Source organism: Rhamphochromis sp. 'chilingali' (genome assembly GCF_963969265.1).
Source record: "Rhamphochromis sp. 'chilingali' genome assembly, chromosome: 4".
NCBI classification, from domain to species: domain Eukaryota; kingdom Metazoa; phylum Chordata; class Actinopteri; order Cichliformes; family Cichlidae; genus Rhamphochromis; species Rhamphochromis sp. 'chilingali'.
In genome coordinates, this window is record NC_137948.1 from 43,997,971 (window position 1) to 44,142,149 (window position 144,179).

The 144,179-nt window shown below is 43.5% G+C and overlaps 5 protein-coding genes across 7 annotated transcripts; 3 read left to right on the forward strand and 2 right to left on the reverse strand.

Moving 5' to 3' along the window:
* Nucleotides 1-1,640: 1,640 nt before the first annotated feature.
* LOC308394814 (sarcoplasmic/endoplasmic reticulum calcium ATPase 2) lies at nt 1,641-24,240 on the reverse strand. Its single transcript, XM_080879360.1, has 24 exons — nt 23,595-24,240; nt 20,918-21,037; nt 19,094-19,111; nt 18,902-18,984; nt 18,543-18,647; nt 17,032-17,170; nt 11,745-11,911; nt 10,220-10,375; nt 9,994-10,135; nt 9,598-9,764; nt 8,968-9,056; nt 8,745-8,847; nt 8,466-8,597; nt 8,072-8,197; nt 7,777-7,998; nt 7,557-7,668; nt 6,068-6,306; nt 5,772-5,992; nt 5,483-5,685; nt 5,245-5,330; nt 4,055-4,188; nt 3,866-3,983; nt 3,652-3,786; nt 1,641-3,565 (listed from the first exon to the last, which is right to left on the reverse strand). The coding sequence occupies exons 2-24, from the start codon at nt 21,033-21,035 to the stop codon at nt 3,383-3,385; spliced, it is 3,198 nt and encodes a 1,065-aa protein (XP_080735486.1). The 5' UTR covers nt 21,036-21,037; nt 23,595-24,240; the 3' UTR covers nt 1,641-3,382.
* A 426-nt stretch (nt 24,241-24,666) lies between these two features.
* Nucleotides 24,667-30,252, reverse strand: pold4 (DNA polymerase delta 4, accessory subunit). The gene is made up of 5 exons (XM_080880313.1): nt 30,129-30,252; nt 28,695-28,830; nt 28,316-28,393; nt 25,574-25,685; nt 24,667-24,873 (listed from the first exon to the last, which is right to left on the reverse strand). The coding sequence occupies exons 2-5, from the start codon at nt 28,801-28,803 to the stop codon at nt 24,849-24,851; spliced, it is 324 nt and encodes a 107-aa protein (XP_080736439.1). The 5' UTR covers nt 28,804-28,830; nt 30,129-30,252; the 3' UTR covers nt 24,667-24,848.
* A 12,014-nt stretch (nt 30,253-42,266) lies between these two features.
* LOC308396039 (uncharacterized protein) lies at nt 42,267-43,619 on the forward strand. The gene is made up of 3 exons (XM_080881099.1): nt 42,267-42,409; nt 43,112-43,276; nt 43,354-43,619. The coding sequence occupies exons 1-3, from the start codon at nt 42,353-42,355 to the stop codon at nt 43,519-43,521; spliced, it is 390 nt and encodes a 129-aa protein (XP_080737225.1). The 5' UTR covers nt 42,267-42,352; the 3' UTR covers nt 43,522-43,619.
* A 6,489-nt stretch (nt 43,620-50,108) lies between these two features.
* p2rx3b (purinergic receptor P2X, ligand-gated ion channel, 3b) lies at nt 50,109-92,374 on the forward strand. Of its 2 annotated transcripts, XM_080881542.1 has the most exons (13): nt 50,195-50,206; nt 50,294-50,512; nt 55,165-55,300; nt 55,379-55,450; nt 59,499-59,571; nt 59,707-59,800; nt 70,583-70,660; nt 72,504-72,645; nt 73,173-73,309; nt 78,950-79,043; nt 79,306-79,371; nt 81,757-81,834; nt 91,973-92,374. In XM_080881542.1, the coding sequence occupies exons 2-13, from the start codon at nt 50,391-50,393 to the stop codon at nt 92,084-92,086; spliced, it is 1,206 nt and encodes a 401-aa protein (XP_080737668.1). In that variant the 5' UTR covers nt 50,195-50,206; nt 50,294-50,390; the 3' UTR covers nt 92,087-92,374. The 2 variants fall into 2 exon arrangements, with proteins under 2 accessions (XP_080737669.1, XP_080737668.1); XM_080881543.1 differs by lacking the exon at nt 81,757-81,834 and having other exon boundaries at nt 50,109-50,512.
* A 4,651-nt stretch (nt 92,375-97,025) lies between these two features.
* Nucleotides 97,026-104,390, forward strand: LOC308394806 (uncharacterized protein). Of its 2 annotated transcripts, none has more exons than XM_080879349.1 (11): nt 97,026-97,416; nt 101,503-101,589; nt 101,930-102,070; nt 102,210-102,349; nt 102,466-102,602; nt 102,708-102,801; nt 102,945-103,044; nt 103,162-103,421; nt 103,512-103,698; nt 103,871-103,998; nt 104,085-104,390. In XM_080879349.1, the coding sequence occupies exons 1-9, from the start codon at nt 97,074-97,076 to the stop codon at nt 103,593-103,595; spliced, it is 1,386 nt and encodes a 461-aa protein (XP_080735475.1). In that variant the 5' UTR covers nt 97,026-97,073; the 3' UTR covers nt 103,596-103,698; nt 103,871-103,998; nt 104,085-104,390. The 2 variants fall into 2 exon arrangements, with proteins under 2 accessions (XP_080735475.1, XP_080735476.1); XM_080879350.1 differs by having other exon boundaries at nt 97,031-97,416; nt 101,462-101,589; nt 104,085-104,389.
* The last annotated feature ends 39,789 nt before the right edge of the window (nt 104,391-144,179 follow it).

The following is a 144,179-nucleotide window of genomic DNA, read 5'->3' on the forward strand; positions in this document are numbered from 1 at the left end:
GAATTTCCCAAGGTGCTGTGTTTTGCTCATGGGCATAATATATGCTCTCAATCTGAGCTAATGCAAGGATCTGAAATATACTTTTGAAGTTGTTCAGAAGCTGTTCCTTGACCTTGATGGAACCATCATTATGTTAAAGATGTTGACTCTGTTTCAAAGATTGTTAACTGTTTTGAATCCTGTATGTGTAACATTGATCTTAAAGGTGTTTGCTGCATTGTGTAATAGAAAGATGCAAGATCTTGTAAAGTTTGGTAGGCATTGAAAGTTAACATTTACTGAACACTTGCATGGAAGTATTACTGCAACAAAATGTTTTCTAAGTAGATTTTTTACCAATTGAACACATTTGTTTCTGTGGTGTTAAATACATAAAGGCATATTCTATAACTTGGCTGTGATGGTATAAATCTAAATTTCTGGTTTATTTTCACTTTTTAAGTACAAAGTGTTGAAATGCCTACTGTTAAAAAATAAAAAAGTTATTTGATAAAAAAAATGTTGAATGAATTCCTTTCTTAAAAGCTATTACAATAAAAAAAATGAGAGAAAGCTAAAATGATGATAATAATGATGAAAATCAGCAACTTAATATTTTAAATAATGAACTTTAAAAAATTGTTTTTGTAATTGCTGTAATTAATTACATAACATTTAAAAATCATTTCAAATAATGTGGAAAAAGTAATTGGAGGAACATAATTTTTATGAGTAAACAACTTAAAAATGTTTTTAAGCTACCAAATATTACCTAAATGGTAATTAAAATCACCTTTGATTATGGAGGATAATTTAATTCCCGTAACTCAATATAGTTTGTTGGTTCAATCTAATTTCAACATAAGTTATCATAACTCAAAAAGAGTAATGGAAACTGTTGCGTTAATTTTTTTTGTTGAGCTTAAACAATAGTTTTTAGAGTGATATCTCTACTTTCAAGATAAGGCTTCAAACTTTCCTTTTTGCTAAAGCATATAGTTAGGGCTGGACCAGGTGACCCTGAATCCTCCCTTAGTTATGCTGCAATAGACGTAGGCTGCCGGGGATTCCCATGATGCATTGAGTTTTTCCTTTCCAGTCACCTTTCTCGCTCACTATGTATTAACAGACCTCTCTGCATTGAATCATATCTGTTATTAACCTCTGTCTCTCTTCCACAGCATGTCTTTATCCTGTCTTCCTTCTCTCACCCCAAACAGTCGCAGCAGATGGCCCCGCCCCTCCCTGAGCCTGGTTCTGCCGGAGGTTTCTTCCTGTTAAAAAGGAGTTTTTCCTTCCCACTGTTGCCAAAGTGCTTGCTCATAGGGGCTCATATGATTGTTGGGTTTTTCTCTGTATCTATGAAGCGCCTTGAGGCGACTGTTGTTGTGATTTGGCGCTATATAAATAAAATTGAATTGAATTATGAAACTATGTGGTTATGGCGTGCCATGAATGACCTGCCTGCATCTTACACCCTGCTGAACTCTAGATTCTGTCAGTGTGCTTAAAGCTTCTTCATGTGCTGCTATCAGTGCTTCTGTGTGTTTTTAGTCCAGCTCTATCTAAACGTGCACACACACAAACACACACACAAACACTTTACCCTAACATTTTAGTGATGGTCAAGCAGAAGGCTGACAGTAATTTGAGATGCAATGACCTGAAAGACACTGTGAGCTTTTTCTAATCCAACCTTTATTTCAGGTGTGTTCCCTTCACTTCTTCTCCGTGGAGGACGGGGGCAGCAGAGGAAACAGCAATAATAACAAAGTACAGAGTAAATGCAGTTGATGCAATGTCGTTGTTTTAAAGAGATGGGGTGGCATCTGCAGAAAAGCTGCTCATTACAGTCTCACTCTTTATTTTAAACCAGTTTTTAGTCTATTGTGAGAAAAACTATAAATTGAAATGAGAAAAAAAAGATTCTGTGCCAAACAACAAAACCTCCAACAGCTTCACACTTCTGAGAAAATCAGTTATACCATGAATAACACAAATACAAAACCCCTTAAATCAGCTCTTAGTGCGAATCTTAATGATTTATTTCTCTACAAAATGACTTGATGTCAGAACATTAGGGCTACTTTCTAACTCTTCCTGTCCGTTCAGTAATGATATTCCTCCTAATGAAGGCTGCATGTGTTACATAATGACAGCTAAGTTCAAGACTTCATGGCATCGCTGGACAAAAAGGCAGACCCTCGTTCAAATCTGTGTTTACATCAAACTGAAACGCTCCGTGTGATGTTCACCAACACAGACACGGCTTCTGTGGAGGAGAGAGGACCGACCTGAAAGAAACACATGACGTGCTGACTTTGAATCCCTGACATCCAGAACCAAATCAATCACACACAAAGCAGGGAAAGCGCGTCAGGTAGAGGCCGACTGGCAGCACAGCCGTACTGAACACCAGTATTTGTTAACTGAAGAACTTATTCTGCCCTCAGCCTGTCTGAGAAGAGCCAACGAACGCCACGTCAACTTCAAGACAGTCAGCAGTGTCAGCATCGATACACAGAAAAGACAACAGAGGACAGTCGGCCATCAGAATCAAGGTCGTATATGCTAGAAGGGTTAGCCTCTGATAAATATGTGCATCCTCATCAGGGTTGTCCCACTTTCACTCCCGGCTGCAGGGAGACGGCACGCTTCTGCAGGATCAACTTTAAAACTCAAAGCCAGAAGTGTGTGACGTGCACTCACATGCATTTGAAACGCTAGCCGTCCTCACGGCTCGGATTAGTTTCCCGTGAGGACGTCCAAACAACAGTGCAGACTATGAAAGCAGCCGGCTGGCGGACTCTGCTGTTCCAGAGGCAGGCGGCCTTATCGTGGAGCACACATTATTACTACGTGAACAACAGTGTGGATGGAGAGCCTGCGTGTGATTCTAATCCACTCGTTTCCTCATAAAAGTGCTGTGTGAAGCACGGTAGCATCCACACAGCAGGGAGCCGGGAATGTCAGGAGAAATATGGAAAACACCAACACACACTGTAAGCTACACACATGCACCAAACCTCAAACACTAACATTTCTCTCTATTTCAAATTACATGAAAGAATAAATCAGATCCAAGTTCACACAAACCAACAGCACTGTTTGGAAGATTGTAAAGAAACCGGCGGTGAGCTGTGACGTGTCTGTGGGTGTGACGTGGCGACACAGCAGGAACGTGGGAGGAAGTGTGAACTCAAAGCAGACACACAGCACCTTTATCGGTGAGGCTGTCACACACACTCTTTCTCTGATTGTCTCAGGGTTACATGTTTCCTTCGTCGCATCCATCACCTTTGCTCGTGCCTCGTTTCCCCACGCCCCACCCTTACACCTTCCACACCCCTTTCCCCTTCTTTCACCGTGTTTGTGCGTCCCCGGCAGCCCACCCACATCCCTGTCACTCCCAGAAGATGTTGGTGATGTCAGAGTCCAGACTGAAGATCCAGATCACCAGCGGTGCAGAGATCAGTACGAAGGACCAGGACACGCCCTCAAGCGACTGATGGAGCCTCATCACCGCAGCACCAACCGACCCCACGTTGGCCCTCGCCCTCTGCTGCTCCTCTTCCTCTTCTAAAGTCTTTGGGAGACGTGGATTTCAACAGAGAAGTGTTAGAAAAGAAAAGTGTTATGGTGAGACAACCTGCTGACGTCACTTGTTCTGACCTGGATGTGGCTTCCTGGCTCGATGTAGTTGCGGGCCAGTAACTTGAGGGCCTCATCCATCAAGATGACAGGAAGGGACAGCTTCAAAACCACCACCCACTGCGTCCAGGACAGTGGGCGTATCTGAAATATCACCTGGAGACAGAAGCATCGGCGGTTCAGCTCTGCGGTCATAGAAAAGGACTGAACGTCCAGGACTGTCTCTGGTGCTTACCGGCAGGGGGTCCACATATAAAATGAGGAAGTGCAGGGCCATGGACAGGCAGATGGCCCCCACCAACCAGGGGTTGGACCACGGGGGCATCTTTAGCAGGGACTGGTTCTCGGACAGACTGGACAGCCCAAAAAAAGCGAATTACTTTCCTCTGCCATCGTCACCTCTCACCTGACTGTCTTTTCTTACCTGTTCAAGGCGTTGCACATCTCTATGGTGACCAGCACAGACAGAGCCATAGTCATAGGATAAGGAGACTCAAAGACCGAACACTGCACTCCAGCAAACTCAGCGTGGCCTTCGCTGCACTGCAGATAGTGGGACTGTAGTGGGAAAAAGCCAAAACAGCATTACTACACCCTGCAGGGGGCGTACGGCTCACGAGGTGGAGCAGGCGCTCTGCATAGTGACGCTGATGGTTGGACCCCTCCAGTCTGTGTGCCAAATGGGCCAGATGCTGAACCCCAGGTTACTCTCTGCTTCACTGGTGTGTGAACGCACAGAAACGAGGCAGTCAGAGTGCTTCATGAGGACATTTACGCTGTATCACAGTTTGTCTGATGTGCGTAGAGCTCATGTGGTAACCTTTGACCTTTGAAGCATCAACAAACAGACTGCCAGTTCAGTTTTATTCATACAGCAACAACAACAGCAGGTTGATCCTGTTCATCTGGACGTAGTGTTTCATCATCATCATCAGGTGACGTCTTCAGTCTCAGCTGACTGCAGGTCTCAACCTTATAAGCAGTACATCTGCATAATGACTGAAACCAGCCCTGAAGGAACAATGGGCTGGGAGCTCAGCTCCTTCATCACAATTATGCAAATTCTCATGAGCATTGATGAACAAGCACAAACCTGCAGTCAGCTGAGACTGAAGACGTCACCTGATGATGACGAAACGCTACGTCCAGATGAACAGGATCAACCTTTGGAGAGTGAGTTACCTGGATGACTGAGCGTGCATCGAGACAACAACATGATACTGTAAGGCAGACGAACAAATAATAATGATGGATTGCATTTATACAGCACTTCACAAAGCCACTATTCATTCGCTCTCACATTCACACACTGGTGGAGGCAGCTACATGTAGCCACAGCAGACTGGGGCAGACTGACAGAAGCGAGGCTGCCATATCGCGCCATCGGCCCCTCTGACCACCACCAGTAGGCGGTAAGTGAAGTGTCTTGCCCAAGGACACAACGACCGAGACTGTCTGAGCCGGGGCTCGAACCAGCAACCTTCCGGTTACAAGACGAACTGCCCACTCTTGAGCCACGATCGCCCCACAAAAAACTGTCTCTTCAGGTTTGCAGTTGTGCTCATGTTAGAAATAAGGTGCTCTTCAATATTTGGGAAGATGTAAGATGCTTACCAGCTGATAGAAGGTCAGTTTGGGTCCATCGTGGGCTGCCATGAACCACCAGGCAGCAGCTCCCACTGTGGCAGCTCCTACATAACCTGTGGACAAACACAAGTCACTGCGGTGCACTTTCAAAGCAGTTAAACACGCAGAATACAGAAATCCTGTGCTGTGCATGTAATTTAGCTTAATCCTGGTTCAAACATGAAAGGGACGATGCTCCCAACATGGCAGGAGGTGAGCCACTCACATCCGATGATGAGGTAGCGGCAGAACAACCAGCTGGAGATGAGCGGCTCCTTCGGGGAGCGAGGAGGACGAGACATGATGTCCAGGTCCGGAGGGTTGAAGCCCAGAGCGGTTGCTGGGAATCCATCAGTGACCAGGTTGACCCACAGCAGCTGGACAGGGATCAGCGCTTCAGGCATGCCCAGTGCTGCTGTTAGGAAAATACTGCGGACAGACGGAGAGCAGGGATCAGAGAGGAGGCGTCTGGTTTACCACAAACACAGGTGGTAACGCCGCTTCTTCCTACTCACCAGACCACCTCTCCTATGTTGGAGGATATCAGGTATCGGATGAACTGCTTCATGTTGTTGTAGATGGCTCTGCCCTCCTCCACGGCAGCTACGATAGTGGAGAAGTTATCGTCAGCTAGGATCATCTCGGAGGCAGACTTGGCCACCGCTGTGCCGCTGCCCATGGCGATGCCGATCTCTGCCTTCTTCAGCGCCGGCGCGTCGTTCACCCCGTCACCTGTCTAAACCGTCCAGAACCATTAGGTGACAGCAGCAGACAGCCTGAGCAGGCGATGAGCACACGCTCGCTCTCTCACCATGGCCGTTATGTCGTTCAGGCTCTGCAGGTACTCCACTATCCGACTCTTGTGGGCCGGTTCCACCCGGGCGAAGCAACGGGCCGTCTGACAGGCCTGACGCTGCAGGTGTGGGGGCAGCTCGTCAAACTCCCGCCCCGTTAGGCCCCCGATGACCCCCGCGCCCTCCTGCTCTTCCTCCTGCTCTGTGATGATGCCCACTCGCCTGCAGATGGACAGCGCTGTTCCTTTGTTGTCTCCTGCAGAAGAAGAAGAGCGGCGAGTCGTCAGAGTCAAGTTCCATTTAGCTCGTTCTTGTGTTGGTTTCCTACACACAGACTTTACTTGGGTGGGGATTATTAACAGGAAGTCGCCTGAGTCACTTCAGGCGCTCTGGCTGGGATTTATTTATTAGTCGGTCCAGTGTAGCGCAGATCACAGCTTACCTCGGCCGTCAAAGGCCAGTTTGAAGCATCTACGTCTAATTACACCAGAGGAGGCTGTAAACTTTCAGGAGCCTCAGACGTGTATCACAGCATCGTTACCAGGCCTGGGACACCAGCACACCCTTCTGGGGAAATCAAATCAAATCTCACTCAGTCCATGAGACGTTACTTCTTCTCCAGCAGTTTCCTCACCTGCCACGAAAGCCTTGTTTCAGATTAATGAATGCATGTCGTCCTGGGACCATGCAATGAATGTGCGTACCAGCAGTGGCACTGGTTAGATAAATGCTACTTATGTGTTCTCACTGGCTGAGATGGCTGTTTAGTCAAACCCAGGTTTGTTTCTGGCATAGATCACGCCGTCAGCTGTTCACCCGTCGTCTCCTCGTCTCAGCACCAGCGACACAGGTTGGAACAGTGAGTGTCTAAAGAAACTCAGGATGCTCAATTGTTGTCAGCAGCATCATGGAGATGCTCCTGACATCCTTCAACTTGCAACAAAAGCAGCTGACTGAACACGACAGGCAGAGGAGGTAGGACTGTCAGTCAGACCTCTTTGACATGGATGGAGTCAGGACCCCATCAGGCCATCGGGCTTTGTGAAGAATGCTGAAGCGCAGCTCACAGATCAGGCACAGTAACAATAAACTATCTGTTTGCACAGTTTTGCCGTGCGCTCTGAGCACACGAGTGGTCAGACCGGTTTATTTGCAATCAACAAATCTGAAAAATAAAGCCTCTAATGTGTCCTTCTAACTGTAACAGCTGAGCTGAGGCTGGCACGCTGTGGTCACTGTGTCAGGCCTGCCAATAATGCTGTGCTGCCCAAAGACACGGAGTGGGCGGAGTCAGGGTCACGTGACAAACAGCTGATAGAAACTGTGGTTGCTTTCAACATCAAACCGCCATAGGCTCAGTGACTCCATTTAAGGCCACGGCCGTATCAGGTCCACCTGATGTGCGTCCTCAACAGTCGACATTTCCACTGATCCACGGTAACAGTGCTGCCTGTATTTACACATAGGAGAGAAGAAGAGCTGCTATCTGGAGGTGCGAGTGAGTACCTGTGATCATGATGACTCGTATTCCAGCCTGCCGACACATTCGCACCGCGTTAAGCACTTCTTTTCTCGGGGGATCCAACATCCCCACACAGCCCACAAAAGTCAGGTCCGACTGGGAAGAACAGACGACAGAAACCTTTACGTGTCTACAGCGTGATACTCCCTTTCATCGCTCAGTCGACCTGACCACGCGTGTGACCTAACAAGGCCCAGCTCTCACCTCGTAGTTAGCAAAGGCCGCTGAGTTCTCCAGGTTGAGGCGGTGGATGTCAGGAGGCGCGTCCCTCGTCGCCATGGCGAGACATCGCAGCGTGTCTCGGCCCGTCGCCCACTCCCGTACGACGGACAGGAGCTGCTCTCGAACCACCGGGCTCAGAGGCACGCGAGCAGAGCCGCTGACTCTGACGTAGCTGCAGCGTTCCAGGACGCTCTCCGGAGCTCCCTGAGCAGAAGGATCAGAGCGCTCAGTGTCGGCTGTTCCTCCATAAAAGTGGAGAACCAGCGTGTGCACCGACCTTAACAAACATCTTGGCTCCTGCAGCAGATCTGGTGAGTTTGTTGGATGAACAGAACACAGACATGGACTTCCTGTCTCTGGAAAACTCTAAAGTCAGCTCTTTCTTCATAAGCTGCTTAATCACCTGAAAACAAACACGAGCACATGTTTAGTAAGACTCCGCCACACCGTCATCAGCACAGCGATGCTGCTCTTTTCTTTCAGGTCTCTACAGGTTTTTCTTTGCTGTTTGTGGCGTTCTTCAGCAGACCACCTTCACATTACACGATTCCCAGTTTGCTTACTGGGTAATGATGTGTAAGACAGAAGCAGAGCACGGAAACAGACCCCAGTCCTGCTTAAAGCTGGGGCAGACTTTCTGTTTCCACGTCAGCCTTCAGCCGTGCACTTACAGAGCAGCAGGCGGTGGCTCGCTCAGCAGGGCTCAGGCCTCTCAGGTCAGTCTCAAACGCGTTCATTTTCTCCACCAGACAGCAGAGGGCAGTCTCTGTCGCCTCCCCGACCTTCTCATACGCTCCCTTGGCCTGGATTACACACACAGAGACAGGACGCTGTTTCTGCCTTGTTTACCGGCCAGTTTAGAGCAGCACGTGTGAAACAAGTCTCGTTCCAGTCCCACTCGGGCCAGAACCATGTACGGTCATCCGTGACGGTCTGTTTGCATTTCTTACCTCATTGTAGTCGAGCGATGAGTCATTACACAGCGCACAGATGGTGGCCATCTCCACCAGGCCTTCATACCGACTGCACTTCACCGCTGAACCATCCTTGTAACTGAACGACGAGGAACACAGACAGGAATGTTTTTAAACCACAGCGAAAAGAAGAGATTTCAAAGTGTGAGCTTGAACACTGAATCGTCACAGTTAAGTAGTAAAGGCTAAAGACACTCACACGTCCCCTTCAGGGGCATACGTAGATCCAGTCACTGTGAACTCGCTCAGGCTGCAGCGCTCCCCTGACACACTGTCTACTACAAACATCTACACACATGCAGGCACACACAGACACACATTACAGGAGCTCATTAGTCCAGGTTAGAACATGTTATTTGACCTCATCTGTGACGAATGCTCCACGTTTTTCTCCTGCTGCTAAAATCTGTCGAGGCCTTGCTGTGCTACAGCAGCACTGATCTGATGGACATAACGGATTATATCATCAGAGTGAAAGCATTAAAAAGCAGAGGTCAGTAACAGACACCTGCTGGGTCTCACGTCAGTCACTCAACTGGACTGCTCGACCTTTGTCGTGGTCCCTCACATATCACACGCATGAGACTGGAGTGCAAACTAGACTCCAACTAACCCAACATGGAAACAACCGGAGAAGTCTGCAGGACCGAGGCCAGCAGCTTGCATCCAGGAGCAACATGAAGACGGTGTTTAGAGACAAAGCAGTCTGAGACACATCGAGTGTTAGTGCAAAATTACGAGCTGTTAATTTGTAAAAAGTAAGAACGTGCACGCTACAGCAGGCAGAGGCGTACAGCAGTTTAGGTACTGGGTCCCTCTCACGTCTTACCCTGCAGACTGACATCTGGTTGGTGGTTAGTGTTCCTGTTTTGTCCGAGCAGATCACAGAGGTGCAACCCAGCGTCTCCACTGATGGTAAGCTGCGGACTATGGCATTCTTCCGAGCCATTCTCCTGGTTCCCAGGGCAAGGCAGGTGGTAATGACTGCTGGAAGGCCTGGAAGGGAACAAGCAGAGGAAGGAACTCTGTTCACCTTCGTATCCTAGCGAGACGTTTACAGTTTCCTGTCTGAGACCACTGAGCTGGTGCTGCGTGCCTTGCTTAAACAGAGATGGCTGGTCAGTCTGTCAGCACAGATCTGGCCATCCAAGCAATTTAACACCCCCAAAATGAGATCTGAGAGAGATCAGCGTGTGACAATTAACTGCGATGTAACAGGCCTGACCTTCTGGTATGGCAGCCACAGCCAGGGCCACAGCAATCTTGAAATAATACACAGCCCCTCTCAGCCAGCTGCCTCCATGGACCGGGTCATTAAAGTGTCCCACGTTGATGGCCCACACAGCCACGCAGATCACACTGATGACCTGCAGGGTGCACCAAAACAGAGTTACTTGGACTCCTGTTGTTAATAAAGACTAAACATCACAGGCGGACGGCTCGATCCTCGCCTTGGACAGCTGCTCTCCAAACTGGTCCAGTTTTTGTTGCAGTGGGGTCCTCTCGGGGTCAGTGGAGGCCATCTCATCGCGGATTTTCCCAATCTCTGTCTGCACCCCTGTTGCCACTACGACTCCGATGGCTCGGCCAGCTGCAATATTGGTACCCTGAGCAAAAGTTCAGGCTGTCAGTACACAGAGCAGCAGAGCTCACACTCATGCTGCTGAATAAAACATCAGTGGCTGCTGTTCTTTGACCACAGAGACTGCCTGGTGACTCAGCAGCCTTTGAGGCACACACACACACACACACACACACACACACACACACACACACACACACACACACACACACACACACACATAGATTCGTCCTTCACCTGAGCCCAACACACACTACTAAGTGTGTGCATACTGCAGGTTTTAGATTCAAAGCACTGTCTCATGCCATTTTATCTTCTTAGTACAGAAATAAATAAACCAGTAAAATGAAGAAACAGGTGGATGTTAGACGTTTCTCTGCAAACAGTCAGTTCTTTCATTTTATCCCTCCAGTTTGGCTGTGGGTGTTAAGAAAGCCTCCCGCTTTGTGATGTATTGAACGTGGTGAGCAGGCATGGTTACGCCTGGCACACTTGGGCCTGGATGAAGTCGTTTCAGACTGCTATGATTGCTAGCATCACCACGTATGCAAGTCTTGGAGCGATGTAGTGCCCCGACACCATAAAACTGAAGCAACTACCAATAGGATCATGCTGGCTGACATGTACGAGGGTAGTAAACTAATTAGGTTACCAACACCAGCAACTCTTATCTAAAAGCAAAGTCCACGGAGTAAATCACTTCATATGAATGCTTCCTCAATGACAGCTGCCTCCATAAAATTAATGAGTTAACTAACAAATCTATGAGCCTCATTTTACACCACGTTGGTCCAAACTGGAGGGACTAGTTTTAGCGGCGGATTAATCCACGTTTGGCACTGAAGTGGGTATTTGTGGTAGTGTTGCTGTCAGAACAGTATGTGGATGGAAACAAAGGAATATGTTGTAAATGGTAAATGGCCTGCATTTATATAGCGCTTTACTAGTCCCTAAGGACCCCAAAGCGCTTTACACATCCAGTCATCCACACATTCACACACAGGTGATGGCAGCTACATTGTAGCCACAGCCACCCTGGGGCGCACCGACAGAGGCGAGGCTGCCGGACACTGGCGCCACCGGGCCCTCTGACCACCACCAGTAGGCGACGGGTGAAGTGTCTTGCCCAAGGACACAACGACCGAGACTGTCTGAGCCGGGGCTCAAACCGGCAACCTTCCGATTACAAGGCGAACTCCCAACTCTTGAGCCACGATCACCCATGTTGGGATAATGTTGTAGTTCAACAACATTATCCCTTGAATGATGGTTCCACAGTCGGTGGTCAGGGCCGCTGCACATCCTCTGTGTTGATTATATCTGAATTATACAGCATGTCAAAGCGAATCAAAAACCAAGAGGACAAATGTGGGTGTGGCCTATGAGAGCCTCACAGAGAACAGCATGTTCTTCTTGTCCTGGTTGACAGCTCTGGGATCGGGTACAGGGTCGTTGTGTTTGAGCACTGAGACAGACTCCCCGGTCAGAATGGACTGGTCCACCCTGAGTGTGGTGGAACGGATGGATGTCAGCCTGATGTCAGCCGGCACCTTATCTCCAACTAGAGATGAAACAAAGGAACAGAGTACAGAGAACATGCGGTTATTCAGCGTGCTGAATCGTCTAATGTTAGTCATTATGTTTGGAGATGAGTCGACAGCAGCGTCACACAGTTCAGTAAGAAGAACAAAAGTAGCCACACAAATCCCAGAGCACAGCTGGGTCCTTTCCAGTAAACTCAGTTCCCATGCTCTGGGAGGCTAATACGTTTACTACAGTCAAAGAGACACTAGATCACCCAGTGCACGCACACGCACGCACGTACGCACACACGCACGCACGCACACAACCCTGTTTCTTCTCTCTGAGCAGCCTGAAATATCCGTGAGTATCTGGAGGATTCAACAGTTTTCTTACTGGGTCAAACTACAGTTCTCTGTGTGTGTGCGTGTGTGTGTGTGTGCGTGTGCGTGTGTGTGTGCAACCCAGTATCATGGCTAAACCTGTAGCAGGCACGGCGGTCCTCTGTGTCCACGTTGCTTTGCCTCTGCACAGGCTGCAGCGGGGCAGAGGATACAGTTACAGTTTTTTTACAGCCGCTAGGACACATGTCTCACGTTTGCAAAACTCCTCACACAGTGAGCACAACAGAAGTCTATGTGGGCTAAACTGAGGACCAGTTATCATTGTTTTGGCACAAAATGCATTCAATGACTACATCTCTCAAATTTCATGAATTATCTTCTCACTCAGACACAACAACTGCCAAAAATCTTTGTACGTACAGGACATTTTGCATGTGCTTACATACTGTTGTCAAAACTGTTAAACTTATGGCCAAAACAATAACACAATGCAAAATTTACAGTTTTTTACAGACGCTAGGACACATTTCCCAATACTTAGGTCACTTTTGCAAAACTCTTCACACAATCCTCCTAACTGACCGTCAGCTTGGCAAAGCAGTTCATTTCACATTCAAAATGCACTACAACTACCAAAACACTTCATTCAGGTCTCAAATAAACTCATTCTTCCAGAACACTAGCAAAGGTTGACAGCCGACAAACACACTTTGTCACCCACAAAACAATGACCTAAAAAACACTAACAACATGTAGCATTACACAGTGTTTTCCTGTGTAAAACAAGGACACATCTCTGTTTATAATTTCAATATATGTTACTGGAATGAATCAGACATCATGCAGAATTCGTTAATATTTGTTTATGTATTTTTATCTTTTTTGCACTAAGTAATCCCAAAATACAAGAATTTGTATACACACACCATCCACTGATACACATACAATAGTAATGCTAATCTACTCGGTCTTCTCCATTTGGCCACAGGTTCTCATCCACATCACATCTTATGTCATCTAGGGCAACACACCTAGGAAAGAATCTTCTGGCTGCCAGAATTGAAGGAGTTGAACAATTGAAGGAGTAACACCTGTGTAGATGTTCATCTACAATGAGAATCAGCTGTGGCTGGTTAAACTGCATTTTTAGATTTAAAATATGTTTCAATAAAATATTGCTGTTGGATTTTGCTGTCTTTTCAAGTTTTGCATTGTGTTATTGTTTTGGCCATAAGTTTAACAGTTTTGAAAACAGTATGTAAGCACATGCAAAATGTCCTGTACGTACAAAGGTTATTGGCAGTTGTTGTGTCTGAGTGAGAAGATAATTCATGAAATTTGAGAGATGTAGTCATTGAATGCATTTTGTGCCAAAACAATGATAACTGGTCCTCAGTTTAGCCCACATAGACTTCTGTTGTGCTCACTGTGTGAGGAGTTTTGCAAACGTGACCTAAGTATTGAGAAATGTGTCCAAGCGGCTGTAAAAAACTGTAAAAAGACAGCAAAACTCAACAGCAATATTTTATTGAAACATATTTTAAATCTAAAAATGCAGTTTAACCAGCCACAGCTGATTCTCATTGTAGATGAACATCTACACAGGTGTTACTCCTTCAATTGTTCAACTCCTTCAGTTCTGGCAGCCAGAAGATTCTTTCCTAGGTGTATTGCCCTAGATGACATAAGATGTGATGTGGATGAGAACCTGTGGCCAAATGGAGAAGACCGAGTAGATTAGCATTACTATTGTATGTGTATCAGTGGATGGTGTGTATACAAATTCTTGTATTTTGGGATTACTTAGTGCAAAAAAATAAAAATACATAAACAAATATTAACGAATTCTGCATGATGTCTGATTCATTCCAGTAACATATATTGAAATTATAAACAGAGATGTGTCCTTGTTTTACACAAGAAAACACTGTGTAATGCTACATGTTGTTAGTGTTTTTTAGGTCATTGTTTTGTGGGTGACAAAGTGTGTTTGTCGGCTGTCAACCTTTGCTAGTGTTCTGGAAGAATGAGTTTATTTGAGACCTGAATGAAGTGTTTTGGTAGTTGTAGTGCATTTTGAATGTGAAATGAACTGCTTTGCCAAGCTGAAGGTCAGTTAGGAGGATTGTGTGAAGAGTTTTGCAAAAGTGACCTAAGTATTGGGAAATGTGTCCTAGCGTCTGTAAAAAACTGTAAAGCCAACTAGGGCTGGGCCATATTATACCGTTCACGGTAATACCGGTATAATGTTAGGCAACGATAGGAAAATGAAATATCGCGATAGAATGGGAGTAAAACGCGCATGCGCAGTGCCTTTGTTTTCATACGCACATGGCCGATTGTTGAGTGAAACAGATGAACCAGAATTGGTTTGTAAAAATGGTGCAACTTCAGTGATGTGGAACTGGTTTGGTGTTTGTCCGTCAGATACACAACAAAGCACATTTTTTTGCAGAACATGCAAGCGGCCGTCGTTATTGTCGTATTTGTCGGACTAAGATGCTCTTAAATCTGGGAGTAATCTGGGTCCTAAACGCTGTATTCCTCAGTTCAAACGAACACTGCAGCATCACTGAGAGTTAAAAACTGTCTAAATTCTTTCATCTTTAATAAAACGATCAGCATTGCTGCTTTACCAGGTGTAACTATGAAGTTTAACTTCCAGGCATCCATGAAAACAAAACTTATTACATTTAACAGAGTTAGAAGTTAGCAGGAAGCTAGCGGAAGTTAGCTCGCTAGTTTCGCTAGTTACCTAAGCATGATATAGCATGTTCTGACTGAGAGATTTCTGAAAAAAATCAAACGTACAGCTCTGCTATCACTTCCAACATAAATGAAGACAGGAAACTAAACAGCAGTGACGTTTGTAGGGTTACTGAAGTTGGGCTAGCTGGTATATAATGATGTGCTACGTGATCGCTAGCGACACAGCTATGTTAGCATAACATAAACAGTGAAGCTGGAGGACGAACACTAACACTTTTCCACTTATAAAAGTGAACGTGAAGGTTCCTCATGGTTAGAGACAAATGCAATCGCATGGCAGGATACTGTAAACGGACCAAACTTCAGTCAGGAGAACAACTGAGATAATCCATCCACAATACGAGGTTAGTCATTAATATACTGCAACAACATGGGAATAGAGCAGCTGCCAGAGAATTCAACATTAATGAATCAATGGTACAGAAGTGGAGGAAGCAAGAAGAATGAGTTTAATAAAGTTTGATTTATCTGACTGCTTTGTTTCGCTTAATGTGCCTTATAATCCTGTGCACCTCATGGTCCGAAAAATACGTACTGCACACTCTTTTTAACTTCAGTGGATATTATACATGGTTATGCTCAGGATATGTCAGCCCATTTCTACTGGAAATGCCTTTTGGTTAAACTTTCAGCAAGGAATTTGCATTTGCACTGTTACATTTTTATAAAGCTTTAATGTACATAAAAACCAGCTTCTTGTTTAAGTGAAAATAAATGGAAGGTTGTCTTTTTGCGCTAGTAATGTTGTGGAGTTGTATTTTGTCTCGCATCAATTATATCGTCGGTTATATCGTTATCGCAAATTTTCAAATATATATCGTGATAAATATTTTTGGCCATATCGCCCTGCTCTAAAGCCAACACGGTTCACAGATGTCGTGTGAGAGCAGAGAGTGAACGTGTCATCAAACCACAGCCTTTGCTGTTCTCTGCGTCACATTATTTGAAGCCTTTTGTCTTCGACGTTCATTCCAATCACATATTTTCCATGAAGGGTTTCCATGACGATAGCAGCTAAAGGACAGGGCAGAGGTGGCAGCCATGTCTTTGGAGACGTTGGCCAGAATGTTTAAATAAAGATCCTGCAATGTTATTTCAACAATGTCAAAACAATCATGCAGTGGAAATGCGCTGAGCTCAAACACAGACGTCCTTCCACCCTCGCTGCAGTGCTGCACTCGACTGCACTGCAAACACGTACACAGTCTGGGCCACTTCAGCTTTAACAATATGAAACCTGAGACAAACAGAAGGAAACCACTTTATAAAAAGTGTGTAAGCCTGCCAACAGGGCTCCCTCTTCAATCATGCTTTCACCTCCCCAGTCCTAAAGATCCATTCTGATGTAGCTGCAGTAAAGCTTTGAGGCTGCAGTATGATGCTTGGTAGCCAGTGCTCTCTAACATGTCTTTATAGGCTCAGATACACGACAGTGAGCACGATGCACCGACTCGTGAAGGTGAGCCGAAAGCTCTCAGGTGCTATTTAATGGGAGCTAACATTATTAGCATGCACTCATTTTGGCTCACAGGAAGTGCTGAACATAACGTGTGACGTTCCCACAGGAACAGAGGAGCGGTCACGTGCACTGCTGCAGGCAGCCGGACCCAGGATCAGTGGACCACAGAACGGCGGCTCAGACCCAGAGCTAAGAGTCTTTGTGAATCCTTGATTCCTCTTTGACCGTGTCTGTTCTTGGTTGTCTTTGCTGTAGTAAATACTCTGTGTACTCTTTGTAGGGCTGTTTTAGTTTGGTCCCCTGTGTTTAGAGGAGTCTCTTCTTTACGGTTTCCTTATTAAGTTTTTTATTATTCTTTATGGTGAGGTTGGAGTTCTCGTGGTCTCGTGTGTTGTCTGAATCCTCGCTGCTGTTCCACCGGGGATTTTGGTTTTCAGACTTTTCTATTTTCTGTATTATGAGCATTAAAAGCTTATGTCTGTCTCCTGCATCCTGCATTTGGCTCATATAAGATGAATTTGCCATCCACACAGCAGAACCTGACACAATCTTGACAGATGCATCTTTGAATCTCATGATTTCGTTTACCTGCCACTTCCACAATATCTCCAGGAACAATGTCTCGGGCTCTGACTCTCTGGACGCTCTTCTTGTCCTGTCGGTACACTTTGCCCATCTCTGGCTCGTACTCCTTCAGAGCTTCAATGGCGTTCTCTGCATTACGCTCCTGCAGGACACAGTGGCACGTCAGTTTTCAACATAGCTCATGTATGTTGGTATGTGGGCATCAAACATGACAGGAGATCACACACACACACACACACACACACACACACACACACACACACACACACACACACACACACACACACACACACACACACACAGAGGCCTAATCCAGGAAACAGAAAGCCAAAACGTGATTAGGTCTTTGGTTCTCTGTTGGTTATTTCCTGTTGACCTACAAACACAGCAGAAAATGAAACCGTTCAAAGTCCCAGGTATCAGTGACAGGAACCACCAACCTTTTATGAAAGGATTAATCAACAAACCTTTAATTGTGCTAATAAACTCCTGAAAGAGCGCTCAGCTCAGATGTCTCTGTTACAAACACACATACAAATGTAATACATGGAAGATGCTTTAACCATGATGCAGTACTTTACACTGCGTCCAGGAACAGGAAGAAAGTAATCCAACCTGTACAAGTATACTGCCCTGGTGTTACCATTAGCACGGTGTCTTAACTACAAATCAATTATTAATTCGATCCATTAATTGAAGCCAAAAAGCCAAATTAAGTTCAACTAATTATGACCTAAGCAGGGCTTTACAGGGTGACAAACTGCTGCTGCTGGTCCCAGTCCTGGATAAGCGGGGACGGTTACATCAGGAAGAGCATGTGGTGTCACATCAGTGCCAAAGCAAACATGCAGATCCATCTGCTGCGAGACCACTCGGGGATAAAGGAGCAGCTGAAAGCAAAGGCGCCTGAACTATCGACTCGTGGACAGCAACAGTGTAACTGCTTTGGAACAAATAACATCTTCGTTTTATAGTTTTTAGTTCATTTTCCAAATAAGCAATAATCCACTGCAGACGTTAGCGAGTGCACCAGCTCTCACAGAGCGTGGCATTTACAGTTTGGAAAAAGCATCACTCGAAGTGACACGAACACGTTTTTAGCTGGTTATGTGGTGGAGTAAATGAGGTCAGTGCGCAGCAGGCTACACATCGTTTATTTTTGGAAAGATTCAAGTGAGTAGCTTTTCTCAGGCTCGTCATACAGTCACCTTTTAATGGCAGTAACCTTAAGTGTGTGAAGTAACACAGTAACATAACCCAAACTGGTGAGGAAGGAGGTGGTTTCCTAGTGTTAAAGTGTGCGACTCAGGGCCATGCAGCCCAGATACGCACATATACAAACTGTAAGCAGCCACATTCTCTTAAATGGCAGAAATGAAAACATCATCAGCTGCCACAACACCTACACAGCAGTCTGCTATATGATCCCAACATTTAGAGATTCAGTCATACTGTTGCCAACATGACCTTATACTGATGAGACAATCAGCTGTGCACACACACACGGGCTTTACCTGCCATACACCCACGATAGCATTTGCAATGAGGATGAGGAGTATGACGAAAGGTTCGACAAAGGCTGTGATCGTCCCTTCACCTTCTTCAAACCATGCCAGGGTCTGGTGGACAGAGAAGCCACAGACAGGTGAGGGCCTACACACACTTCATTTGCACTCTGCGTGTATAACAGATTATATGAATGAAGGAAAAGCAAAATTGTGACTCAAAAACCCAAAATAACTTCAGACCAAAGCCAGTGTGCCTCTGCATACCAGCATGATTAACCTGATATATGCTGTGTTATTCACACAAACAAGATTCATGAGCACTTTAACTGTGGAACTGGTTATGATGAACTTTGTGGTTTCCTTACGAATGAGATACATGCAGCCAGCAGCAGGATTCGAACCAGGAGATCCTCAAACTGCTCCACCACCAGCTCCCACAGGGACTTCCCTGCATGGACCAGTGCAGAGGAGGAAGAGGCAGACTGAGACTGAGAGGCACTGACAGAGTGAAAAACCTGGTGTCAGAAAGAAAAATACTGCAGAAGGAGATAACTCACCCTCTTCAGCTGGTAACTCTGGAAGCAAACAAGTAAAAAAAGAGGTCGGTCATTTGCAAAGGGAATAAGAAAGACAACAAAATGAAGCAAATGGGTCATCTGCTGTACACAACACAAAGGACACAGCTACAGTGACTGCCTGCAGAATTCATGAGATTCAGCCAAGTTACGAAAAACCAAGTCGATAGGAATAAATCAGGAGATGCCTCCGTGAATGCACAGAGGCTGAAAACCAACGTGTGCACTCTACATGAAGAAAGACTGAACGTGAAACCTGTTTTTTTGATTGATGAATGATGGGAGGAGAAAAGGAGACGGTGTGGCTCTGCTCGTCTGTAGAGTACACAGAGCTAGTGTCAGATAAAACTGCTTCACAGTTCAAATGGAGAATGACCACAACATCCAGAAACACATCCACGTTACTTCAGTGCGTGATGGTGCGTGTCCCTGATGTTTGCAGGGGTGCTTTTGCAAACATTCACTTACATGGCAAAGCTAAGAGAGCTTCAGTGACTCAGCTGTGCTGGAGACGCTAGCTGCCTGTACTAACAGGACCCTGCGCTGTCTGATGACCACATGTACGACACTGAGAGCTGAGCCAACTACCCCTGCTTTAACCCCGCGTTAGTGAGACTTTCTTTAAGGTGGCCTGTTGGACATTCTCATGTGATGTGAGAACGTAATCAAACTGTTTTTGTGACGTCAGGATACTGAACCCTAACATTAACTGGCAAAATGCTAGCTTACAATCAGCTGCTGTTGCTGAATCATTTCCAAGCCTTTGGGTCACATGTCTCTCTCTGCTTTAGATTTTTACTTCCTGTTACAACAGACAGTTGTGTTTTGTGTGGCCAATAATTAAACACTTATGTGTTACATCTTATTTCACAGTGCAATCTTCAGACACTTCCAGCACCAAAATAATAAAGCACACTCTCTGTTGAATCACCAGCTAATTATATTCACAGTACTCAGTCCCTAGCTTAGCTTAGCTCGTAGCCAACTTGCTAGTAGCATGGCCTCTTCACCTGTCACCTAAAATTGAATTGAATTGAACAAGTAAATCAGCCATCTGAGAGAAAGGTTTTTATGAGGTTTTTAAGCTACGGTGGGACCTGATTATTTTAGACCTTGTATGTGATAAGCAGGATTTTGAATTCTGGATTTAACAGGGAGCCGACACAGGAGAAATCTGCTCTCTTTCTACTTCAGTTTGATCTGAATTAAGAAGCAGAAAGTTAGCGGCCATCCAGGTCTTTATGTCTTTAAGACATTCCTGCAGTTTAACTCATTGGTGTGTGTTATCTGGCTTCATGGACAGATAGAGCTGGGTGTCATCTGCATAGTAGTGTAAATGTATGCTATGTCTTCTAATGATGCTGCCTAAGGGAGACAGAATTGGTAAAATTGGTCAAATGACTTGATGCAGCAGTTGTTGTGATTTGGTGTGACTTATAAGGCGTGCTATGGATGCGGCTCGTCGTGATGATTCAGCAGAACAACGTCTATCTTGGCCACTGCATTGAAGGTGACTTGGCAACAGTGTTGCTTCCAAACCAGCACCTGCTCCTATGTGTTTTTAATGTATTATTTCTAAGTTTATGAGAATACATTAAGTTGTTGAAGAGATCATTACACAATAATTGATGTATATTTATGAGCACAACATTTATTAATGGTAAAAATATAATTAATATTATATCTGTACCTGTAAGATCACAAAGTCGGACATGTAAGGGAAACAATACGGCTCTCTAAAGTCTACATGGTACCAGCAGACTATGAAACACCAAACAAAGGGCCAGTAATGATTTCCATATTTACCATTGGGTCCCCATCTCTCTCTGTTCTTCTTCAGCTGCTCACAGCTCAGACCTGTAGATTCATTTACACCAAAGAACCCCAAAACCTCCTCCACCGTCTTAGTATGAGCATTATCCATCACTGTGGTGAGAGAAGATGTCAGTAATAAGAGTATCAAACATTTACCACCAATAGTCTATTTGTACATAGTTGTATTTGCCTCCTTTCTCATTTTTTTGCATATTCGTCACACTGACTTGCTACAGATCATCAAACAAATGTTACTGTTATACTGTTCAAGTACAAAATACAGTTTGTTAGATTAGGATATCTGTTGTTAACGGACAAACTCTATCTACACCTACCTGCCCTGTGTGACAAATAATTGCCCACTAAAGCTAATAACTCTGTGCCACCCTTGGCAGCAGGAACTGAAATCAAGCATTTGTAATAACTATCAATGTGTTTTTCACTTCACTGTGGAGGAACTGTGCCTCAAACCAGCATGAACACCCTGTTTGAGGTCATGCCAAAGCATTGCAATTGAATTCAAGTCCCATCAGAGGTGGCCTTGCTGTTGCTGCACAGCCCAGGTGTGTTTGGGCTTCCTGACACTGATGGATGGACATTCTCCCTCAGGTTCTGGTCGTGGTCAGAATTCAGCCAGGTCCTGAAGTAGCAAAGTAGCCCCTGACCGTCACACTAGCACCACCATGTTTGACTGTTGCTACCATGATCTTTTTCTGAAATGCTGTGTTAGCTTCACTAACGCAAGCCCTGTAAAAAGTTTGTCTCATCAGTCCACAGAACATTTTCCCAAATGTCTTGGGAATGAGCGAAATGATCACTGCCACTGTAGATCTCCCACAGATGCAACGTTTGCTCTCTGTCTTATTGATGAATCATGAACCTCAACTAGGGTAAGTGAGGAAGCAGTTTACATGTTGTTCTTTTGTGTTGAGTCGTTGATATGCTATTAGTGTAACTCTGATGGGCCGGATGATCTGATATCGTCGTATCGGTGTTGTTCCCAGATCATCATGAAAATGTTCCAGGTTCAACATTGCAAGTGACCAATCACATTGTTGTGACGTTATTCTTTTGCGCGCCAAGCCATTCGTGCATTTATGAAATTCCAATGTTGCAAGGACAATATCAATTCTGCTCAGCGTTTATTAAAGGGTCAGGGTCCGTTGATCGGCGGACAGAGGCGGTTTCTCGCAGCTTAAGTACAGTTTTTTGTTTTACGGCGGTTTTTCCCGAAGTCGCAAAAGTATGACGTCACAACATTCTGATTGGTCACTTGTTGATCCTGGAACAACATTTTCATGATGATCTGGGAACAACACCAACACGACGATATCAGATCGTGCCTGATGGGCCAGCCATTCCTTGGAAGATTCAGCACTGTTCCAGGTTTTCTTTATTTGTGGATAGTGGCTCTCACTGCGGTTCGCTGGAACCCCAAAGCGCAGAAATGGCTTTGTAGGCCTTCCAGACTGGTACATATAGATGACTATAGATGAAAAAGACTTAGCATATTTAATGTTTAAATTAAACCAGTAATATTATACAATTATAAATAATGTTAATAGTTTGCCACCGTTCATTTGCTTTATGATTTAGGTTCTAAAATAACAAATGTTTAAAAATGAAGAGATTGCCTATTATGCCCATTGTAGTCCAGCACATCATGTCAGAGACCAGGAAACAAAGCATTACCGTATTTTCCACATTTGAAAGAAACTTGCTGGTTCAAAGTGTTTCACAGCATGGCAATAGAAACCGTTCCAGCATCAGATGGCTGGGGAATCAGACGTACCGTACAGCCAAGCAACCAGGCTAACTGGAACCCGCAGAGACAGACGAGCCCATGAGACGGGAATTATGGTCATGGGACACAAGCTGGCACTAAAACAAATATCACACTGGATGCTGTTTTATTTCTGCTGTATGAGTCTGGTCTTCTCACGAACCCTGTGTGGATTTGGGCTTCCCAACTCCATTAACAAGTGTGACAACTTAAGGCTGAATTAGATGAAGATTGGAGGCCTTTTCCACACAAACCATCTAATGCACCAAGAAGGTTTTCAATAATTTAAAGGATGCCTGTTGTCCCCATCATCCCGGCCCACTAATCATCACCATGCTGTGTGCTGCCTGTGACAATCAGGAAACTTTGAAGTGCAACATGGTAAAGCACATATGCGCAGCCTGTCACAAAGACTTTATTCTCAGGATATTATTAGTTGTAGACGCTCCAGGCCAGGCTGACACAGGCCCGCGTTAGATCATTACTGTCTTCTGCTGCTCTATAATCACCTACTATCCGTCTGAAAATAATAAATATAATCCAATAATATTCCACACAGATTTCTACTACCACACACTATAATAAAGACACTTCTGTCCATTTGGTTAATGTTAACATTTAGCATTCAATATTTGGCCGTTTTCCCGATGAGCCTGGCCTAAATGCTGGGTTATATTGGAGATGTAGCACTGATTTGTAATGGCAACACAATTAACTGCCTATAATAATATAGTATGAAATGACTTGTGAACAATCACTGCACACTGAAATCTGTCGAGCTATAGAGCAGCAGTTAGCCAGGGAGCGACAGAGTCGCGGCTAGCACGCTCGGCAGCTAGCGTCCGTTTGGACGGATAATCCTGCGGAGATGAACAGGTTGCTTACCAGTCCGTGTGTCCGCTGCCCCGGGAGTATCACAGCACCATGCCTTCTGGCTTTACCTCCTCACGGCAATCAAACAAAGGTGGCAGGAAGTAATTTTTAAACAGCCTGTTCCTTTTCTCTTATCTTATCACAACAGTCTACAGAGTTACGTGACAGCCGCTCATGAGTGAAAAATCATCGTCAACAGATTTCCACTGCAACAGCATCCAGTCGTTCCCGAGCGGCTAAAGGTTGTATGTAAAACAAACACACCAGTGAACCGAGGCCTTTTAAAGGCTTCTCTAAATATGATTCAGGGTTAGTTTACCTATGCAGTACAGTAGTTATCGTTCTCCTGAGTACAGGAGGAGAGCGGCTCCGACAGCCAAACGGGCTACAGCATCCACCGTTATCAAGCTAGCCTCTCACTCACTAACTACATCATCCGGTAAAATCTTTCAAAGTAAAGACCTCTCCTAAAGAAATGACACAGTCTGTGATAAAATATAAATGAATATTTTACAAGCTAATGTTTAAATGACACTTTCAACGCTTCCCAAGTTATGCACAAACGATATCAACACGTTTAAGCCATTTAGTAAATCAAATTTCTCAAAGATCGGGATATACGGGCTGAAGCTAATCCAATCATAGGCCCGGGAATAAAGTCGATCACGCATGTAGACGGTCATTGTCCCGCCCACCGAAAGATTTACAACCTGAGTGCCCCGCCTCTGATGGCAGCCCGGAGCCTCTCCACCAATCAGCAGGTCGTGCGACTGCTGTCGCTCAGCTCTTCGAGTGACAGCCAATTAGCACCGAATGTGTGAGTAAACAACAAACCAATCAGGCGGCACGGAAGGCGGGCTAACATGTATGCAGAGCACTGACGCTCCATTAGCCCTACTCACCTCTCATCCTCTTCAGACCAGGAATTAAAAATCCAGCAGTTATAAAAACCCTGAAGCAAACAGGTGTCAGATTACAGAGCACATGGAAGAAGCCGAGGGAATTGATTTGTCCTTCATGTGTCTTTCACTATTTATTTCAACAAACAACATTAAACTTGCATAATAAGACAAGAATAAGTCAGTTTGGGTTCAATGTGTTTATTAAAAATATTACAAGCTACTAAACCACACAAAGACAACGGCAGGGTTTAGTCGCTGGAACATGGTTGCTGTTGTACAGATTTGTTTCTTCCTCTTTTCCTTTTCATATAAAACGCTGACGTAAAAAAACCCTGGTTTTGACTGCAGTTTGTTTGTGTCCTCCTCAGAGAGGATATCCACTCCACAAGCTGAAAGACAGAGAACACAATCGTCACTCAGCCAGTGAGCAAAAACAATGAAAGTACACTTGACAGTTCTCCAAGTGTTCCATCCATCAGTGATTGGCTTTGTAAGAAAACCTTAATCATGTTTAACTTGTTTTATGTGACATCTTCAAAATGAAGCTTTTTTATTCAAATCCATTAATATTATGTTATGAAAAATGCTGGCAGCTGCCAGTGCTGCCCTCCAGCCTCCTAGCAGATACGTCTATGGTATAAATGTGAAAATCTTAGGTGATTCTCAAAAAACTGCTGAAACGGACTTTGAAGATCAGGGAGATTCGAACTCATCCGGGATTTTTAGCAGATGCACGTGTCTCTCCAGAGCCTACGTCACCTCGTTCTTGAGGTATTGTCCTCATGAAGAGGCTTTTACAGCTGAGGGGCACTTCTCTACATCTCCTTAGAGATAAAAAGAGAACATTTTTAACAAAAGAAACAATGTGACCTTTAATTTGCACACTATGTTTGTGTCTGTTACGAGGTGATGTGTCTGGAACCTGATGGCTTCATGAACCCTTCTGACACAAATCAGCTTTAAGCTGTCAACATCTGGGCTGTCACTCATCCTTCAGTAATGTTTATGACCCATCATGTTGTGGTCTTTTCAAATATTCTGGGGATACAAGTGTGTGTGTGTGTGGGTGTGTGTGTGTGTGTGTGTTACCCCAGGTTGTACTCTGGGTCGGCGTGGGTTTGTAGCAGCAGGTCTCTGATCTCCTTAGATGGGTTCAGACCATGAAGCTTTGCTCTCTCCCACCTCTGCAGCCTGCTGATACCTGACACAGACACATCAGGATGAATCATTCAGTCACTTCAGTCTGTTTTACTGCTAGCAAAGAACGGACCCAAAACTAACGCAGTGCAGTGAGCATCAGGACAACAGGCGAGCACACACACACCTAGCAGGATTACTACGGCTTACATCACTCTGGTCACTCTGCGTTGCTGTGCTAATATGGCACAAAGCACTTGAACATCCCATTTTCTATTTGCACAATGTACATTTTCAGTTTTTTAATCTAAATGTACTTATTGTTTATAATGTTTTGCACAGTCGAGGATCAGCTCAGGACACGTTTCTGTGTCTGTGCACGTCTGTGGTCCTGCCTACAGACTCGTGGGGCAGTTGTCTTCTGCGGGCGGTCACGTCATTAACTGAAGTTGAGGCGTGGCTGCTTCGATCAGCAGGTGTGGAGGCACAGGTAGTAGTTGCTGTGTGAGTCTGCTCCAGAAAATGGAGTCCCTGAAGTAGACCTCCCCACCATGTTTTTAACTTTGGTGATTGAAATCCAAGAATCCAGTCTAATTAGCACAGATTACATTTAACACAAGCATTTTGTTAACCAAGCATCTTTTTGAAGCCATTCATCCAAATTTGTTTACATCTCACTAGATCAAAGCAACATGGTGGCAGCCAAAATGCTTAAGTTGAGAAACAAATGGACTGGTCTCACATACGGCCTCTCTGCTCCACTTATACAGACGTTTACCACGAGCCTGACACACAGTCACACTGCAGTGGATGAATAGTGTGCAACTCCCTGCATGCTGATTCCTGCCTGCCCTGCTGAAACACCAGTGTCTGTCCACAGTGAACCAGGATTTACATTGGTGTGGAGAGAGTGGCGACCAAGAAATGAGCCCTAATCCCAAAACATCTTCAAGCTCGACTGAAATCTGTGGCTGTCAACATGAAAACATGCCTTGTGGAGAAAGGCTTCACAGTCACGGGATTTTTGGACTACCTCCAAATTCTTAACTTCACCTTAAATCAGCAGCTTGAAACTTGGACGCAACTGGGACTTCCAACAGTACAATGGTGCCAAACACACATTACAACTTTGTTTTGGAATACATAAAGCCCTGACCTCAACCCTACTGTAAATTCGTACACTACGCTTAAAACCCAGCTCCGTGCCAGAAAACCAACCAATTCAAATGAACTCAACCAATCCTACCAAGAAGAGTGGTAAAATGCCCAGCCACAATCGTGCCAGCAGGCTGACGATGACTACCAACTGCGTCTGGACGAGGTACGACTTCCTAAGAGAAATTCAACCAAATACTAGCAGGGTGTCCGTATATTTTTACCTGAAATCCCAAATAAATGGAAAACTTGCAGGGCAATAATTTCCAGAGGAGTTAGGGGGGTTATGACCCCCCCAATAATCAGACCCAGCCAATCAAACCCCCCCCCAATAAAATGATGAATTATCTTGCATAAATAGGCTGTTGATTTTCTTTACTCATTTCAGTTATTACCAGGAAAATAGCTGCATGTTTAATTATCTGGGAATTTACCCAGATTTATTTATTTATTCAGACAGAGCTCTTGACCGCCCCAAATGTTCAGCACAAAGTTACACCCATGAAAACTTGTATATCCAATTGTTGTTTTGAAGTTCATTAAAGGTGTAAGCAGTGTAATCATTCCACCTGGAAAAGGAACAGTTCAAAGGAATCAGCCCCAAATGATCATTTCACCTTTGGTCTTAATAAAGGTAAATAAACGTCTGACCACAGCTGCCCTGTTATAGTGATGACTGGGGTATGTCAGCGAGCGTAACAGATAAGGGGGATCGGGGTCATTTCCTGTTAATTAGGCCCATCAGTGTGCATTTTTGACAGGTTGCATGATGCTGCAGCACTAAGGTCTGATTCCACGATATCGCTCATTGTCTCCACTACAATCAGGCAAATTCATTACAAGCTGCAAGGTCAAACGTGTGTGAGTGTTGGACGTGTTTCCTCTCTTTGTTGTGATCGCTGTTGGAGTCGTAGTAAAAAAGTTACTGCACATGTTAACCAGAATCGTAACAGTAATGCAGCACGTTACTTAATTACACCCAGGAGAAAGACATTTGTTACACTACTCACTGCGTTACTTTCATGTTACTCTGTCTCATAATCATCATTTAACAATATAAACCTACAGGCTACCCCACACACCGACACACATCCCTGTCCCAACGAGGACACGCGTGATCGTTCTCTTAGTGTTTAGGTATGAACACAAAGCAAAGCTGGAAAGCAGCACAAAGAGACATTACAGCGACATTACTGTAGAACGCTGCAGACGACGGCTCACTTCATCACAGGGCCGGGCTTCACTCCGCTTTAACATCACTCTGGGTTCTTGGCTAGCTTAGCGTTAGCATCCTGTCTGTGCAGGTGTTAACACCATGGTGCAGCTGATTCTGTCCAGGAGCAGTCTCCATTGTAGCATGGCACTCTCATCCTTTTGTGCAGTACAAATCGACACAGCCCCCACCGCAGGCCGAGCCATTATTCTCCTGCGAATCAAAACCAGCTGATCGCAGCGAGAGCGCAAGAAGCGATAAATGGGATCAGCTAACGATTCCAAGGAGCTGGACTGCTTCTCAATCTACCACAGCATGAATCTTACCTGTGCAGGGCCCAAAACTCCAGTCGAGGTCAAACTGTCGGAGCTTCTCCAGTTCCTCCTCTCTAACTCGGTCAGCCTCTGCTCACAGGAAGAAAGGGTCATGTGACAACAACACTCACATTAACATCAGGGTAAATATACTGGATGGATCTGCAATTTGGAACTTTCATAGAACACTCGTGCAGCAGGTTTTTGGACATGTTTAGACAGACAGGTAGATGTTCATGTGAGGGCAGTAAGCAAGCACTAAACTGATGAACCGAGGGTCACCGAGGGTCAGCATGAGATACATAATGACTATTTTTATTTGTGAATCATGGAAAGCTGCGTTTGCAGGGAATCTGTTTACAGTGACACCACAAAGAGTGCTGCTCTTCACCTTTCTGTGGAGAAGGAGGAGGAGTTGGGCTCTTCTCTCGCTTCCCTCCTTTTCTGGATCTCTTCACCACTTTGAACGAGTCCGTGATAAGTCTGCGCTTGGTTGTCATGGTGACCGATCCACAGCAGAAACACACCTGTGCAATGGGTTTTTGTTAAAAAGATGGAAGATTTCACATAAGAAACTCTCCTGCGAGCTCACCATCACTCCCTGATGTGATAAGGGCCGCCAAAGTGACGCGTTCAACTGCCAGTCAGCTATCGAGCAACATTTTCTTCAAATGAAAAAGAAAACGCTCGAGCCTAATGACTGAATCCTATATCTATTCACAAACTAAGAGTCGTGTTAGTAGCTGCTGCCTCATCACGCTCACCTTTTGTGTCTAAAAGTCTTTTCAGGTTTTTCCAAAGCTGATTGTTGGTATTTAAGCAGTTGTAAACGAGTTCTTGGCCCATCATTTGTGAAACGTTTCTCTCATGAATGACATCAAGCTATTTGTAGACAGAAAGAACATCTCTGTCACGAGGTAGAAGCTCTGATCAGTTCTTGGCTATCCAACGTCTATATAGCTGAATTTATGTAAATGTAAATATTTATATTGTAAGTGGTCAGTAAGGACTCACTGATTATAATTATACCTGCAAACAGCTCATTCTTTATTACCACTGTTTCAATCAGGAATAATTACGCAGTAATAGCGAGTCACAAGATAAAACGGTTTAACCCACAGTTAGTGGGTGTATCACGGCTCACGTGTGTAATATGCCACATGTAAGCTTACATGTTGTATTAGCATGAAGCTGCAAAACCGACCGTTGATTTTTCTAAAACACATGAAGGCGATTATAAGCAAGCTCGTTAGTTTGGCCTTTGCCTCTAAATTCGACCGAAAAAGTGAACAATAATGACAATAATCATAATCATAACAATGACTCGTGTAGTTTTTGAACGCCTCTGACGTCACGCCCATGCAGTGACGTGTTGTGAAAAGTAGAAACGGGGACCACAGGTACGCCGCACAGGACTCACGCATTGACCAGCTATTACAGGTTTACTACCACCTGCCGATGACATCACTCCGTTTAGTTTCAGACCACTTCACTGATTTCAAGAACACGGAAGAGTCACAGTGTCCCTACTTTTCCACATCCACGGGCGCAGGAAATACGGTTCGCCGTGAAAAACACGTTCGTGTTTCACCGTCAATCTAAGGTCCAGCTTCACGTTTTAGCCGCACATCCTTCTGTGACCCAGCCTATTTATTTACGTGCGCTGTGATGGACATTTGTTTTGGTCTGTATCTTTTCACTTAGCCTAATAAATCATGTTGAGCTGTAGAGTGCACCCTGGCCTTCTCCTGTGACACGTCGTGTGTTTGGGCGGCCCCTGTCAGCCCCACAGAGGCAGGAAGACCCGAGTGTCCTTTGAACTTACCTTGTTGTTTAAGCGATAACAGCTGTTTGAAACAGATCAGCGCTTTCTCTTCTCTCAGGCTGCAGCACTTTCTTCTTCTCCCATCGTCACTGCGCTACACTGAGCCGGGGTCACTCCTTTGCTGCCACCTGTTGTTTGCTCTGCGTACTGCAGATCAGTGTGTTAAAGCGATGGGAATTCCGGATCTATTTAGAGAACCGGCTCGTTCGGCTCAATTCACTACAAAGAGTCGACTCTCTCTCTCTCTCTCTCTCTCTCTCTCTCTCTCTCTCTATATATATATATATATATATATATATATATATATATATATATACATATACATATATAAAGCTCTGACTTGTATTATGAGTATGATCCACATCAGCCAGGCCGCTTTGCTAGCTAAAACACTGGTGTCGGCACATAAGAACGCTGTCATAGCCTGTCAACAACGTTGATTAGCTGCGTATATACGAATGTGAATCGCATCATTGGCTGGACTATGGGATAAGGTGGCATCGTTCTAATCCCATACAGGAGCAGCCAGTCACTTACTGATTAACACTGCAAAACAGAATTATTGAAGTTTTAATTTAATTTCAATTCAGGTTAGATTTTTCTTGTGCGCAAAGCAGATTTTCTGTGCGCAGAGACCGTGCCAGCAGTGCGCAATTGCGCACGTGCGCAGCTTAGAGGGAACATTGCTCCCAACCAGGGTTTTAATATTTTTGCATTTTTCATTAGTTTTTATTTTTATTTAGTTTTGACTTCAGATTTTCAATTTTATATCAGTTTTAATTAGTTTTTACCAATTGTTTGCTAGTTTAGTTTAGTTTTTATTTTTTTGAAAATCCTTAGTTTCAGTTTAGTTTTGATTAGTTTCAGTTATAGTTTTAGTTGTGTTTGCAATAATTAAGTGTAACAAAATCCCAGTTTCATCATATCAGTCATGCTCTTCTGCTTATCCTTGGGTATGTTACTATTCCAGCTACCATACCCTACACCCTGGACAGGTTGCCTGTCTGTCGCAGGGCTAACACGCAGAGACAGACAACTCACATTCCCACCTATGGGTTCTTTAAATAAATAAATAAAGGCAGATGAACAACCATTGATACCAGGCAACTATAAAATGTATATCTTGGCCCCAATGAGACTATTAACTCTTGCAGCACCGGGTGTTCGTAATTTTGGTTCAAGTGAATTGATAAACTTTTTGAAGGCAATTGACTCACACAGTTATGTAGATGTCCCCGTCCTGTTGTCTCGGGATGCATCACGCTGCCTTGCCTGGGGTTAGCTTCTGTTTCTGGGGATGAGGGTTGAGTGTGCTCCCTTACCTTCTCAAGGTAAGCTAGGTTAGCCTTCTTGTGTGAGCTTTTCAAGTGCACTTTAAGGTTTGTGGGATTTTTTTCCCTTTAGAAATGTCCCTCATAATTTGTCTCTTTCCACTACAAGACACTTGCTTTATCCAAAACACAGTCATATTCAAAGTAATCCCAAATTGGACTCTGGCGCTTTCTCCCGACTTTTCCTGACATGATTCTGCGCGTGGACGGAGCAGCAACACAGACGACTCGACTAACGTGCTGCCACCTGCTGGCACAATGAGACAGCAAGAAAAAAATCTGGAAACTAAACTTCATTTTCACCCTTGACTATTGTATGACACGCACACATCAATGAAAACTAAACACATTTTTGCTATAAATTCAGTTAACTTTAGTTAGTTTTGTGAACACTCATTACAGTTTTAGTTAGTTTTCCTTTTTTTGTTTTTATTTTTATTTCCGTTAACGAAAATGTTTTTCACTTCTAGTTTTCGTTATTTCGTTAGTTTTCGTTAACGTTAATAACCTTGCTCCCAACCGACTCTTCGGGTTGTTTTGTTGCTATAATTAATTTATTATCAACAACAGTATACAATTCTAATTACTAATGTAAAAAAAAAAAAAAACCTTGTGGTTTTATTGTTTATACATGAATACATGCGGTGGCCCCTAGAGACAAAGCACATACAAACTCCAAAACATGTACAAATTCTAAAGCACAAACAGAGCTACCTAGATCACTTAAATTACACAATTGAAAGCATATGTGTATTGTTTGTGTATTTATACACAAACACTCATATATATATTCAAATAATTTAAAAAAAAAAGTTCATTTACCTGTTACTACCACACACCAAATCCGGCCATTGGTACTTCCTGGCTTGTGTTGGCACTAGGTAACAAAAGCTCACCACTGCGCCCGAGCATCCTGGAGCACTTCTGTTGTGTTTTGGAGTTTGTACGTGTTTTTCAACTTTGTATGTGCTTTGTCTCTAGGGTACCGTAAATATACTTTTATTTATTCACTCCACATAAAATGTAATAAATAAATCATATAATACAAAAACTATTTACATTTCAACTTTTAACTATTTAAATTTTCAGCTTTTTCCTTTTAAATAAATTTAAAGTGAAACAACACAAAACACTGCAAACCACAACACAATTAAATATAAATTAAAATATGAAAACAAAAAGAACATGCACATTCTCTGTCATATGGACCTGCATGAATAAACTTTCTGAATCCTTTATCATCTGCAACTGAAAATAGTTGTGGATGATTACTATACCTTTCTAATGTAACATTGTTGTCCCTGGCTCTCTCTCTCTCCCTCCCTCCCGCTCTGTTCCTGTGCTACTGCAAGTGTAACTACCGCCCCTCCCCCCTCTTCCCAACACAAAGCACAAGGCTCGCATGCAGAGTGAAGCAGAAAAAAGTGCGAGAGAGAGAGAGAGAGAGAGAGAGAGAGGGAGAGACAGAGAAAAAAACATGGCTCCCAATAAGGCTCGCATCATTCACTTCAAAGAGCCGGCTCTAAGAGCCGTTTCGTTGGCGACCAACACATCACAAGTTTTCCGCTGTATCCATGCAGGGTACGTGTTTCCGGCTACTGTGGAGGTCGCAATATGGCGCTCCACAGTGGCTGCAGCCAGACCCTTATCAAAAAAAGTGTGAGAGAGAGGGTGAGAGAAAGAAAAAAATACATGGCTCCCAATAAGGAACCGACTCGCGTCATTCACTTCAAAGAGTCGGCTCTAGTATCCGTTTCGTTTGCGACCGACACATCACTAGCGTGTTAAGAGTACACTTGTAAATATGATCAAATCTTTGTTTCACTCAGTTTATCTGGGAGAAGAAATCCATTATACCAGATTTAGCTACCTCATTTCCATCTGCAGTCTCCGGGCAGGTCAAGCAACAAATATAAATACACAAAATTACAATATATGGCCTGTATTTGTATAATATAAAGAAATCAGTTATATGAACAGAAATGGGATTGACACTTCCAACATAATACCGCAGACAGCCCAGTTAAAACCACTTTAAAACCACATAGACTGTAATGCAGCCCCATGTATCAATTACTATTTGGTTAAAGGCTGAGCAGACCAACTGGCAGGGATCCTCACCAGGCTGTCCACCCTCTCCCTCACTCATGCCACCGTTCCCACCTGTGTGAAGGCCTTCACCATCATTCTCACCCCTAAAAAGACTGGCATAGACGGCCTTATTAACTAAAGACCTATAGCCCTCACGTCTGTAGTCAGGAAGTGTTTTGAGCGGATAGTGTCTTAGCACATCAGAGACTGCCTACCTACTGCCTCCCTTAACCCCACAGATTTCATTCAGCAGACAGATGCCTCTGGAGTAGGCACAGGAGCAGTACTGCTGCAGGAGAGAGAGTCTCGATAATCCACTGTGGAAAAGGAGTGTCTTGCAATGAAGTGGGTGGTGGAGTCACTGAGACACTATCCCCTAAGCAGACATTTCATCCCGGAGACAGACCACAGCCCTCCAGTGTCTACACAAGATGAAAGAGACCAACATGCATGTTGCAACCCTACGATTTCACAGCATTAAAAAAACAAGGAAACACATTTGTGGGTTAGTGATTCCTTATTATGTTCATTAGGTAGTATTTGATTCACTGCTCGTGCAAGGTGAAGAGACAGGGGGACTGGCCATCCTACCTGTGTCAGGAAAAAGAACCTGAGTTAGAGCTGATAGAGCGGATCTTGCAGAGTCATGTGAGAAAGAGTGGAATAAAAGAAAGCTTATTCGGGTCCCTGATTAAACAAAAAGACAGATTTGGAAAGTCGAGTAAAGCTTTCAGAAATGATAAATATCCTTCAAAAGTTCTTTGACTAAAATCTCTGAGCCAGTGTTGTGGGAAAGGCAATTGTCAGTCTCAGTGAGCTTTGTCTCTGTTTCTGCTAACTCTGGTTAAAAGTGCCACAAAAAAGCTTCCAAATGAATATGAACATTTATTCAGACACTGAACTGGTCTCATCAATCTTTCATTCAGAGCCCTAACTGCACTGATTATAGGGGTGTGGTATAATCTAGGAATAACTTTAAGAATAATTCTTATCATCATAATCAGAATTTTCATAATTTCTTTGCTCCGTTGGGAAACTCACCAATTCCAGATGTCATCACATCAATGAAAAACAAAAGACTGGACTTAAGTCCTTATTTGGACCCCCATTAGCTCCAAGACTGATTACAATGTTTCCAGTGCTTCAGTCACATGGAAGCATGGAAGTGATGTTTTCAATGAAAATGATAGTTCTGGTGTTGAGCATTAAGCTAATGAAAGCAGCAACCTCTCACTGTCTCTGAGCATAAATCAGAAAATCAATACAAATCTGTTCTGTGGTATTTACTGCTCTGCGCCTGTAATCCATCCAGCCTGACACATCACTTACACATAATCTCATCTAAGGTGCAGAAGAGAGAAGTGCTGTCTCTCCTTTGTGGCTTATACAGTAAAATGCAGGAAAAACATGTGAGAGACACATTCTGTGGAAATGAATGTTGAGTTTTTTGTGCCATGATGTAATAATGAGCTTCACAGCTTAAAGTGGAACCAGGCTCTGTCTGTGCTGTCCGTGCTTTTAGCGATGTTGCTCCCTTTTCTCTTTGTGTAATACTACACCGTTGCTTAGCACATCTTCTTGATTTTTTATATATGTACGCATATGCTCAAACTAAATGATCAATCAGTATGTGCACTGTTGGCTCTTTAGAGGGCTGCATGCAAGGCTCTCTGCTTTGGTTGCACACCCATAATCCTTCACTCTGCCTAACCCAAGTCAGATCCCAATGGACACAATTATGGTGCCATGAAGTCCACTGTAGGTGGGACAAACCAAAGAGCATGATCATAAGCCTTCTCCAAATTTACACATTTAGAGTAATTGGGTAGACTGCCTCATTTTTATGGCTGTCAAACATAAAGAGATAATAGTAAACCTTAACACGGTTATTTTAAGTGTAGGAAATGCACATTTGTTTTTTCCTGTTTACACCAACAATCCTCTCAAAGATGTAAATGGACTGATTCTCATATCAGTACTCAGAGCACTCTTCCCACGCAGAGCTGCGTTGAATCTAACGTTCAAACACTAACACAGGACCTCCCCTATCCCGAGCTACAGCCACCTCGTGTGAAATCCTTTGACCCTTTTAGACAGTTTGGACATAAGGGATGAGCAATCACTATATGATCAGATAACCATGAGAAACACAAAGAGATTCTGTCAGTATAAAGTTATCAAAGACAATATTTTATGCTCGTGACTAAATAACAGTACAGTATTCTCAGGTTTAATCTGCATAATGGATGAGGGTTGAAGTTCTGCTAGTAATTGTGACGGGTTCCAGTTATAGACTCCAGGAAATTAGTCTAATATCCATGAAGTCAGGAATACATGGACATGTGGGTGTGACTGTGCACTTGCATCAGAAATTCAAAGGTCGTCCGCCTGACTGGAAACGAAGCAGCTTTCTACAGTTTTTCTTTGACATTTGTGTAAACCACCTCTCCATCCACATCGTGATCTTTTTGATCTTTTTATAACCAGTCGCTCAGCCCCACGACGCTCTACACTAATTCAGCCTTCAGTGCTTCTGCAGCTTTTTGCTTCGTGTCCAGTGTCAGACCATTATCGACTCCTAGTAAGTGACTGCTTTGTAATGGAGGCATTCAGTGAGTTTCAATGGCATTACATAAGCAGCTATTAAATTAGTGGGAAATACTATCTCCTGGATGTGGTTTGTGGTGTGTATCTGGATGTGGAGACTGATCCACAAGCTTGAAAGTAGCCTCTCATACAAAATGACTTCTGCTCTCTTCGCTTTGGTGAGCCTTTGACATAATGGACATCACAAACCTTGCATTGTTAAATATTTATTAGGGAATTAGTCAGTGCTGTCCTGCACTGGCTCTGTAAGTGAAGTCATATTATGAAGTTGAAATGATTCAGTTTGCATTCGATGTTTTCGTGGTTAGGGTACGGTGCCAGCTATGAGAGTGTGTAATAAACAGCCATCAGCATGTTAAAGCTTTACAGTCAATGATGCAAATAGAAATAAATCAGCTGTTGTATTTTGTTGTATTTCCATTCTTTTCATTTTCTTTGTTGTAAAGCACTTTGTGATTTTTATCTGCGAAAAGCGCTATATAAAAAAATTTTACTTACTGACTGACTGCAACTGTTTGAAAGGAAAATAGGCCCCTTTCTAACAGTTTTAAACTGGTTTACTTGCACTGGTTTCCAGTAAATAGGTGTGTTAGTAATAACAGGCTTTACTCATCTGGTTTCCCTGTTTGTATGTCTTGGTCTCAATGTTAGCTACTTCTGGTTTTATTTAATGATGATAATGTACACTTTATTGATCCCCGTGGGGAAATTCCTCTCTGCATTTAACCCATTCACTCAGTGAAGCAGTGGGCAGCCTTTGGGTGCCCGGGGAGCGGTGTGTAGGGACGTTACCTTGCTCAGGGGTACCTCAGCTAGTTTATATTGTTTCTTCTCTCTGGGTACTCTGGCTTCTTTCCACAGTCCAAAGACATGGAGTCCATGGTGTTAGGTTAATTAGTGATTCTAAATTGTCCATGGGCGTGATGTGACTGCGAACGGTTGCCTGTCTCTCTTTGTTACCCTATCACTCAGAAAAATTATGGTTCTTAAATGGTTCTTCAGATGTCTTCATGGTTCTTTAAAGAACCATCATACGTCAAAGAACCTTTTTATTTTGTGGATGGTTCTTCAGCTATTACAAATGGTTCTTTAAAGAACAAAAGGTTCTTCATCCTTAGCTATCTAAGTTTGATGGTGTAAATGGCATAAATATTTAGGTAGGGGTGGGGGGGGGGGGGGGGGGCACACACACACACACCCCTAACCCCGCAAACCCATTATGAATATGGTGAGTTAACAAACAGTAGACACAATACACACATTCAAATACTGTACTTTAGTTTTAAATTTTAATAAGGTATTACTATTTTCTACTCCAAGGCATTACTTTTGAGATTATTATATATTTTTGAAAATATAGCATAATATCCTTGAATCGCTACCTTATCGTGGTGGAGGGGTTTGTGTGTCCCAGGGATCCCAGGGGCTATGTTGTCTGGGGGCTTTTGCCCCCTGGTAGGGTCTCCCATGGCAAATTGGTCCTGGGTGAGGGACCAGACAAAGAGCGACCATATGTTCTGGACACTTGGGTAAAGAGAGGGGCTGAGCTGTCAACTGATCACCACCTGGTGGTGAGTTGGATCAGGTGGCGGGGGAGGACGCTGGACAGACCTGGTGCACCTAAACGCGTAGTGAGGGTGTGCTGGGAACGTCTAGCAGAGGGGCCCCAGTCTGCGAGATCTTCAATGCACACCTCCAGCAGAGCTTCAATAGCATTCCGAGGGAGACTGGGGACATTGAGTCCGAATGGACCATGTTCAGCGTCTCCATTGCCGAAGCTGCTGCATTGAGCTGCGGCCGCAAGGTGGTTGGTGCCTGCCGTGGTGGTAATCCCCGAACCAAATGGTGGACACCAGAGGTGAAGGGAGCCACCAGGCTGAAGTAGGAGTCCTATCGCGCTTGGTTAGCCCGTGGGACTCCGGAGGCAGCCGACAGGTATTGACAGGCCAAGCGGAATGCGGCTCGGGCAGTGGCTGAAGCAAAAACTCGGGTGTGGGAGGAGTTCGGAGAGGCCATGGAAAAAGACTTTTGGACTGCCTCGAAGAGATTCTGGCAAACCGTCAGGCGTCTCAGGAGAGGAAAGCGGTGCTCTACCTGCACTGTGTATAGTGCTGGCGGAGCTCTGCTGACGTCGACTGAGAAAATTGTCAGGCGGTAGAAGGAATACTTCGAGGACCTCCTTAATCCCACTGACACGTCTTCAGAGGAGGAAGCAGAGTCTGGGGATGAGGGGAATGACCCGCCAATTTCCGGGTGCGAGGTCACTGAGGCAGTTAAACAACTCCTTGGTGGCAGAGCCCCTGGTGTTGATGAGGTCCGCCCCGAGTTCCTGAAGGCTCTGGACGTTGTAGGGCTGTCCTGGTTGACACACCTCTGCAATGTTGTGTGGAGATCATGGGCAGTACCCGTGGACTGGCAGACCGGGGTGGTGGTCCCCATCTTTAAGAAGGGGGACCGGAGGGTGTGTCCCAACTACAGGGGGATCACACTCCTCAGCCTCCCTGGGAAAGTCTATGCCAGGGTGCTGGAAAGGAGAGTTCGTCCGCTAGTCGAACCTCGGATACAGGAGGAACAATGCGGTTTTCGTCCTGGTCGCGGAACACTGGACCAGCTCTTTATCCTCTCGAGGATACTTGAGGGTGCATGGGAGTTTGCCCAACCAGTCTACATGTGTTTTGGGGACTTAGAGAAGGCATTCGACCGTGTCCCTCAGGGTGTCTTGTGGGAGGTGTTGCGGGAGTATGGGGTGTCTGGCCCATTGCTACGGGCCATTCGATCCCTATACAACCGTTGCAAGAGCTTGGTTCGCATTGCCGGCAATAAGTCGGACTCGTTCCCGGTGGGTGATGGGCTCCACCAGGGCTGCCCTTTGTCTCCGGTTCTGTTCATAATTTTTATGGAGAGGATTTCTAGGCGCAGCCAAGTGGCGGAGGGCTTTCACTTTGGTGGCCTCAGAATCTCATCTCTGACTTTTGCGGATGATGTGGTTCTGTTGGCTTCATCGGGTGAGGGACTCCAGCTCGCACTGGAACGGTTCGCAGCCGAGTGTGAAGCAGCGGGAATGAGGATCAGCACCTCCAAATCTGAGGCCATGGTTCTCAGCCGGAAAAGGGTGGAGTGCCCACTCCGGGTCGGGGATGAGTTCCTGCCCCAAGTGGAGGAGTTCAAGTATCTCGGGGTCTTGTTCGCGAGTGATGGGAGAAGGGAGCCGGAGATCGACAGACGGATTGGGGCTGCAGCTGCAGTAATGCGGACGCTGCACCGGTCCATCGTGGTGAAGAGGGAGCTGAGTGTAAAAGCGAAGCTCTCAATTTACCGGTCGATCTACGTCCCTACCCTCACCTATGGCCACGAGCTGTGGGTAGTGACCGAAAGAACGAGATCGCGGATACAAGCGGCAGAAATGAGCTTCCTCCGAAGGGTGGCTGGCCTCTCCCTTAGAGATAGGGTGAGAAGTTCGGCCATCCGGGAGGGGCTCAGAGTAGAGCAGCTGCTGCTCCACATCGAAAGGAGCCAGCTGAGGTGGTTCGGGCATCTGACAAGGATGCCCCCTGGGCGCCTCCTGGGTGAGCTGTTCCAGGCATGTCCCACCCGGGGGAGGCCCCGGGGCAGACCCAGGACACGCTGGAGAGATTATATCTCTCGGCTGGCCTGGGAACGCCTTGGTGTTCCCCCGGATAAGCTGGAGGAGGTGGCTGGGGAGAGGGAGGTCTGGGCCTCTTTGCTTAGGCTGCTGCCCCGGTGACCCGGCCTCGGATAAAGCGGATGAAGATGGATGGATGGATGGATAGCATAATGATAATACTAGTTATTGTAAACTTCACGTACATAACCTAATGTCAGCTAGACCGAAATTAAAATTTAATATACAGTGGGGCAAAAAAGTATTTAGTCAGCCACCGATTGTGCAAGTTCCCCCACTTAAAATGATGACAGAGGTCAGTAATTTGCACCAGAGGTACACTTCAACTGTGAGAGACAGAATGTGAAAAAAAAATCCATGAATTCACATGGTAGGATTTGTAAAGAATTTATTCGTAAATCAGGGTGGAAAATAAGTATTTGGTCAATAACAAAAATACAACTCAATAATTTGTAACATAACCTTTGTTGGCAATAACAGAGGTCAAACGTTTACTATAGGTCTTTACCAGGTTTGCACACACAGTAGCTGGTATTTTGGCCCATTCCTCCATGCAGATCTTCTCGAGAGCAGTGATGTTTTGGGGCTGTTGCCGAGCAACACGGACTTTCAACTCCCGCCACAGATTTTCTATGGGGTTGAGGTCTGGAGACTGGCTAGGCCACTCCAGGACTTTCAAATGCTTCTTACGGAGCCACTCCTTTGTTGCCCGGGCGGTGTGTTTTGGATCATTGTCATGTTGGAAGACCCAGCCTCGTTTCATCTTCAAAGTTCTCACTGATGGAAGGAGGTTTTGGCTCAAAATCTCACGATACATGGCCCCATTCATTCTGTCCTTAACACGGATCAGTCGTCCTGTCCCCTTGGCAGAAAAACAGCCCCATAGCATGATGTTTCCACCCCCATGCTTCACAGTAGGTATGGTGTTCTTGGGATGCAACTCAGTATTCTTCTTCCTCCAAACACGACGAGTTGAGTTTATACCAAAAAGTTCTACTTTGGTTTCATCTGACCACATGACATTCTCCCAATCCTCTGCTGTATCATCCATGTGCTCTCTGGCAAACTTCAGACGGGCCTGGACATGCACTGGCTTCAGCAGCGGAACACGTCTGGCACTGCGGGATTTGATTCCCTGCCGTTGTAGTGTGTTACTGATGGTGACCTTTGTTACTTTGGTCCCAGCTCTCTGCAGGTCATTCACCAGGTCCCCCCGTGTGGTACTGGGATCTTTGCTCAACGTTCTCATGATCATTTTGACCCCACGGGATGAGATCTTGCGTGGAGCCCCAGATCGAGGGAGATTATCAGTGGTCTTGTATGTCTTCCATTTTCTGATGATTGCTCCCACAGTTGATTTTTTCACACCAAGCTGCTTGCCTATTGTAGATTCACTCTTCCCAGTCTGGTGCAGGTCTACAATACTTTTCCTGGTGTCCTTCGAAAGCTCTTTGGTCTTGGCCATGGCGGAGTTTGGAGTCTGACTGTTTGAGGCTGTGGACAGGTGTCTTTTATACAGATGATGAGTTCAAACAGGTGCCATTCATACAGGTAACGAGTGGGGGACAGAAAAGCTTCTTACAGAAGACGTTACAGGTCTGTGAGAGCCAGAGATTTTCCTTGTTTGAGGTGACCAAATACTTATTTTCCACCCTAATTTACGAATAAATTCTTTACAAATCCTACCATGTGGATTCATGGATTTTTTTTTCACATTCTGTCTCTCACAGTTGAAGTGTACCTCTGGTGCAAATTACTGACCTCTGTCATCATTTTAAGTGGGGGAACTTGCACAATCGGTGGCTGACTAAATACTTTTTTGCCCCACTGTATTGTTAAAGTCACTAAAATGGCGCCTGAAGCCTGTTGTGGCGTGAGCTCTGTGTCTGCTCTAGAAACTCTGAAATTCTGTAGATCTGAGCCATACATTAAATACTCACATGAACCTGCACTTTGAATTCTGTATGAGCTGTATAAAATACAGCTATGCATAAGTGTTTTGAATGAATAATTAGATTAGATAACTCTTTATTGTCTAATATAGAAATGAATAGAAATGTGACATGAGAAGGTGTGTCTTTGACTGTACCTGCATAACTTATTTTTGGACTAGTTGGCAAGTTATGCTCTGGTCATTTGATGTTTCCAAGCTAATGTTCTTTTGTAATATAGTTAAATTTTCTTTGTATATTTCATTTATCCACCATCATACATACAAGCTAAGAAGAGGTCGTTATACTAACAAGAGGTATCAACGCTGGGCCAAAGTTCAGCACATGGTTAAAGTTTGTAATCCAGCCAGGGTCTAAATATCACTCAGCAGCCAGAGCTGAAGCAGGTAGCATCAACACATAAATCTACTCTACCCGGCTTAAATCACAAGAGCACCTCTGACCAAAAAGCTGTAGATTTTTCTTGTTTGCACAAATTAATCCAGATTCACATTAATTGTGTTCACAGCTCCAACAAAATGAGGAAGAGGAGGGGGAGAAACACAATTAGGTTGAATTACAATTGTATGGAAGCTGAGGACAAGGAGAAGGAAGCTTAGGATGAGGAGGAAGAGAAGCAGCAGGAGCATCTTTAGGGATCCCTATGATGTCATTGAGGTTTGTTTCATTAATATGGTCCTCTCACAAAGAAAGATGACTTGTTTTAGTCCACCTACTTCCTGTATTAAATAGTGATGTGCAAAATGTTGTGAAAAACCATGGAGCAGGTACGTATAGTGCATCTGCAGGTAAATGAACATCAAATCTCTAAGACAGACTGAAATCTGTATATTTATCACCCTTATGATAAAACCCATGTCAGCCATTGGTTTATGGACTTTGTATTTTGAAGCCTCAACATTTGCTTTATTGCTGTTGCTATGTTGGGACCATATTAGGATGAGGGATCAGAATCTGGAGTCATGCACACTATTGTTTCATTTAGTGTGTATCCATAAGATTCGTACAGCAGATCCAAGTTGTGCCTTGAAAACAGGAAAGTCGTCTGCATAGAGGAGAACTGTAATAGCAGGCTTGTACAAAGTGAGGCTTTGTGCACTCGTTTTACTTCTGTCACCCTGTTTTGATGCAGAATTCATTTGAAATCAGGCAAGAACTGGACTTATTTTTTTATAATGTGTTCTTGTGAATTGATTGTGTATCGCATATGTTTGATTTGACTTTCTGCAAGACAACAGTCGTCCGCTGGCCAAAAAAGTTTTCCAAATACCTCCACGTGATCTAGCCTGGATTTAGAAAAGAATAGCAAAAAACATCTGCACCTCCTGCTTCAGATGCAATTTGTGTTTCTGTGTTCAGAGGCAGCGGCGAGAGGGGAGACCTCGGCTCATCCAGCTGGAGAGCCTGACCAGGAGGAGTCGAACATTAACTCAGCTCTTCCAGGGCACCCTGCAGACTCGGCTGTTGGCATCGGCGAGGGATGACGTGAACGCCAAACTGGAGTCCATCACAGGTCAACTGCAGGTATGCGAGTCAGACCTTCTGAGGAGGGTTTCACTTTTCTCTCTTCTTTATAATTGACTCTTTTCTCTCTCTTTCAGCTCCTTGTCTCAGAGTGGGAGGGATTTGAAGCAGAAAGGGAGGAACTTGTCGTTTGGTTGGCTGATATGGATGTCCGCCTGAGTGAGGTTGACCAGCTGACAGGAAACACCTGTGAAAAACTGAAACAACTGCAGGTGTGGGCTTGTTTTGATATGACATATATTTGATATGATACATACGTCAGAGACATTGTCCTAAACTGGACTAACAAAGGACCATGAGTACAACATGAAACGTACATTACATAACGTAAGGCTGAAGTTCATTGATCATTTTAATCATAAACTTGTTGTTGAAATGTTTTTACTGAACATGCAAACATCTGCTGATGAAAATGTGTTGATTTATTGGTCTGTTATGAAGCTATTGCTATTTCTAATGTGTTTTATCACTTTCTGATGTTTTATTAATTAAACAATATATGCATTAATTGTTGTGTTATCTGTAGATATAGTATTTATATATATTTATTTATAGTATAGCAAATATATTTAATTATTACTGTTTAAAACACTAATATGTGACATGTATTAGTAGTGATGTTGTGCTGAGGGTTAAAATGCCTTTTTGTCTTTTGGTAACTGCAAAATGACAATAAACCATTAATATGTCTATGCTGTGCTCGTATTTATTTTTACCCTACTCAAATTCAATTTATGATACATTTTATTTTGAAAGATTTAAAATGTTTTTTAAAGAACCATTTGAAGGATCTTTTTAAAAATGGTCCCCACTGTCTTCCTGTCAGTTATTTTCAAGCTTTACTCTTCCCCCCATAACTGATGCATCTAATCTCATTAAAAAATCTAAGTCATCAACCTGTCAACTTGACCCTCTCCCTACTGTGTTAGTTAAAGCCTGTCTTCCCTCGTTAGCTCCTCTCATAACCAATATTATTCATTCCTCCCTGAACACTGGACTTGTTCCTGAAGCACTGAAAAAGGCTTCTGTTATCCTAACTCTCAAAAAGCCTGGTGCAGACCCCAATAACTTTGATCATCTTCGCCCAATATCAAATCTCCCCTTCATTTCAAAAATTCTTGAAAAAGTTGTCGCCGCCCAGCTTCATTTACATCTCAATGACCATAATCTCTATGAACGATTTCAATCTGGTTTCTGCCCCAATCACAGCACAGAAACTGCTTTGTTAAGGATTACCAATGACCTTCTGATGGCAGCTGATTCTGGTCTCCTATCCATCCTCATCCTTCTTGATCTTAGTGCGGCGTTTGATACCATTTCTCACAATATTCTCCTGAACCGGTTAGCTTCCATTGGTATTAGTCACACCCCCCTTGCCTGGTTTACCTCATATCTCTCAGACTGCACTCAGTTTATCCAATTTAAATCCCATTCTTCAACTCTCTATCCTGTGTCTGCTGGTGTGCCCCAGGGTTCAGTATTGGGACCTCTTTTATTCATTACTTACATGCTCCCTCTTGGTTATATATTCCGAAAATATAATATAAATTTTCACTGTTATGTCGATGACACCCAGCTCTACATTTCTTCTAAACCCAATTCATCCCTCCCACCTTCCTCCCTCTCGGACTGTCTTATTGAGATTAGACCCTGGTTCTCCTCCAATTTCCTCAAACTCAACAGTAATAAAACTGAAGTTTTACTTGTTGGTTCACCATCTATCTTATCCAAATCCCACAGTTTTTCCATTAACATTGAAAATTCTCCCACCCTTCCCTCCCCTCAGGTTAAGAGTTTGGGTGTCATACTTGATAATACTCTTTCATTCCAGTCTCACATTAATTACATAACCCGTCTGCTTACTTCCACTTACGTAATATTAACCGACTCCGCCCCTTCCTTCCTCCCCATGCTGCTGCCGTCCTTGTCCATAGTCTTATTACGTCCCGTATTGATTACTGCAATTCCCTCCTATTTGGTCTCCCTAAAAAGTCCCTTCATAAACTCCAACTTCTTCAAAATTCTGCAGCTCGGGTCATAACTTGCACTCCGTTAAGTGTTCATATTCCCCCAGTTCTTCAGCAGCTTCACTGGTTGTCCGTAGAAGCCAGGATAAACTTTAAATGTCATGGTCCTGGGCCATGTGGGCCCAGTATTCTTAGTTCCTTGTATTTTTGTATTTCGTTCCTTATTTAGACCATGTTTTCTGAGTTGCCCTGTTGTGTTGTTCCCTAAGTGTTTTCCCTTCATGGCTTTTACCCCCTGTGTGCCCCTCTGTGTATCTGTGAGCCCTCGTCTCTCCTTATGTTTTATTCCATGTTTCCCCTGCCCTTTATGTCTAAGTTCTCCCCGTGCTCTCTCTCTCCCCCCTGTGTGCCCTCTATGTATTTATGAGCCCTCGTCTCCCTTTGTGGTTGTTTCATGTTTCCCCAGCCCGTTATGTCTGTGTTTTCCCCGTGCTCTCTCTCCTCCTGTCTGAACCTCTGTGCCTGTACATGTCATGTTCAGTTCACCCCGCCCTGTCTCGTTATGATTATCAGTATCACCTGTGTTCCCCGTGTGTGCCCACTTTCCTCGTTTACCCTCTGTGTATTTCTGTCTGAGTCTCCCTCTGTTCGGCGTCGCGTTCTCCCTCATGCTGTGTGTGATTCCCCTGTGTTCCTTGGTGAGCTTTATGTTAGTTTTTCCCAGTTTAGTTTTGTATTGTTTCTCGTGGCCAGCAATAAAGCTGTGTTTTTGAGTTCATCCCCGTGTGTGTGAGTTTTGCGATTGGGTCCTCATCCTGCCTGCCACACAGCCGAAACATGACAGAAGAACGCGACCACAACATGGACCCAGCAGTTCACAACCCCTCCGCGGACCTCCAGGACGACACGACCATGTCGGACTCAGCGGACATTTCAGAGGAGGTAGGGGAGGAGCTGAACCGGCTCTGCCGCATTATGGATCGCATCATCGGATGCGCGGATCCAAGTGTGGTTTCCACAGGATTGGCAGCCGTGGACGCCGTTTTGTTGCGGGAGCCACGGTTGCGACAGCTCCCCCACCTCGTCGAGGCGTTTGACTCCCTGGGCCCCCTTAAGGAGGAGCTTCGTGCCCGTGCGCTGGCCCAGAGGGTCCTGAATGCCGCCTCAGCACCCACACCTCCGTCCCGTGAACGGGTGTCATCGCCGCTGTCTCAGGAGCCAGTAGCGGTCAGAGTTGGAACGGTGAGGCTCGCCACAGACACACCTTCCGCCCGCACCCCGCCGGCTTCCGCGTCTTCACCGCGGTCTGGCCGCACGGCGTGGCGCACGGAGACAACGGAAGCCATAGACTTTGGCGAGGAAGAGCGGCAGCAGGTGTTACGGGCTTATCGGGAGGACGAGCTCCGGCGGAAACCCTGGCTCATCCCGGAGGAGGACCTCTCACCTGCTGCACAGCCTACCAGCCGCTCGCCGTCTCCGATCCGCTTAGGCTATTTTTCGCCTGTCTCATTTCTGGCAAGGATGGGGGCGGACGACGGGGAACTCACCACTACATCACCCTCTGTGTTGGCGCCATCAGCGCCCATCGCGCCAGCTTCCTCTGCTCGAAGGAGGCGGCGCGCCCGCCGCCATAAATCGGACAATGCTAAAACTACAAAACATGAAGTGGACGGCGGGTTCATTTTTGATAGAGCTATTTTTGTCGACCCTGAGCCTGCCATTTCTCGGACAGTTTTTTCTGAGCCTGCTCCTTTTCCTGCTCGTGTTTCTCCTCCCAGGCCAGTTCAGTTAGCTCCCTCGCAGCCACCCTCAGTTCAGTTAGCTCCCTCGCAGCCACCCTCAGTTCAGTTAGCTCCCTCGCAGCCACCCTCAGCTCAGTCTCCAGTGTCCCCCTCAGCTCAGTTTCCAGTGTCCCCCTCAGCTCAGTCTCCAGTGTCCCCCTCAGTTCAGTCTCCAGTAGCTCCAGTGCCGCCTGTAGCGCAGGCCCCAGTAGCTCCAGTGCCGCCTGTAGCGCAGGCCCCAGTAGCTCCAGTGCCGCCTGTAGCGCAGGCCCCAGTAGCTCAGCTCCCCGCGTCTCCAGTAGCCCAGTCCCCGATAGCAGTACGGTCCGCTGGTCAGCTTAACATTCAGCCAGGGGTCTCAAATCTCTCTGGCTCTGCATCAGCTCCTGCTGGGAGCTCGGATGAGCTCATCCAGGACTCCGCGGCTCCCACGCCGCCATCTACCTCGTCAGCTGGAGGGTCCGAGGGGCCCGTTCAGCCTCCTGTCTCCGCTGGAGGGTCCGAGGGGCCCGTTCAGCCTCCTGTCTCCGCTGGGGGGTCCGAGGGGCCCGTTCAGCAACCTTCCTCGTCAGCTGGGGGTTCAGGAGAACCGCACCAGCCTCATGCCACGTCAGCTGGAGGATCCGAGGGGCCCGTTCAGCCTCCTGTCTCAGCTGGAGGGCCCGAGGAGCCCGTCCAGCACCATGCCACATCAGCTGGAGGGCCCGAGGAGCCCATCCAGCCACCTTCTGCTACGCCTGGTCCAGCCTCTGCTTCTGCTACGCCTGGTCCAGCTTTGGCTTCTGCTCCTCCCGGTCCAGCTCCAGCCTGTGCTTCGTCTGCTGCAGCTCCGGCCTGTGCTTCGTCAGCTGCAGCCTCAGAGCCTTCATCCTCGCCCGGTCCGGCCTCTGCATCAGCTGCTCCTGCTCCGCCTGGTCCAGCTCCGGCTTCAGCCTCAGAGTCTTCGTCCTCGTCTGGCCCAGCCTCAGAGTCTTCAGCCTGTGCTTCGTCTGGCCCAGCCTCAGAGTCTTCAGCCTGTGCTTCGTCTGGTCCAGCCTCAGCCTGTGCTTCGTCTGGTCCTGTGCCCACCGGGCCATGGCCAGCACGCCTGACACTGGAGAGCCGCCGCTGCCTTCCGCGCGGCCGGCCTCCTGAACTGCTCCGTCGTCTCCCTCGCCGCCGCCGCTGCCTTCCGCGCGGCCGGCCTCCTGAACTGCTCCGTCGTCTCCCTCGCCGCCGCCGCTGCCTTCCGCGCGGCCGGCCTCCTGAACTGCTCCGTCGTCTCCCTCGCCGCCGCCGCTGCCTTCCGCGCGGCCGGCCTCCTGAACTGCTCCGTCGTCTCCTTCGTCGCCGCCGCCATTGCCTTCCGCACGGCCGGCCTACGGACCAGCTCTGTCACCTGTGCCACCCGCCTGGTCGGCCCCCCGACCGTGTGACCCGTGAACTCTTGTGCCTGTGGGCTCTGGGTCGGCCCCCTGAACTTTATTTGGACTATGGTCATGTGCTCCTGTGTTTTCTGTTGTTTGTTTTGTTTCCCGTTCTGGTCCCTCCGTCCTGGTCCCCCGCCTCCCGCCCTGGGTGGGTTGTTTTCTGTTTTTGTTTTGTTTTTCGGGTTTGGGCTGTTGGGAGCCAGCCCTTTAGGGGAGGGGTGATGTCATGGTCCTGGGCCATGTGGGCCCAGTATTCTTAGTTCCTTGTATTTTTGTATTTCGTTCCCTATTTAGACCATGTTTTCTGAGTTGCCCTGTTGTGTTGTTCCCTAAGTGTTTTCCCTTCATGGCTTTTACCCCCTGTGTGCCCCTCTGTGTATCTGTGAGCCCTCGTCTCTCCTTATGTTTTATTCCATGTTTCCCCTGCCCTTTATGTCTAAGTTCTCCCCGTGCTCTCTCTCTCCCCCCTGTGTGCCCTCTATGTATTTATGAGCCCTCGTCTCCCTTTGTGGTTGTTTCATGTTTCCCCAGCCCGTTATGTCTGTGTTTTCCCCGTGCTCTCTCTCCTCCTGTCTGAACCTCTGTGCCTGTACATGTCATGTTCAGTTCACCCCGCCCTGTCTCGTTATGATTATCAGTATCACCTGTGTTCCCCGTGTGTGCCCACTTTCCTCGTTTACCCTCTGTGTATTTCTGTCTGAGTCTCCCTCTGTTCGGCGTCGCGTTCTCCCTCATGCTGTGTGTGATTCCCCTGTGTTCCTTGGTGAGCTTTATGTTAGTTTTTCCCAGTTTAGTTTTGTATTGTTTCTCGTGGCCAGCAATAAAGCTGTGTTTTTGAGTTCATCCCCGTGTGTGTGAGTTTTGCGATTGGGTCCTCATCCTGCCTGCCACACAGCCGAAACATGACATTAAAATCTTACTTCTTACATACAAGTGTCTCCATAAATCTGCCCCTTCATATTTGTGTGACCTGCTCCATATCACCACTGTTTCCCGCCCTCTTAGATCATCATCTGCTATTCATCTTACTGTTCCATCCTCACATCTCATCACTGTGGGGAGCAGAGCTTTCAGTCGCTCTGCTCCTCGGCTCTGGAACTCTCTTCCTCCTGTACTAAGAAATATTGACTCCCTCTTCACATTTAAGACACAGCTCAAAGCACATCTGTTTGAACTGGTTTATTTGCTTTAATGCTGATTTTATCTGTTGTCATGCTCTGTTTTGTAATTTTAACTTATTTTATGTATTTTATGACTATTGTTCCTTTTATTAATTGTGTTTTTTGTAAGGTGACCTTGGGTTTCTGAAAGGTGCCCTCAAATAAAATGTATTATTATTATAATTATTACTATTTAACTAGATTTGTCTCATTACAATCAAAAACTCATATTCAGTTTGACATATGTTCCCACATGTTTGCTGTTCCTGCTGAAATGAAGGTAAAAACAATAATAACATTTATCTAAGTAATGAAACTGGACACATTTTCTCAGTAATAGGATTAAAACCTTTTACAACATCACAATTTGATTCACACAGAAAATGTCCATCGTGCTCTGAGCAGAGACAGGAAGAGAGAGAGAGAGAGAGAGAGAGAGAGCGAGAGAGAGAGAGAGAGAGAGAGAGAGAGGAAACGAGATTGGTATTTTGCATGAAGAGAGGAGTAATGGCATAGAAAGGCGCTGCTAAATGTGCTGCTCGTACTAATTACTCATTTTTCACGACACATGAAGCCTGAAGTAACGAGTGAAGAGGAGCAGCTGAAATTAAAAGTGACTGAGCTCCTTCACACAGTGATGAGCTGCAGCTCCTGCGTTCTGTCTTGGATCTAAATCTGTCGCTATCTTTCCTATTTTCAGATCATCTGGAGTCAACTTCCAGCTTTTTTTATTTCGATTCTTCACACAGTGGAATTATTTTTCTAACAAAGGCTTGTCAAGCACAAATACTGCCAGGATGTGGTCTTGCATCACAGACTTCTTCACCTATGAAACCACTAAGTCGGTGGTTGTGAAAAGTTGGACTATTGGAATCATCAACCGTGTTGTCCAGCTCCTCATCATCACTTACTTCATTGGGTGAGTGTTTGCTTGGACTTGGACAGTACCGACATTTATCTGGTTGAATAAAACATCATAACACAAACATGTATTTTAAAGGCTTTGCTGTTCAGTGTTCTGGATTAGTTGTTACATTAGGAAGGTTTAATTCTTCACTTTATTACTTTATATTTTATTATCTTTATAAAGCCACAGTTGTGTTGGTTAAATACATCGTTCATGTTTTACATAAAACCTCTTTGTTACTAGGAAAAGTAACCCATTCACTCAGCTGTAAAAGAAAGCTAACGAAGCATGCTTAATCATCCAAGTAAGGAAACCCCAGAAAGTTGATTTGGCTCATTTGAACGTAGCATTTTGAATGGTCATGATCATGAAACTGAGCTCACGAGCCATTGTTAGTCAGTGTACTAGGTTTGGTCTTCATACAGATGTACTGTAAATCTAACAAACCTTCATGTATTACTACAGTTTGTGGCTCTGAGAGTTAGTGTCTCAGTCCGAGTACTTAGGAATTACAACTGATTACTCGCTCTAATTTAAACGTCAGCAACTGGTGAAAAAATTGAAATTGAAACTTGATCCTTTTCGTCATTTGAGGCAAGAAAGATGTGATTTGTATGCATGCATGCTCTGCTTATGCTGGATTCTGTTCATCGTGAGCTTCCTTACACACTCTAAACCTCTTACTGTCGGGTTGGGTGGTTATGTCGTAGACTCAACCTCTGGTATGTTCTTATTTATCAGGCTATTCTTATTTACAAACTAGCACCCATCAAAAAAGTATGGGAAGCTACTGTTTTGGGTGCCAAGAATTGTTCTTCTTTCTCAGAGATTCACAGTAAATTTGGAAAAAGAGCATGCAGCTCCTTCCTCCTGGAATCAGCTGGGGAACCAACTGGTCTCACTCAATGAATTTAAAGTAAATGTAAACAACTTGAATGCAGTTAATTCAGGCTCTTTGACTGTGCTTTACTGTTGTATGGATATGCATGCTCTATTAGTTTATGCAACGCATGATTGTCCTGCTGTCCGTCTTGGCCAGGTAAAAGAGATTTTTAATGTGAAGAGTTTGTCGTTTTCCTGTTTTCATAAAGGTAAAAATAATAATAGCAATACTGTGGAGAACAGTCAGAATTGTTCTTTTGGTCCATAGCTGATGAAAAATGGAAATAGCTTCTTGGTCTGAAAGTACCTTGAACATGAATTATTTGTAGTAGCCAGCAGGGGGCAGAATCCTCTGGTTCTGAAAAGACTTGTACATATTTTCCTGTGACTGTAGAGGTCAACAAACAGGATTGTCCAGTCCCACTGGCTAATGTCTTGCAATTAAGAAGTAATTAGCCTCTGAGCATGTGGTGTCCACACTTACCCTGCCTTTTTTTAATCACAGTCTCCAACACTGAGGTGCTGATGTGAACATTCTGAGCTTAGCTTCCTCACTAATGCTTTTCCAACCAGTTACTGTGAGAAGCCACTTTTTTTATGCCCAATTTCTGTTGGAGTCTCTGTCATGCTGGAAGCTAGCCATGTTTCCTCCTTCAAGCACAGGCCGGGGAGGACTGGTGGCAGCTATCTTTTACTCCAGCTCATGAAATAACCAAAGACCCAGACAGGAAGCAGGAGTTTACATTTGGAAGCTTGACTCTAAGCCTCGAATACACTAATTAAAAAACTCTAAAAATAGTTTTGTTTGTTGCTTTCTGTTGTTTATCCCCTTTAATCAGAGTTTCTATTTGAATTCTCTTTTACCTGATTTAATGCTCATTTCAGATAAAATAATTATAGTGGGTGATTAAATTTTCGTATAGGTACTGAAATCAACAGCCTAAACACTGCATTTAATCTATTATTAGACCCAGTTGGCTTTAATCACACTCTGGGCCTCATTCTGACACAAGGCATAGGAAATGGACATTAGTGAATACTGTTTAATGTCTGATCTTTTCTTAATAAAGTTTACATGTGCAAAAATGGACTACAAGAAAAAAAAAGAGAACCTCAAATCAGAAGTGCTTGACTTCCTTGTACAACTTACAGACACGGGCCTTAAAGCAGATAGCTCTAGAGAGCAAATGGCATCTCACTAATTTAGAAATTCGTTTTTTCTTTCTTTTTAAGGCCATCAGTGAAGATAGGACTTATTTATCACTGAGTGAAGTAAATGAGTACATCTCCAGGTTTCTCGTCAGAGCTGTAACCAGGCTGATGAAAACTCAGAGTGCTGTTCAGCCCAGCATTCCTTTATCCTTAAACAGTAACCACTCCATCAATTTCTTCACAGATAACATTTTAACCATTAAAGAAAGAAATATTGATGACCATCTCACAGACATTATGTCCAAAACTTTCATTACTACTGATATTTATTTAGACTCGTTTTCTTAGATTGTTTGAGTAATTTGATTACTTCCTCCAACATATCTTTTAGACCCCATTCCTACAAGACTGCTCAAAGACATCCCACCATTAACTAATCCCTTTATCTTAAATATGATCAAAATATCTTTACTCCCTAACTTCTCTTAATATCACGTGACCAGCTGTCTTATATATCTCTGACCTTCCTTTTATCAATTGTTGAATGAGTAGTTGTAAAACAACTGTTCATCTGTAGATATATGGTTTTGTTGAAGTCAGTCAGAGCTCATCACAGCACAGAAACAGCACTAGTGAAAATACTGAATAATCGTACGGCCTCTGACAGTGGACTCATGCCTGTGCATGTCCTGGTAGACCATCGCTGATCTCAACATTGTACTGCACAGATTAGAACATGCCGTGGGTATGAAGGCCACTGCAGTGGTTTGAATCATGTCTATGTAACAGACTCCAGTGTGTTTATGTAAATGTCTTCTTCACATACCGAGGTTAATTATGGAGTTCCACAGGGTTCTGTGCTGAGACCAGTTGTCTGGCCATCGTGGCTCAAGAGTTGGGAGTTCGCCTTGTAATCGGAAGGTTCTCGACAGTAGCTTGCCATCACCAGTGTGTGAATGTGTGTGTGAATGGGTGGATGACTGGATGTGTAAAGCGCTTTGGGGTCCTTAGGGACTAGAAAAGTGCTATATAAATACAGGCCATATTTACATTATTTTACATTATTACTGCTATGCAGATGATACTCAGCTTTATCTGTACATGAAGCCATATGAGACACACCGATTAGTTAAACTACAGAAAAAAACACTAATAGATGAAGAAAACTGAACTGAATTGTTTATGCTAGCGATTCCTTCTTAGACTTAGTCTCTCCTACACCGATTGGCACATAGGATAACTAATGACTTCCAACGACTCCGGTCATTTGTGGTTAGCTCAGCTTCCCAGATGATGCCAACAATGTTCAGATCTTTAACGTCTTCACTTCAGTCTACGACATGGTTGCTCAGTAGCCACTGATGCCTGTCCCAAACCCAGAGGTTAGAAGGAATGGGCATGCACCCCGTAAAAAGTTATCTTGCTACAGAATCAGCTCATGATATCTCGATGTTAGGGATTAGTAGACTCCATTTCTAATTTGATATTAGCTGCTGCTGTTGACTGAAGCCAAAACTGAGCATGAGTATCACGTTCTGTTTTTATTTATTTATTTAACATAACACAAAAGGTTTTTAACCTCCTAAGACCCCAACTCTTCCATGACATGTATTTTTAATTTCTCTTTGATATTTGGACATATTTGGGCCCAATGAATGTAAAAACAAAGAATTACCAGATTCTTTTTTAACCTTATTTTTGTTTTTAAGAAAAATAAGAGCCACATATGAGGATATTCGTTTTAAATTTTGATAGAACAGTAGCAGTATAATGTCCTCGTAAGTGGATGTCAGGCCCATGTAGAGCAAAATTGAGTATTTTAGCCTAAAAACCCCAAAATGTGATGTCCACATATGTGGACGCCAGGTCCTAGGAGGTTAAGCGATGAAAAGGCCTGTACAAAGCATTTCAGAGGGTCGCCAGATTTTTTTTAAAGTTGAAAAATTCCAAACTCTCAGGTGACGTCTTGCAGTTCTGTAAGTAGAACATGCAATAAGTCCAAATGGCTTTGGTGGGAACGGACGCCCATAAACCATCCGTTCTAACATGCAGTCAAAACTGTGTAAGGGTTCATTTTAGACCTAAACAAGATGTTTTATTAAACTGACAGTTTTGCTGCACACACCACAGCAAACAAGCACCAAAGGTAAGAATCCAATAAACCTGAATACTTAGTGAACTCTGTCAGAAAACATGGTTTCCATTGGTAGTATGAATCCTGTTCTCCTGGCTGAAGTCTCACATTTAACAACTTCTGTTTCTTAATGTGGATTTTTGATCTTTATACTGCCTCACTAGAGGCTAAATCACACTGAGAATAATGAGAATAATATGAGAGTAATCACACTTGTCTGCTCTGCAAATTCACATAGTGACTTCTCAATAGGTCATTCATTTCATTATTTATTTCCAATCAAAAGACCTCAACTCTTAATTATTCTGAAAAGAAAACTCTGAGCTAATGATCACAGATTAGCAGATCTAACTGAATTCCTTTGTAGTGTCTTACAGCGAGCATTTTCAGTGCACTATCCCTGATTGTAGCTAGTGGCAAGAAGGGTTGTTTTTTTAAGTATAATGATGCTTATGATTACATTTTGGCATGCGTCACTCTCTATGTAATGTTTCAGATGGGTGTTTCTCACTGAGAAGGCCTACCAGATTAGAGACACGGCGATTGAATCCTCTGTGATGACCAAGGTCAAAGGCTTTGGAATCTACAATAACAAGGTTATGGATGTAGCAGACTACGTCACTCCTACACAGGTGTGTGTGTATGGACGAATGTAAGGACTGACTGAGTGAAGATGAGATACTGACAGACTGCATTTGTATCTCCTGCAGGGAGCTTCGGTGTTCTGCATCATCACTAAACTGATTACTACAGAGAACCAAGTCCAAGGATACTGTCCTGACGTAAGTCATCATCACCACGACTAACAGATCATCACTCAGTCCTGGGGCTCATTTACTTTACAGATACACAAAGCCAATGTTGGCTACGTGCTAGTTGTAAACACAATGCTTTCCCTTTTGGAAAAAGCAGTAGTATCTCGCTGTATTTACTCCCCCTTGGTGCGATTTTTCGTAAACACGGAGTGTCATTTCATTTGTATGCCGATGACTGTCAGCTTTACTTACCTTTTAGTCATTTGGATACCTCCCCATGTCAATCACTGCTTGACTGTCTTAGCGATATTAAATTATGGATGGCAAATAATTTTTTGAATTTTAATGGTCGCAAAACGGAAGCAATTTTATATGGCCCGCATCGTTCTACTGATTCTCCAGATGTTGATTTTGGTGATTTGACCTCTCATCTGAAAAGTTCAGTCACTAATCTTGGTGTTAAACTTGATTCTGCGCTTACTTTTGAAGGTCATGTAAGTGGGGTGGTAAAATCAGCTTTTTATCACCTCAGACGCCTGTCGAAGGTTAAGCCTTTCCTTTCCAAACCCAATTTGGAAACTCTTATTCATGCTTTTATCACCTCACGTCTGGACTATTGTAATTCCCTTTTAATAGGGGTCGGGTCGGGCACCTTGTCACGCCTGCAGTTAGTGCAAAACGCGGCAGCGCGATTTTTAACCGGTAGTAGGAAATTCGATCACATCACTCCGGTTCTGGCTTCCTTGCATTGGCTTCCCATTGATTTTAGGGTTCGTTTTAAGGTCCTTTTATTGGTTTTTAAATCTTTAAATGGTCTGGCTCCTGTGTACTTAACTGACTTGCTGAAGCCACATGTTCCTCCTCGCTCGCTCCGTTCAGCTGAGCAGCTGCTGCTGTCGGTCCCTAAGTCGCGGCTGAAATGCAGAGGAGACCGTGCCTTTTCAATTGCGGCTCCGATGCTCTGGAATAACCTTCCCCTCCAAATTAGACAAGCGTCATCAGTGCAGGTCTTTAAGTCCAGATTGAAAACCTATTTTTATTCCCTGGCTTTTAACTCTGTAGGAAACTGACACCTTCTTATTTATTTTATTGTTTGTAATGATTTTATGGTATTTTTAATTTGGTTGGTTGTTGTTTTGATCTGTGTTGTTCAGCACTTTGGTCTGCCTGGTGTGTTCTTAAAGTGCTATACAAATAAACGATGATGATGATGATGATGATGATGTACAAAAAAGGACAGCGCTCCATTACTTTAACCAGCTGCTGTGATGTGATATAAAGATATAAAGGAATTTGCTGCATTTCTAACTGAAGTCACGATAAAATATGACTCCTTTCTTATTGTTGGGGATTTTAATATTCATGTGTGCTGTCCAGATAAGCCCATGGTTAAAGACTTTTTGAATCTTACTGATTCCTTTAATTTAGTTCGATGTGTGTCTGCACCCACGCAACAGTGTGGCCACACTCTCGATCTGGTTTTAGCCTACTCATTGCCTGTTTTTAATCTGAAAGTCTCCGATCCTGTTTTTTCTGATCATATGCCGGTTCTGTTTGACATCTCTTTATCTAGAAATGAATTCAGGGGGCTTGTCCCTGCAAAGACATCTCGTTTGTTAAATTCTTCCACGGCAGCACGGTTCTCCACCTACTATAATCAGTTCTCCATTCCTGAGACACTCCAATACGTAGAGGAACTCAGTTTTTGGTTTCATACCACTTGTCAGACTGTCTTGGATATTGTTGCTCCTCTAAAAATTAAGCATCCTAAGACAAAGCTTGAACCCTGGTTGAACGATGAAACCCGTGCTGCGAGGCGTGAATGTCGTAGGGCTGAGCGGAGATGGAAAAAAGATAACTTACAGGTCTCTTTACAAAGTTTAAGAGAGTGCTGGGCCTTATATCAGCTTACAATAAAAGAAGCAAAGCGGAAACACTTTGCAAATATTATTATGGTGAATTATCAGAAACCACACATATTGTTTAAGTCAATTGAGACTATTTTAAGCCCTCCCTCTGCTCTTAGTTTTGAGCCTTCACTTGAAATGTGTGAAAGGTTTCTGCACTTCTTTATAAACAAGGTAGCCTCGGCTAGGGCGCAGATTATTTTGCCCACATCTGACCCCTCTGATCTTCCAGTTTGCTCAGCTGTCTTTCAACAGTTTGAGTCGGTTACTCTTGCTCAGCTACAGGAGGTGGTAGTTCATTTAAAGCCTGTAGGCTCACCTTATGATCCTATCCCTCCCCTTTTTCTGAAAGAAGTTTTTTCTACCATAGGTCCAACCATTTTAACCATTTTAAATAGCAGCCTTACTTCAGGTGTGGTTCCAAAGAATTTCAAAGATGCAATTGTGCAACCACTTCTTAAGAAACCTGGGCTAGATACAAACGCTGTTGAGAATTTTAGACCAATATCTAAGCTGCCCTTTTTATCTAAAGTCTTGGAAAAAATTGTATATGACCAATTGATCTCATACTTGAATGCACAAAATGTTCAGGAGATTTTTCAATCTGGTTTTAAAGCAATGCATAGCACTGAATCAGCACTTTTAAGAATTTTTAATGATATATTTTTATCATGTGATTCTGGTGAAAGTGTCATTCTTATTTTACTCGATTTAACTGCTGCATTTGACACTGTAGACCATGAAATTTTAATCTCACGTTTGGAGCAGTGTGTCGGTATAACAGGTGTGGCTCTGAAATGGTTCAGGTCTTACTTAACAAACCGAACCTTTTCAGTTCGCTTAGGAAACTGAGTCCTCCCGAGCTCCGTTGTCTCATGGAGTACCACAGGGTTCCATTCTGGGCCCTATCCTGTTGTCACTTTATTTACTTCCATTGGGCTCAATTTTTAGAAAACACAGACTCTCGTTTCACTGTTATGCAGATGACTGCCAGATTTATGTTCCTCTTAAAAAGAAAGATGGGTAGTCTGTAAATCGTTTACAAACATGTCTGGAGGACATCAAGTCGTGGTTGGCGCTAAACTTTCTTTGTTTTAATGGTTCTAAAACTGAAGTAATGGTGTTCAGACCTGCCTCCACTGCTGTTCCGTGTGTTGATTTGCAATCCCTGAAATCATTCTGTAAACCAGAGATTGTTAATCTGGGTTTTAAAATGGATCCTGAGCTTAAGCTTGAAAGCCAGATTGGGTTGGTTGTAAGGTCTAGTTTCTTTCATCTGAGGCAACTGGCCAAAATTAAGCACTTTCTTACAAGACAGCAATTTGAAACAGTAATCCACGCTTTTGTAACCGTTCGGCTGGATTACTGTAATTCTCTTTATTTTGGGGTGAGTCGGTCTTCTGTTTTTCGACTGCAGTTAGTCCAGAATGCTGCTGCACGCCTTTTAACTGGCACTCATAGATACGAGCATATCACCCCAGTTTTATATTCACTTCATTGGCTGCCCGTGCATTTTAGGATCCATTTTAAGATGCTTTTATTTGTTTTTAAATGTTTGTCCAATGCTGCCCCTGTGTACCTCTCTGAGCTTCTTCATCCATACATACCTTCCCGGTCCCTCAGGTCGGCAGACCAGCTCCTCCTGAGTGTGCCCAGGACTAATCGTAAGCTCAGAGGGGATCGGGCGTTTGCTGTGGCAGCACCAAAATTGTGGAATGAGTTGCCTTTACATGTTAGACAGGCACCTTCCTTATCTGTTTTTAAATCACGTCTTAAAACATATTTATTTACCTTGGCTTTTAGCACAGCAGGACTTGTTGATGTCTCTTAATACGTTTCTTATTAATTATATTACTTTTAATTTTAAGATATTTTATATGTAATTTAAACTGTTTCCTCTCTGTTTTATATTTGTAGCACTTTGGTCAACATAGTTGGATGTAAAGTGCGTTATAAATAAAGATGCTATGCTATGCTATGCTATGCTATGTGAGTGGATTTAGAGAGACGTCGGTGTCAATACAACTGCTGCACATGATGAGAAAATTAAAAATTAATTATAAAATGTATGCACGTATTTGAGGGATGTAAAAAACTAAACACTGTACTGTAAAACAGCTGTGATGCAGCTTTAATGTTCTCTTCACATGTCACTGTATTTTATCCAGAGTGAAAAAAGAAAGTTTCTTTGTACAGACGACAGAAACTGCACAAAGCACATCAATAAGCCGGCAAGTTATGGTGAGATACTTTGTCTTTATCATGCAGTAACAATATTTCACGTTAAAATGATCTGTTGATGACTAGATTTATGTGCATTAATATGTTGAAGTGTTTTACTTTGGACCTTGTACCTGTATTTTCTTTTCTACTCAGGAATTGCTACAGGGAGGTGTGTTCCTTTTAATGCCATGATCAAGACGTGTGAGATTAAGGGTTGGTGTCCTGCTGAGATCGACACCATCAAGCCGTAAGATGATGCTCTGCATGTGGTAAAGAGCTTTTTAGTAGTGATGTGTCGGTTGCAAACGACACGAGCCGGATCTTTGAAGTGAACGATGCTCCTTATCGCGAGCCATGGGGTTTTTCTTTCTCTCTCTCTCTCTCGCACTTTTTTCCGCTTCACTCCGCATGCAAGCCGTGTGCTTTGCACTGGGCAGAGGGGGGAGGGGCAGTAGTTACACTCGCAGTAGCACAGGAACAGAGCGGGAGGGAAGGAGAGAGAAAGAGAGCCAGGGACAACAACGTCACATTAGAAAGGTATAGTAATCATCCACAACTATTTTCAGTTGCAGATGATAAAGGATTCAGAAAGTTTATACATACAGGCCCATATGACAGAGAATGTGCATCTTCTTTTTGTTTTCATATTATAATTTATATTTAATTGTGTTGTGGTTTGCAGTGTTTTGTGTTGTTTCACTTTAAATTTGTTTAAAAGGAAAAAGCTGAAAATTTTAATAGTTAAAAGTTGAAATGTGAATAGTTGGTTTTTGTATTATATGATTTATTTATTACATTTTATGTGGATTGAATAAATAAAAGTATATTTACGGTACCCTAGAGACAAAGTACATACAAACTCCAAAACATGTAAAAACTGTACAAAAGACAACAGCGGTGCTCCAGAATGCTGGGCGCAGTGGTGAGCGTTTGTTACCTAGTGGCTACACAAGCCAGGAAGTACCAAGTTTGTACGTGCTTTTTGGAGTTTGTACGTGTTTTGTCTCTAGGGGGCACCGCATATATTTATATATAAACATACATAGATAAAACCACTTTTTCTTTTACATTAGTAATTCCTTTTGTGCAAAATTTTATATTATTGTTAATAATAAATTAATTAAAGCAACAAAACAACCTGAAGAGCCGGTTCGGAGCTGAAAGAACCGGTTCTCTAAAAAGAGCCGAAAATCCCATCACTACCTTTTAGCAGGCTTTCCCATATGGAAAAGATATTTATAAATCTTATAAAGTTTGTATCTGTCTTGTGTGAAACTTGTACGAAAAGCATACAAGAGTGAAAACAGATATAAGATCCCTAGAAAAATTTGATAAATGAAACTTGTATGTTTTGGATACTTCCTGGAACAATATCTGAAAGTAATGAGAAAGTGGCCACATGAGTAAATCATATAAGCCTTATATGATTCACTATATGAAGTAGGCCACATCTGATGCAAGTTTTTACTATTCCTTTTCAATTCAATTCAATTTTATTTATATAGCGCCAAATCACAACAAAAGTCGCCTCAAGGCGCTTCATAGATACAGAGAAAAACCCAACAATCATATGACCCCCTATGAGCAGCACTTTGGCGACAGTGGGAAGAAAAAACTTAACAGGAAGAAACCTCCAGCAGAACCAGGCTCAGGGAGAGGCGGGGCAATCTGCTGTGATTGGTTGGGGTGAGAGAAGGAAGACAGGATAAAAGACATGCTGTGGAAGAGAGACAGAGATTAATAACAGATATGATTCAATGCAGAGAGGTCTGTTAATACATAGTGAGTGAGAAAGGTGACTGGAAAGGAAAAACTCAATGCATCATGGGAATCCCCCGGCAGCCTACGTCTATTGCAGCATAACTAAGGGACAATTCAGGGTCACCTGGTCCAGCCCTAACTATATGCTTTAGCAAAAAGGAAAGTTTGAAGCCTAATCTTGAAAGTAGAGATAGTGTCTGTCTCCTGAATCCAAACTGGAAGCTGGTTCCACAGAAGAGGGGCCTGAAAACTGAAGGCTCTGCCTCCCATTCTACTTTTAAATACTCTAGGAACAACAAGTAGGCCTGCAGAGCGAGAGCGAAGTGCTCTAATAGGGTGATATGGTACTACAAGGTCATTAAGATAAGATGGGCCTGATTATTTAAGACCTTGTATGTGAGGAGCAGGATTTTGAATTCTGGATTTAACAGGAAGCCAATGAAGGGAAGCCAAAACAGGAGAAATCTGCTCTCTCTTTCTAGTCCCTGTCAGGACTCTTGCTGCAGCATTTTGGATTAGCTGAAGGCTTTTCAGGGAGTTTTTAGGACTTTCTGATAATAATGAATTACAGTCGTCCAGCCTGGAAGTAATGAATGCATGAACTAGTTTTTCAGCGTCACTCTGAGACAGGATATTTCTAATTTTAGAGATGTTGCACAAATGGAAGAAAGCAGTCTTACATATTTCTTTAATATGTGCGTTGAAGGACATGTCCTGGTCAAAAATGACTCCAAGGTTCCTCACAGTGTTACTGGAGGCCAAGGTAATGCCATCCAGAGTAAGAATCTGGTTAGATACCATATTTCTAAGCTTTTCAGGGCCGAGTACAATAACCTCAGTTTGATCTGAATTAAGAAGCAGAAAGTTAGCGGCCATCCAGGTCTTTATGTCTTTAAGACATTCCTGCAGTTTAACTCATTGGTGTGTGTTATCTGGCTTCATGGACAGATAGAGCTGGGTGTCATCTGCATAGCAGTGTAAATGTATGCTATGTCTTCTGATGATGCTGCCTAAGGGAAGCATGTATAATGTAAACAGAATTGGTCCTAGCACTGAACCCTGAGGAACTCCATAATTAACCTCAGTGTGTGAAGAGGACTCTCCATTTACATGCACAAACTGGAGTCTATTAGATAGATATGATACAAACCACTGCAGCACAGTACCTGTAATACCTACAGCATGTTCTAATCGCTCTAATAGGATATTATGGTCGACAGTATCGAACGCTGCACTGAGGTCTAGCAGGACAAGCACAGAGATGAGTCCACTGTCAGAGGCCATAAGAAGATCATTTGTAACCTTCACTAAAGCTGTTTCTGTGCTGTGATGAGCTCTGAAACCTGACTGAAACTCTTCAAATAAACCATTCCTCTGCAGATGATCTGTTAGCTGTTTGACAACTACTCTTTCAAGGATGTTTGATATAAAGGAAGGTTGGAGATTGGCCTATAATTAGCTAAGACTGCTGGGTCTAGAGATGCTTTTTGAGTAAAGGTTTAACTACAGCCAGCTTGAAGGCCTGTGGTACATAGCCGATTATTAGAGATAGGTTGATCATATTTAAGATCGAAGCATTAATTAATGGCAGGACTTCTTTGAGCAGTTTTGTAGGAATGGGGTCTAAAAGACACGTTGATGGTTTGGAGGAAGTAATTATTGAAGTTAACTCAGAAAGATCAATTAGAGAAAAAGAGTCTAACTTAACATCAATGGTACTAAGAGTAGCTGTAGATAATATTACATCTGTGGGATGATTATTGGTAATTTTTTCTCTAATGATAAAAATGTTATTTGTGAAGAAGTTCATGAAGTCATTACTAGTTAACGTTAAAGGGATGGTTGGCTCAACAGAGCTCTGACTGTTTGTCAGCCTGGCTACAGTGCTGAAGAGAAACCTGGGGTTGTTCTTATTTTCTTCAATCAGTGATGAATAGTAAGATGTTCTGGCTTTGCGGAGGGCTTTCTTATAAAGCAACAAACTATTTCTCCAGGCTAAATGATGATCCTCTAAATTTGTGACATTTCCTCTCCAGCTTACGAGTCGTCTGCTTTAGGCTACGTGTTTGAGAATTATTCCACAGAGTCAGGTACTTCTGATTAGAGACCTTAGTTTTCACCGGAGCTACAGTATCCAGAGTTGTACGTAGTGAGGAGGTGAAATTATTAACAAGATAATCGACCTCTGTTGGGGTAGCGTTCAGATAGCTGCTCTGCTCTGTGTTGGTACAGGGCATTGAAGATGATAACAGTGGGTGGATTATATTCTTAAACTTAGTTACAGCACTTTCAGAATCAGAATCAGAATCAGAATCAGAATACTTTATTGATCCCTGGGGGAAATTATTTTTTGTTACAGTGCTCCATTTTAAACCAACATTAAGACAAGACAGACAATACGCTAACTAAGAATAGTACAATATATACATACATACATACATACATACATACATAAGTCACTTATAAATAAATATTTGGAAAAGAAACATGTGTAGCTGTAGCAGCAAACAGTGTGTTAAGTGGATGCGTTGTACAGGGAGATGGCCACAGGCAGGAATGATTTCCTGTGTCGTTCAGTGGTGCTTTTCGGTAATCTCAGTCTCTCACTGAACGAGCTCCTGTGACTGACCAACATGTCATGGAGTGGGTGGGAGGTGTTATCCAACATTGTCTTTATCTTGGACAGCATCCGCCTCTCCGACACCACCTTGAGGGAGTCCAGCTCCATCCCCACAACATTGCTGGCCTTACGGATTAGTTTATTAAGTCTGTTGGCATCTGCGACCCTCAGCCTGCTCCCCCAGCATGCAACAGCATAGAGGATCGCACTGGCCACAACAGACTCATAGAAAATCCTCAGCATTTTCTGGCAGATGTTGAAGGACCTCAGTCGCCTCAAAAAATAGAGACGACTCTGGCCCTTCCTGTAAAGTGCTGTGGTGTTTTTAGCCCAGTCCAGTTTATTGTCAATGTGTACTCCAAGGTATTTATAGTCCTCCACAATGTCAACACTGACCCCCTGGATTGAAACAGGGGTCAAGTGTTTCCTGGTCTTCCTGAAGTCCACGATCAGTTCCTTGGTCTTTGCCACGTTGAGCTGCAGATGATTCTGCTCACACCACGTGACAAAGGAGTCGACCACAGCCCGGTACTCTGTTTCATCATCCCTGCTGATGCATCCAACCACCGCAGAGTCATCAGAAAACTTCTGAAGATGGCATGTCTCTGTGCAGTGGCTGAAGTCTGTGGTGTAGAGGGTGAAGAGGAAGGGGGAGAGGACAGTCCCCTGTGGTGCCCCTGTGTTGCTAATCACCTTGTCAGACACACACTGTGGGAGACGTACATATTGTGGTCTTCCTGTCAGGTAATCAACAATCCAGGACACCAGAGAAGCATCCACCTGCATCGCTGCTAACTTATCACCCAGGAGGGTCGGCCTGATGGTGTTGAAAGCACTGGAAAAGTCAAAAAACATGACCCTCACAGTGCTCGCCGGCTGGTCCAGATGGGTGTAGACACGATTGAGCAGGTAGATGATGGCGTCCTCTGTTCCGAGACGAGGCTGATAAGCGAACTGAAGGGGATCCAGATGTGGTCTTACTATGGGTCGCAGCTGGTCCAGGATGAGCCTTTCCAGGGTCTTCATGATGTGGGAGGTCAGTGCCACGGGCCTGTAATCCTGGGGGCCACTGGGACGAGGCGTCTTTGGTACAGGGACGAGGCATGATGTCTTCCACATCACCGGGACCCTCTGCAGACTCAGACTCAGCATAAACAGTTTATGAAAGACTCCACACAGCTGGGGGGCACAGGTCTTGAGGACATGGGGACTCACTCCGTCTGGTCCAGCAGACTTGCCTGAGTGAAGTCTCCTCATTTGCATCTCAACCTGGTATTGAGTGAAGGTGATGGGTGGGGGAGGGGTGTCAGGAATCTCACAGGAGGCAACATGTGAAGAGAGAGGCTGGCACAGTGGTGTGGCTCTGGATTCCAGGCTGACTGCAGGTGAGGTTGTGGGGGTGGGAGCAGACACTGTGGTGTCGAATCTATTGAAAAACAGATTCAACTCGTCGGCTCTATTCTCACCTCCCTCAGCTCCCCTGCTGTTGGTTGGCCTGAATCCAGTGATGGTCTTCATGCCCCTCCACACCTCTCTCATGCTGTTCTGCTGGAGTTTCCACTCCAGCTTCCTCCTGTAATTGTCCTTAGCCTCTCTGATCTTGTCCTTTAGTAACACCTGGACCTTCCTCACCTCCTCTTTGTTGCCCCCTCTGAAAGCCCTCTTCTTGTTGTTGAGGATGGCTTTGATGTCCTTAGTCACCCACGGCTTGTTATTTGGGTAACAATGAACAGTCTGAGCTGGAACAATGGAGTCGGTGCAGAAAGTTATGTAGTCTGTGATACACTCAGTAAGCCCATTGATGTCCTCGGCGTGAGGCTCACAGAGTGTTTCCCAGTCGGTCACCTCGAAACAGCCCTGTAGTTCCGCTATTGCCTCCTCTGACCACCTCCTAACAGTCCTGGTGGTCACAGGTTCCCTCCTCACAATTGGCACATAGCGGGGGGTGAGGTGAATCAGGTTATGATCTGACCTACCAAGTGGGGGGAGGGAGGAGGAGCTGTATGCATCCTTGACGTTAGCATACAGTAAGTCTAAAGTTTTCTCTCCCCTGGTGGGACAGTCCACATATTGTTTGAATGTTGGTAGTGTATTGTCCAGTGATACATGGTTGAAGTCACCCGAGATCACAATAACGGCACTCGGGTGCTGAGTCTGTAGCCGAGCTATGGCAGAGTGGATAGTGTCACATGCAGCTGTGGGGTTAGCAGAGGGGGGAACATAAACAGCCACCAAGATGACGTGAGAGAATTCCCTGGGTAAATAATACGGCCTGAGTCCAACAGCACACAGTTCAGTGTCCGGGCAACAAATCCTTTCTTTGATTGTTATGTTGGCAGGGTTACACCACCGGTTGTTAACTAAAACAGCAAGCCCACCTCCTTTACGCTTACCGCTAGCGATGCTGTCCCTGTCCGCCCGAACAGTGTGGAAGCCTTCCACGGAAGCATTCTCATCGGGAATGACCTGGTGCAGCCATGATTCGGTGAAACACATCAGGCTACACTCTCGGTATTCCCTCTGACTCCGTACCAGTGCTGAGAGCTCGTCGATTTTACTTGCCAACGATCGCACATTTCCCATCACGATAGACGGCAGACACGGTTTAAACCTCCTCCTCGCTTCGAGCCTCCGCTGTCTCACCGTCACCTTTTTTCTTCTCTTCTGTCCTTGACCTCTGCATCCCCGATGTGTTTTCCTCCAAATTTCAGCTGGTACTTCTGCGGGCACTTCTGCGGGCCTGGCCAGCGAGCCGGCCGGCATCAGGGCGATCAGCTGATCTCTGGAGTAAACAGTCCGTGCGTGTAGGAGATGTGCCGCGGTCCCGTTCCATGATAAAAGTAACAGTTCCACGGCCACCAGAAGAACAAAAACTCTCTCAATCCACATGATTGAGTAAGAGATAGAAAACGGAGGAAAATACAAGTCAGAAAAAAAAAAGAATACGTAAGAAAAAAGAGCTAAACTAAGAGAAAAGCAGGAGCGACTGTAACAGGCTGCACGCTGGTTGGCGCATGCGCACTATGATTCAGAAAGACATCTACTGTGATAAAGTCTACTCTCCACCACTGTGTAATCAATTATTGTAAATGTAAATGTTATCAGGAAATGATCAGACAGGAGAGGGTTTTCAGGAAACACTGTTAAATGTTCAGTTTCTATGCCATATGTTAAAACAAGATCTAGAGTGTGATTAAAGTGGTGGGTGGGTTCTTTTACATTTTGACAGAAGCCAATTGAGTCTAATAACAGATTAAATGCCATGTTGAGGCTGTCATTTTAGCATCTACATGGATGTTAAAATCACCCACAATAATTATTTTATCTGAGCTCAGAACTAAATTAGATATAAAGTCTGAGAAATCAGACAGAAACTCTGTGTAAGGCCCAGGTGGACGATAGATGATAACAAGTAAGACTGGTTTCTGAGTTTTACAGCTGGGGTGGACGAGGCTAAGCATCAGGCTTTCAAATGAATTAAAAGTCTGTCTTGGTCTTTCATTAATTAATAGGCTGGTGTGAAAAATTGCTGCCACACCTCCCCCTCGGTCTGTGCTTCGAGATTTCTGATAGTTAGAATGACTCGGGGGTGTTGATTCATTTAAACTAACATAATCATCCTGCTGCAACCAGGTTTCTGTAAGGCAGAGTAAATCGATTTGTTGATCAATTATTAAGTCATGTACTAACAGAGACTTGGAGGAGAGAGACCTAATATTTAATAATCCACATTTCACTGTTTTACTCTTTGGTACAGATGTGGATACTGTATTGTTCTTTCTTTGTAATTGTTTATGTTTAAGTTGTTTGTTGCTGGTTTTTAGTTTGTTTTTTGTCTGTTTGGGAGCTGACACAGTCTCTATGGAGATGGGTTTTTGGGGGGGGTAGCAGGAGGAGAGAAGCTGCAGAGAGGCGTGTAAGACTGCAACTCTGCTTCCTGGTCCCAACTCTGGATAGTCATATTTTGGGGGGTTTAATAAATTTGTCCATATTTCTAGAAATGAGAGCTGCTCCATCCAAAGTGGGATGGATGCCGTCTCTCCTAACAAGACCAGGTTTCCTCCAGAAGGTTTGCCAATTATCTATGAAGCCCACATCGTTTCTGGGACACCACTCAGACAGCCAGCAATTTAAGGAGAACATGCGGCTAAACATGTCACTCCTGGTCTGATTGGGGAGGGGACCAGAGAAAACTACAGAGTCCGACATTGTTTTAGCAAAGTTACACACCGATTCAATATTGATTTTAGTGACCTCCGATTGGCGTAACCGGGTGTCGTTACTGCCGACGTGAATTATGATTTTACTGAATTTATGTTTACCCTTAGCCAGCAGTTTTAAATTTCCTTCAATGTCGCCTGCTCTGGCCCCTGGAAGACAATTGACTATGGTTGCCGGTGTCTCTAGCTTCACATGTCTGAGAACAGAATCACCAATTACCAGAGTTTGACCCCCGGCGGGTGTGTCGCCGAGTGGGGAAAAATGGTTAGACACATGAACGGGTTGGTGGTGTACCTGGGGCTTCTGTTTAGGACTATGCTTCCTCCTCACCGTCATCCAGCCGCCCTCTTTCCCCAGCTGCTTGGGGTCTGCCGGGAAACAGCTAGCGGGGCCTACGCTATCTTCGGCTGCACCAGCTACAGGGGCCTGGCTAGCTACGGGTGAATGAAGGGTTCGAATCAGAGTCTCCAATTCAGTAATCCTGGCCTCCAGAGCTGCAAATATGCTACATTTGTTACAGATATCATTACTGCTAAAGGAGGCCGAGGAGTAACTAAACATCTGACACAATGAGCAGGAAAGTGCAGGAGGGACAGGTGAAGTAGCCATGGTGCTAACGAGTCGGCTACGAGCTAAGCTAAGCTAGCGAAACACCAAAGACACAGTGAGCTGGTAGGCGTACACCCGCTCTGACTGCTATGCTTATAAAAACACTGACAGTGTGAGAGGTCGGATGATCTGATATCCTCGTGTTGGTGTTGTTCCCAGACCATCATGAAAATGTTGTTCCAGGTTCAACATTGCAAGTGACCAATCACATTGTTGTGACGTTATTCCTTTGCGCGCCAAGCCATTCGTGAATTTATGAAATTCCAATGTTGCAAGGACAATATTAATTCTGCTTACTGTTTATTAAAGGGTTACGGTTAGGGTTAGGGTCAGGGTCCGTTGATCGGCGGACAGAGGCGGTTTCACGCAGCTTAAGTACAGTTTTTTGTTTTACGCCGGTTTTTCCCGAAGTCGCAAAGGTATGACGTCACAACATTCTGATTGGTCACTTGCAATGTTGATCCTGGAACAACATTTAGTATGATGATCTGGGAACAACACCAACACGAGGATATCAGATCAACCGTGAGAGGTCACAGTTATCCTGATAGCAAGAACAATTCTGCAACACTATGATCCATGACCAGTGAGACCAATGCTCACTGGTCAGTGTTGAAACTGACCTCCCAGCCCATTGTTCCTTCAGTGCTGCTAGTTTCAGTCATCATGCAAATGTCCCGTTTATAAGGTTGGAAACCTGCAGTCAGCTGAGACTGAAGATGAAACGTTTCTCAAACATCCAGATGAACAGAATCAGAGACAAGTTTTATAAATCACTACCTTTGGTCCACCAGTGTAAACGAGGGGGGAAAATAGACTTTTAAAAAAAATATTTCAGCACCCCTACTGTAGTGTCTGTAACACTATTAAACTGCAGTTTTGTGTATTATATTTTTCTAGCTTTATTTTTATAGAAATGCAGAGTTTTGTTGGCCGATTCTGTTTTCCAACGTTTTTGTTAGTGTGACCAACCAGTTTGTGTTTATACTGGTTTTCTTTCTAATAACTAGAAGGAAATATGCTTATCTTTAGTGTAAGGTATTATTTTCATAGCTAAAGTAATGATTAGAATTACAACTTTGCCAAACTGCAGCAGGTTATAGATTTTTCTGCTTTCATCCGTCTTATTTTACCTCACCCAACAAAAGCAGTTGCAGCAGATTTATGTAGCAACATTTGTATCACATACCTACAAGATGCCTTAAAAGATACCTGTTTCTCTTTTTCATTCGTGTCTTTCATTTTCCTCATAACTGGATCCTTTATCTCAGGGGCGGGGCAATCCACTGTCCTGCAGGTTTTAGATGTCCCCCTGGGACGGCACACCTGAGGCTTGGAGTTCCCCACACCTGCTTTATCTTATTGATTATTTGTGCTAGCCTGTGGCTGGCTTCAAGCTCCAGCTTTAGTTTTAGCCACTTTGCATTTTTTAGCAATTAAAATAACCATGTTCAGCTGCATGAGTATAATATCTGATTAGGTTTGTTCTTATGAACATTATCACAGTGGTTCCCCTGCATTTTACTTTGGTCTGTGCATCTTCACTCACAGTGAAGAGCTTCCACACTAAGGACATATCAGTGCGTGCACGGCTATTTGCATGGGCTGCTGCGTGGGTGCTGTGCATGCATGAAATGGATGAGCTAATAATTGGACAAGCATGATACAAGCGAGCCGGTCACCAGCCGAGAACATCGTCCGGTTCTCGTCCCCGGCAGTCAGTCGGTGCATTTTTTAATTAAATATATGTTAAGTAAATTCTGTCTTTCCTGTGACTCTGTGTGACGTTTTCATGTTTGTCTGTTCTCCCCTATGCAGCACACCAATGATGGAAACAGAAAATTTCACCATCTTCATCAAAAACAGCATCCGCTTCCCAACCTTCAACTACACCAAGTATCACACACCCTTATATGTTGACATTAAGGCTCGTCTGTAACATCTGTTTGTTTGTTTAACAAGGACAAATTATTCTGTTTTCACATTATTGCTCACTTTAATGAAGAAATGTTATATTCAGACTACTGAGTTGTGAAGAGAACGCTTTATCCCCGATAACTGTCACTCTGAATGCACTGGCACTAACACTGGAGTTGACATTTGCAAAGCATTCAATGCAAAACACTGTCAGCTCTGCATTCAAGCCAAGGATGCAAAATGAATATGAATCAGTGTTGATATAACTGCACAGTACCGCCAATTTAAAGGGAAAATTAAGGACTGTGAATAGATGGAGAGATCAGTTTCACTGAGCAGGAAAGGGTTCTGCTGTTTTTGCAGGGATGAAACCCCAACAGGTGACATTAATTAGCTAGCATTAGCATCTGTGTAATTCACTGTTTCACTCATGCTTCAATGTAAAGTGTAATGTTAGCCAAGCACCAGACTGAGCAACGGCAGCCTGCTCTGACAGGATGAGACACACTGGCTAATTCAGTTGAAAGCTGTTATGTCGTTATCACAGAGAAGTGTGTGCTACAGGAGGAGTCTCCATCTTTGTGCATACTTGTCACGTCTCAGATCATCAGACACATTTTATATTAGCCAAAGATAACTTGTGTGAATACAAAATGAGGTTTTTAATGATTGTTTCTTTTATAAATGTAACAAAACCGTTCAAAACTGGCCTGTGTGGAGAAAATCGCCCACTAAACCTAATAACTGGTTTTGCTACGTTGGCAGCAAGGCTTGGAATGAAGAGTTTGTGATAACTGGTCACACTAAAGCATCTCAATCTGGCAGAAGTCGGGAATTTGACTTGGTGTTCAGAGAATGACTTCCTGGTGTGTTTTGGATGTCCTGCTTGCACTGAGTGCACAGCTTGTTGGCTGAATAGTCTGCTTCAGGACTTTTTGGTAGTGACCAGACCATCACACCACCATCACCACTATGTTTGATGTGTATTTTACAAAATGCACATCATACCAAACCTTTAATGGGATGCAAACCTTCCAAAAGAAATACAATCTTTGCACCACCCCTTGAAAATTGCTTTGTAACCCTTTCCACACTGACAGATATCAATGACTTTGATTCTGAGCTGTTTCTTTAGGTACTGGCATGCTGCTGTTTGAGAACTCTTAGGCTACTTCACTTTGTTAGACAGGTAATCAGGTAATTTCTTGAATCAACAGTTCTGGCTTTAATCAGATTTGAGTCGAACAAAGTGAACTCTGCTTTCCAAAAGAAGCGGTTAACCACAGTAGTACATAATCGAACAACATTTATCCTCCGATTAATAAAATCATGACTTAAAAAACACATTTTGTATTCAGTCAAGTTATGTTTGTCTAATATTACATTTTTTGATGATCCGAAACATGCAAGTGTGACAAATATGAAGCAACTTGAAAATAAGAAAGGGGGCAAATACTTTTTCATGTCACTGTATCTGTTCAGAGTTAAGCCACAATTATACTTTTGTAAAAGTCAATCTGAAAATGGCACAATTATAGTTCAGAGACGCTTTGGCATGTGGCCATTATGCACAGCTGTAGCATGTACTTTTTGGTGATCATTTGGTGACATTACTGAAGTCATTTGCAAACCAAAACATGCAGTAATATTTTAGACATTTTCATTTAAGACAAAGGACTTTGTACCAGGCCAACTGAGAGGAAATGTACTTGTCCAAAGGGCAGGTGCCACAAAAGTTAGTGTCGAGCCCAGAAATGATTAAATCTTACTGTTAGAATGATTGTCATATTTAAGGCTGACATATTGATGTGTTTGTTGGCAGAGGGAACTTCCTTCCTAACATCACGAAAAAATATATCAGTGAGTGTAACTTTGACATGGTCAACAACACCTACTGCCCGATCTTCAGAGTGGGAGATGTCGTCCGCTACGCCCAGCAGAACTTCACTAATCTGGCAGAACATGTACAGACCAAGCCTGTGTGTGTGTGTGTGTGTGGGGGGGGTGTCCACTGGTTTTGGTGGGATTTTACCAGGATGGAAACTGACTTACGAGTGCTGGTTAGCTATTGCTTTACTTCAGTTTTATGCAGCCCTAACTATAAGCTTTATAAAGAAAAAACTTAATAAAGCCTAATTTTAGAAGCAGATGAGGGACTCTCTCCTGAACACAAACTGAAAGCTTGTTCCACAGGAGAAGAGCCTCATAGCTAACAGGTCTGCCTCCCATTTAACTTTTAGAAACTCTAGGAACCACAAGTCAGCCTCCAACCTGTTTGGTAGTGAATAGTCTTTAAGAGGCTTCATAGTTTCATAGTGCAAATGCAAACAGAAAGCAGACCTTAAAAGTCGTTGCCCACAGGTGCTGCAGGGAGTCAGCTGAACTAACCCAGTGACTGAAAAGGAAGTCGTTTACATGTGTCAAAGTAGCAAGACTGGACCTGAAGTGATTGTGTCACTTACACAATAAAGCCTGTATGTACTTCTGTCAGGGAGGAGTGATTGGAATAAAGATCGGCTGGATGTGCGATCTGGACAAGTCGGATGACCACTGTAACCCCTCGTACTCATTCACCCGACTGGATGCTATGTCACAGAACAACACTGTCTCACCTGGCTACAATTTCAGGTATTAATGCCAAGAAATATGCAGACTCTGACTGACCATGAAACTCCACATTTACAGAGGAAATATGAGACTACTATAAATATCAGAAAAATCAAAATCTCTGATTTTCTCAGCTGCAATTATAATCAATCAATCAATCAATCAATCAATCTTTATTTATAAAGCACTTTTCATACAAAAAATGTAGCACAAAGTGCTTTACATAGTTAAAAGCAGCCCACCCCACCCTCCAACTCACTCCCCACACTCTCATTAACATAAATGATGTGAATACACACATATCTCCCCCCCCACCCCACCCACCCACCCACACACACACACGCACACACACACACTTAGAGAGTGAAATTGGGCTGGGCACATATGAGCCAGGTGAGGAAACACTATCACAGGGAGCCGTCTGCACCGGGAGCCGGTCACAGACCTCCAGGCTGGGCACACAGCAGGAGGGAGGCGCAGGAGCCCCCCAGCCAGGCTGAGAGGACCCCCAGAGCCCCAGCAGCCACGGTCGATCACAGCCCCGGTGCAGAGAGCCCCCTCCGAGGAAACACTGGAGATATGCCACAATAGGATATATACAGGGTAAAAAGATAAAATAAATAAGAACGGGATACAATATAAATATAAATAGAGTAAGAAGATAAAAAAATGGATAAGAATAAAATCAATAAATATTAGGTAAAGCCTGAATTAATAATAGAATAACAGGATAGAATAAATAAGCATAAAAAATAAATAAACGCTAAGTAAAAGCTAAATTAAAAAGGTGGGTCTTGAGCCTGTTCTTAAAAACATGTACGTTCTCTGCGGCCCTGAGCTCCTCCGGCAGGCTGTTCCACAGACGAGGACCATACCACTGAAAAGCTGCCTCTCCGTGAGTATGTGTCCTGACTTTAGGGACAATCAAAAGGCCAGCACCAGAGGACCTCAGGGTCTGCGAGGGCTCATATGGTAAAAGCAGATCTGAGAGATAAGAAGGCCCAAGACCATTAAGACATTTAAAAACCAATAAAAGAACTTTAAAATCGATCCTGAAACACACGGGGAGCCAGTGCAGCGATTCTAAAACCGGTGTAATGTGGGCCCGCCCTCTGGTCTTCATCAGCACACGAGCTGCAGAGTTTTGCAAAAGTTGTAAAGTTGAAATATTCTTCTTAGGAAGACCAGAGAGCAGGGCATTACAGTAATCAATGCGACTGGTAATAAAAGCATGCATCAGCATCTCCGTGTTGCCCCGAGAGAGAATAGGGCGACTCTGGCTATAATTTTTAGATGATAAAATCCAATTTTAGTTACATGTTTAACATGTGGGATAAAACCAAGCTCAGAGTCAAAAATAACACCCAGGTTTTTCACTTGTAGCGAAGGACATAGTGAAAATGCCTGTAATTTAGACAAGAGTTTCTCTCTCTGAGCCTCAGGACCGACAATTAAAACTTCAGTTTTGTCCTGGTTAAGCTGTAAAAAGTTTTCTGCCATCCAAGATCTTATATCCAAGATACAGTTAAAAAGAGCATCCATTGGTCTGGTGTCATCAGGAGACACGGAGATGTACAGCTGAGTGTCATCAGCGTAACTGTTAAAGTTATAACCACTGTTAGGAAACTGGTAAATAGACTGGTGCTAATATAGGTATTTCCTACTCCAGTTAACCACCCGACACAAATTCATTCAGTGCTGTGCCTAAGCAGCACGTCTAACACTCACACATGCTCATTTATCCTCTGATGAATGCATCAGTATTCCAGTGTCTTTAGAACAGGTACTGTCAATATAAATGCTGACAATTGGAAAAAGACACAATTCATTAGACAGTTTAAAGTTTTTAGACAACAGAAATTACAACCAACAAATGTACGGTCATTTACAAGATGGTAGGTTTGATTAGGAAAGTCAGCGTGCAGACAAGGTGTTTGTGCGGAGGACCCAAATGCAGATGCATGGAGGCGGGGTGCGTTCAGCAAAAAGCAAGCTGTTTATTGGCTGATGATGAAGATACCAAGTACAAACATAAAGTTCACAAAGGGAATTTAAATCTTGGACAATCCTGGGAACAGTGAACAGACAAACTGACAAAGGCCAAGACAAGTGTGGAGAACACATCACAGGTGAACTAGACTGCAGCAGATGAGCCAAGGGAAGCAAAAACTGAAAACAAAGCACCACGACAACAGCTCACTAACATCCAGCAGGAAATGTGAAAACTGAAATCCTGCTGATATTTAGGGCAGATCAAGCCTAACCGGACTGCAACAGCCTGATGAATCTGTTTGTGTTCCATGATGCTATAAAAAATGGATGGATGTGTGCACGTTCACTATAATGCTGCACTTCTCTCTGGATAAGCTGGACACCCGATACTTTAAGAGTGCCTCAGTTTTCTGTTGCATGTCTTGACTCTGGAATAATTAACGGAAGCTGTGAGAACTTTGAGGACTGTTCTAATATCTGTCCTTCAGCCTGCACTGATATCTTGGACTCCACTCAGACTGTCTGCGCTAAGCCATTGTCAGAGCCATGGTTCAGTGAACATAGGTGCACCCTTAGACATGATTGTAGATGTGCTGAAGGTAGATGGAAGAAGGATAGGATGTATGTTTCTATAAAGATACTTAGGGACTGTCTCTCTGTTTACCAAATAGCCACAAGCCTAATCATATCATCAGTACAAGTAATAATGTTGGAGCTTAGTATGTGTGAGGCAGTAGGTGACGAGACACAAGACCTAATAGCTGAAACTTGGTCAGTAAAAAATGCCAAAAAAATCGTCAGTGTTCCTCCTGTGTGCTCAGCTGTCTTGGAGCAGTTTGAGCCTGTTTCCCTGAGTTAAGGATCCGTGGTAGTTCATCGCCTAAGATAATCACACTGCCCATCAGATCGTCTCCCCCCAAACCTCCTTAAACATAATTGGGCTTTATATCCAGAAATTAATTGACACTTTGTGTCCCATCATTTTTTAAACAGCCTCTTCTTAAAAATCACACTGTGGACCCAACTGTTCTGGTTAATTACAGGCCAATCTTGAAGCTCCCCTTTCTTTCAAAAGTTCTAGAGACAGTGATCTGCTTACAGTTGGAGGCTCACCTTGATCTTAATGAGATCTCTGAAAAGTTTCCGTTTGGTTCTAAATCACTACACAGCACTGAGACAGCACTTTTGAATGTTTTAATGACATTTTCTTAACTCTGGGTTGTAGCAGCCCTGCTGCCCTCTTGATGTTGAGCCTTTTATCCTTTCACTGTAAGACAAATGTTAAAAACCTCGGTGTGCTGTGATGCTTCCTTCAAACTGTGTAGGCAGGTGAGCGCAGTAGTCCGATCTAGCTTTTTCCATCTGAGACAGGTAGCCAAGGTAAAGCCAGACCTTCCAGCTAATGTCTTTCAGTGTGTTATTCATCTCTTCATTATGTGAAGATTACTGCCATTCTCTGCACAGGCCTCTCTTTATCATCTCCAGTTGGTCCGAAATGCCGCCGCTTGTCTGCTAACTGGCATTAAAAGGAAGGAGCCTGTGACCCCAGTGTTGGCCTCTCTACACTGGCTTCCTGTTCCTCATAGGATCCAAATTTAACTTTTTGTTTTTAAATCACTGAACAGTCGAGCCTGCTCTTACCTGTCTGAGCTCCAGAAAGAACCACGAGGTCCAGGTCAAAACTAATGCTATCCATTTCACAGTCTTAAATCTGGTGGCAACAGAGCCTTCTCCGTGGCAGGTCCCAGACTCTGGAAGAGTCTGCCTCTACATATTAGATCTACACATGTTTGGGTTAGCACACACTGACCCAAACCTCTCTTTGTTTTAACAGCCTTAGTCATTGTTGTTGTAGTTGGTTTTTGTGTCTAATGGTTTTATTCCTTCTCTTTTATTGCATCATTTTTGTGCATTTTAATTTGTAAAGCATAATGTGCAGCATGAGCAGCACTGTGGTAGGCAGTGAGCAGAGGGCCCAGTAGAGGACGTCAGGCCCTCAGGCCACGATCATGAAATCCATTTCTAATTGTTTGGTCTGAGACATTGACACTGGTGGCCTGCTGGAGGGCATCCTGTAGAGCTTTGGACATGCTCATTTTCTTTGTCCTTGCACAAATGAGGAGATATCAGTCCCCCCGATCGGTTAAAGGCTTCTACAGCCCCGTCCAACTCTCCTAGAGTAACTCCCTGTCTCCTGGACTCTCCTCCATGCTCTTGAGACTGTGCTGGGAGACACAGCAAACCTTCTGGCAATGACACATATTGATGTGCCATCCTAGAGGAGTTGTACTACCCGTGCAACCTCTGTAGGGTCCAAGTATCTCCTCATGCTACCAGTAGCAATGCTCACCCTATCCAAATGCAGAAATACTGATAAAACAGTCAGAAAAGATGAGGAGGGACAAATGTCAGTGGCCTCCACCTGTAAAACTATGCCTGCTGATTATTTCATTAACACCAAAGCTGCTGAAACTGATAAACTCCTTTGGTACTCAACTGACCAGGTAATTACCTCAGAAGTTTAACTGACTGTACTCTGATAAAAACTGTTCTTTTAATTGTATTTTGGAGCAGTATATTTAAGTTACGATAAGGTACGATCGTGGCTCAAGTGTTGGCAGTTCGTCTTGTAATCGGAAGGTTGCCGGTTCGAGCCCTGGCTCGGACAGACTCGGTCGTTGTGTCCTTGGGCAAGACACTTCACCTACCGCCTACTGGTGTTGGCCAGAGGGGCCGATGGCGCGATATGGCAGCCTCGCCTCTGTCAGTGCGCCCCAGGGCAGCTGTGGCTACACCTGTAGCTGCCTCCACCAGTGTGTGAGAGTGAAGTGAAATTTATTTCGGTCAACAACACAGATTATCATTTTACATAAAAGTACTCAATCATACAGCCTGTGGCTTATAATTATCCTATCCTTTACCCCATAGGAATAATCAAATCCTTAGCCAAGAAAATAAATAGCATTGACAAATAAGTTATATAACAGTTTGAAAATAAATCAATGATAAATCAAGAAATGAAATCAACACAAAGTTATTCATCAAACCAAATTTCCATAAGCTTGAATGATACCAATTTGTAAATTCTTCCTGAAAAATGACAAAGAAAAACACATCTTCAGTTCATCATTAAGTCCATTCCATAATTTCACTCCCAAAACTGGCACATCTATACCTAACATTGGTTTCCACTTTAGGTATTTCAAACTTATAAGACCCCCTCAAATCATATTTTCCATCTCTTAGTTTAAACATACTTAGAATACAAAGTGGAACATTCTTTTTCATCACTCGATATATCATTTCTAAAGTTTTACAATACATAATGTCCATGAATTTTAACATAGATGATCCTACAAAAACTGGTTGGTGGACTCCCTATACGCAACTTTATTTATTATTCAGATTGAATGAATAGTGGAATTGTAAAGCGGTTGAAAAGCACTATATAAATGCAATCCATTATTATATGTGGCCAAATAGCATTAAGTAAAAACTAGCTTTAATTGTGGCATATAAAAACAGTGTTTGATCTTTGTCTAATCATATCTACATGTCTACAAGAAATGTGTTTTTTTGTCTTGTTTTATTGATCATTCATGAACCTTCTAGTAAATTGAACAGAATAGATGTCACTATAAGAATGATGTGATGTTTCTTTCTATTTAGATTTGCAAAGTATTTTAAGATGGAAAATGGGACTGACTACCGCACTCTGGTCAAAGCCTATGCTATCAGGTTTGACGTCTTGGTCAATGGAAATGTGAGTGTGTAGTTTCACTGTCAGTTCACTGAATAAAGAAGTTTACATCCAGTTACCTTTATTTCACAAACACATTAATGATACAGGAATATAAATATGTGTGTAATTTTTTAAAATATATTTTTAAATGATACATCTATAGTCTTGATTGTCATGTTTCTGTTGTTGTTTGTGAATAAAAGAAGAAAACACAAAACACCAGGACTTTTTTGTACCGATCTTCTCCAGGAAACTGAACCTGACTCATACTCTTGTTTTGCAGGCAGGAAAGTTCAACATGATCCCTACACTCATTAACATGGTTGCAGCCTTTACATCAGTGGGAGTGGTGAGTTAACGTTTAGATTTAATCAAATCGTTATAAATGTTTAATTCAGGAGTTTTGTTAAGATTAGTCAATTCTAAAACGCAAAAGTTTTCCTCTTATCTTTTTCTACCCTTTAAAAAGGAAAATGGAAAGCCTGACATAAAAAATTTTGGTCTAAGAACTGAAGGTGGCTTTGAAGCAGCTTACACCTCAAATGTAAGCCAAAAATCAGGAAGGGGTCTTTATTATTAAGTGGAAAAAATCCAGAGCTACTTGGCCCTGTGTGAAAAGTTCATTGTCCCCTAAGCCTAACAACTGGTTGGGAATTTGAACAGATGTGCGGACATTCTCCATCATGTTTTGGTAAACAGCAGAAGTCGTGCTTCCATTTACCACAGCAAGTCTTCCAGGTGCTGATGCAGCAAAACAGCCCCAGACCATCACGCTGACACCAACATATGTTACTGTGGTATGATGTTTTCTGAAATGCTGTTACTGTTACTCCAGATGTAATGGGACACACACCTTCAACATTTGTCTCGTCAGTCCACAGAGTGTTTTTCCAAAAGCCTGGGGGACCATCAAGATGTTTTCTGGTAAACAAGCCTTTATGGTTCTTTTGCTCAGCAGTGGGTTTCGTCTTTGAACTCTGCCATCTGGGCAACAATGGCCTGCATGGCGGAGTCATGAACACTGACCTTAACTGAGGCAAGTCAGGCCTGCAGTTCTTTGGATGTTGTTCTGGGCTCTTTTGTGACCTGCTGGATCAGTCGTTGTAGCACCTTTGGGGTATCTTTGGTCAGCAATCAATTTTTCACTCAGAGCCATGTAGGTTTGGGTTTTATTTCCCCGTAATAATAAATACCTTCATTTTGTGTACTTGTGTTATCTTGGTACCTGGACTGGTTCTTACAGAGCACTTTTCCACTATAACTGCTTTTTCTATTTAACATTCACACACATTCATTTTCCAATGGATGCATCAGAGAGGAGCTTGGGGTTAGTATCTTTCCCAAGGACATTTGGCATGCAGACTGGACCAGCCAGGGGAACAAACCACCAGCCTTACAAGTAGTAGGTGACCTGCTCTACCACCTGAGTTACAGCCCCCCCTTAAATTGGTGTGGTGATCCGAAACATTTAAGTGTGACAAACATACAAAAAAATAGGAAATCATGAAGGGGGCAAACATGTATTCGCACCACTGTGTGTGTGGTGTCCCTATCCCATGAAAATAAAAGCCTTTTATTACATATTAAAACCTATCAGAAGTTCCTGGACCACAATCTTTCCAATTTTCTTTATTACTGTAATTCCCTTCAATGACCATTATTGTTTCTTCTTACTTTCTAATTTAGATTTAAAGAATGTTTTGAAAATGCTCATGAAAGTGAGTTCATGAGCATTTTCTGCATCTGAAATTAGAGAAGATCCATTAGTGTCATCGTTGTCAGTCAAAAATATATCAAACATCTGCAACTGCTTGTTTTCAGGATGAAACAACCAACATGTGCAACACCGCTTCATTTTTCCAAATTAAGGGACATTCATATCATTAGTTTATTTGCTGTTGTTTTCTAAACTTACAATAGATTTTCTATGTTTAGACCCGAACTCTTTCATGGCATGCATTTTTAAACTCTCTTTGCTATTTAGGCTGTTTGGGACCTGATTAATGTAAAAACAAAGAATTACCAGATTTTTTTTACCTGGTTTTTCTTTCTGAGAGAAATGAGATCCACATATGAGGATATTTGCTTTAAATTTTGATAGAACAGAGGCAGTATAATGTCCTCGTAATTGGAAATCAGGCCCTTGTAGAGCAACATTTTGTATTTTGGTCTAGATATCCCAAAATGTGATGTCCACATATGTGGATGCCAGGTCCTAGGAAGTTAATATATTTATTTAGGCCACTTATATTTGGAAGCCAGGATTATTAAATAAATACATAATGGGTTACATTTGAGGTGTGATTAAAAAAAGTCCCAAATTGATGAATATTGACAAAAAGGTAAAGCATCCATGATGCTTCACACAAAATTTTGGTTAGGTTGGAAAAGAGGTTGATTTTATTTCTCAGTAGAAGTTCAAGGTTAGTGGGGAAATCAGTGCTCAGTGTTCAGAAACAGACAGCTAGAGAACAATCTGAAAATAGCAGCTGTGCTTGAAGATGTCTGCACATGTCCTAGAAAATGATCTTAAACTGGTGATCATCAAAAATTCAATCAGGTTAGACTTTTGATTTTTATTGGCCTTAAATACCAGAAAAAATGAACTGAAACTAAATGGAAATGAAGCTGTGGACCAAGGGGTGGTGACAAGTGACATTTTGGAGGTTGAAGGGGCTTGCTTGTAATTATTATTATTATAATTATAATTATTATCATTATTATTATTACGTAGGGCACAGTGCTGTGTGACATCATACTGCTCAACTTCCTGAAAGGTGCGGAGCAATACAAGGCCAAGAAATTTGAAGAGGTAAAATACGCAGCTCTTAATCACGTTTTAATGTGCACGTTATCTGATTTTTATTGGTGACCATGTTGCTGACATGTAAGGTTAAAACATTATTACATTAAAACACAAAAAGGCTCAAAGTTCAGCAGAACGCAATTTGGAAAAAGTGCGTTTTAAAAAATGGTTTTAAAAAGGACACCCAGCTTGAACCCCTTTCACTTTTGGCAATTCATTCAAATTCTTGGGGTCTTAGATCATATTTAACTCTTGACTCTCTTTTCTGAACTAATCAGATTTCAGGCCTGCTTAAAGAACAACTGTTGCGGGTTCAGATATTGAGGGTGAACACAAAAACAATAATGGTCCAGAAGAGCTTCGGTCAAACAATGATTTTAATGAACACATGCGTGGGGAGATGAACACTGCACACAGACAGCATCGATCTCCAAATGGTGGAGCATTACTCAAACTCTTATAGCCACTGTTGACCCCCACCTAGTCGTAAAAGCCTAAACATTCACATTTTCCTAACTCCTAGCGAGCCTGACTTATGGCCTTGGCTCCCTATTTTGTCTGCCTTTAACAACGGTGGGAGTGAAGCTCCCGTGGAATGTGCTCTGTCTCCTCTACTATCAGAAAAAGCAAAGTCCTGACTCTCTGAAAACAGTATTTCTTATAACTATAACAGGGAGTGCAGAATTATTAGGCAAGTTGTATTTGTGAGGAATAATGTTATTATTGAACAACAACCATGTTCTCAATGAACCCAAAAAACTCATTAATATCAAAGCTGAATGTTTCTGGAAGTAGTTTTTAGTTTGTTTTTAGTTTTAGCTATTTTAGGGGGATATCTGTGTGTGCAGGTGACTATTACTGTGCATAATTATTAGGCAACTTAACAAAAAACAAATATATACCCATTTCAATCATTTATTTTTACCAGTGACACCAATATAACATCTCCACATTCACAAATATACATTTCTGACATTCAAAAACAAAACAAATCAGCGACCAATATAGCCACCTTTCTTTGCAAGGACACTCAAAAGCCTGCCATCCATGGATTCTGTCAGTGTTTTGATCTGTTCACCATCAACATTGCGTGCAGCAGCAACCACAGCCTCCCAGACACTGTTCAGAGAGGTGTACTGTTTTCCCTCCTTGTAAATCTCACATTTGATGATGGACCACAGGTTCTCAATGGGGTTCAGATCAGGTGAACAAGGAGGCCATGTCATTAGTTTTTCTTCTTTTATACCCTTTCTTGCCAGCCACGCTGTGGAGTATGGGCAGAAATCTGTGCCATCAGAAACTGAATTTGAATAAGTTAAATTTGAATTTGAATTGCTGACGACACAGTGGTGTTGGGTGCCATCTCCAACAACGATGAGGCGGCCTACATGGATGAAGTGAAGAATCTGGCATCGTGGTGCCAGGACAACCACCTCCAGCTGAACGTCAGCAAGACCAAGGAGCTGGTGGTGGACTTCAGAAGGGGTCAGCACAGAGACTACAAGCCCATTATCATCAATGGAGCTCCAGTGGAGAGGGTGCAGTCCTTCAAGTATCTTGGTGTCCACATCTCCTCAGACCTGACATGGGCTGCCCACATTCAGGTCCAGACCAAAAAGGCTAGGCAGCGCCTGTATCACCTACGACAACTGAGGAAGTTCAGGGTCTCTCCAAAGATTTTCTATACAGGCGCTGTGGAGAGCATCCTCACACAGAACATGACATCGTGGTTTGGGAACAGCTGTGTGAAGGACCAAAAAGCTCTCCAGAGAGTGATCCGTACAGCAGAACGCTGCTGCAGGATTGCTCTCCCCCCGCTTCAGGACACCTACACCAGGAGATGCCGGACTAGAGCAGCGCAGATACTGAAGGACCCGTCCCATCCTGGCAACAAACTGTTCCAACTTCTGCAATCTGGTAGAAGGTTCCGCATCTTCCGGGCAAGGACAGAGAGACTCAAGAGGAGCTTCTATCCCCAAGCCATCCGTGCCCTAAACACACACACCCGCCCTCTCACATCATCTATAATTGACTGAGTCAGGACTCTTCCAGACACTCTAAACCAAGGCACAATGTACATTTCAATTCCTTTAATTTTAAATATGTTTATATTGTCTATCCTGTAAAATAGTCAGATATCTATTCATATTAATGTACAGAATTCACCTGCTTGCTGCTACTACTGCACATTCACCCAGTGTGTGTGTGTATATATATATATATATATATATATATATATATATAATGTTCCTCCTCTACACCCCCCCCCCCCCCCCCCAATTTTTGCACATGTCGAGGAGCGTGTCAGGCTACATTTCACTGTGTGTTATACTTGTATAACTATGCATGTGACAAATAATAAAGAACCTTGAACCTTGAATCTGAATTGTAACTTGAATAAATGCTTTTGAAAACTGAATTTGAATTAGTCTAATTTGAAATTGAATTTATGGTTTGAAAATGATCATCACTAAATTGAAATTGAATTTTATATTTTGAAAATGAATTGATTTGCTTTGAAACTGCATTTTATCCTTTAAAAATTCAGCTCTCGAATAATTTCAGTTTCACTTCTCACCATTCAGTTTCAGTTCCAAAATTCAGTTTTTTGGAACTTACATCCGGTTCCGGTTCAAGCGCAGATTAATAGAACTACGTTTTACTAGCGGACCGAAAGTACTGACGGGAATTATAATTTCACCCTCAGATGAGCCAAGCTACGACTGTCAGGGAAGGTGATGTAGGTTCAGAGCATATGAGAGTGGTTAAGTTTGTCTCTTGTCTAGATGAAGGCACAAGAGGGATCAATGGCAAGGCGTAGAGATTCAGTATCTTCAGTCTTCAGTGGACACTCCATTTCTGGCACAAAACACCTGTAAAAGATGGTCGATTTAGGAGGTGACCCGACAACTTCAGCCTGTCAAACATAGTAATGGAGCAGTATGCTTTAAAAAAAGAAAAAATCTAATTAAGCATGCACTCAGTACCCTAAGAATTATTATGGTAGTTAAACACAGTGATAGTTGTATATCACATTATATCACTTCAAACAGAGGTGATCCAGTAATGCTGCACTAATGAATTAGACTAACTATTCACTTTAGCTAAAGTTATGAAGTTAGCTAAAGAGTTGGGATGCTGTGTAAGACATAAATAAAGCTAAAACACAAAGGTTTGGACACCGTTTTGCACGTTTCCCTACTGTAGGGGTCTCTGCAAGCATACAGAGGGGGTACTCTGAGAGGGTCCAAGATGACAACTTTGGAATTCTACTAGAAACAGTCGATCATATTTGTTTGTCAAAGCTGAATTCAGGGCAAACTACGCTAAGTTACCGTTTTTAGCTAACAGCTACAATAAGCATAACAGTTACTGTATGGCTATCATTTGTTAACATGATGCTTGTTCTTATACATGTAATACATTTATTACCAACCTAAGAGTTCATCCGCTGGTCATTCGACATGACGAATGACTTCTGAAGTCTTAATTCAGCTCAAGACGCTGTAGATTCCCGTCAGTAACACTTTCGGTCCGCTAGTAAAACGTAGTTCTATTAATCTGCGCTTGAACCGGATGTAAGTTCCAAAAAACTGAATTGTAGAACTGAAACTGAATGGTGAGAAGTGAAACTGAAATTATTCGAGAGCTGAATTTTTAAAGGATAAAATGCAGTTTCAAAGCAAATCAATTCATTTTCAAAATATAAAATTCAATTTCAATTTAGTGATGATCATTTTCAAACCATAAATTCAATTTCAAATTAGACTAATTCAAATTCAGTTTTCAAAAGCATTTATTCAAGTTACAATTCAGATTCAATCTGAGCAATTCAAATTCAAATTGAACTTATTCAAATTCAGTTTCTGATGGCACAGATTTCTGCCCATAGTGGAGTACTTGGACGCGTGTGATGGAGCATTGTCCTGCATGAAAATCATGTTTTTCTTGAAGGATGCAGACTTCTTCCTGTACCACTGCTTGAAGAAGGTGTCTTCCAGAAACTGGCAGTAGGACTGGGAGTTGAGCTTGACTCCATCCTCAACCCGAAAAGGCCCCACAAGCTCATCTTTGATGATACCAGCCCAAACCAGTACTCCACCTCCACCTTGCTGGCGTCTGAGTGGGACTGGAGCTCTCTGCCCTTTACCAATCCAGCCACGGGCCCATCCATCTGGCCCATCAAGACTCACTCTCATTTCATTAGTCCATAAAACCTTAGAAAAATCAGTCTTGAGATATTTCTTGGCCCAGTCTTGACGTTTCAGCTTGTGTGTCTTGTTCAGTGGTGGTCGTCTTTCAGCCTTTCTTACCTTGGCCATGTCTCTGAGTATTGCACACCTTGTGCTTTTGGGCACTCCAGTGATGTTGCAGCTCTGAAATATGGCCAAACTGGTGGCAAGTGGCATCTTGGCAGCTGCACGCTTGACTTTTCTCAGTTCATGGGCAGTTATTTTGCGCCTTGGTTTTTCCACACGCTTCTTGCGACTCTGTTGGCTATTTTGAATGAAACGCTTGATTGTTCGATGATCATGCTTCAGAAGCTTTGCAATTTTGAGACTGCTGCATCCCTCTGCAAGATATCTCACTATTTTTGACTTTTCTGAGCCTGTCAAGTCCTTCTTTTGACCCATTTTGCCAAAGGAAAGGACGTTGCCTAATAATTATGCACACCTGATATAGGGTGTTGATGTCATTAGACCACACCCCTTCTCATTACAGAGATGCACATCACCTAATATGCTTAATTGGTAGTAGGCTTTCGAGCCTATACAGCTTGGAGTAGGACAACATGCATGAAGAGGATGATGTGGACAAAATACTCATTTGCCTAATAATTCTGCATTCCCTGTATAATGCATCATAAACAATATCATTCATTCACAATAAATCAGCAGTCTAATGTAATACAAATAAGTTTAACACATGTAATAGTTATCACCTTCTTCTAATTCAGGAGAATGCAAACTAAAACTACATAATAGCTTCACAATCCTTAATCAGGGGCATAACATGGCGTAAGATAATATTATAATCTCACACAACCTTACTGTAAATGCAACAAAAATGAGTGAGTGTGCATCTGTGCAGCTATGCTTGGAAAAACCCAGAAACTATTCTGTTGGTTATTCAAGCTCTATCTTTACTGATATTTACTGAGGTGTGAAAACTTCAAAAGGAAACCACTTTGAAAAGTTCACTTCATTTGCCATCATTTGACTTTTCAGACAAATTTTCAGTTTAGTTTTGTCACAGTTTGCCGGGGCAAGCCGTGTGAATAATAATGGATCCAAACTGCAGGCTGCTGAAGTGGAGGGTGAGTTTATTTGCAACCAAAAGGTACAACAGACAGGGTGGCGAGGAACAGAACGGTGAAAACTCTAAACTGGGAAAACTAAATAAAACACTAACCGGAATACGAACGTGACTTGCAGGGAGAATGACCAGAGAATCAACACAGAAGGGTGGAAGGGAAATAACACAGACGAACCAGCAATTACTATGACAGAAGACACAACTTAAATACACTCAGAGAACACAGGGAGATTACATACAGGTGGGAACACAGCTGGGAGTGATTAACATGACGAGACTAGGGAGGCAAACTGAAAACACTCACATAAGACACAGACCTTCACAATAAAACAGGAACTTACACAAGAAAAGACACAAACTAAGAAACGCGGACTAGATACAGGAACACACGGGAAGAACAGAGTAAACACTAACCAGAGAATTAACAGAACCACAATCACGAAGAGAAAACACAAAACGCTGGGTCAAAAGGACCCAGGATCATGACAAGTTTCTTATTGTGATAGCCCGGTCCTGTGTGCAGCTGTGTTCTCTTTCCCTGCTTATCTCATGTGTGTGTATTTAAGCCCATAGTTTTCCTTTTTATATTTTGTGTCTAAGCGTTTTGCTGTGCGGCCCCTGTTTAGGACTACCTTTAAAACCTGGTTTCTTCAGCCAGCTGGACTTGCTGCCTCACCTAAATAAAGGTGTATTTTTGTCTATTATTTACCACGACACTAGTGATGTGTTGGTCCCAAACGAACAAACTCTTAGAGCCGGCTCTTTGAAGTGAACGATGCGAGCCGGCTCCTAATTGGGAGCCGTGATTTTTTTTTTCTTTCTCCCATCCTCTCTCTCGCACTTTTTTCGGCTTCACTCCGCATGCGAGCCTTGTGCTTTACGCTGGGAAGAGGGGAGAGGGGCGGTAGTTACACTCGCAGTCAAAGCGTTCTCACTCCCGAGGCGTAACATGTCGACGTTTTGTCACGTCCCGCGGCGTTCCTGAGGAACGCGAAAGGAGACCTTCGGCGTTCTTATGGTACGCGGCGGGTCATGGCTGGAATCCAGTGCAATGACGCTCCCGCGGTAATAACCCAGCCCTAAACCTAACCTTATCCCTAGCCCTGACCATAACCTTATTCCTGACCTTAACCAGGACTTTAATGATGTTAAATAGCGTGTTTCTAAGCTATTTGAAGAAAAAGCAAACATGTGTAGATTCAGTCCAGACGGTTCGCATATTTCCTCTTTTTTCCGAGGTCGTCATTTAGGAACGTGGTGGGTAGCCGAAAACGTAATATGGTGATGATTTGTCACCTAGCGTAAAATGTTACGCTTTGGGAGTGAGAACGGGTTGTCGCAGTAGCACAGAGAGAGAAAGAGAGCCAGGGACAACAACGTCACATTAGAAAGGTATAGTAATCATCCACAACTATTTTCAGTTGCAGATGATAAAGGATTCAGAAAGTTTATTCATGCATTGAAGCCTATGTATGCAATTCCAAGCAGGAAACACCCTAGGCCTATATGACTGAGAATGTGCATCTTCTTTTTGTTTTGTTTTGTTACGCTTTAAATTTGTTTAAAAGGAAAAAGCTGAAAATTTAAATAGTTAAAAGTTGAAATGTAAATAGTTGTTTTATTGTATTTTATAATTTATTTATGACATTTTATGTGGAGTGAATAAATAAAAGTATATTTACAGTGGCCCCTAGAGACAAATCATGTACAAATTCCAAAACACAGCAGAAATGCTCCAGGATCCTAGTGGCTACACAAGCCAGCAAGTACCAACGACCAGATTTGGTGTGTGGTAGTAACAGGTAAATGAACACTTTTTAAAAAACCATTTGAATATATATGAGTGTTTGTGTATAAATACACAAACAATACACATATGCTTTCAGTTGTGTAATTTAAATGATCTAGGTAGCTGTTTTGGAAGTTTAGTTAACGCTAGAAATGTGTTTTTGTCACGGCGGGGTGCGCCGATGTGTGTGGAAACAGGACCCAAAAGCAGATGACGACGAGGAGTAGTAAGGTTTTAACGGAAAAGTGATCCTTTAATGATAACGGCAAGGAAAAACCAGGAAACCAAAGCAAACTGTCAAAACACTAAGAAACAAAACACTAAGAGGTACTAAGACCAAAAACTATAACTATAACTGTGGTGGAAAATAACAGGCTAAGACTAAGACTATAACTGTAACTCTGGTGAGATAAACAGACGACCCGACAATGGCATGCAGAAAACAAAGGGCTTAAATACATACATGAGGTGATCAGGGGAAGTGGAGACACATGGGGGAACAGCTGACTGACATAAACCTAATGACAGGACCAGGAGAGGAAAGCTAAATACAATGAACAAAGAACACATGACACTGTCAGAATAAAACAGGAAACACTAAAACTAGACATGACAATACAAACTTAACAAACCTAATGCGTGATGAATGATACAAGAACCCAAAACATAGAAAACCAGAGGAACAATAAACAATAACTGCCCAAACTAAAGACAGATAGGAAATGACACAAAACTAATCACATAACAAAATGAGACAAATACAAACATGAACTCAGAGTGCTGGGTCAGAGACCCAGCCTGTGACAGAGCCCCCCCCCTCAAGGGCGGATTCCAGACGCCCGAAAACAACCAGAAAACAAACACAAAAACAAAACCACAACAACCCACCCAGGGCGGGCGGAGGGGGACCAGGACGGAGGGCTGGAAACAAAACCACAAAACACAAAGCGAAAACACAGAGCAAACACAACAAGGGCACAAGAGGCCGAGACCCAGCTCCAGGAGGGCGACCATGAACCCGGCAGAACAGGAGTGAATGGCGAAGCAGTTCAGGTGGCTGCCCCGGAGGTTGACAGCAAAACAAAAGAAAGTTCAAAAGTTCAGGCGGCCGACCAGGAGGCCAACGGTCCAGCAGTCCAAAATCCATGAGCTCAGGGGGCCGACCCGGAGGTCGAGAGCACAGCAGGTCAGAGGTCAAAGGTTCAGGGGGCCGACCCGGAGGTCGAGAGCACAGCAGGTCACAGTTCATCAGTTCAGGCGGCTGACCCCGATGGCAACGAAGTCCAGCTGACGGCCCGGAAAGCGGCCGGCGATTCCGAGGGGCAAAACGTGGCTTGGGCAGCGGCAGCACAGCCGCGGGACCAGGCGAGGCCGACACAGAAACAGAGGCCGATGCTGGACCAGGCGAAGCAGAAGCCGAAGCCGGACCAGGCGAGGGCGAAGCAGAAGCCAAGGCCGAAGCTGGACCCAGCGAGGGCGAAGCAGAAGCTAAGGTCGAAGCTGGACCAGGCGAAGCACAGGCCGAAGCTGGACCAGGCGGAGGCGAAGCAGGAACAGAGGCTGATGCTGGACCTGACGATGGCGAAGCAGAGGCAGAAACTGGACCAGGCGAAGCAGAGGCAGAAGCTGGACCAGGCGAAGCAGAGGGAGAAGCTGGACCAGGCGAAGCAGGAGCAGAGGCAGAAGCTGGACCAGGCGTAGCAGAAGCTGAGGCTGGACCAGGCGAAGCAGAGGCAGAAACTGGACCAGGCGAAGCAGGAGCAGAGGCAGAAGCTGGACCAGGCGAAGCAGAAGCCAAAGCTGGACCAGGCGAAGCAGAAGCCGAAGCCGAAGCTGGACCAGGCGAAGCACAGGCTGAAGCTGGATCAGGCGAAGCAGAAGCACAGGCTGAAGCTGGACCAGGCATAGCAGAAGCTGAGGCTGGACCAGGCGAAGCACAGGCTGAAGCTGGACCAGGCGAAGCAGAAGCACAGGCTGAAGCTGGACCAGGCGAAGCAGAAGCCGAAGCCGAAGCTGGACCAGGCAAAGCACAGGCTGAAGCTGGACCAGGCGAAGCAGAAGCCGAAGCCGAAGCTGGACCAGGCGAAGCAGAAGCCGAAGCCGAAGCTGGACCAGGCGAAGCACAGGCTGGAGCTGGACCAGGCGAAGCAGAAGCACAGGCTGGAGCCGGACCAGGCAAAGAAGAAGCACAGGCTGGAGCCGGACCAGGCGAAGCACAGGCTGGAGCCGGACCAGGCGAAGCACAGGCTGGAGCTGGACCAGGCGAAGCAGAAGCCGGAGCCGGACCAGGCGAAGCAGAGGCAGAGGCTGGACCAGGCGTAGCAGAGGCAGAGGCTGGACCAGGCGTAGCAGAGGCAGAACCAGGTGACAGTGAGGCAGCCACAGGTGGTGGCTGGACGGGCTCCTCGGGCCCCCCAGCTGACGTGGCAGGAGGCTGTGTAAGTTGCAGCAACACACAGTCTATAGTGGGTGAAATGAGTTTGTATGAGTTCTCAGACTGAGGTGTGGCAGAACCAGGCGAGGCGTCGTCCTCAGGCTGAGGCGCAGAAGCAGCAAGCGGTAGCAGGTGGCGGCACGGGAGCCGCAGGTGGTGGCGCTGCAGCCACAGGTGGTGAAACAGAAGGTGGCCAGACGGGCTCCTCGAGCCCGCCAGCTGACGAGGCGTGAAGCTGGACGGGCTCCTCGGGCCCTCCAGCTGACGTGGCATGAGGCTGGTGCGGTTCTCCTGAACCCCCAGCTGACGAAACATGAAGCTGGCTGGGTTCTCCTGAACCTCCAGCAGACGAAACATGAAACTGGCTGGGTTCTCCCGAACCTCCAGCAGACGAAACATGAAACTGGCTGGGTTCTCCCGAACCTCCAGCAGACGAGACATGAAGCTGGCTGGGTTCTCCCGAACCTCCAGCAGACGAAACATGAAGCTGGCTGGGTTCTCCAGAACCTCCAGCAGTCATAATACAATTTGTTTTGTCTCACTCGAACTGAAGATCAGGGGTCTGGATCTATAATGATACAAACTCTTTTTCTCTCTTTCTGTAGGTGTCCGACAACCCATCCGAAGGCAATGGACTGTATCGTTCCCAACTGTCTCTCAGACAAACCATGACAAAGTCCAATGACTCAGGGGCATTTTCTATTGAACCTTACAGCTAAATGGACAGCATACGTGTTTATTTCATGTTTTATTATCCAGCAGTACCAAGGTGAAACCATGTCTTTATGTTGTTAGAGATAATACGTAGAATGCTGAATTATTGCTGCTTTGCACTGATTCAAGTTGGATACAAACAAGGACAAAGACATAAAATGAAAACAAAAGCATGACTATCTTTGCATGACTATCATTTGGCATGCGACAGGAGCTCAGGATTTCTGATGTGGTCTGGCTTTTGAAAAGAAATGAGAACTGACTGAAGTTACCGTTTTAACAATAAAGTTAGAAACAAGATAACTGTGATGAACTGGTTCTTGTTTAGTATTTCTATTGTGATTTCCACTCTCATTCATTTACTAGTGATGTGCGGATCGATCCTGAAATATCGATTCCTCCGATACCAATCATTTATGTTCTTGAATCGATTCTCACATTAAAATATCAAAATTTTAGTAATTTAGGGTAAATTTGTAGTTTATCATTAACAAGAACACAGTGGAAAGAAACTATAACATTCTAATTGCCTACATTCAAAGGAACTACTTCCTCTTCCGCCTTTCATAGTCATGTGCGAAATACGGCTGTATAAATGTCTCGCAGCCCCTGGTGTGCGCACTCACAACAATGGCTGAGCGTAATTGTGTGGACGTATTTTACCTCCACAAACAGCTGAGACGTGGTTTGCATACATGTGGCAAAAAAGTGAGGTGTTGTGGCCATACTTACCAACCTTGAGACCTCAGAATCAGGGAGACATTCAAAAGGGCTGTTTATTACAGTGTTTATTTATCGGATAAAATACGTTAAATGTCACCGTTATTATTGGCCGGCCCGGAAACAGCGGGGGTGTCCAAATTCAGAGGCTGCTTCCACCTGAGGACCCGGCCTTCGCGGTCTAAAGAAAGCCAGGTAGTACCTCACGAGCTCCCTCGGTGGAGTGAAACTCTGCCGTCTGCTTCTTGCTCTCTAAAATATAACCGGGCGCTGACGTAAACTCTCGACTGTCTCACACTTTGTTTATTTAGTTTTATTCAGCTGTGTGAAAACCCGGAGGAACCCTCCCGAGGGATTAATAAAGTTACATGTAATTTAATCTAATCTAATAACTTTAATCTCAGCCAAACCAATTTAATCACGAACAAATAAAACACTGAAAAAGCCAAACAATAACATTTTTAAGTTATCAAAGTGACTTATATATCATGTTTAACCCGAGTAGCGAAAGACCGCGGGGGTTTGAAGACGATGTGTCGGTCGGCTCAGATATTTGAAGTTTACACAGCTACATTCTGAAAATATGTTAAAAATTTTTTTGCGACCCAGAAAGAGAAATAAGAGTAATATTAAAACTAAGTCGCTGCCTCCATTGTTGGAAACTGGAATTGGCTGGGCCGCGCTATGAATTCTGCGATATGGTTTTTCAATTTTGTTGTCCGGGTGGAAAATTGGAGAAATTCAGGAGAATGGTGGCTCTGGGAGATTTTTGGGAGGGGCACTGAAATTCGGGATTCTCCCGGAAAAATCGGGAGGGTTGGCATGTATGGTTGTGGCAACATCACTAACCTTGTCAAACACCTCAGAGTAAATCATATCACAGAATATGACGAGCGTATGTTGAGACGAACTGAAGAGGAGGACAGGGACAGGTGCTGCTAGGGCGAGACAGACGTCTCTCATGGAGTTCTTTAGTGCTGCAGGCAGGCAACGTGTTCAAATATGCACAACTTCAGGTTTTTATTTCTATATGATGAACTCTGCATTATTAAGTGATAAGAACAAGTAATCTGATGTCCTGTAATCATTATGACGCTATAATTTGAGATACAATTAATAAAATAAGTTTTTGTACAAAGTATCGGTAAATGGCCTATATAGCGCTTTACTAGTCCCTAAGGACCCCAAAGCGCTTTACATATCCACCCATTCACAAACTGGTGATGGCAGCTACATTGTAGCCACAGCCACCCTGGGGCGCACTGACAGAGGCAAGGCTGCCGGACACTGGCGCCACCGGGCCCTCTGACCACAGTAGGCAACGGGTGAAGTGTCTTGCCCAAGGACACAATGACCGAGACTGTCCAAGCCGGGGCTAGAACCGCCAACCTTCCGATTACAAGGTGAACTTCCAACTCTTGAGCCACAATCGCCCCATCGGTATCGGATCAGTATCGTCGATACCACCCTGAATATTACTTGGTATCGGATCGGAAAGGAAATCAGTGGTATCGCACATCACTATCATTTACGGTGTGTAATATAGACTGATTGTGGTTTGGTTAGATGACAGCAGATACGACCTGATATGGTTTTTCAACCATAGTGATGGAAAGCTTGGTATCCTTTCTTCATCTTCTTGTTCTTCTTTGTGCCACAGTGGGTCACCTGCCTCCATCTTGCCCTATCTCTACCATTCTTTCCTGTAACATCAACCCTCTGTGAATCTTTCCTGCAATCTACCTTCTTAACTCCTGCGTGGCAGCTCCATATTCAACATCCTTTGCAAAATATATCTACCACCACTCCCCTGCAGATGTCCGAACCTTTTCCCTTTAACTTTGTCTCCAAAATGTTCAACCTGAGCTTTCCCTCTGATGTATTCATGTCTAATCCTAACCAACCTCGTCACTCCCAATGAAGACCTTAGCATTTTTAACTCTGTCATCTCTAGTTCTGCCTCCTGTCTTTTTGTTGGTGCATTGTTAATTTCGTTGACTAATAATTTTCATAATAGTTTTTGTCAACCTTTTTTTTCTGACGAAAACACAACTGTGATAACACGATGACAAAAACTATGATGAAACTTATTGACACTTTCATCGAGTAATAAAAATGAGATGTAAATGTTCTGGAGTGATGAGATCCAATTAAAACTAATTAAGATGTGTAGAAAGAGGGGATGAGTTTGGAAGTGATCCAAGCAGAAGTTATCTCCCTATGCAGTAAGGTTAGTTTGGTAGAGATGCTCCCGTGCTCCCTGTTTCTCATGAAAAGGTGACAAAATGTGAATACCTGGAAGTATATAGTATCAAATGTGCACATTCCACATTTGATGAAAAAGCAGATAAGATACTTTATAAACCGTGAGGAGCAACTCTCACTGGTTCAAAACACGACGTACTTTATGCTTTAGTCAACTGAATCAACTTCAGATTCACTGTAGCTCTACTATATTTTATTCAGTCAACTAAAAATAGACTCAAAGAATTTAGATGCCTTAATTAATTGAGTAAAACTACATCAAAGTTTTCTGTCAAAATGAATGCTGCTGACTGTTAGGGTGCCTGGGTCATCAACGCAGTTTTGAGTTTTCATTATTATTGAACTTTGATTTTGATATTATTTATCATTTCTAGTCTTTGGTTTCTTTATTAGAGCTCTGTCTTCTGGTTTCTGTCTGTGTTCCATAGTTACTCTCTCTCCCCTGGCTGCTGTGTCCCCTTGTCAGGTCTGCGTCTTTGTGTTATGTTTCCTGTTTTACTTTGAAGTCCGTGTCTCATATTTTGCCTCATTGCGGTTTATTTCAATCAATCAATCAATCAAAATTTATTTATATAGCACATTTTTAAAGACCGAAGTACACCAAAGTGCTTTCCAGTAAAATCATGATACAGATAAAAATCAAAATATAAAATATAAATTACAGATATAAATAAAATATAAAATAATTACATAATCTAAATGCAAAGCTAGATGTAAATTACACTAATTCACCTTGAATGCCAAGTTAAACAAATACGTTTTTAGACGTGATTTAAAAGACTGAATGGAATCTGATGCGCGAATATGAAGAGGAAGAGTATTCCATAACCTGGGTGCAGCAAAGGCAAAGCACGGTCTCCTCTGGTCTTCAGCCGAGACCTAGGTTGCACTAAGAGCAGCTGGCCCGATGATCTTAGCGCTCTCTGAGGGCTATACAGACAGAGGAGATCAGCTAGGTAGTCAGGTGCCATATTGTTAAGAATTTTATAAGTAAACAATAAAATTTTAAAATCAATTCGGTATTTAATAGGAAGCCAGTGTAAATTTGCCAGAACAGGGGTGATAGAATCGTACTTTCTAGTGCCGGTCAAGAGACGTGCTGCGGCATTTTGGACCAGTTGCAAACGCTGAAGAAGAGAAGATTGTAGACCCAAGTAGAGAGAATTACAATAATCCAGTCTTGAAGTGATGAAAGCATGAATGAGTTTCTCCAGATCTTTGTGTGGTATGTAAGGTTTAGCCTTAGAAATTAGGCGTAGTTGGTGAAAGCTGGTTTTTACCACAGTAGAGACCTGTTTATCTAGTTTGAAGGAGCTATCCATGAAAACTCCAAGATTCCTGGCAGTATCAGTGAGGCGGTTAGCAACAGGCCCGAATGTGCCAGTCAGTTGTCCCAGAGGCATATTTCTATCAAAAACAATAATTTCTGTCTTCTTTTCATTTAAAGTAAGAAAGTTACGTGATAACCAGTCTTTGACATCGCTCAGACAATCAAACAGAAGATGTAGTGAAGATGAAACATCCCCAGTCAGGTGGAGGTAGATTTGAATATCATCAGCATAGCAGTGAAAAGAGACATTATGTTTTTCAAAAATGGAGCCCAAGGGCAGCATATACAGAGAAAACAACACAGGACCCAATACCGACTCCTGGGGCACACCACACCGAAAAAGGGCAGAAGAAGAGGAATATTTTCCCATCATGACAGAGAACGACCTCAAACATTTAGTGAACAATTAAGCAAATACAGGTAATCTGCAATAAATTACAGGTAGTAAGAAAATAAACTACTAACTCTTTTACGCTGCGTCCGCACCTACACGGGTGATTTTGAAAACGCAGCTGTTTCGTCCACGTAAACGGCGTTTCAAATCACTGAAAACTGAGATTTTTTAAACTCCTTTTTTGCGTTTACGTGTGGACGAGGAATACAGAGTTCGTCACGCAGCGTCAAAGGTATGTGCCTTTTTTCACGTCACGCTGTGGCCACGTTATTGTTTACATGAGATGAATTGCAGAATGGCAGATATTCAGATCAACAGTATTTTGTCTCTATCTGCAGGTTTACACACAGTTACTGTCCCTCCATTTACAAAGGCAGAGGCGTCACAGTGTGATTGTTTTACACACAGTAAATTTCCCAGTGTTAAATCAGCAGTGTTAAAGTGTATTTACTCTAATAGAGTCATTATAACAACAGCTGGAGCAAAACGCCCCCCAGTGTGGGTGATGATTCCTGGAGTTAAAAGAGACAGTGTCAACGTTACTCTAGAAAGCTCCTCCCACCACAGACTGGTTTTCAAACCAAGAGGATTTTTCACGACGCCATTTTCTTCACATCAGTTGCAGGGTAAGTTGTTCATATTTACTTTTTTTTTTTTTTTTAAATTCATATTTTTATTAAGGTTTCAAAAGCAGGCATTCACAGAATGTACATCATGTAAGCATTCTTCATACTTAGGTTATCTGCCTTAAATACTGAAATAGTATTTTAATTTACATCCAAGTCATAAGGGAAGAATACTTACAACGATAGAAGTAATTGAAACCATCACATAATCCGAAAATCAAAAAACAAAAAACAAAACTAACAAACCTAAGAAAAGAGAAAAAAAAAAAAAAAACAAAAGAAAAAAAAAACAAAAAAAACAAAAAAAAAAAAAACACGGATGTGTTGGTATGGGGTGATCCTATAAATATATATACATACATCATAATTATTGGTTTGTAATAGTAAAATCTGGCCTATGAGGCGTGATATATTTAACCCTGTTTTCCCAATATGATGTAAATTTCTCCAGCTTGTGGTTAACAGAAGCTGTTATCTTTTCCATGTTATAAATTTCCATTGTGATTTCCATCCATGTACTTATGTTTGGGCTCTCTGGGGATAACCATTTTCTGGTGATATTCTTTTTACAGGCCACCAATAAAATATTTATTAAATGTTTATCATATTTAGGCCATTCCTGAGGTATATATCCAAAGAACATAGTCTTACTCTCAAGAGGTATTTCACGTTTAAAGATATCCTGTAAGGCATTATGTATTTCTCTCCAATAATCCCTCAAGATTGAGCAGTCCCAGAAAATATGGTAATGATTTGCACTTTGATTTCCACAGTTCCTCCAACAAGCAGGGGGGTTATCATCATAATGAGACTTCTGAGAAGGTGTTATAAAGTATCTAATTAGGCACTTCCAGCCAAATTCCCTCCACTTTTGTGAGCTGGTACACATCCACTGATACCTCCATATTGCCGTCCATTCTTCCTCTAATATTTTTATCCCTCCTTCCTTCTCCCATTTTGTTCTAATATATGAAGTCGAATGTGGTTTCAAATCCATTAGACCCTTATAGAGACATGATACAATTCTATCAATAGTTTCTGAGTTATAGCTTTTTATAAACAGTTCCATCAAGCGTGTGTTTATCATTGTTACGTTTCTCATCTTCGTGTCGGCATAGTGCCTTAACTGCAGATATCGATAGAAGTCTTCTTTTTCTAATGAAAATGTTTTTCTAAGCATGTCAAAGCTGAACAATTTTCCATCTTTCATTATACTACACAGGGCTGTTATGCCCTTACCTGTCCAGTCCTTGAATCTAGAATCCAGTTCATTAGGTTTGAACTCTGAGTCGTAAGCACACCATTTAAGAACTGTAATATTGGTCTCGAGTTTATATTCCTTTATAATAGTTCTCCATGTTTTAAGGGTCCTTTTCACCCACATGTTATCAGTATTTTTTATATAGGTTTGTAAGTTATTGTCAGCTAGAGTTGCCTGAATAGGTATAGACAGCATTTGTTCCTCAATGGTTTTCCATTGGGCAGTGTATGATTGGTTACACCAGCATATTATTGCTCTCATCTGTGCTGCAAAATAATAATATCTGAGGTCAGGGAGGCCCCATCCTCCCTTTTGCTTAGCCAGCTGTAGTGTTTTAAGGCGAACCCTTGGTCTTTTACCTTGCCATATATATCTAGATAACATTTTATCCCACTCATTAAATTGACTTTGGTTAATCTCTATTGGTAGGGTTTGAAATAGATACAAAAATCTTGGCAATACATTCATTTTAATAGAATCAATTCTTGAATTAAAACTAAAGAAAGGAATTAAATTCCATCTTACTATATCTTCCTTTATTTTTTTGTATAAGGGTAGGTAGTTCTGTTCGAATAGTTTTGTAAGGTCTTTCGGTAAATTTATGCCTAAATATTTAAAACACTCCGTTTGCCATACCCGAGAGTAACTACATTTTATTTCTTCTGGTGGGCTGTAGTTATATGAGAGTAGCTGGGTTTTACCTATATTAATTTTATAGCCTGATAATTGGCCGTATTGTTCAAATGACTGCATCAGCTTGGGTAAAGAATATGTTGGGTGTCCAAGGTAAATCAAAATGTCATCCGCGTAGCAAGCCAGTTTATATTGTGTCCCTTTGATAAAAATTCCCTTAATGTCCTTATTTTGCCTGATGGATTGAGCTAGTGGTTCCAAGTATAGTGCAAAAAGTAACGGTGACCATGCACAGCCCTGTCTAGTGCCCCTTTTTAGGGTAAAACTGTTGGATAGGCATCCATTAATTTTGATCCTGGCTGTAGGATTATCATATAATGCTTGTATCGTTTTAATAATCATATCATGAAAGCCAAATTTATATAGTACCCTGTAGAGGAACTTCCAATTGACAGAGTCAAAGGCTTTTTCAGCGTCTACACTCATCACAATTGCTTTGATTTTGTGTTTTTGTATATGGTCCATAATGTGTAGTGTCTTTCGTATATTGTCCTGTGTTTGGCGTTGATGTATGAAACCTGTTTGATCATTACATATCAGTGTTGGTAGGAACTCTTCTAGCCGTTTGGCCATGATAGATGTGAAAAGTTTATAGTCCACGTTAAGAACAGAGATTGGCCTGAAAGATCCACATTCCATTTTATCTTTGCCTTCTTTTGGTATAACTGAAATAATTGCCTCCTTCCAACTGGGGGGCATTTGTGCCTTTTTCAAAACCCAATTCAATGTAGGCAGTAAGACAGGTATCAGTTCCTTTTTAAATTCTTTATACCACTCTGCCGTGTAACCATCTGGTCCTGGTGATTTACTTAATTTAAGCCTATTAATTGCAGCTTTTAATTCTTCCTCAGTTATATTCATTGTCATTGCTTGATTTTGTTCTTCATCTAGAGTGGGTAAGTCTAGAGAGTTCAGAAAGCTATCCATCTGAGCTTCAGTCCCGCCCGGGGCTTCAGAGTATAGGGTTTTATAAAATCTTTCAAAGGCTTCCTGTATTTCATTTAATTTATTTTTTATCACTTTTGTACTTGGGTCCCTAATTTTATAAATTGTATTTTCCGCTATCTTTTTTTTCAATTTCCACGCCAATATTTTGGTAGATTTAATGCCACTTTCATATTGTCTCTGTTTCAAAAACATTAAATCTTTCTTGATTTCTTGTGTGGCATATTTACTTATTAAACCAACAATTCGACATTTTAAGCACAGGTAGCACGTTAAAATAAGGTTACATTCCTTTTGTCCATGTTTATTATATATTTCATTTTGTACCAGAAGCAAATGTGACACTATCTGTATGCTAATGTAAGGTTGTTAATTAGCTAAAAAAGTTGACTGATATCAGTGTTGGACTGTAAGGCTTGTTATCAAAATTTATTTCAGTGTGTAGTGGTGATTGTGTTGTGTTCTAGCATGTTCGAAATTCCATTAAATGAAACCCTCCATGTGTTGGGATCTACATATTAACATTAGCTAGCTAACTAGCATTTTGGCTAACCTCAGTGCGCGGGCAATTCGCTAGTTATCGTTAAATTTTAAATCACCTAACTCAAGCATTAACTAATTAAAATTGTACACTAAATGTTACATCTTTCTTTTTTTCTTTTTTTGATACCTAGGTACCAGATATAGAGGTCGTTTTTAGTAAGGTTATTGTCTTATTTTAACTCGGCTGTCTTCAGTGATTTTACAGTTACAGGATTACAACCAGCAGGTGTTATAAGCTTGATAAAATATCCAAAATGTCCAGGATTCAGTTTTTAATGCATTTTTTAGTAGTTTGAATTTAAGATGACAGCGTTTGTATTTATTGTGAGTTGATGGTATTGACAAAAGTTACCCTGCTGCTTTCCATTTTGGTTACCAGACTGTTCAGTATGTTAAACTAAAGATGAACAAAATACTGACTCCCTAGTGCTAAGTTAGGTCAGACAAATGGTAAAAAGTAGTAGTTATTATTTTAGTTTTGTATTGAGGATTATATCTTGACACCTTGTTACACTGACATAAAAGTAACATACAGTGTAAGAAATCACATTGCAAGGCTGTTTATGGGACTGTTTTAATATTCACATTTTCTGTTTACTGTAGTTCAATGAAGAGCACTGACTATAAGAAATTACTGTCTACAGGAAGCATGCTGCTTAAAGCAAAACTCGGAGGTGTGCAGAAATTTGTTAGAGTATCTGAGCCAAGCCTTAAGGAGTTTTTGATTGCCGGTAAGAAACCAACATTGTATTAAAAGGGTGTACAAGAGGCTTTAAGTTCTTTTTGTTATTTAGTCTCTTCAAACTGCATTTTATGATTAATTGAAAATGATCTGTGTTTTGGAAGCATCTTAGTTATGAATGTATATTTAGTGGGGGGGAAAACTGCATAATGTGAGTGTCACTCCTTTTAATCTACCACTTATCAAGCATGTTAGTGGCGCTTAATAATTTAGCCTTTGTTTATCTGACTCATTTTTGAAAGAGTATCTTGAAATGATCTTTATTTTAAGCTACAAAACATTAAATGTCATGTCTTTTTGTTTACACAAACTTGTGTGCTTGTTTCCAGCATTTGCAAAGTTTGGTGCGCCAGCCGTAACAGAAGGAGTGAAAGTTTTTGATAGTTCAGGGACTGAGTTGGATGAGGATGTTTTTGAGGATATAGTAACAGATCCCTCAACCGGGGTACTAACCATCAAATATGAAACAGGTTTGTTTGAGTGATTTGTGTTTCATTGGATGTCTTTTTTTTTTTTTAGTGTCATTATTACATTGTTTAATCAAAGAGTGTATAAAATGAGTCTATGGAGGGACCATGTAAACTAATTTGTTTTTCTCCTATTTTTAAGGTCTGGAAACATCTGTTGCAGAAGTGTCTCCTGAGCGGTTCCAGTTATCATCGCCACATTCATCAGATTCACAGGATACGGTCATCCTTTCAGACAGCCCTTTGAGGAAACGTCAGAAGCTGGATGCAGAAGCTAAGCAAGTAAGAGTTAACAGATTTCCACATTCTTCTAATAGTGTCTTTTTTGTTTGTAGTTTAAGTGTTCTGAACTGTAGTGGTTATATCAACATGTAGAATGTTTTTATTGTGTTTTCCAGTTGGTGGAATCCATTCTCACAAGCAAACCTGGTGGAGAACGTATAATAAATGAGTACAATCGGACCAAGTCCCTGGTGGATGAAACCAGAAGAAAAATGGTCAACATACTGGTAGCTGACATGACAGAAAAAAATGGGTAATTTATTTCTGGCCCTGTGATTTTTACTATCATTTTCAAATTATTTTAAATCTCTATTAATTCCAGCGAAGCTGACTAGTTCTTTTCCTTTTGATCTTGCAGTACATCACCACCACGGCAGGTAAAAGAAATGTATGCCAGAGGAATTGTAACCTTTTTCCCTTACCTCAGTGACCCGTACTCAAAAAATGGCTATGTAAGTAGCTAACAGCAATAACTGATACAACTAAAATCAAAATTTTAAATCCTGCCAAAATGTATGTCCTTATCAACTGTTCATGGTCACATAACTTACTGATAAATTAATAAACAAAATGTCTGTATATGTCACTCTCCAAGGAACATTATTATGATGGCGAGAGTGGCACTGGGTACTTGGCCTGGAGGATTAAAACCATACAGAGATGCACTGCTAAAGAGAGGCGATTAACATCTGGAGGTAACACTTATAATTCAGTGGAAACGTATAATACAGTTCCAAATTGTGGTTCTGTATTAATAATGGTTATCAAATGTTATTATTAGTTTTGATAAAGTTGTATTTCATATTGTCTAGCACCAGGAGATGGATCATCGGGTGAAGACCAGTGTGGTGGACCAACTGTCAGACGAGAGTTGCAGTTTGTTACAGAGAACGTGCTGAGTGAGGATGAGTGCAAGGAAGCAATCTCTCTGATGAAACATTCAGCTGATGAAGACACAGTCAAGAAGAAGATGAAGTTGACATTTGTTTATCGACACAACATGGTCCTTGACCCCCTGCTGTCAAGCAACATACTGTCTGTGTTTCCACGTTTCAAAGATATCAAAGGCTTGGTGAATATTTTTCATTACGTTGACAATGTAAACACATTTTATTTTTTGCAGATAGCAGATATAATTCTCTGTTCTCTATCCCTGTTACAGATCGAACAGGATTTTGTACTGATGTTTGGTGAGGATGTATCAGGCAGGTTGCTGGAGAGGTGGCCAACAACATTCAAAAGATAGATTATCCAACAAGGCAGAAAGCTTCCTTCTACCAGTGACCTGGAAGAACTCTTGCTGGCAGCTGACTCTCCTGAGGATGCCACTGAAGTTAATGCTGACATTGGTGAGCTGTTATTTCTTTAATTAGAACATTCACAGGATATATAATGTTTGTCACAGAACAGCTGTCCTTTTGTATTTTGGGTCTACTCAAACATTTTGTCAATGCAGATGCATTGAAATTTGTTATTGATGAGGATGATTCAACTTTATTAAAAACAAATATATTTTTTCAGGCTGGGACAGTGACCTCTCAGCGATTCTATTGCTATTACATTTGATTCCACCATCTGGTCAGGGTCGGAAGAGACCAGGAAAGGTGTCAGCTTCTCAAGCAGAAAGGCATCTTGTGGTCTTCAAGAAGGTTTGTTTCTTTTCTATTTTTATGGTATGAATTACCAGTTTAAGAAACACTTGATTCTTATTGCCTGTCTGTATTTGTCTTTTCAGACTGGAACAAATATCCAAGAGCACCTTGATGCCATCACTACCAGCACTCAACCCTACCTCCTGGCTGTTGGGGTGAAAAAGCATGACATCCACCAGTTCTTCATTATTCTTGACAAGAATGCCATACCATGCAAGTCTACCTCTTCACTTGGTGCTTTTGATGAACTGTTTAAAGCACATTTTGTGTTTGGCACATCTTACAACACCATGCTTCACAACATGTACACGTTCATCCAAACCACTGTGTACAATATAGATGTTGGCAAAATCAAAGAAAGTCCCAGAGTTGCTGAAATAAGGACAAGGTTGCTTCGTTAGGGCTTGAAGGTTAATTCTCCATCATGAAGTGTTTTGTCTGTCAAGCTGAGTTTACTGGTTCAAACATGCTTGTTAGGCATTTACGGTTAGTCCATGGTTACTTACCTGGAAGAAACCTTCGCCTTAAATGTGCCCAGCGTGACTGTGGCTGTGTGTTTGGCACTTTTTCAGGTTTTAGAAAACATTTAAATACCAAACACCTTAACTATTTCGACCAACAGGCTGACACTGATGTTAATTTACAGCCTGATGTGGCAGTTAAAGAAGTTAGCACTACAGGGCAGGTGGTGTCAACTAATGTAGAAGAAACACCCACAACATCTGAAATGTTGAAAAGTTCAAATAAGAGCACTTTGGATATGTGTGCCTCTACTGTTGCACAGCTCAGGGCAGCTGGATTAAGCCAATCTACTGTGAATAGTTTTGTCTCCTCAATGGAGGAAGTGTTTTTTGAGATTCATACTCAGGCTAAAGATGCAGCTTTACAGAGCTTACCTTCACAGGACACTTCAAGTAAAAAGAAATTAGAGCAGTCATTCAAAAACTTTGAAAACCCATTCACACTGTTAAATTCAGAAGCTAAACGAAATAGGCACTTTAAACAAAAATGGGCAACTGTTGAACCTGTTGAAATGGTGCTTGGCACAAGATTTGACAGTAGAAGAAACAAGATCACAGGGACTTTTGATCAAGTCACTGTAACCGATAGGTTTGCATATGTTCCTATTTTGGAAACACTGAAAACTATCTTTCAAAACCACCATGTTGTCGACATGTTCAAGTCGAGGAATATGTCCAGAGAAGGTGTGTATGCAGACTTAATCGATGCTGCCTATGTTAAAAGATGTCCCCTATTTTCTGCAGAAAAAGATGCCTTACAAATTCAACTGTTTTATGATGACTTTGAAACTGCAAATCCCCTGGGCTCTAAAAAGGGTGTACATAAATTAGGTGCAATATACTTTACACTAAGGAATTTTCCTCCAATCTTTAATTCGTTGTTGGTCAATATTCATTTGTGTGCTCTTTTTCATGCACAAGACTCAAAGCGTTATGGCTTTAATTCAATCCTTGAGCCACTTGTCAATGATCTGAAAGTTCTTGAGACAGAGGGACTGAAACTTCCCATGTTTAAACACTTGGTTCATGGCACTGTAATCCAGGTCACTGGGGACAATCTTGGCTTGCATAGTCTGTTTGGGTTCGTGGAGTCATTTGCAGCTCGATATTGTTGTCGTTTTTGTCTGCTTGAGAAGGATTGTTTTCAAAGTGTGTTCTGTGAAGATGATTCTGGTGTTGCACTAAGAACTCTTGATATGCATAAGCAGCACTGTGAAAGTGTACAAAGAGATCCTACGCTACCTCATGTATGTGGTGTGAAACGCACTTGTCTCTTGAATTCACTTAAATATTTCAACACAGCCAACAATTTTTCTGTAGATATCATGCATGACATTTTGGAGGGAGTTGCTCAGTTAGAGGTGAAACTTGTGCTGCAGTACATTCAGGAGAACTTCCTAAGTGCTGAACAACTTGCTGGTAGAATACATGCCTTTTACTATGGCTTCAATCAGCAGCGAAATCGCCCACCAAGGGTAAAGTTGTTTGATGGCAGTAATGATTTAGGACTAAATGCAATTCAATCTTGGTGCTTATTGCGTAATGTACCTTTGATGTTTGGCGATTTGGTACAGGTGGGTGATAGCTACTGGCATCTTCTACTTCTGCTTCTACAAATTGTCAATATTGTGTTTTCACCAGTGCTGTCAGAAGGTATGACCATCTACCTCAAACATTTAATTATTGATCATCATCAGCTCTTTAAGCAGTTATTTCCTACACTCAGTCTCCTACCAAAGCATCACTTCATGATACATTACCCTCGCAGTATACGAAATATTGGCCCAATTCTGCACATGTGGTGCATGCGTTACGAAGCCAAACATAACTTCTTTAAGAAGCAATTAAAAAGCTTTAAAAACATTACAATGACATTGGCCAAGAAACACCAAAGTTGTATGGCCATTTATTGGGAGTCTTTTAGCCTCGAAAGATTAGCTTTAGGACCAGGAAAGATGGTGACACTTGGAGAGCTGAAAGAAGGTCCAGAAATTGCTTTAAAATTTGGAGCTGCGTTGTCTACCAGTGTTTTTTCAGCTAAGTGGATAAAACATCATGGTACAGAGTACCGCCCTGACTTTATCATCTGTACAGAGGTAGTGTCTGAGATTCCAGTGTTTTATAAGATCAAAAGTATTGTTGTGAAAGATGACATTGCATTGCTCTGTGGAAAACTGATGGAAACCCTGTGTTTTGATGACCATTATCATGCATTTAAGGTCAGAATGCACCCCAATATGGTGCTGAAGGTGTTGAACATAAAAGAGCTGTGTTACTTCAAACCATTTGATCTTCAAATGAAGTATGGCACTTCTGATTCCTCCCTGTATGTGGTTCCATATTGTCATTTTATGCCGAACTAAATTCATTGTTTTAAAGTGTTTTATGACTGTTTTTGTGTGTGTAGTGTTTTATGTACACTACATGAGATGTTTTAATATTTTGAGCCTGACATCAAAATAAAGCCGTTAAACCTATTATCTAGTTGTGGTTTTTGCTTACTTGTTTTATATTTTAAAGCATTATTAGAAACCAGGTTTTCATGCTGGAAGAGGAAGAGTTTTAGTAACACTACTTGGTGTAAAATTAATTTAAAATTTTACTCTATGAGAGCTAATTTTTCACAAGAAAAAGTGTACGAATAACACAGTATAGAGTAACATCAACTCTCATCAGAGTTATTTGAACCCCCAGTGTTAACTTGAAATAACTCAATTCAGTGTTAAAAATCAGTGGAATTTTACTCAAATAGAGTTAATTTATCACTATGTTAGAGTAAATAATATGACACTACTAGTAGTGTTAGGTTCATTTAACACTCTGCGGTGTTACTCAGTGTTAAATTTTTACTCTATTTAGAGTTAATTTTACTCTAAAATTTTAACACTATAGAAAGAGTTGATTTAACACCAATTCCGAATGGGACCAAATAGACTCGGGACCAGTGTTAAATTTAACTCTTTAAGTGTTATTTTAACACTCCGAATTTTACTGTGCATGTAGTTGTTTTTTCCTGTGTAATAATATTCAACATTGCTATCAATACATTTTTCAAAAAAATGCCTCTCTGTGCAAAATGTGTTCAAAAACATAAACAGCTGTAGGATCCTGTTTGTCTGTGATTTGGAGAGCCCAGCGCTGCTCCCGACGAAGGGAAAATCTGCAGGGAGACCTACCTCATGTTGCGAAATCAGTTTTACCCCGGTTCTTTTTATTCCTCGAGCATCCAGAGATGGCACCGGACTCAGTAGTCATTTTCACAAAACCTTTATTCATCTTTACTCATCTTCATTTATCTTTACTCTTCTTCATTTATCCTCATTTAAGCATGCATCTTCTAGAAGGGAAGACGAGGCCGGTGTCCCTCTCCAAATCTTCACCCCTTTGTTCGTTACAGCCAGCTTTATAGAGGCGTCCCCATCATAAAACCCCCCACGGTGTGCTGCAAACTCTGTGTCTGTATCTATGTGCACGAGCACATGAATGCCTACATGTGCGCTTTCCCACGTGTCTATGTGAGTGCTCGTGTGTGACTGTGTACGCATACCTGTGTGTATGTGTGAGTGCACATGAGTGAGTGTGCATGTGGATGTGTGTGCGTGACAGTTAAAACACTGTGGGTGTAGGTGACTCCCTAGAGGTCATAAAACCCATCTCCCTTCCAGACCACAGTTATCCAGTTACAAATGTTGAGACCCCCACCCAAACATTCTCTGGGAAATTTCCACTCAGCATTAACTCTTCTCTGTTTTACTTTCACAGTTCAAGTGGGGGAGGGGTCTCCTACAATCTACTCCTAAGTTCATGACACAGTGAGGCCTTTATTATATTGAGGGCAGTGTCTCTACAATAGTTCTACATTCTATGTTAACACATTTCTAAACTCTAAAATCAGCTAAACACTCCTACACCCAGCACTTGTGCAGGTGAAGCCAAAGGGCAGATTTGCTTCACCATATTTTCTAGTCTGTGGCTTAGAATGCTTCATCTCCTCCTTTGCGTTTTGTGTGGGAGCCCCGTGCTAGCAGTGTCCAAGCATTGTTTTTGTTTTTTCCCTTTTCATACCGCGCCCCCCCTGCAATGGCTCCCCCGTGGGGGGCGGGCCCACACTTTGGGAAGGTCTGTGTTAATTCATCTGGTTTTGTCTGTGAAGGTTCTCAGTCATCCAGGTCATCGTAGTCAAAGGAGCTTGCAAAGAAAAGCGTCTGGACTTCTTTAAGTTGCTTGAAGAACTGAAGAAGCTTCTCGGATGAGAGGTGAAACGTCTTCAAGCAACTTAAAGAAGTCCAGACGCTTTTCTTTGCAAGCTCCTTTGACTTATCTGGTTTTGCTTACCTTGTCTCGTTAGCCCTGATTTTTCCCAGCTGTGTTTCCCTCCTGTATCCCATTCCCTGATTGCTCCCTCTGTGTATTTAAGCCCTGTGTTTCTCTTGTCTGTGTTGTGATCACCCACATCCCACACTGTGCCAACCTTCCCGTTCACTCTAGCTATCTTTCTGCCACAAATCACCCCCTCCACTCATCTCCACCCACTCCACCCTGGCTCTTTCTTTTGTGAACTGTGAATTGTTACGCATGGTTAGCCCCAGGTATTTAAACTCATCCATCTTCTCTGCTCCTTGCATCTTTACTGTTTTTTTTTTTTTTGCCTGTCCCGTTTGGCTCTTTTGCCATCAGATTTATTGTCTAAAGGTGAAGAAAGATGCCCAACGGATTTACTTTACCAAATAGACCATCCCAGCCTTGCCATAATGGTCCATTTGATTCACCTTTTATTGTTTATTTTATTTTTTATTTTCACTTGCTGAATACGGGACAGACTTGACTGAGGAAAAGAGAAGGGAGAAAGAAAGAGGGAAAGAAAAACAGCAGATAAGATAAAGGGCAAAAAACAAAAACTAACAAAATAAGCAGACAAAAAAATCCATATAACAATCACCTGGATCACCTGTTGAGAATGAAAAAAGAAAACAAGCAGAAGAGAACAAGAGTAATAGAATAAACAACATCACAATGATATATGGGAATATGACAGTAAATACTAAATATTAAACATTATTGTGCAGCACATAAGATCAACAGCACACAGTGTGCTTTGAGGTAGGAGCCAAAAAGGGTGTAGTTTGTGGGTGTGATCACCCGTGTGTACACCTGTGAGCATGGACGCGCTTGTTTTTTTTTTTAAAAAGGGTTCCTTCATGTAATGATCTGCTAGGGAGTGTGGGGGGACAACAGCCCCGTCCTCCAGGGCATGAAGCAGGTATGGAGGAGATCAAAACTCCAGACATCCAGAGGCCCCCAGAACACAAGAGACCAAGGAAGACCAACAGAGGGGCAGCTGCGCCACTGTCCCAGAAAGAGCTGAGGAGAGTCCCAGATGAGGGCTCACTCAGCAGCCGCGGAGCAGAAGCCAGGGGGAGTTGCAGTGACGCGCCCGTGAGCTCCGCCGGCAGCCAGCTGCGCCTGAGTGACCGAGCCCCAGGCCGAGAGGCCGGGGGCACCCCACCTCCGAAGTGGCCCGAGCGAGCCCCAGGCTCCAGGCCCCGATAAGCGGCCACCAAGGAATGAGCCGGTGTGTACCTGGACGCCCATCCCCGGACACAAAGAACCACCAACGCACCGATGTCTGAGGGAGTCCGCCACTGGCAGGGGAAGTGGTGGTGGGGGGAGATAGACCTCCATACCTTGGAGGGCCTGAGATGTCCCCAGAGAGGTGGCGTCTGATACCCAACCTGACATATAGACACAGACATACAGGCACACACAGATACAAACATCCATTCCCACCCTCATGCTCTCATATGCACTTACTCCACACTCAACCAACGTGGAGACAGACATAGAGAGACACGCCCTAAGCCTGTCCCTACACCCACACCAATCACAACAGCGAAGGTGGGACCAAACTATGACCCCCCACCCACACTAGGTGATGGAGCTGATCAAAGGAGCCCAGAGCAATTGATCTGATGTGGTGGCAGAGGCTGTATCAAGACTAGTGTAATCTAATAGATAATTTCTATATTGGTTAGAATTAAGATTTTTATTTTTCCAGTTCATGAGGACAGTTTTCTTGGCTATGCATAGGGCAGTGAAAACCATATGGGCGATATTCTTTTCTGAAGTTATCTAAGCTGCCCAACAAACACACTAAGGGGGAAGTTGGAATGTTACATTTCAGACACTTTGATAAGTCTTCACATATCTCGCGCCAAAACTTCTGAACTGGTGGACAGAACCAAAGAGCGTGGATATAATTGTCCGGTGAATTGGTTTGGCAGTGTGAGCAGTTGTTGGTAGACGTAAAGCCCATCTTGAACATCCGATGACCTGTATAGTGCACTCTATGTAATATTTTGTATTGAATTAATTGAAGACTGGGATTTCTAATTAGATGAAAGGTTTTTAAGCAAATCTGAGACCAGAAGTTTAGGTCTAAGTTAACTGATAAATCTGCTTCCCATTTTGCAATAGGAAGTGATATTGATTCATCTGTTTTAGAAAGCATTCTGTATATTTTGGATAGTAATTTGGGGGTTTTAAGAGTAAGAAATTGAACCACACTTGGTGGTGTTTGTAGTTCAACTTGACCCGGTTTAAATTTCTTTTTTACTATGGATTTAATTTGTTGATATTCTAAAAATCTTTTCTTGTTGATCCCATATTGTGTAACTAGTCTGTCAAATGAAATAAATTCTGTTCCTTCTAGTATATGTTCTAAATATTTGATTCCTTTACCACTCCAATCTGAAAAGTTTATCATATTATTGTTTTGTAATATGTCAGGGTTGTTCCAGATAGGTGTACGTTTGCATGGGATTAATGAAGACGCTGTCAATTTTAGAAACTCCCACCATGCTGTCAGAGAAGCGCTGATGTTGATGCTTTTAAAGCATTCATGTCGTTGGATGTTTGAGCTGATAAATGGTAGGTCTGAGATCTCTAGATTATTGCAAAGTGCTTGTTCTACATCTAGCCAAGGTTCATCTAAGAGGGTATGTTTTAGCCATCCTGAGATAAACTGAAGCCTGTTGGCTAAGAAGTAGTGCTGAAAGTTAGGCAGTTCTAGTCCTCCTTTATCCTTGGTCTTTTGTAGTGTTTTTAAGCTTATACGTGGAGGTTTATTTTTCCAAAGGAATTTGGACATACATGAATCTAGAGATCTGAACCAATCTTGTGGCGGTTTAGTTGGGATCTTTACTGTTAAACCTATTGCTTCTACCGACTATAGCTGTTTCCGAATTCAGGGAAGAATGCTTAAAATTAGGGATGCACCGATACCACTTTTTTGGAAACGAGTACGAGTACTTGCATTTCAGTACTCGCCGATACCGATACCGAGTACTTAATAAAAACATGATTTAAATTTACAGGTAACAGCTTTAGTTTTTAGTATTTTTTTTGTTGTTGTTTTATAGCGACTTCATAGAACAGCTACAGCATAGGCAAACATTCAGTGAGTGAGTAAGTAAGTACATAGACTGCATTAGAACTAGAAATCCTAGAAAACAAGTGAAATGAAACTCAGCCTTCATAGTGTAACAAGGAGAAACGGGGTGGGTTTAGCTAAGCGAACATTGCCAGTGTACAATTTAACTGAGAATATCCAAGGGCTCCACCGAGCCCCATGAGAACATAAGATGTAAAGTACACTCCTGTGCCAAATAATCCCAGGGAAGCGAGGCCGAAGAATTTACACCGCTCCTTCAATTCGATCCTCTCCTCTTCTTCCCTTTTTCTTTGTTCTTCCTCCTTTCTCCTCTTCAGCCTTTCTCCTTCGAGTTTCTTCTGGGCCGCCTTATACATCTCGTCGGTGTAGTGGTTTCCTCTATTGAAATCCACCATTTCATATATTTCATCCAAAAGACAGCCCCAGAGTGTCGATCACAGCGATATTTCTTCTCTGCCTCTTTTCTGAGACAGCCGTCGGTGACAGATTCAGGCGAAACGTCTTCTTTGAAAGCGTTCGCATCCCCCAGGATGGTGTTTCTGGATGCACTCTTTCCCGATCCTGTTTTACCGACCAGAAGGAGTCTCAGTTCTTCACGGGTCGCAGAGCCTGCGCTGGTTGGGGAAATGATAGTAACATTTGAATCATTCAAAAAAAAAAAAAACATAAAACACTACGTTACACTAGGCTTTTCTTTTGTTATCTTTCTATCGATGTTGACAGCAAGCAGTTTGTCCACATAAAGCGAGTACCACAAGCAGCACACAACCCTGGGATTGCACTTTACCTTTGTATCGATGTTGACAGCGTGTGTGTGTGTGGGAGGTACTGGGTTCCTCACAGACGGTGGTGTTCGCGAAACCCACCCTCCCCAAAGCTAAGGGCTCGCCAGCGAGGCGTGTGAGAGCGAGGAAAATGTTTTAAAAAAGGGAAAGGAGGATGAGGAGACACTGAGGGTCCGAGGTCTAAACGGAAGGCTGTGTTCAGGTAACCCGCCCTCCGCAGACCTAAGCGTACGCTAGCGAGGCTCTTGAGAACGATGTAGAGGGAGGAAGGATGAGGAGGAGGCAAGGAGTGTCTGAAGTCCAAACGGAGGGCGGTGTTGCGTAATAGGCAGGCCACATAGCTGGTCTTTCACTAGCGAGGCAGATGAGAACGAAGGCGAGGGAGCAAGAAGGACATCCGCGTACGCTCGCGAAGAGCATAAACGGAGGCCCGTGTTCACATAATGGGCAGGCCAAACAGCTGCGCTTTCACTAGCGAAGAGCATGAGAGAGATGAAGAGCACGAGGAGGCATGGAGGTCCAACTGGAGGGTGGTGTTCGCGTAATAGGCAGGCCACACAGCTGCTCTTTCACTAGCGAGGTGCATGACAACAGTAGAGAAGGAGCAAGGAGGACGAGGAGCAACGGAGAGCCCGATGTCCTCACCGAAGGGGGTGTTTGCGAAACCGGCCCTCCGCAGACCTAAGCATACACTAGCGAGGAGCATAAACGGAGGGCGGTGTTCGCGTAATAGGCAGGCCAGACAGCTGCGCTTTCACTAGCAAGGCACTTGAGAATGATGGAGAGAGAGCAAGGACGACACGGAGGCACGGAAAGCCCGAGGTCCTCACCGACGGGGTGTTCGCTAAACCGGCCCTCCGGAGACCTAAGCATACGCTAGCGAGGAGCATGAGAACGATGTAGAGGGAGCAAGTATGAGGAGGAGCAACGGAGAGCCCGTGGTCCTCACTTAGGCCCATTTACGCATAACCCAAGGCCCATCCGGCAAAGCGCTCACCTGCGAGGAGCAGGAGAACGGAACAGAAGGAAGTCGCAGGACGGGGAGGCAGGGAGAGTCCAAAGTCCTCACTTAGGCCGGTTTACACGAACACTGCTGAGAAGGAGACATTGATGATGATGATGATGATGATGTGAAGTTGAGAGTTGTTTGCTCCGGCGGTTCGGGGTCCCTCCAGACCCCAGTGTTTGCCATCGTAACTTACGAATGTGCATTGGGGTTGCGAAATACCCCATCGCCATTACTAAGGGGTCACAGTGTACCCACGGAGTAGAGAGCACCCCCAGTCCTCGCGAAGGCCGGTTTACGCGTAACTTGGGGCCCACCCGGCTAAACGCTTGCCTGCGAGGAGCAGGAGAATGGAGCAGAAGGAGTTAGGAAGGAGGCAGGGAGAGTGAGGCCCTCAAGGAGGGCGGTTTACGCGAACTCTGCCCTCTGTAAAGCCAAGCGTCCAACAGCGAGGCCCAGGAGAACTGAGGAGAGGGCCGGTTTACGTGAAGACTACCCTCTGTAAAGCTGAGCGTTTGCAAGCGCAGGGTAGAAGGAGCAAGGAGAAGGAGGAAGGAGACGATGATGATGATGATGATGATGTGTAGTTGAGAGATGTTTGCTCTGGTGGTTCGGGGTCCCTCCAGACCCCAGTATTTGCCATCGTAACTTACGAATGTGGTGTGGGGTGGCGAAATACCCCATCATAATCACTAAGGGGTCACAGAGTACCCATGGAGCACGGAGCGCCCGCGGTCCGCACTTGGGCCGGTTTACGCATAACCCGGGGCCCATCCGGCTAAGCACTCGCCTGCGGGGAGCAGAAGGAGGTCGAGGAGGAACGGAGAGTCCGAGGTCCTCACTGAGGCCGGTTTATGCGAACACTCTCGAGAATGAGACGACGATGATGATGATGATGATGATGATGATGTGAAGTTGAGAGTTGTTGCCGTGGCGCTTTGGGGTCCCTCCAGACCCCAAGGTTTGCCATCGTAACTTACGCGATCGATGGAGGGTTACAGCCAATTAGGTGCCTTTGTCTGACGCTGTGACGAGACCCGCTATACCCGGGGGTCCGCCTGACCCCCATCTGCCCCCACTGCGAACCGGAGCCCCTTTTCGCGACGAGACCTGGGTCAGCGCTGCGTGACCCCCCTTCTTTTTTTTTTTTGGTCCAGGCTGCACAAGGATTAATAATATACTTTGTGAGCTACTGGACTCTGTTGCTCCTGTAAAGAAGTTAAAATGTCAAAAAAGGAACCCCATGCCCTTGCTAAGTGAGGAGCTCTAGAAAAGCAGAGCGTCGCTGGCGATCTTCCACACTAGAAGTATTTCTCCAGGCTTGTAAAGACTCATTTTCTGTTTTTCATTGTGCTGATAAACTTTTTTCTGACTTCAAGGTTATTTCCCTGTCTGGATTAACTAAAATTGTAAACGCAGCTCGATGTACAACCTGTTCTTTGGATCCTCTACCAGCCTGGGCAATAAAGGAACTGTGGTCAAGGTCAAGGTCAAATTGATTTATATAGCACATTTCAAACAGCCGATGCGGCACAAAGTGCTTAACAATATAAAAATGGCATTAAAAAGCAACAATGTAATACAATAATAACAATAAAAAAACAATAATAGGACAATAAAAGAATTCAAACAATAACTAAAACTAATTCAAATAAGACCAGAATGCTTCGGTCATAGTGTGTTAAAAGCCAGGCATAGAAATGTGTCTTTAGTAATGATTTAAATTGCTCAAGTATTTGTGCAGATCTAATATTTAAGGGGAGACTATTCCAAAGTCTGGGACCTGCCACAGAGAAGGCTCTATCACCACAGGATTTGAGATACCGTATTTTCACGACCATAAGACGCACTGTACTAAAAGGCGCAGTCTCAGTTATGTGTGCCATTACTGTATTTAACACACACATAAGGCGCACTGGATCATAGGGCGCATACAAGTACCGTATGCGTATTTAAAAATAAAGCGGGAGCAAACCTGAGTTTGGTACCTTACTCACATTTCTATTACCGGTAATCATCATCATCAACAACACACAAGCATACAAGTGTGCGTATTTAAAAATAAAGCGGGAGCAAACCTGAGTTTGGTACCTTACTCACATTTCTATTACCGGTAATCATCATCATCAACAACACACAAGCATACAAGTGTGCATATTTAAAAATAAAGCAGGAGCAAAACAAAGTTTGGTACTCACATTTTTATCATCAATCAAACCCATCGAAGTCCTCATCCTCTGTGTCTGAATTGAACAGCCCTCATGCTCTCATATGCAATTATTCAACACTCAACCACATCGTAGTTTGACATCGTCAAGGCAGCGTAATAAGAGCTGGGGATGGTCTGACCCTGCTTTTAAAGGTAGATAAATCATCAGCAAAACAGTGAAATGAAATGCTGTACTGTGAGAAGATGGAGCCCAATAGCAACAAATAGAGTGCGAACAGGGTGTTGGGTCTGTGTTTCCACAAGCCCCGCTAATTCTAGAGACTTATTCATCATGAAGAAAACAAGACAGTCGATCGATCAATTATTTGCGCAAGGGAGGCCTCGTCTGTGTCCACCACGAAAATGACCCCAGATCTGACCTCCTCCTGCTACCTTTTATTGAGAGACAGTTCACACAAAACACGTCAGAACAAAGCCACGCCCCCTTGGTTCTAAGACAAAGCATTTTATGTATATGTGTGAACTTCTGTAAGAGTGTGTGTGTGTTATGTCAGAATGTGTGTGTGTGTGTGTGTGTGTGTGTGTGTGTGTCAGACTCCTGCTGACCAAAGGGTCGTAAACCCAGGAAGCTTACATCAAAAGAAACAGCACAGAGTGGTTGGAGAGGTGGTCAGGATCAATGGAATAGCTTTGATCCTACTGCTTCAAGTAAACAACTGAATGTCAAAGGTCAACAAGAAGAATCATCATTCTCAAAAATCATATGTCACTACAATCCAACTGTATACAGACATAGGTATTTAAACGCATCAGTTGACTTTATTGTTTGTTCATGTAGCTCTCAACTAACTTCAAAGCTGCAGCCTGGTCAACACCCTTCTTTGTGACTCCTATCAACCCCCCAAATCTTCTCACTGTAGGCATCCTGTGGGGGTTAGAGTCAACTGGTGAGTTATCTGCATTTACAACTCTTCTCCTGTCCTGTTGTCACCACAGAAAAAGCTTTGTAAAGGAAATTGGATCAAGCTGTTTTGATCTTCTTGGCTCAAAACCTCAAGTGTTCATGATGTAAATGTAGACAAAAGGCTTCTCTGTTTACATCCTTCTTGCAGAAGACAAAATAGGTGATGTTGCACAAATTCCATGGTAAATCTCCAACTTGGACTAATCTATTGCCCTTCATACACATAGGCAATTGACCTGTTTCCAGTTCGTTTAACTGTATAATGTCCTGCAACAAGTCATATTCTTTAAGTCAGACGAGCAGGTCTGTCGTACCAGAGCAGTTCATCTTCCCAGCTACTGGTGAATCAACCTTCCATTCAGGTTCAGAGCAGTTGAAAAGTTGGCAGTGTTCCTGGATGTGTTGCTAAAGCAACCAAACAAACTGTCTCGCTCTCAGTGATGCTATATGGCCACAGTCCAGAAGAATGTGTAGCCAGTGGCATCACAAGCATAACCATTGGTCTCGTTGTTTATGTGAGCGGTTGTGTTCTTAAACTGCCACCAGTAGTTGTTGAAAACCCATGCGGGTACTGGGTGTGGTTTGCTCTGTTCCAGTGCGCTCCCTGTCATCCCACTCAGGGTCCACAGGCTCAAGAAGATGCACAACACATTCCCAGCTTTCCCTCCCCTTTGTACCCGGTCTTCCTGCCACTTACTCCGAGCTGGCCTGGATGTGTGTCACCTTCTTGCAGTGCGCTTGATGTATCCAAGTGTTCCTTCCAGCAATCTTCACTGCTGTGGTCGTCGTCAGCAGCATCCGATATGGACCTTCCCACCATGGACTGGACCAGCACTTCCTCTCCATGGCCTTATCAACATCCAATCTCCAGACTTCAGACTCTGCTCCTGCGGAGAAACAGAATCATCTGGCAGATCATTTGTTCTCATGACTACTTTACTTTTAAACATTTCAAGCATCTAATCTGCTAATATGCTCTCTCTTCTGCTCTTCTATCATCACTACAGAAGACTAGAACTCTAAATGCTCTAACATCTCAAAGAGTCAGACCATTCTCTGTTGGAGTAATCCTCATGTACATCTTAACTAATTCTATACAGTCTAACCATGTCCTGCCTGTCTTCCTAAATCTTAACTTTACTGTTCCATTAGTTCTCTCTGCCTGCAAAAAGTTTTTTTTAAAAAAAGTATTTAATAATCCTAGAGTGAGTATAAACGACTGCTCATCTCCCTCCTGTTGAGACATGGTATAGCCCATGGCTCAAAATAGCAGCAGTCTTATACAAATTATTAGGCAGTATTGGTTCATCACACAGATAATAAACACCAACCTGCAAGCTTGCTCCCTCTGTAAGTCACAACTGTTTTCCTGCAGTAGGTGAGTGGCCCTATATGTCTGCTGATGTTGTACTGCTAAAATGTTAACACCATGTTTAACTAAAGCTGCCTCTTTTGCGATTTTATCTGCAAAAACTTTCCCTAATGCAACTGGATCTTTCCCTCACATGTGTGCTGCACATTTACAAAGAGCAATTCTACTGGGTAATAACACTGCCTCCAGCAGATTTTGCAAGAGTTTGGTGTGTTCTGCAGGTTTCCCTGTAGAGGTTGTCACACCTCGTCTCACTCACTGCACTACAAAGAAATGTACAGTAGCAAATACATACTGCCTATCAGGGTATATTGTCTCTCTACAGCTTGACACGCTTCCGTTAAAGCTAGCATCTCTGCTGCTCAAGCAAATATGAAACATGATAGTTGCCCTACATAGATAACTCTCTCTCACTGTCTGCTACAGTAAAACCTGTTCTAGTCTGTCCCTCTGCTGTTGTAAAACTCAAATCATCAAAAAACCAAACCTTTCCCTCAACGAGTGGCACATCTATTAAGTCATCCCTCAGCTTACACTTCTTCTCCTCGCGCTCTCTACTCTCATGAGAAGTGCCCTCCTCCATTGGCAAAAAGGGTTTGACAGATTCTGTCACGGCGAGTGAGATAAGCCGTGTGAAAATAATAAATGAGGATCCAATCGCAGGCAGTCGTGAAGATGCGAAGGTGGTTTATTGAACACGAAATAAGGACAAACAGCAAAAGGAGCTCGAACTAAACTATACTGGGAAACAACTAAACTATAGCGCAGAAACCAGAACATGAACATGAAGCAGGGCGAGCAGAGGCAGACGATGGTAGACAGCAGGGTGAACACACGAGCGAGACACGGTGGTTACACAGATGGACCAGCAACTACAATGACGGAGGACATGACGTAAATACACACAGGTGGTGGACACAGCTGGGAACAATCAGTAAGATGAGACAGAGGTAAAACTGAACACACTCACATGAGACGCAGACCTTCACAATAAAACATCACACGCAGGCTCGACATCGAGAGACAGACAGGAGATGACATATGAAACTAAACCCACATCTTAAGCCCAGATAAACAGAAACATGGAACTCTAATAATAGACATCATAATCATCACCCCAACACGACAAGAGAACAAGAACACAATCCCTGATGCAAACTTAAATCAAAACACAATAAACTCAAAATACTGGGTCCCACGGACCCAGAACCGTGACAGATTCAGAATTGTGCACCACTTTATGGTAATATGTGTGGTTGTGAGAGTAACAGTAACATTAAAGGCAAGTGTCTTGTAGGTGAAAGAAATGTAAGTTTAGTCTGCAGTAGTAAACATCTACCTCGTGTGGAACTAACAATGTCAAAAGGTGAAATAAACTATTTCCTGAAACATTGTACAGCTTAAGCTGCTGCACATACTGATCTCACGCATGGAGGTAAAGCATGAGCAACTAGAGGTAATCTTTTAGGATAGTAAGTTACTGGCTTTACTTGTGGAAAAAGTGCTGTTAGTTATTTTACAGTCACCTGGCATTTGTTTTTTTTTTTGTTTTTTTGTTTTTTTGCCTGTCCTGTTTGGCTCTTTTGCCATCAGAATTATTGTCTAAAGGCAAACAAAGATGCCCAACGGATTTACTTTACCAAATTGACCATCCCAGCCTTGCCATAATGGTCCATTTGATTCACCTTTTATTGTTTATTTATTTTGACTTGCTGAATACGGGACAGACTTGACTGGAGGAAAGAAGGGGAGAAAGAAAGAGGGAAAGAGAAACAGCTGAGAAGAGGGACGGGGGAGAAGGGCAAAAGACAAAAACCAACAGAATGGGCAGGGAAAAAAAATGCATATATCAATCACCTGGATCACCTGCTGAGAAAGAAAAAAGAAAACAAGCAGAAGAGAACAAGAGTAATAGAATAAACAACATCACAATGATATATGGGAATATGACAGTAAATACTAAATGTTAAACATTATTGTGCAGCACATAAGATCAACAGAACACAGTGTGCTTTGAGGTAGGAGCCAAAAAGGGTGTAGTTTGTGGGTGTGATCACCCGTGTGTACACCTGTGAGCATGGACGCGCTTGTTTTTTGTTTTTTAAAAGGTTCCTTCATGTAATGATCTGCTAGAGGGTGTGGGGGGGCCACAGCCCCGTCCTCCAGGGCATGAAGCAGGTATGGAGGAGATCAAAACTCCAGACACCCAGAGGCCCCCAGAACACAAGAGACCAAGGAAGACCAACAGAGGGGCAGCCGTGCCACTGTCCCAGTAAGAGCTGAGGAGAGTCCCAGATGAGGGGTCACTCAGCAGCCGTGGAGCAGAAGCCAGGGGGAGTTGCAGTGACGCGCCCGTGAGCTCCGCCGGCAGCCAGCCGTGCCTGAGTGACCGAGCCCCAGGCCGAGAGGCCGGGGGCACCCCACCTCCGAAGTGGTCCGAGCGAGCCCCAGGCTCCAGGCCCCGATAAGCGGCCGCCAAGGAGTGAGCCGGTGTGTACCTGGACGCCCATCCCCGGACACAAAGAACCACCAATGCACCGATGTCTGAGGGAGTCCGCCACTGGCAGGGAAGTGGTGGTGGGGGGAGATAGGCCTCCAAACCTTGGAGGGCCTGAGATGTCCCCAGAGAGGTGGCGCCTGACACCCAACCTGACATATAGACACAGACATACAGGCACACACATATACAAACATCCATTCCCACCCTCATGCTCTCATATGCACTTACTCCACACTCAACCAACGTGGAGACAGACATAAAGAGACGTTGTACACACGATCACACTCCCCGAGTGTACTCTACAAACCGGGTCTAGGTACCCTTGCCCCTGGAGGGGGGAACTGCACCCAGACCCCGGTGGTGTTACCGTTTTCCCTGCGGTGGGGGGAGGCAGACCGCCCCGACTCCGCAGCAGCAGGGAGGCCCCACACTCCAGACCGCAGTCGGACGGCCAACTCCTCCTCCCAGCCCCCCCGCTCCAGCAGGCCGCAGAGAATGGGGGTGAGAGAAGACTCCAAACCTCCCTCCACCCGCTCATTGTAGTGTTGATGCATGTGTGTTCTAAGGTGCATTTAAAACCCAGGAGGGCATGGAGCTACCTGCCAGAGAGCAGCAGGTAAGCGCATGGTCCCTCCTGCTAGCCCTCAATGTCTATGTGTATTTAAAATTGAGAGGTGGGCAACGACGCCAGGGGTGGGGTGTACACCCTGATGGTACTTTGGATTCCGTGTATCGTTCCCACCCCCAAGATCCTATATGTATGTGTAATGAGAGTGTGAGTAATGTGAATGTCTAAGTTGTGGGATAAAATTGAGGCAGAGGCAGCCAGAAGGGGACAGGGGGGGGTAGCCTCCCCTGCACCCTGGTGACATACCCCTACTCCAAGGTCCTGCATGTGTGGGTGGTTGTGGTGGAGCAGGAAGAGGGAGGCAGCTGGAGATGGGGAGGGAAGGAAGGGAGGGGCAAGTGACCCCTCCCTGGGGCCAGCTCCCCCGCTGACCCCAGTAGGCACCCCCATACTCCGCGACCCGCCAGGGAAAGGGGGCCCAGGCCCATCCAGACCGGGGCCCAGTGCAGCAGCGCCTCCCGGCCCCACAGAGCCCGGGACAGTCCACCCAACCCCACCACAGAGAAAACTGTACCCACCCCACCATCCACTCATCTTCCAGACTACATAAGACAATAAACACCCAGGCTGAGATCTTCCTCCGCCTCTCCTGTATCTCCCCCTCCTGCAGAGAGAGCTCCTGAAGAGAGGAAAGCTCCTGCAAGATGTGACAATCTCCCCCACCAGTTGAAGAGCCCCCCAGGCGGCTCGATGCACCGGCGGCACCCTGCTCCAGGACTGGGCCCCCACGCACCCACCCGCCCACAACCCCGGCAACACACCAACCAGGACCCGAGCCCCCGAGGCCCGGCCCGGGCCCCAGCCCAGAGACGGAGCGCCCCCAGAACCTCACGCCCATCCCGGACCCACCCAGGGGCAGCCAGGCTACCAGGTCAGTAACCCACGTCCGTCAGCACAGACCCTCCCCTAGCCCCGCTGCACGCAGCCGCGAGGAAACAGTCACTTGAGAGCCAACAGAGCCCCTAACCGGACATGACCGCTACCCCGGGTTGAGCCCCCCAAGGAAGATGCCTCCGGGGAACCCCCCGACGCCCTAAGCCTGTCCCTACCCCCACACCAATCACAACACTGAAGGCAGGACCAAACTATGACCCCCCCACCCCCACTAGGTGATGGAGTTGATCAAAGGAGCCCAGAGCAATTGATCTGATGTGGTGGCAGAGGCTGGATCAAGACTAATGTAATCTAATAGATAATTTCTATATTGGTTAGAATTAAGATTATTTTTATTTTTCCAGTTCATGAGGACTGTTTTCTTAGCTATGCATAGGACAGTGAAAACCATATGGGCGATATTCTTTTCTGAAGTGACATTATCTAAGCTGCCCAACAAACACACTAAGGGGGAAGTTGGAATGTTACATTTCAGACACTTTGATAAGTCTTCACATATCTCGCGCCAAAACTTCTGAACTGGTGGACAGAACCAAAGAGCGTGGATATAATTGTCCGGTGAATTGGTTTGGCAGTGTGAGCAGTTGTTGGTAGACGTAAAGCCCATCTTGAACATCCGATGACCTGTATAGTGCACTCTATGTAATATTTTGTATTGAATTAATTGAAGACTGGGATTTCTAATTAGATGAAAGGTTTTTAAGCAAATCTGAGACCAGAAGTTTAGGTCTAAGTTAACTGATAAATCTGCTTCCCATTTTGCAATAGGAAGTGATATTGATTCATCTGTTTTAGAAAGCATTCTGTATATTTTGGATAGTAATTTGGGGGTTTTAAGAGTAAGAAATTGAACCACACTTGGTGGTGTTTGTAGTTCAACTTGACCCGGTTTAAATTTCTTTTTTACTATGGATTTAATTTGTTGATATTCTAAAAATCTTTTCTTGTTGATCCCATATTGTGTAACTAGTCCGTCAAATGAAATAAATTCTGTTCCTTCTAGTATATGTTCTAAATATTTGATTCCTTTACCACTCCAATCTGAAAAGTTTATCATATTATTGTTTTGTAATATGTCAGGGTTGTTCCAGATAGGTGTACGTTTGCATGGGATTAATGAAGACGCTGTCAATTTTAGAAACTCCCACCATGCTGTCAGAGAAGCGCTGATGTTGATGCTTTTAAAGCATTCATGTCGTTGGATGTTTGAGCTGATAAATGGTAGGTCTGAGATCTCTAGATTATTGCAAAGTGCTTGTTCTACATCTAGCCAAGGTTCATCTAAGAGGGTATGTTTTAGCCATCCTGAGATAAACTGAAGCCTGTTGGCTAAGAAGTAGTGCTGAAAGTTAGGCAGTTCTAGTCCTCCTTTATCCTTGGTCTTTTGTAGTGTTTTTAAGCTTATACGTGGAGGTTTATTTTTCCAAAGGAATTTGGACATACATGAATCTAGAGATCTGAACCAATCTTGTGGCGGTTTAGTTGGGATCATTGAGAATAAATAATTTATTTTTGGTAAGACCATCATTTTTATAGCGGCAACCCTTCCCATGAGTGATATGGGTAGACATTTCCATCTAGCCAGATCATCTTCTACCTTCTTTAAAAGTGGGATATGGTTTAATTTAGTTAGATCTGCAAGCTTGGGAGAAACATTAATACCTAAATATTTTGTATTTCCCGATTGCAGTGGTGTAGAAGAGGAATTATGGAGGGAGCAATTAATCGGTAGGACTGTAGATTTTGACCAGTTAATTGAGTAATCTGATATTCTTGCAAAAGAGTTTATCAATTCAATCACCCCAGAGATATTGGTTTGTGAATTTTGGAGAAAGAGTAACACATCATCCGCATAAAGGCTGATTTTATGTTCCACGTTCTTGCATTTTATGCCCTTAATTACTGAATTCTGTCTAATTGCTGCTGCTAGTGGTTCAATAAAAATTGCAAACAGTGAAGGGGAGAGTGGGCATCCCTGCCTGGTGCCCCTCAAGAGACAGAAGCTGGAGGATGTCTGGTCATTTGTTCTGACACAAGCTGTTGGGGAATTATATAATATTTTTAACCAGTTTATGAAAGAGGATCCAAAACCAAATTTGTGTAAAGTTGCAAATAGAAATTTCCAGTTAACTCTGTCAAATGCTTTTTCTGCGTCTAAAGAGAATATTGTAGTTTCTAGGTTTTTATTGTATGAGTAGTCTATTAAATTAAGTAATCTACGAGTGTTTGTTGAGGAGTGCCGACCTTTTATGAAACCAGTTTGGTCAGGATGAATTAAGAGGGGGGTTATTTTCTCCAGTCTCTTTGAGAGAGCTTTGCAGATTATTTTAAGGTCTACGTTTATAAGGGATATTGGACGATAGCTTGAGGGATATACAGGGTCTTTGCCTGGTTTTAGCAGGAGATTAATGTTTGCAGAATTCATATTTGATGGAAGTCTGCCCTTTTCTTTAATTTCCAACAACGTTCTGTAGAAAACTGGTGCTAGAATCGACCAGAATTCTTTGTAGAATTCTGCAGGAAAGCCGTCTGGACCTGGAGCCTTATTATTGGGCATACTTATCAGAGCTTCCTGGAGTTCACCTGGTGTCAGTGGTGAATCCAGTGCCATTGCTTGAGAGTCTAATAATTTTGGAAGAGTTATGTTGTCCAAAAACTGATCAATTTCTTTTTTAGATGGGTTTATTTGTGGTGAATACAACGTTTTATAGAAATCCCTGAAAATGTTGTTTATTTGTATCGGTTCATATATTGTGTTCCCAGATGAATCTTGAACAGCACATATAGTTGTTTTTTCTTTCTTTATTTTTAGCTGGTTTGCTAGAAATTGACCGGATTTATTACCATGTTCATAATTTTGTAAGTGTAGTCTTTGTACTAAGAATTTTGTTTTTTTATTAATTATCTCATTTAATTCTAGTTTTGTTTTGCGTATTTTGTTCAATGTTTCCTGATCTTGGTGGGACGCGTAGGCTTCTTCTAGTGATTTGATGGTTTTTTCTAATTCCTGAATATTTTTGTTTTCTTTTTTCTTTTTATGTGATGAGAAAGAAATTATTTTACCTCTCATCACAGCTTTTCCTGCTTCCCATAGAACAGAAGCTGATGTTCCGGGAGTGTCATTATAGTCCAAATATGAAGTCCACTCTTTTTTAAAATATTTAATAAAGTCTTCATCTTTAAGTAGTGATATATTAAATCTCCAGTTTTTTCTTGGCGTAGTATTATTCTTGTGCATTAGTGTTAAAGATACAGGACCATGATCGCTGACAGCTATAGGGTGAATCTCAGTGTCTGAAATGTCACTCAGCAGTGAGCTGCTGACCAAAAAATAATCCAGACGAGAGTAGGAGTGATGAACATGTGAGAAAAAAGTATATTCCTTACTGTTGGGGTGAAGGGAGCACCATGCATCGCAAAGACCAAAGTCGCTCATATACTGTTTGATTATATTTGTGGACTGCCAATTACGCTGAGTTCCTGCTGTATTGAGCCTATCCATGTCTTCATTTAGTCCAAGGTTGAGGTCGCCTCCAAGAACAAGTGTGCCATCTAAGTGTTCAGAGAGTGCACTGAAAAAAGTAGTAGTAGTAGTAGTATTTATTTATTGTCATTGTCAAGAACAATGAAATTGCGTTTGGGGCTTCCATACAACCCAAAAAAAGAAGAAAATAATAAATACCCCTTAAAACCCAAGTGTACATATTTAACCCAGTGTGACTCCAATGCAATAAGACAATCCTTAGCAATAATGTTCGTAGAAATTCAGACAAAGACCTGAGAAACATGACAAAATACAACAATGCAACCCATTCAATATTATTGTACTGTGAGATATGATATCAGATATGATAGTTATCTATTTAAGAAAGAGGGGGGGGGGGCAGGAGGGGGAAGAGAATAAAGATATGATGCACCAATGCAGACCAGTTCATTGCTATTAAGAAGTTGGATATGGTTATTGTCCGTGAGAGGGGGGCAGAGAGTTCAGGAGCCTCACAGCCTGTGGATACAGGCTGTTGGCCAGTCTGGATGTTCTGGCCTGTATAGACCTGTACCTTCTCCCTGAGGGCAGCAGATGGAAAAGGTGGCGCGCAGGGTGATGTTGGTCCCGCAGGATACTGTGCACCCTCCTCAGACAGCGAGTGGGGAAGATATTACTGATCTCTGGCAGACTTGTTCCAATAATTCTGCCAGCTTCTTTCACCACCCGCTGGAGTGCTTGCTGATCGGCCTTGGTGCAGCTGGGGAACCACACTAGAAATCCATACGTCAGAACGCTGCTGATGGCACAGTTGTAGAAGTTCAACATCAGAGATCTGGGAATGTGTGCGCTCCGCAGTCTCCTCAGGTAGTAGAGGCGCTGTTGGGCCTTCCGTGCAACTGAGGTGATATGGTTGCCCCAGGACAGGTCCTCGGTCACAGTTACCCCCAAGAATTTAAAACTGCTCACCCTCTCCACCGCCTCACTGCCAATGAAGAGAGGCAGATGGTTGTTATGACCCCTCTTCCGGAAATCTACAATGATCTCCTTGGTCTTTTTGGTGTTTAAGACCAAGTTATTGTCGTGGAACCATGACTCTAGTTGTTGCACCTCTGTCCTATAGTTTGTCTCATCATTGTTGGATATAAGTCCGAGCACTGTAGTGTCATCTGCAAACTTAACAATGAGATTGGACGCGCAGGAGGAAATACAGTCATGGGTGAAGAGAGTGTATAGCAGAGGGCTCAGAACACACCCCTGAGGGGCACCGGTGTTGACCACAAGGGTGGAAGAGGTGTTCTTACCCACTCTGACACTCTGTCTACGGTTAGTGAGGAAGTCCACAATCCAGTTGCACAGAGAGGAGTTAAGTCCCAGTTGGTGGAGTTTGGGACGGAGTTTGTATGGCCGGATGGTATTAAAAGCCGAGCTGTAGTCTACAAAGAGGAGCCGTGCATAGGTGTTCCTGTGTTCCAAGTGCTTCAGTAATGTGTGCAGCACTGTGGCAATCGCATCCTCGGTTGACCGGTTCTCCCTGTATGCAAACTGGTGCGAGTCCAGGGATGGTGGAAAAGCAGCTCTGATGTGTTTAATGACCAGTCTCTCCAGGCATTTGGCGGGAATGGGGGTGAGTGCCACAGGTCTGAAATCGTTCAGACATGTGACATTTGACTGTTTTGGGATGGGAACGATGGTTGCTGCTTTGAAATAGGATGGTACCAGTGAACAGGACAGCGAGGTGTTATATATAGAGGTGAAGACGTCCGCCAGGTCCGCAGCACAGTCTTTTAGCACCCGGCCCAGCACTCCATCCGGCCCGGCCGCCTTCCTGGTGTTAATGCTCCGGAACACACGCCTCAGCTCATGAGTGCTCAGGACTGGAGCAGGATCGGTTGAGGGGAGAGGGGACAGGACAGGGTCGGTGTTCTCCCTATCAAAACGAGCATAAAAGAGATTTAGATCCTCAGCCAGAGTAGAACTGTCGGCTGAGGGTGATGGTGTTCTTCTTTTGTAGTCCGTGATAGCCCTGATGCCCTCCCAGACCTGCCTTGGGTTTGTGTTGTTCTCAAACCTGGCCTCGATACGCCTCCTGTGCTGCTGCTTGGCAGTCTTGATGCCTCTTCTCAGGTTGGCCCTGGCAGCACTGTATGCCTCCTGGTCCCCGGATTTGAAAGCGTTGTTCCTTGTTCGAATAAGTTGTTGAACTCCGTGTGTCATCCAGGGTGGATTATTAGGGAACACACGGAATCGTTTCCAAGTTGTTACATTGTCCACACAGAAACAGATGTAGTCCAAGACAGTGGAGGTGTAACTGTCCAATGCGACACGATTGTCAGTGTCCTGCACCTTGAATACATCCCAGTCTGTGCAGTGGAAACAGTCCTGAAGCATCGGAATAGCATCCTGCGGCCATGTTCTCACGGTTTTGGTTGTAATCCCAGTGCTCTTGATCTTTTGTGTGTATATTGGGTGTAGCAGAAGGGAGAGATGGTCTGACAGACCCAGGTGGGGATAAGCCTGGGCTCTGTACGCATTCGCCATGTTGGTGTACACCTGGTCCAATGTTCTATCTCCTCTGGTAGCACACTTCACATTACGGTGGAAATTGTGAAGTACAGATTTCAGGTCCGCGTGGTTAAAATCCCCAGCCGCAATAAAGACACTGTCCGGGTGTGCTACCAGGCTGTTATTGATGCTGCTGCTCAATTGTGCTAACGCTAGCTTAGCATTAGCATCTGGTGGAATGTAAACAGCGCAGATGTAAACGGCAGAAAATTCCCGAGGGAGATAGAATGGACGGCACTTTAACACCAACAGTTCTACCTCTGTACTGCACAGTTTTTCCGTTACCGTGACGTTCGTGCACCAAAGGTTGTTAATATAGATGCACAGCCCCCCGCCGGTCTTCTTACCCGAGTCCGCAGACCTGTCGGCTCGATAGGCGGTGCGGCCTGCTAGATCGATAGCCGCATCGGGAATGGCGCTGTCCAGCCAGGTTTCAGTGAAAATCATGCACGAACAGTTATTAAAAGTCCGTCGAGTGGCGATCTGCAGTCGTATTTCATCCAGTTTGTAATGGATTGAACGGGCGTTGGAGAGGAATATGATCGGGAGTGGTGGTTTAAACGGACTAGTCTTTAGCCGTGCCCACAGGCCTCCCCGCCTGCCTCTCTTCTGCCTCCGCTCGCAACGTCTCCTCCTGCGGCTTGCTGTTGCGGGTAGCCCCGGGGGTTGCTTAACGATCTCCGGGGGGATGAGATACTCGGATGTTAGTTGAAGATCTCCACGGCTTAGTTGTAGTAGATCATCTCTGTTGTATTGAAGTAACCCCAGACTGTGTGAAATAATACACAGTACCACCAAAAGTGCAAAAGTGTAGGAGCTCCGGGCCGCTGCGTCTGTGCGCGCCGCCATCTTAGATGGAAAACCGTGAAAGAATGAGGGATCATCAACATTTGGACCATATACACTTGCAATACATAGCTTTTTATCAAGTATAGATAGTTTAATGATTAAGAATCTGCCCTCTGGATCTATAACTGTATCGAGTACCATGAAATTAATATTTTTATGTATTAAAATTGCTACTCCCCTTTGTCTAGAATTATAACAAGCTGAGAACACATTAGGAAACTCAGGTGTTTTAAGTTCATTCGAACCTCTAAGAGGTCTGTGGGTCTCTTGTAGTCATAAAGTCATAAAGTTAACACTCGCTGTGGAAAAAGTAACAATGGTCTCATCACAGTATGTCTCACACTGCATTAATTTCTCCCCTGTAACATTCACATTTTCTCAACAACACAGTGTAATTTCATCATCAACATATAGCCTGTAACTACGGTTTCCTTCATACAAAATCTCAGTAATCCTGTGGTATGAAGATGGCGCCGGTGAGGTCGGCTGCCGTCACGACTGCTCCGACCACTTTTTCTTTGTCTTTGTTTTTTAAGTTAGTTTTCAGCGTTTCTAAATCGGCAAAATCATCACCATTGGGTACATTAGGTATGACAGTGACACTCTTGTTTCTATTGGTATACAATGTACTCACAATTCGAAGTTTTTAACTCCGGATCCGAGCTGGCCGAGTGAGATCTCGAGGGAGAACAAAGGGAAGCGGCGGCGGCCTAGAGGGAAGCGAGCCGGCGTCAGGAACAGGCTGAGAGCTCGTGCACACCGCACACCTCTGCCTAGCATCCTGCTCGCCAACGTCCAGTCACTGGAGAACAAGCTTGACGACCTCAGGGCCAGGATAAAGTTCCAGAGAGACATTCGGGACTGCAATCTCCTCTGCTTCACCGAGACATGGCTGAACCCAGCGGTGCCAGACCACGCCATCCAGCCGGCCGAGTTCTTCTCGGTTCACCGCATGGACAGGACACGGGACTCGGGGAAGTCAAGGGGAGGCGGCGTGTGTTTAATGGTGAACAACAACTGGTGCAACAGTGCGAACGTTGTTCCTCTCACACGCTCCTGCACACCAAATCTGGAACTACTGTCGATCATGTGTCGTCCTTTTTATCTACCTCGGGAATTTACATCGGTCATTGTAAGTGCCGTTTATATTCCACCACAAGCAGACACGGTCACCGCCTTATGCGAGCTGCATGAGGCACTCACACAGCACCAGACACAACACCGGGACGCTGCGCTTATTGTGACGGGGGACTTTAATAGCGCCAACCTCAAACGCGCAGCGCCGAACTTTTATCAACACATCACCTGCCCCACCAGGGGTGAAAGGACACTGGACCACTGATACACTACGGTCAAGGACGGCTACAAGGCACAATCCCGCCCTCCGTTTGGCAAATCTGATCACGCCGCCATCTTCCTCATGCCAAAATATAAACAAAGGCTGAAACAGGAAGTTCCGGTTCAGAGGAAGGTCGCGCGCTGGACGGATCAATCGGTGGCCGCGTTACAGGACGCACTCGATGACGCAGACTGGGGCATGTTCAGAAACAGCTCCGACGATGACGTCAACGTGTTTACGGAAGCGGTTGTGGGATTCATCGGGAAACTAGCGGATGATACCGTGGAGACAAAGACTATCACAACGTTTCCCAACCAGAAGCCGTGGGTGGTATTAGATTATTCTGTTATTATATGTTACCTTATATATGTAATCAAAGTAGTTGAATTAGAATACTGCTGTAGATCATATTATACCCTTTAATATAGAGTGTGTGAGCTGTATGTAGTTTAGTTCTCGTTATACTTTTGAGTTAAAAGAACATATTCACTTATTAGTTTGTTAGACAAGTGTGCATCACTCTGTATCCTTGATCTGCTGTGAATGTGTTACATGCTTAATTGTTGAATCATGAAGAGAAGATTGTAAGCAGGAGACTCTGTGTCTAAGACAGGGGAGATAGACAGACCACATTCCATACCCCCACCTTACAGAAAGCAGAGAAACAACTGCCGAGGTCATAACTTAGGCGCTGTAACAGAGAAAGAATGTGATGTTTTGGCTTTTACGACTAGATGGGGGCCACTAGAGACTATAAAAAGCTGAGCAACCCATCACCATTTTGAGACTTGCTGTGACCCTCTTCAGGCATGTCTCCCCATCATGATGGTTCTTATGCTCTTAAGTGTTGAATTGTATGGAAATAAATTATTGTTGATTGAGCATAAATACACAGAGTATTGTCCTTCCTTCAGCCCAAAGATTCAAAGAATTGGAAGATTTCAACAGTGGATAAAACCATCCGCAACGCTCTGAGATCCCGCACCGCTGCCTACAACACGGGACTCACAACGGGGGACATGGACCCGTACAAAGCCGCGTCATATAACGTGCGGAGGGTGGTGAAAGAGGCGAAGCAGCGCTACGGGAGGAAACTAGAGTCACAACTCCAACAGAGTGACTCTAGGAGCCTGTGGCGGGGACTAAGGACAATAACGGACTATAAAGCACCAACAACCGACAAACGCGGCCGTGACTCTGGCAGACGAGCTGAACACTTTCTATGCTCGCTTTGAGGCTGCAGCTAAGGTCTCCAACAATGCTAGTGTTGGCGGCGCTAACGGCTGCAGACAGGAAGATACTGCCAGCACCGGAAACGTGCTCGTCATCTCCGAGCATGAAGTAAGGAGAGCCTTCAAAAGAGTGAACACCAGGAAAGCAGCAGGACCAGACGGCATCCCAGGTCGTATCCTAAGAGACTGCGCATACCAGCTAGCTCCTGTGTTCACTGAGATATTCAACATCTCTTTATCTCAGTCGGTGATCCCCACATGCTTCAAAGAGTCCATCATTGTTCCTGTCCCGAAGAAACCCCACCCTGCTTCTCTCAATGACTATCGCCCTGTAGCCCTCACGTCAGTAGTGATGAAGTGCTTTGAACGCCTGGTCAGAGACTTCATCATTTCTTCACTACCAGACACACTGGACCCACTACAGTTCGCTTACCGTCCAAATCGTTCCACAGACGATGCCATCTCTCATCTCCTCCACACATCACTCACTCACTTGGACACTAGAAGGGGGAATTATGTTAAAATGCTCTTCATAGACTACAGCTCTGCATTTAACACCATAATTCCCTCCACACTCACCACCAAGCTGGAGCATCTGGGACTCAGCTCATCTATGTGTCAGTGGATCTCCAACTTCCTAACTGGCAGACCACAGGCAGTAAGGATGGGCGGACATGTCTCAGCCTCCACCACTCTCAGCACTGGAGCCCCCCAGGGGTGTGTTCTGAGCCCCCTGCTGTACTCTCTGTACACATATGACTGCGTGGCCACTACCAGCTCCACCACCATCATCAAGTTTGCTGACAACACCGTCGTGGTGGGCCTGATCTCTGATAACAACGAGACGGCCTACCTGAAGGAGATTAGGAATCTGGAGAACTGGTGCCAGAGGAACAACCTCCTTCTAAACGTCAGTAAGACAAAAAAGCTGATAGTGGACTTCAGCACTAAGCAGGAGAGGAACTACCAGACCCCCGTCATCAACGAGTGCCCAGTGGAGAGAGTGGACAGCTTCAAATACCTCGGAGTTCACATCACGCAGGACCTGTCATGGTCCTGTCACATCAACACCGTGGTGAAAAAGGCCCGACAGCGTCTCTACCACCTCAGACGCTTGAGAGACTTCCAACTGCCCTCCAAGGTGCTCAGGAACTTTTACTCGTGCACCATAGAGAGCATCCTGGCGGGAAACATCTTAACCTGGTTCGGGAACAGCACCATGCAGGACAGACGAGCTCTACAGAGGGTTGTGCGGTCAGCTGAGCGCACCATCCGCTCCGAGCTCCCTGACCTGCACTCAATCTACAGCAGGCGGTGCTGGACCAAGGCCAGGAAGATCGTGAAGGACCTCAGCCATCCCAACAACAGACTGTTCTCTCTGCTGAGGTCAGGAAAGCGATTCCGCTCCCTAAAGACCAACACAGAGAGACTGAGGAGGAGCTTCTTCCCGCAGGCGATACGGTCTCTCAATCACACCACCACACAGTACTGACCCACACATATGGTTCTTACACACACACTGGACTTTCTGGACATTGTTTTTGCACACATTGTTTTTTTGCACAACACTGGTCACTATATTCTTCATTTCCGGTTAATACTTGTACAGCTGCTGTTATTGTGTATATATTTACTTAGATTTAGATTTCTTCATACATTCTTATATAGTTCTATATTGTGTATTTTGTTGTACAGTTATTTTATTTTCAACTTTAATTTATATAATTTATCTTATTCTTCCCAGTTAAATTTACCCTTCATTCTAATTTGTGTTGTACAGTTATTTCATTTTTAACCTTAATTTATATTTTATTCCTTCCTAGTTAAATTTACCCTTTTTAATTTTTCATATTTATTTCCTATCTTATTCATAGCCTTTTCCTTTTTTGTTTTCTTTAGGTCACGAGCAGTTGTCCAAGCATTTCACTACATATCGTACTGTGTATGACTGTGTACGTGACAAATAAAATTTGAATTTGAATTTGATTTAGAAAAACATATTAAGTTGTGTCCTGCTGTAAATCACATGATCAAATCACATGATTAACCATCTGCTGTAAAAAGAAATGTAAATGTTAGCGCTGCGCAGGTGTATACACTCTTTCTCACAGTAATCTCTGTGAGCAACACAAGGTAGTGAATAACACACACATGGTAAATTCACAGACAGAGAATTTAAACTAAAAAGGTTAAATTTTCAGAGTTCACATAGTCATGTGACCCAAGTTTCCTCCTGTGGTCTCCTTCTGCTCCTGCAACAGAGACACACACAGAGATACATCCACACCTTTGTCAGGTGTGGGTTAACTTCACACAATGGTGTTAAGTCAGTCTTGTCAGCTTTTGTCAGCCAGTCAGTTTCCCATTTATTTTAAAATTCTTACTCATTCACTCAGTGATTCCTTCTTTTGCTAATTGTGGAAATTATCGTCGCAGTCGTTTCCACGCTCAGCAAAACGACGTCATTTCAAAAAGAAAAACAATTTAGACTGGATTTCCTCGTTGAATCCTTTTAGACAGGAACTTGTTTCCTAATTGTCCCAAATAAGTGGCTTTCTCCTGAGCCCATTTTAATTTTGGAGAAGCTCACTTTGCAACAGTTTTCTCGACGACGCTTCGGTTCTAATTGTGCAGATCTGCTCAAACAAAGATCATCAAACAAAACTTTCAGTGCACCATGAAAGTAACAAAATAAAAGAAAGAAAATAAAGGAAAGCAAAGGAAAGAAAGGCCTTGTTTAAGTCATGACACGTGTTCTTCATGCCAGGGGGATAAATCGTAACAACCCAATTGGCAGGCTCAACTTAATAACAAAAGACAAATGAACAGCCAGTTTAATCTCAAACATTCATCCAAATCAGCCATACACACACACAACATACAGCATAACCGTGTTGTCTCAGCACATAATAAGTTTCTTCTCATGTAACTAAATGTGTTAAAACTTCTTCACACATCAGAAACTCACAATCAGCTCACTCATTTAACCTTCGCTGACCCTTAAAAATGCATCCCTTTAGAGCCCTGGGGACCAAAAATGGTCCCGCCCCAAAAGTGCAATAAAAAGATTATATATTCATATTTTTTCCACTTTAAATTGGTCAGTCTTTTAAAACTACTTCTCCCTGAAATATTCATATAAAGTTTTAATTATATTTTCGTTGTTTTAACCCTTTAAATCCCAGTTTTATTACATGAGCGCCCTGTTTTTTTAGCCCCAAAAAACAAAAAACTAAATATTTTCCAAAAAAAACATTTGAAGTAATATTTGTTTGTTATTATAATTAGGCCTTTAGATGGACCAAAGATTGGCACCAACAGTCATTTCGATCGCCTTTTATTTTTTTTGCAGGAGCGCATTTCATAAAATGCACACCCTATCGGTCCTAATCGACCACGCCCAAAAAAGTGCTATAAAAAATTTATATATTAATATTTTATTCCACTTTAAATTAGCCAATCTTTTAGACCTACTTCTCCTTGAAATATTCATGTCAAGTTTTAATTACATTTCGCGGATTTTAACCCTTTATATCCCGGTTTCGTCACATGAGTGCACTGCTTTTTTTGCCCCAAAAAACATAAAACTTGAATATTTTCCAAAAAAAACATTTGAGGTAATATTCAATTGTTATTATAATTAGGCCTTTAGATGGACTAAAGATTGGCACCAACATTCATTTCGATCGCCTTTTTTTTTTTTTTTTTCAGGACCAGAAAATGGTCTCCAGGCGGCAAATGCTCCTCCTCTAGGCCGAAATAAGTGCATGTTGCCGGGGTAAGTCGCGACGATCACCGGGGCACGATCACCGGGGACTGCTTTTTCCAGCCCACACATCCGATACCACGTGACAACAAATACGTCATTTCCTGTTGACTAAAAAAAAAAAAAAGCACCCTCTAACGGTCCTAGGGACCAAAAAATGGTCCCGCCCGATCATCGGGCGAAGCCGCTGCTGCACGCCAGAAATGAGGCTTCGTTTCCCGCAGGTCTGTCCAAGCAGCCCGCTGTTTTCCAGCAGGGATCAAATGTGGAGCAAGGGCGCCACCCGGTGGACAAATAAAAAAATTACAACTCTAAGGCTCATAGACCAAAACGAGACGGAAACATAAGTAATCACCAAGACATTAACGGTAATAATTCTGCAGTGAAAAATAGCGTTTATAATGGAAGTCAATGGGCCAAAAATGGTCCCTAGGGCTCTAAGAGGATGTGTATTGTTAGCTTAGCCACTGAAGCTAATTTAAGGAAGTCAGACTTGAATTTTGAAATGAAATTATGCCAAACTTTTTTTTAGAGAATTTGGCTATATTCCATTCAACACAGTGCAAATGGCTTGTAACTGAAAAACTAAAGGGACCAAAAATGGTCCCAGGGCCAAAGAAGGGTTAAGACCCCTCATCAGCATTCTGTTTTCTCCTCTATGATGCAACCATCTGTCCTCCTATAATATTCAGTCCACTAGTCTATGTATCACTTTCATCTTACTAGTGACTTGGACAAGATGACAAACAGAATCTCATGCTTAAGATGCTGTCTGGTCTTCATGAGTGTCATTGTATGTGTATATGCATGTGGGGTTAGTATAGTAAATGCACTTTCTGTATGTTTTTGTGTTAGTCTCTCATCACACTTTCATTATTCTCATCACTGCTTAAACAACACACATCTCTCTCTGATTTTTTTTTAAACTGTACTTTTCTCAAAACAGAAAATAGCATTACAGCTGTTTCAGACTGAGAAACACCAAACACTCTTCGTGCTATCATTCATCCACACAACTATTTTATTCCTTTTTGTCCACTGGGCAGGTGATCTGCAGAATCATGTCTGCCCCAGCTGGATACCTTTTCACACACACCGTGACGTCAAACACGCTCACACTCACGGAATGGATCAGGAGAAAAACTTTCTTCATCTTCACACTCTGGGACCGAAACACCATATGTTTTTTTTGTGTTGTGTCAGGGATGGATATGTGGTTGTAACGTCTGTGTTCACTAACTTTACTTTCTGTTTCCTGCCCTGCCTAGTCTGTCTTGGACTCAATGCTGCTCCCAATGCCTCTCCATACCCAGCCTTTAATTTCTCCTCCACCTCTGCTCTCTCACGCTCTTCTCTGGCTCTTCGTTCTGCTAACATTCTTGCTCTTCCTAATGCTTTTCTACGGTTCTAAAGTAGTTGCAGTGGATTGAGCTGTTTCATCCTCAGGTTTCACAACCACTGCTTGCAATATTGCTCTTTTAACGTTCTGTGCTTCTCTTCTCTTTTGAGCCTGCTCCAGCCACAACTTAGCAACTGCTAACTGCAATTCCTTCCTCTGCTTCGCTTCCCCTGTTTTACCTGCTACGCTTACAGCTATTCTTTCTACCAGCATTTTACCTTTAACTTCCATTAATGTCCCTTCAAATCCATATTTTTTTTTTTTTTTTTTTTACGCCAACAACCTACATACTGCGTGCTGCCCGGTGAAAATTTCTCCATAAATTTTACATCTCCTTCTAAGGCAGACTTACACATTTTATTCTCCATTACAAGACAACAATCAGCCACACTCACGCAGACCACATCTGGCCCGCACACACACACAACATAGGCCTATCGCTTGCGTCTGCACGCACAGCTAGCGCCTGCACACACAGCTAGCGCTCTCTGTTGAAAACTCTCAAACGCCCCATATGGCGGAGAATTCAACCTTCGGACACTCTCTAACGCCCCAAATGGCGGAGATTCCGGACTCTCTTCACGGCGGAGTCACCGAACCTAGGTTATCTCTACGCCCCACACGGCGGAGAAGCCTGCGTCTCTCTCACGCGGCTAGCGCGCTCCCGTACCTGCGGTCAACGCAGGGTCACGTAGCCGCTCTCTAAGGCCTTCTGTACTCACTGTTTGTTTACGTTCATGGGAAGTAGTGATGGGTCAGTCGCGAACGAAATGGCTCTTAGAGCCGGGTCTTTGACGTGAACGACGCGAGCCGGCTCCTTATTGCGAGCCGTGGGTTTTTTTTTTCTCTCACCCTCTCTCTCGCACTTTTTTCGGCTTCACTCAGCATGCGAGCCTTGTGCTTTATGCTTGGAAGAGGGGCGGTAGTTGCACTCAGTAGCACAGGAACAGAGCAGGAGGGAGAGAGAGAGAAAGAGAGCCAGGGACAACAACGTCACATTAGAAAGGTATAGTAATCATCCACAACTATTTTCAGTTGCAGATGATAAAGGATTCAGAAAGTTTATACATACAGGCCCATATGACAGAGAATGTGCATCTTCTTTTTGTTTTCATATTATAATTTATATTTAATTGTGTTGTGGTTTGCAGTGTTTTGTGTTGTTTCACTTTAAATTGGTTTAAAAGGAAAAAGCTGAAAATTTAAATAGTTAAAAGTTGAACTGTAACTAGTAGGTTTTTGTATTATATGATTTATTTATTACATTTTATGTGGCGTGAATAAATAAAAGTATATTTACGGTGGCCCCTAGAGACAAAGCATGTACAAACTTCAAATCACGTACGAACCCTGAAGCACGTACAAACTCCGAAGCACGTACAAACTCCAAAACACGTAAAAACTCAGAAGCACATAAAAACTCAAAACACGTACAAAAGACAACAGAAGTGCTCCAGGATGCTAGGCGCAGTGTTGAGCTTTTGTTACCTAGTGGCTACACAAGCCAGCAAGTACCAACGACCGGATTTGGTGTGTGGCAGTAACAGGTAAATGAACTTTTTTTTAAATTTTATTTGACTCTATATGAATGCTTGTGTATAAATACACAAACAATACACATATGCTTTCATGCTTTCAATTGTGTAATTTAAGTGATCTAGGTAGCTCTGTTTTGGAAGTTCAGAGCTACCTAGATCACTTATGCTAGAAATGCTAGAAATGAGTTTTGGAGTTTGTACGTGTTTTGTCTCTAGGGGCCACCGCATATATTTATATATAAACATATATGAATAAAACCACTTTTTTTTTACATTAGTAATTCCTTTTGTGCATAATTTTATATTATTGTTAATAATAAATAAATTAAAGCAACAAAACAACCTTAAGAGCCGGTTCGGAGCTGAAAGAGCCGGCTCTTTTTAGTGAGCCGAACCGAAAGAGCCGGTTCTCTAAAAAGAGCCGGAAATCCCATCACTAATGGGAAGAGTCTCTGGATCCCGTCAATCGTCATCCATCCCGAGGGGAGGTCAGGTGCAAACTTCCCGGCCTGGTGACAAGCAAAGTGAAACACCAGGGCTTTACGTCAATCATCCCAGACGTTGTGGTGGCGTCCTCTCCCTCTCCTCGGTGGATGCAATGTGTTAAGTTCCGGCTCCGAAGGACTAAATAAATGTTGGGTCTGTGTTTCCACAAGCCCCGCTAATTCTAGAGACTTATTCATCATGAAGAAAACAAGACAGTCGATCGATCGATCGATTATTTGCGCAAGGGAGGCCTGTGTCCACCACGAAAATGACCCCCAGATCTGACCTCCTCCTGCTACCTTTTATTGAGAGACAGTTCACACAAAACACGTCAGAACAAAGCCACGCCCACATGGTCCTAAGATGTGTGAACTTCTGTATTTAAGTAAGAGTGTGTGTGTGTGTATGTGTGTGTGTGTGTGTGTGTGTGTGTGTGTGTATGTGTGTGCGTGTGTGTGTATGTGTGTGTGTGTGTGTGTCAGACCTCCTGCTCACCAAAGGGTCATAAACCCAGGAAGCTTACAAGGTCGACTGTGTCGACAGCTTGACAGCTGCTGACAAGTCCAACAATAAGAGGGCAGCAGGGCTGCCAGAGTCCAGAGTTAAAAGAATATGGTTAAAAACCCTTAAAAGTGCCGTCTCAGTGCTATGTAGTTATTTAAAACCAGATTGAAATTTTTCAGAGATCATATTAAAATCAAGGTGGGCCTGCAACTGTAGGTAGATAGACCACTTTCTCCAAGACTTTAGATCAAGGGTGTCCAAACTTTTTGCAAAGAGGGCCAAATTTTATAAAGTGAAGATGCCTGGGGGCCAATGGTTCCTTTTGACTTTTTTTCCATAACAAAGTTACATGAAAATATAATGAAGAACAATTTTAATAGTCACAATTACCTTTGTTTTTAAAATAGAAATGTACCTAAATAAAAGACACTCAGGCAAGCATTTACAACTCTAAAGACACAATTCCGCCTTTCATTTATATCTGGAGAGTCAGACAACAGTGAACAAACTGTATAGAATACCCTAAATTTCCATGAGTTTGCAATATCTTTGCCTAATGAACATTTAAACAGGTGTTATAAGTAATGAAAAGTGTTCTGTTATCAATAAAGTTTTTTTTAAAGTGAATTTTGCCCTTGACTTTTACAAGACCTTTCAGGAAGCCAAAGTTTTTCACATCTACTGCACAACTGGAAGTTCACTTGCCGCAAGAAATAAACACATTTGTAAATTTACACAATATGTACACAACACACTCAACTATGAATTAAGAGCATAACATCAACAGTTAAAACCAAATCTTAAGAGTTTTAGAAAATACGTTTCCTTTTGTGGATTACATTAGCATGCTTTATGCTTTTTACTGTTCAGGAACACATGAGTAATGCAGGGATGTCACTCCTGGAGGCCTGCTCTTCATTTGATTCAACTGTGCTAAACCAGAAAGAACTAAAACATGCATAGCAGCTCTCCAGTACAGAATTTGGACATCCCTGGACTAATGAGAGGGGTGATACTGGGATCTAGATTTTAGTAAAGCAATTAGGTCTGGTTTCAGGGCAGTGGTTGAGATGTGTAAAATATCACGCAAGTGGGAGTCACTCATCCTTGATCTCAATCGGTTCTTGTTTAAGTTCATGACAGAGAATGTTTGCTCACACAAATATGTGGAACCAAATAAGCTCAGCATTTTCTTAGCAAGAGATCGCACTTCAGGAAACCTGTCTTTGTCTAGCTGCTGATAAAAGTCAACAAGAGAACACTGCCGGTGTTTTCCACTCATCGTCACACTGCAGCTCAATGAGCTCCAGCTGAAGCTGTGGAGGAGCATCATTAGGGTCCACGGAGAAGGGCGATGAGAAAAGCAGCATGTCTTTTTCAATAGCTGCAAAGTCCTGAAAGTGTTTGTTAAATTCTCCAGAAAGAGACGCGGTAGCTGTTGCGTACCCCTTCATCTGGACATTGTTACACCCCGGCCTAGGCAACCGGCGTGCAACTCAGGAAAAATAGAAATAAGGGAAAAAGGGCCCCCAAGCTCACTGCTCTTAAGGAGGGCGAACTCATAAAAAAGACTAATACGGGCTTCCACAAAAATAATCCCAAAACGAAAGTATCGACAACTATTTTCTTTAAAGCAAAATACGATATTTATTTACATCACAACACAAGGCGCCAAACTATTTACAACGGGGGGGGGGAGATCGCGACCATGACATACTGAAACACAGGGTTTAAATACCTAGAGGGAGCAATCAGGAAATGGACAACAAGAGGGAAACACAGCTGGGGCAACGCTTACACTGACGAGACAGGGACACGTAAATTGAACACACTAAGATAACACAGACTTTCAAAGTAAAACGGGAAGCACATAACAGTCACGCCAAAACAAAACGCCTAAAACAATACACTGCCAACGCCGAACCGTAACAACATTAATGTCCACTGGGAAACTGTCAATAACGTCTTTCAAAGCTGGGAAGTGTGCAGTACAGGGCTCTGTTAGGGACAAGTGTCTTTGGAAAAGTTGCAGTTTGGTTCCAAAGGCCTTGATGTGAGCGTATAGCTGGCTCACCACTGCATCTTTTCCTTGAAGATTAACATTCAGCGCATTCACGTGTTTCGTAATGTCAACCAAAAAAGCCAGATTTGCCAGCCATACAGGATCAGACAGTTCTTCCATTGGTTGTCCCGTCTCATCCAAAAACTGTCTAATTTCCTCTCTGAGAGAGAAAAATCGCTGTAGTGCAGACCCCTGACTTAGCCACCTCACATCATTGTAATAAATGACGTCACCATATTCAGCCTGGATGTCGTGAAGAAACTGCTGAAACTGTCGGTGGTACAGAGCTTTAGAGCGAATACAGTTGACTGTCTTTGCTACTGGTTTCATAACATCATCAGATTTGAGATGTTTGGCACAGAGAGCCTGCTGATGAATGATACAGTCAAGTTTAACAGCGTTACCTGCTTCTTCACTGACTTTATTGCAGATCAGTGTGGACAATCCGCTTCGCTCACCAGCCACGGCAGGTGCACCATCAGTAATGATCCCAGAAACTTTACTCCATGGTGGCGTCACATCATCAACAGCTTCACAAACAGAAGCCAATCCTCTGGTTTGACCCTTAAGGCTTTTGAGATCCAGCAGCTCCTCTGTCACGTTCATCTTGTCGTCGACTCCTTGTAAATAAATCAGCAGTTGCGCGGTGTCAGATGCATTGGTGCTTTCATCGCAGGCTAATGAGAAATAATCAAAATCCACTCCTCTGTCCCGCAGCTGTCTGTGAATGTCTGACAATATATCCTCACCTCTTCGTGCCACAGTGTTGCGTGCCAAGCAAACACTCAGAAATTCTCGCTTCTTCTCGGGGCAAATGTTCTCCACTATTTTCATGACACAGTCTTTGACAAACGTACCTTCAGTGAAAGGTTTGCCATGTTTCGCTATTAACATAGCCACTTCGTAGCTGGCTTTCGTGATATTTTCATGTATCTCACAGGCCCGCATGAAAAATCGCTGTTGCGAAGCCAGAGCAGCTTGGAGTTGCTTCACTTTTTCAGCGCGCTCACTCCCTGTTAGCTTGTTATATGCTGCAACATCTATACTGTCCTCTGTGTCCACTCTCCTTGTCATTGTTTGTTCTAGTATAATGTGATCACTGTTTTTGTCCTTGTCACATGACCTGTAAATAGTGTCTCTGTATGTTTTTACTAATTTGTGTTCAACACCAACCTGCCAGAGGGTCTGCAGATGGAAATTAGCCCAAGGCTGTAATCTAGCATATTTACATTTGTTAAAATGTTCATTAATATGTATTGCCCCTCTTTTTAAAAAATAAATAAATAAATAAAATAACAAGCTAACAGCTTAGTCTCGTAGTGTCTCCTAATGTTAAAATCCTTAAACAAGGCAACAGTCTCTTTACAAATCAGGCAAATACAATTGCCTCAAATTTCAGTAAAAAAATACTGCAATTCCCACCGCTCCTGAAAGCGGCGGCCCTCACCATCAACTTTTCTCTTTTTTTGTACAGTCGCTGATAGGTTTGTAGCATAAACCTATTCGCTGGAACGTTAAGGACAATTTAATTACACAGCAAAGCAAGACACGAGTAGGCAAAGTTCTTTATGTTTCTCGTGCACGGGAGAGAACTGGACAAACCCCGTTCCTTCGCTTGACCCCAGTTGCTCTCATCTGCTCCCCCATAACACTGCTCTTTTATTGTGGTTACATGAATATGCATAGGTGCATTAACATACGACGTATACATACACACAAAGAGTACCTTGCCTGTGCGTTGTGTAAGGCAAGGCAAGGCAAGGCAAGTTTATTTGTATAGCACAATTCAACAACAAGGTGATTCAAAGTGCTTTACAGAGACATTAGAAACAAGAACAAATAAAAAGCATGATTTAAAATTGATTAAAACAAGCAAATAAACTAACTAACTAATTAACAAACAAACAACAAACAACAGTATATAAACTCAAAACAGATAAAATCAGAACAGTAGATAAAATCAGTAGTTAAATGTAAGTTTTGAAATTTAAGCTTAAAGTGTGGATTTGGTGCTTTATTCAAATGCAGCTGAGAACAGGTGAGTCTTCAACCTGGATTTAAATAAACTGAGTGTTTCAGCTGATCTGAGGCTTTCTGGGAGTTTGTTCCAGATATAAGGAGCATAAAAGCTGAATGCAGCTTCTCCGTGTCTGGTTCTGACTCTGGGAACTGATAAAAGACCGGATCCAGATGACCTGAGGGATCTGGATGGTTCATACTGGGTCAGGAGGTCACTGATGTATTTTGGTCCTAAACCATTCAGAGCTGTGGCGTGGGTGTGGTCCTTGGCCAGCTGCAGAGGAGGCGTGACGCAGTGAGCTCCCGGGGCGGCGCAGGGGCGGGGTGAACAGGTGTGCTGGGATCTGACAGTGATTGTGTCTCTTTATGTGTTGGCAGTGACAGACGGAGACGGAGGTGACAGCAGAGAAAGAGAGCGCGGAGTATATGTGTCCACGTTACCCCGAGTTTAATAAAAGGTTTCTGCATTGTCAAAGTCGCTCCGGCTGGTATTTCTTGGGTCCACCGTTACACTGGTGCCGAAACCCACGCGTGATGTCCGGTCCCCTGCCGGCTCCCCCTGCTCCCCCGGCGGCGCCGCCGCCCGCCCCACCGCCCGCCCAGCCGCTGCAGATCTTGGGCCAGATGATGGTGGACATGGCGGCG

Excerpts from the sequence above, each read along its gene's own strand:
- LOC308394814 (XM_080879360.1), bottom strand. The coding sequence starts at position 21,035 with ATGGATAATGCTCATACTAAGACGGTGGAGGAGGTTTTGGGGTTCTTT. Across the intron at positions 10,136-10,219 it reads TTGGAGAGCAGCTGTCCAAG|GTCATCAGTGTGATCTGCGT; the intron begins GCGAGGATCGAG and ends TGCACCCTGCAG. Across the intron at positions 7,999-8,071 it reads GAGCCAAGATGTTTGTTAAG|GGAGCTCCGGAGAGCGTCCT; the intron begins GTCGGTGCACAC and ends CCTTCTGCTCAG.
- pold4 (XM_080880313.1), bottom strand. The coding sequence starts at position 28,803 with ATGACAACCAAGCGCAGACTTATCACGGACTCGTTCAAAGTGGTGAAG. Across the intron at positions 25,686-28,315 it reads GAGTTTTGGGCCCTGCACAG|GTATCAGCAGGCTGCAGAGG; the intron begins GTAAGATTCATG and ends TGTCTGTGTCAG. Across the intron at positions 24,874-25,573 it reads GACCCAGAGTACAACCTGGG|CTTGTGGAGTGGATATCCTC; the intron begins GTAACACACACA and ends TCTGTCTTTCAG.
- LOC308396039 (XM_080881099.1), top strand. The coding sequence starts at position 42,353 with ATGAGGAGGAAGAGAAGCAGCAGGAGCATCTTTAGGGATCCCTATGAT. Across the intron at positions 42,410-43,111 it reads ATCCCTATGATGTCATTGAG|AGGCAGCGGCGAGAGGGGAG; the intron begins GTTTGTTTCATT and ends TTCTGTGTTCAG. Across the intron at positions 43,277-43,353 it reads CCATCACAGGTCAACTGCAG|CTCCTTGTCTCAGAGTGGGA; the intron begins GTATGCGAGTCA and ends TCTCTCTTTCAG.
- p2rx3b (XM_080881542.1), top strand. The coding sequence starts at position 50,391 with ATGTGGTCTTGCATCACAGACTTCTTCACCTATGAAACCACTAAGTCG. Across the intron at positions 55,451-59,498 it reads TCCAAGGATACTGTCCTGAC|AGTGAAAAAAGAAAGTTTCT; the intron begins GTAAGTCATCAT and ends TATTTTATCCAG. Across the intron at positions 70,661-72,503 it reads CCAACCTTCAACTACACCAA|AGGGAACTTCCTTCCTAACA; the intron begins GTATCACACACC and ends GTTTGTTGGCAG.
- LOC308394806 (XM_080879349.1), top strand. The coding sequence starts at position 97,074 with ATGAATTGCAGAATGGCAGATATTCAGATCAACAGTATTTTGTCTCTA. Across the intron at positions 102,603-102,707 it reads GACATGACAGAAAAAAATGG|TACATCACCACCACGGCAGG; the intron begins GTAATTTATTTC and ends TTGATCTTGCAG. Across the intron at positions 103,045-103,161 it reads GAGGCGATTAACATCTGGAG|CACCAGGAGATGGATCATCG; the intron begins GTAACACTTATA and ends CATATTGTCTAG.